This window comes from Spermophilus citellus (assembly GCF_964194105.1).
Source record: "Spermophilus citellus genome assembly, chromosome: 6".
In the NCBI taxonomy this organism is placed as follows: Eukaryota; Metazoa; Chordata; class Mammalia; order Rodentia; family Sciuridae; genus Spermophilus; species Spermophilus citellus.
Window position 1 is genome coordinate 11,678,383 of NC_138187.1, and position 137,384 is coordinate 11,815,766.

The 137,384-nt window shown below is 60.1% G+C and overlaps 2 protein-coding genes across 4 annotated transcripts in view; one reads left to right on the forward strand and one right to left on the reverse strand.

Moving 5' to 3' along the window:
• The first annotated feature begins 4,314 nt into the window (after positions 1-4,314).
• On the forward strand, positions 4,315-95,203 carry ABCC1 (ATP binding cassette subfamily C member 1 (ABCC1 blood group)). 3 transcript variants are annotated; one of them, XM_081298716.1, is made up of 31 exons: positions 4,315-4,566; positions 27,035-27,211; positions 30,105-30,230; positions 32,311-32,448; positions 33,747-33,872; positions 42,276-42,337; positions 43,513-43,644; positions 49,865-50,098; positions 50,711-50,888; positions 52,067-52,228; positions 55,428-55,520; positions 56,715-56,918; positions 62,527-62,673; positions 63,782-63,869; positions 65,824-65,899; positions 67,187-67,313; positions 69,537-69,713; positions 71,028-71,195; positions 72,728-72,911; positions 77,834-77,924; positions 79,683-79,815; positions 82,066-82,273; positions 82,510-82,820; positions 85,640-85,839; positions 87,212-87,338; positions 87,871-87,972; positions 88,475-88,621; positions 89,715-89,873; positions 90,788-90,954; positions 91,618-91,812; positions 93,730-95,202. In XM_081298716.1, the coding sequence occupies exons 1-31, from the start codon at positions 4,519-4,521 to the stop codon at positions 93,836-93,838; spliced, it is 4,596 nt and encodes a 1,531-aa protein (XP_081154842.1). In that variant the 5' UTR covers positions 4,315-4,518; the 3' UTR covers positions 93,839-95,202. The 3 variants fall into 3 exon arrangements, with proteins under 3 accessions (XP_081154842.1, XP_081154841.1, XP_081154843.1); XM_081298715.1 differs by lacking the exon at positions 4,315-4,566 and adding an exon at positions 14,421-14,636 and having other exon boundaries at positions 93,730-95,203; XM_081298717.1 differs by lacking the exon at positions 4,315-4,566 and adding an exon at positions 19,591-19,629.
• Positions 95,204-98,904: 3,701 nt separating this feature from the next.
• The window catches only part of ABCC6 (ATP binding cassette subfamily C member 6), a 40,062-nt gene continuing 1,582 nt past the window's right edge, over positions 98,905-137,384 (reverse strand). The window contains exons 3-31 of the mRNA XM_081297085.1: positions 135,980-136,105; positions 135,736-135,864; positions 132,997-133,122; positions 131,013-131,074; positions 128,928-129,059; positions 128,172-128,384; positions 127,002-127,179; positions 124,824-124,985; positions 122,399-122,491; positions 121,868-122,071; positions 121,573-121,719; positions 120,916-121,003; positions 118,668-118,743; positions 118,358-118,484; positions 117,999-118,175; positions 116,455-116,622; positions 113,628-113,802; positions 112,329-112,404; positions 110,844-110,964; positions 109,881-110,088; positions 108,005-108,315; positions 106,855-107,054; positions 106,085-106,211; positions 104,954-105,055; positions 103,954-104,100; positions 102,425-102,583; positions 102,177-102,343; positions 99,739-99,933; positions 98,905-99,464 (exon numbers count right to left, since the gene is read on the reverse strand). Of these exons, the coding sequence (XP_081153211.1) occupies positions 99,356-99,464; positions 99,739-99,933; positions 102,177-102,343; positions 102,425-102,583; positions 103,954-104,100; positions 104,954-105,055; positions 106,085-106,211; positions 106,855-107,054; positions 108,005-108,315; positions 109,881-110,088; positions 110,844-110,964; positions 112,329-112,404; positions 113,628-113,802; positions 116,455-116,622; positions 117,999-118,175; positions 118,358-118,484; positions 118,668-118,743; positions 120,916-121,003; positions 121,573-121,719; positions 121,868-122,071; positions 122,399-122,491; positions 124,824-124,985; positions 127,002-127,179; positions 128,172-128,384; positions 128,928-129,059; positions 131,013-131,074; positions 132,997-133,122; positions 135,736-135,864; positions 135,980-136,105 (4,305 nt within the window). The 3' untranslated portion in view covers positions 98,905-99,355. The remainder of the gene's footprint in view (positions 99,465-99,738; positions 99,934-102,176; positions 102,344-102,424; positions 102,584-103,953; positions 104,101-104,953; positions 105,056-106,084; positions 106,212-106,854; positions 107,055-108,004; positions 108,316-109,880; positions 110,089-110,843; positions 110,965-112,328; positions 112,405-113,627; positions 113,803-116,454; positions 116,623-117,998; positions 118,176-118,357; positions 118,485-118,667; positions 118,744-120,915; positions 121,004-121,572; positions 121,720-121,867; positions 122,072-122,398; positions 122,492-124,823; positions 124,986-127,001; positions 127,180-128,171; positions 128,385-128,927; positions 129,060-131,012; positions 131,075-132,996; positions 133,123-135,735; positions 135,865-135,979; positions 136,106-137,384) is intronic.

Sequence of the window (137,384 nt, forward strand, 5' to 3'; positions counted from 1 at the left end):
TCCGTTGGTGCCGGGCTCATTTGGATTAGAGCTAGGTCCCCAAGGTGCATCCACATTCTAGTGGGCGTCGGAATCTCCTCCCTCTTCAGGTAGAGGCAGAGTCCATGATTTGTTTATCTACTCACCCATCTGGGGACACTTGGGTGGCTTCCCCTTTTGACCCTTGTGACTAATGCTGATCTAAGCAAGGGGTGCAGCCATCTGAGTCCTTTCTCTGGCTCTGGGAGTATCCCCAGGAGAGGAAACTGCTGAATCACTTCCAGTGGGATTGTCCACGCAGGGCCTCGGGAGGCCACCAGGGCCTGGCTGCAAGAGTAGGATCCCTCGGGATGCCCTGAGGGTCCCTGCTTACAGTGGGGAGGGGAGGGAGAGGAGGAGACCCTGCAGAAGCCCTGTGCGCAGGGGTCAGGGTGGGAGATGGCATTAGCCGGAAGCCTCCAGTCTGGCCTGGGGAGGCCACATGGAGCAGACAGATAAACAAATGGTCCCAGGAACAGAAAGAACGGCAGGAGGTGTAAGTGGAGCTGGGGTGGTAGGATTACAGGAAGAGGAAGACAAAGAAAAAGGATTTCTCCGGCATCATTCTGATGCTGTTTACCTGATTCTCAGTCAACCATGCTGTGGATGCTCAGAATTGTAATCCCAGGTGACTCTGTGGTCAGTGGCTGGGTTTGGCATCCCTGAGCCTCTTGGGCGAAGGTGTTGATTAGGACACAGGCACCCCAGAGCGGGGGAAGGGGATTCCGGAGGCGGTTTGGGAGGTTTCGGGGTCTGACACTGCCACTGAGTGTTGGTGGCTAACAGGACAGCTGAGCTTTTTCTCTGCCGAATCCCAGTTGAGGGATTTGAGACAAGTGGCCAGCCCCCACCGATCCCCTGGTTTCTGTGCCTGGAAAATGGTAATTATTAGTTGGATCGATCATCCACTTCCTCCTCCTCCTTCCTTTTTTCGGGCAGTGCTGGGGATGGAACCCAGAACCTCAATCTCAGAGCCTCACGTGTGCCAGGCAAGCACTCTGTCCCCAAGCCACCTCCCCAGCTCCTCTTCCTTCAGGGGAGGGCAGGGATCTGTGTTTTGTTTACTACTGCATCTATAGCGACGAACCCAGTACCCAACATTCGCAGGCCTGCGATACATAAGTTCACCTTACTCATTTAAAAAAAAAAAAATGTTAATCAAAGCCAGGTGTAGTGGCGCACACGGGCTGAGGCAGCAGGATGGCAAATTTCAAACAAAGGACTGGGATGTAGCTCTGTGGGGGAGTGTTTGCCTAGAACCCACGAGGACCCGGGTTCCATCCCCAGCACCCCATAAACACACACACACGAAAATTGATCAAGGTGTACCTTTTACAGAGCAAAGTACAACCTTAAGGGTCAGACTCAAAGCATTTTACTCATTTTTTGTGACACTGGGGATCGAACCCAGAGCCTTATGTGTGTCTGGCAAGTGCTTTTCCGCTGAGCTACACCCCCACATTTTTTTTTAAATTTTGAGACAAGGTCTTCAGCTGGCCTCAAACTTTTGAATCTCCTTCCTCAGCCTCCCAAGTAGCTGGGATTCCAGGTGTGTGCCACTTCGCCTGGCTGTAGTCATGTTTCCTTTTTCTTTTTTTGTGATGCAGGGGATTGAATGCAGGGCCACTCTTCCACCGAGCCACCTCCCCAGCCCTTTGTATCATTTTGAGACAGGGCCCAGCTAAGTTGCTGAGGCTGGCCTTGAACTTGCGATCCTCCTGCCTCGGCCTCCTGAGTCACTGGGATTACAGATGTCAGCCACTTTCCCCAGCTCAATGCATTTAAAAATACTTAGGAGTAAATAAAAAAAAATATGTATATGTGTGTATATAGAGATATATATTAAAAACCATGTGTGGGGGGGTTGTGGCTCAGTGGTAGAGCGCTCGCCTAGCACCTTGAGGCACTGAGTTTGATCCTCGGCACCACATAACATAAGTAAATAAAATAGAGGAATTGTGTCCATCTAAAATTTTAAAAAGAAAAAAAGGAACCATGTAATTACTACCAGATCAAGTGATCGGCCAGCCCTATCTCCTTAGCAGGGTCTCTTGCACCCTTTCCTGGTCCACATCCCCAATGATAACCTTCACTCTGACTCGGGTCCACATGTTAGTTTTGCCTGTTCTCAAACATCATCTGAACGTTATCGTGAGAAATGTGCTTTCTCCCATCTGCCTGCTCTTGCTCCATATTAGGCTTTGGAGATTCACACAGACACTCCTGCTGGAACATTTTTTTTGTGGACGTGTTTGGGTGGACATAAGCACTCTCCCGGAGAGGACAGAAACTGCTGTGTCACCCTGTAGTTGCACATTTAGCTTTGGTAGAAATTGCACAGATTTTATTGCAAAGGAGTTGACTTTGCGTGTCTGTGATGACTAATGGAGTCGAAGGGATTCCCATATTGCCCAATTGAAAAAACGTATTGAAAGAATGAATGAATACAGAGGATGAGAACGGAAAAAAATCCAGCTTTGCCACTCGTCCTGCCTAAAATCCATTCCTAGCTCCCTATTGCCCCCCCCCCCCCCCAGGCAAGTGGCCAACAGGATCCTGCATGCTGTGGCCCCTCCCACCTGTCCCAGGCTGAACCCTTCCCTGTCCCTCTCTGGGACTCCTGTCACGCCAGTGATGCTTGGTTTCCTTCAAGAACCTTCTGTTTCCTGGCTCTTCCATGAGCTCCTTTGGTCTTGATCACGGAACACAATCCCAGACTCATTTCTTGTACTTAGCTCCAAAACCCTTTCCTCCAGGGAGTCTTCCTGATTTCCACCCCTAGCATGCCAGGGCTCCTTCAGGCTCGGTTAGGTTCACTTTTTTCTTCCTAGCTCTTAACCACAGTTGTAAATACAATTTCTTTACCCGATTATTTGACTAACATATCTGTTGCTTTATGTAATACTCCAAACATAACCAAGACACAACTCTTTAAGTTCTTTAAGAGTTTGAAAGGTTCCTAACCAAACACCAGGCATACCGGGCGGGATGGCACAGGCCTGTAATTCCAGAGACTCTAGAGGCTAAGACAGAGGATTGTAGGTTAGAGGCCAGCCTCAGGAACTTTAGTGAGACCACATCTCAAAATGAAAGTAAAGAAATAAAAATGAGAATAAATAAATAAACTCAGTGGTAAGGTACCCCTGAGTGTCATCCCCAGCACCCAAACCAAAATAAGACATAGATGGTCAATAAATAGATGCTGACTGTATTCACGTTGTAGTAACAGCACAGGGAGGATTGTCACCGGCAAGTCATTATTTCTTAGGAAACTCACTCTGAGGGGGACCTGGGTCAATACAAAACTCCACAGAAACCCTATCTCCTCTCTCTCTCCCCTGACCAGATCCTTTAGGGGGTCCCAAGTACAAACATGGTTCCTGTTTCACTGGCTGCAGCTGTTCTGTGTGTGTCATAGAAGCTGCGCAGGGGGCAGGGGAGGGGAAGGGCTTTGCTGGAATCACAGGACGCCCACCTCCCAGGCCCCACCCTCAGCTCCTCTGATTGTTGGCTGCCTGGGGACTGGGGCAGTTCGGAGGGGACATGGCAGAATGTGACCATGATCCATTTCCCCCTCCCCAGCCAGACCCCCTCGGTTACAAGGTGCGTTTTAGTCACTTCCCTGACAAACTACTCTGCCTCCCTGGGCCTCAGTCTGCTTATCTGCAAACCCGGGACACTCATAGGCCCCACCCCATGGGCTGTAGGGTGAGTGACAGTGACTTCAGGTGAATTGCTGAGCACAGGCCTTGGGCTAGTTATTATCACATCCTTAGGCCTCCGTTTTATTGTCTCCGGGATGAAGATAAACAACCCTGTTATTTCCTGGGTGGAATTCAGAGTGCTGCAAGGCAGGTGTGCTTCACCCACAGGTGGGGGGCCACAGGTGTTTGCAATGGAGATCAGCGTCCTGGGGCCAACTTTCACTGCTTGCTGACTGGGTGACCTTGAGCAAGTCACTTCGCCCCCTTCCCCCGCTCCAGCCTCAGTTTCCCCACTAGGAAGGGGTCGGTGGACAGGAGTCTGCACTTCCTGCTGTCCGTCTTGCGGCCAGCTGGCCCGCTCGGCTCCGGCCGGCTGAGAACCAGGTGACCCTGGCAAAGCCACCGGGCACCTGGTTCTCTTCCTGCACCGAGGGGAAGTGGTAACGGCGAGGGTCGAATCAGGACGCATCCGGCGGCTCCGCTGGCCCCGGGCTCGCACACGTGACCCCCGGTTTCCATGACGGTCCTCGCGGCGCGCGGGGCGGGCGTGGCTGGCGCCGGGGTCCGGCCGTGCTGCCCACGCGCGCGCCGGGGGAGCGGGCGCCGGAGCGGGCGCCGGGGGAGCGGGCGGGGCGCGCGCGCGGGCGAGGCGCACTGGGCGGGGCGCCGCTCGCATCCCGGTGACGCGGGCCAACCCGGCGGCGTTGCGGCTCCGCCTGCTCCTGCGCCGCCGCCCTCCGCCGCCGCCGCCAGCCGGGCCCGTCCGCGCCCGCCCGGTGCCCGCGCCGCCGCCCGCATGGCGCTCCGCGGCTTCTGCAGCGCCGACGGCTCCGACCCGTTCTGGGTACGTGCTGGGCCGCCGCGCGCGGGAGGAGGACGAGGGGACGACCAGGAGGGGCCGGCGCGGCGGGCGGGGCCGGGCCCGGGACGCGCGGCCCGCGGTCCCCAGTCCCCAGCCCTGCGCCCGCCGCCCCGGGCCCCCCGCGGGGTGAACTCGGGCCGCCCGGCGCCAGGCACGGGCTCCGCGGGGAGCTGGGCGGCCGAGCAGGGGGCCTCCCCGCGCGGGGCGCCGCGTGCAGTTACCTTCCAGGAAAGGGGACGTGGGGATGGATGCAGGGAGGCCAGGGGGGCGGCTTACCTTGCCCTCCCACCTACCTCGTGGTCTGGGGGCCCCCCTTTCGCCCAAAAACCCCCATTCCTGAGCTGGGGAAGGGCACAGGCTGTAGAAAGGAACTTCCCACTGGTGGCGCCGGGGCTCCCCCCGACCAATGTTGCTTTACTCCGTGTCACTCTCTCTAGTTACTTGTGTTTGCCCTGGTTTCCTTCCTTTCTGCCTAAGCTCAGGGCAAGTTTAGGGGAACAGGAGAAAGACCAGGGGAGAAGGAGGCTGACCTGGCATGTGCTGCTTGACCCTGGGGTCAGGGTTGGGGTGTCCCCCAGGATGCCCAGGACCCGGGTCCCTGGGGTGAGCCTCCTCTCTGGGGATGCCCCGGGCTCTACCCCTATCTGGGGAGTGTTCTGAAATGTGAAGGGCTGGCCCTAGCTAGCTGGCTTCCCAGAGTCCACTTTCTTGGTTTAATCCCCAGCACTTGGGGCTTTAGGGTCACTGTAATACGATTTGCCCCCTGGTTCCAGGAGAGCTCTTCTGTGACCTCCTTATTGGTAAACACAATGGGCAAATCTGGACACAATCTTTTGTTTTGTTTAGGAATCAGGAAAAACACCCTTGGCTCACAGGAGATGGCGATTAGCACCCACAAATGCTCTCTTGTCCTGTTGTATGGTCTTTTCTTGAGGGTTGAAAAGTTCCCCTCAAGGGCCCAGGGCAAGACTTTGTTCTTTGGGGGGGGGGTGTCAGTTTGGTTGAACAATTAAGTGCACTTTTGAGATGTCATTTTAAGCCACAGCAGTTGGAGATGTATCTGCTCCAGGGCTAGAGCTAGCACTTGGTGTGGGATGGGCTGGAGGCCATTTGCATTGGAGTCTCTTGAGCAGAGAGAAACACCTGTGGGTCCCTGTGACCCAGGTGTAACTGCAGCAAGATATTTATGCAGGTCTCCACAGGGGACCTGGTTTAGCGCTGAGTCCTGGAGTATTTCTTGTTTATTTTCTCCTGCGTCAAGGTGGGGGACATAGGTGCCTGTCGACCAGTTTCTATCAGGACGGGTCTTATTGAAGGTTCCTGGCAGTGGATGGCTAATGTTGGCAGTATCCTGTGTCCTGTGATTACTTAACTAAGAAGCCCATCCAAGAAACCCAGTTGTTGTTTGTTTTGTTTTGTTTCTTCCGAGGACTTTTTGCTACAGAAATCGTCAGAGGGTCGAATGTACCTAGGGACAGTGGTGGTGGGCCCTCACCTCTGAGAGGCCTTTGCTCCTTCCTGCCTCTTGGCCTGGCGGACTCCCTCTGCCCCTCCTCCCTCTGGATCCTTCACCTGCTGGATGCCCCAGATTCTGGAGGTGCCCTGGAACCAGAGTTGGCGAGTGGGCGGCTGGCCTCAGGAAGTGCCAGTTGCAGGAGTCTGCAATCCAGAGCGGCTGGCTTGGGTCTCCCAAGGTGGCGTGCATGCTCCATGCTGGGAGATGCCCGTGTGACCCTGAGAAGCCTCTGTTCCCTCATCTGTAAAATGGGGCCCACAGACACTCCAACCTCCTAGGTTGCTGGGACCAGCAAAGGAGCGAGCGGCTGAGCCCACGCCTGCGCAGATCACGGGGGTTCCCTTGGCCTCCAAGAAGGAGCTGTTTCCTGTTCCTGTCCTTCCTGGGGGCTCCCTGGGGGTGTGCTGGGCCCACTCATCAAGGTACTGGGCAATGTGGGAATGTCTTGGAGCCTGGGCCGGTGTCTGCCTCTGTGCCCCTGAGATGTCCAGGCTCTCCGTGGATGCGCAGGCTCACCACCATGGGAGGAGAGGACTTGAGTTATCTACGGGAACAAATAGGGCTGAGTTTTTGGTCCTTGGCTTGTTTTTTTCCCTGGAGGGTGGCGGTGAGGTTTGGAGCTGGTGTTTGATGGTTGGATTAATGTCTAGGGTATCTCCTTGGCCAGGCCTTTTTTTGGTACTGGGGATTGAACCCAGGGTCCTTAACCACTCAGCCCCATCCCCAGCCCTTTTTTTGTATTTTATTTAGAGACAGGGTCTGGCTAAGTTGCTTAGGGCCTCGCTCCGTTGCTGAGGCTGACTTTGAACTTGCGATCTCCCTGCCTCAGCCTACAGAGCCCCTGGGATGACCCGCGTGTGACACCAGGCCTGGCCATTCTCAAGTCAGTTTTTAAAATCCATGCACTAGGGTGTTTTATGCTGAGGGTAGAAAAATTAGAAAAATACAGAGGAACGGAGAGAAGCCCAGCCCCGGTGTAGCTTGGTGGCCTGGAACTGACGCTCATGTACCTTGTGCTCAAATCCTGGTTCTGTAGCTGAGGCCAGTCGTGTCCCTGACGGTGCCTCTGTTGGTCCCCCCTGTGGGGGGAATCGTGTAGCCCCCAGGGAGCCGTGGTGATTCGGGGTGTGGTCAGCGTCAAGCTGTCTCACTGTGGCTACTTGCTCTGTCGTTGGCGCTCCCTGGGTGGCAGTGGTGGCCACCCAGTGGAACTCTGGTGGACTTTGAGTTGGTCCTGGGGTGGAATCTGCTCTGGGAACCTCTGAGCCGGGTGGGGACATCTCAGCAGCTGCTAGAAGTTCCTCTTGGGGTGACAAGTGGCCTTGGAGTTGCTCTCATTCCGGCCTGAAAACCTCCCCTTGGGGGTGTTCCCAGCCGTCTGGAAGGAGCCGGGGTCCCGTCCTGCAGGGACTCCGCAGGATGGCTTCCACACTGTGCCTTCCCACCTCGTTCCTCTCCTTCCCCTGGGGGTCCTGCCACCCTCCCCCTCCCTCCCTATGATTGCTAGAGCGGGAGGGGACCTCAGGACTGGTGTGGTCCTGCCCCTGCTCACCCCTCTGCGTGGAGGTTGGATCTGAGGCCCGGCCTGGGGAGTCCCAGCTGGGCAGGGCGCGTGCTGACCCGGGGCTCCAGAAGGAAGGCCCAGCAGCCCATTTGGCTGAGACCCTCAGAAGACCTTGAACTGGGCCACTCCTTGGCTGCAGTCTTTGGGGCACCTCACCTTTGGGACATGCTGGTGGGTGGCACTCCCCTTCCCACTCATGGACTTTTGGGATCTGGTCTCTCTACCTGGGTGGCTCAGGGCATCTCTGCCTCGCCAGGTCCCAGAGCAGCTCAGCTCCCCGGCCCTCCCCATGTCAGCGACGGGGGCCAGGAGCTGCAGTGTCCTTGACTCCTCCAACTGGCCTCCTCCATATCTGACCCCCCAGCAGATCCCGCTGCCTGTTGTTCAAAATGTATCCAAATCGGCCTTGTTCTCAGGCCTCCTGGGCCGCCGCGCTGTCCTGAGCCACCAAGGGCCACTTGCTGATTGTCCACTCACCTCTGCTCCTCTCCCTCCCTCCACCTCTGCAGTCCAGTCTCAGCCTGGCGGCCAGAGGGATGCTGTCCATCTGCTGTTGAGAACTCTGCAGTGGGTTTCCAGGTCCCTCAGGGTAGAGGGAGAGGACTCACTGGGCAGCCAGGCCTGCTCTGCCTCAGGGCCTTTGCATATGGCTTGGAATGCTCCCTGCCTTCCTGGTCTTGTTTGGAGGTTGCCTTGGGTGGCCTTTTTCCTCACCCCCCCCCCACTTCCCACGTCATGGCTCTGTGGCCTTCTCATATCTGAAGTTTTTACTCACTGTGCTTACTCTGTACATGTCCACCAAAGGGTCCACCTCACCCCCGTGGTTCACAGCGGTGATCCCAGCTCCTGGGTACTCAGCAAATGTTTGTTAATTGAATAAACAACCTAGAGCTCTAGAATGGCTTTGGAGCAGCCCGAAGGGCCTCTCCCGAGGTGTTGGGGTGCAGCAGTCTGTCTGGAGTGGGTGCTCAGACCGAGCCCTGGACTCCCACATTAGGCTCCTTCTACTTTGTCTTGCAAGAGTCCAAACAGGATTGTGTCCAGCTCTTTCTGGGTGTCTTGCACACAGTAGGCCCCATCGGCCCGTGAACTTGAGCAAGCATCTCGGCTCTGTTCCGGGCTGGGGGTGGACCTAGCCCCCCGCTGGCTTGGCTTATTTTAATGGTATGAATTGTTGTGATTTCTGGTGTTTCCTTTTTGGAAGATTTCACAGGCCTGTGTGGACCTCTGGCTTCTCCTCGGGGTCAGGAGGCCTGTGGGCCACCTGCCTGGCTGGGGCTGCCCCCCTGCTCCTGGTGGCTTGCTTGCCAAGCGTCTGAAGTCTTCTCTCATTGTACTTTCTCATCCCTGGTCGGCTTCCCTCACTGATGGCGCCTCCCTGGCAACTGTTAGTATTTGAGTTGGCATCTCCTGTTTTGTAGCCCAGCCTTTTGGCGTCGGGGCTGGGGCCCATCTGGCTACCTAGAGAGAAAAGAAAAAACTGTTTTATTTATAATTTTTTTGTGGTGCTAGGGATGGAACCCAGCGCCTATCGGTGAGTCAGGTGCTCTACCTGGGCCACACCCCCAGCCCCGATGGCCCTGCACTCTGGCCCCCTGGTGTCCCTGTGGGCCCTGGCTTGGGTGTTCGTGGTGGGGGTCAGGCCTGGCTTTCACCATCAGGTCTTAAGGGTCAGCCAGACTCCGGCTCCTAAAAAAATTGGCCTGAACGTTGTTTGCAAAACTAAAGAAATGGGTTGGGGCAGTAAGGACTGCAGAGCCTCCCCAGCCCGGCTCGGCTCCCCCGAGGGCGAGGACGGGAGGGCTGCTGTGCTGGAGCCCAGGGCCAGAGCTGGCCGGTCTTCTGAGGACACGGACACGGCTTGTGGGTGCGAGGGAGGCAGGAGCCGGCTCCTCAACCTTGGCCCTGTTGGCTGCTGGGAGGTTGCTCCCTGGTGTGGGAGTCATCCTGTGCCCCCGGGGCTGGTTGGCAGCCACACCCCGTCTGCCCACTGGACAGAGGGACATTGCCCCTTGTCAGGACAACAAGGAATGGCCCCAGGCAGTGCCAGGTGTGCTCTGGAGTGGAACTGCAGTCACTTGGTGTGGGGGAACACGGGGAAATTTTGGGGCCATCTGGGGCCTCGTTCCTGGCGTTTCCTGGAGAAGTCAGGTGTAGGCTGGGGACCCGCGGTGTCATTGGCTCATGGAACTGTCCTGGGGGTCCTTAATGAGCTGCCCGCCCATCAGGAGGCTCAACCCCGGTCACTACAGAAGGGGCTTGGGGCAGCCCAGCCTGCTGCCCTGGGAAATCCACTGGGGCCTGGATTTCCACCTGCCTCTGTCTTTGGTGAGGGTGTGGGGACAGGTTGCTGTTGTGAAGAGTCCTTCCTGTAGAGGCCAGCTGGGAGGCGCTGCCCAGGACAAGCAGTGACAGAGTCAGGACCCTACAGCAGTGTCCCCATGGCTTAGTTGTGGGATTCATCTCCTGGCTCTGAGGACCAGGCGGTGGCCCTGGACTGGCTCAGCTAGTGGTTGAGATTTGCTGGGACACTCTCCTCTCGCTGGGAGCTGGCCTCTGTGCACGCCGACCCCCTCTGGTGGTGCGCGTGCAAAGACCTGTCCCTCGGCCGGGTTGCCCAGGAGCGGGGACTTCAGGGTGGCCTTTGAAGGCCTGGGATTCATTCTCTCTCTCTCCTACAACCACTTGGAATTCTTTGATTGACATTGATTATCATTATTATTAATTGCGCATCTACAGTGTGCTGGCCCCGTCCCCGACACTGGGGACACAGCAGAGAGCTGGACAGACAGGCCCCGTTCCCCTGGGGCTTGCACTGGGGATCTGAGATCATGGTGGAGGCTGCAGAGACACAGCAGAGGGCAGAGGCCGCTGCAAGTTACCGAAGGCCCTTGGGGCTAGGCTGACCCAAGACCTCAGTGTCAAAGCCACCAGGCAAGGTCAGGGGGTGGGGGATGGGAGAGGGATCCACCCAGGGGGGAATTTACTTCAAAGGATCTGCGGGGCCTGCCCAGCTCAGTCTTGCCTGGAGCACCCACAGGTGAAGGGCTTGGAAATTCCAGGGAGATTCCGGCCCTCCTCCCCCTAGGAGATGGCGCACTGCCTGGTCCCCAGCAGAGGCAGGGCCTTCTGATCCAAGGCCAAGTGAGCTCCTGTGTGTATTTTTCCCCACGTGGCTCGTCTTTGAGAACCCCGGGGGACCTCTCTGGGTGAGCTGGGGTTGGGACTCCCCCCTCCCCAGCGGCCTTTGATTCTCATACAGAAAGTTTTCCTGGCCCACGAAGATGAGGAGGTACTTCTCTGTCAGGGGTCACAGTGACTTTTCTGCAGAGGACTAGAAAATTCCTTGTTGAGCTGGATGCAATTGGCCCCGACCCATCTGCCCGGGGAGAATCCCGCACTGTAACTTTTTTTTTTTTTTTTTTTTTTTAAAGAGTGAGAGAGAGTGAGAAAGAGGGAGAGAGAGAGAGAACTTTAATATTTATTTTTCAGTATTTGGCGGACACAGCATCTTTGTTTGTATGTGGTGCTGAGGATCGAACTCGGGCCGCACGCACGCCAGGCGAGCGCGCTACCTCTTGAGCCACATCCCCAGCCCGCACTGTAACTTTTTTGAGGTTGCTGTCAATCTAAAAAAAGTTTCTCTGATAAAGGGAAAGTCAAGGTCACACTCCCTCTCCCTGCTCTGTGCCCCTGGTGATGATGGTAATTTCTTGGAGCGACCTTCTAGAAAAATCTCTAGCTTATGCAAAGACCATGCAGATGTGTGTGTACCCATGTGTGTCCCCTCCCCCCAGTGGGTTCCTGTTCTAAGTGCGGTTAGGTGCACGCAAATCGAAAGGAAAAGGAAATACCGTTTCTGTATCAGCCACACACTCAGTTACGTGGCTGGGCCGGGTTCTCACCCGTCCCCTCTGGGTGGCTGTTGGGGTCCTGTTCAGCTTTCTGGTGGCACTAATACATGCTCCTTCCTGTGCAAGCTGTAGGCATGTATGCAAATCTATGTAAATGACTTGGCAGACCAAGTTCTCCCAGGGGAAGCTGCTAGGTGGTGGGATGTTGGAGTTTTGAAATTTCAGAGCTAATTGCTGTGTGGCTACAGCAGGTGATACTCCCACTGGCAGACCCAGCAGCAATTATTAAACACCTATTGTGTTCCTGGAATATCAAGATCATCGAGCAGGCTGGGCATTGCTTCCTGTATGTGGGGGCTCAAGTGGAACCTGACATTCCAAAGGGCTTAGGTCAGGAGCCCAAATAGGAGGGTGTTTTGGTTTTTTGTTTCAGTGTTTCAAAGGTGCCCTTAAATTTTGAACCTCTTTGACCTATTATTTTAAAAGTGCTGTTAGGTCAACCAGAGACCAGGGGTGAGGCTTTCCTGGTGCTCTGTGGGTGTCATGGCTGTTGAGTTTTTCCACATAAACTTTCTAGTAGAGTCTAGGGTTTTCTGATTTCAGAAGTGACAAACCGAATGGGGATATTTAAAGAGCCTGAGCAGGGGCTGGGGCTGGGGCTCAGCGGGAGAGTGCTCAGTGAGGCGCTGGGATCGATCCCCAGCACCACATGAAAATAAACAAACAAAATGAAGGTTTATGTGCCCATCTACAACTAAAAAAAATATTAAAAAAAAAAGAGAAGCCTGATCAAGTGTCTCTCCTGGACTGCAGGACCAGGTGTGAGTCAGTCCTTTCTCTATAACTCTCACAACATTTACACACTCAGCTAATAGGTTCAGCTCATTGTGGATTCTTGTCATTCTCGGCTGTTTGAGCATCACACACGTGAGCACACAGAACCTCACTGACCTTTACCATGGTTGTATAGTATTCCGACCTACAGATTCGGGATAGGTGGGCTCTGTGCCTGTGGGTGGATCATTGCTTGCATAGGCTTCCCATTTTTCTCCCCCAGTGGACTATGGCCCCATATATATCCTTGTACATTTTTCTCATTAATCGTGTGGCCTGGTTATTTTCCAAAAGGAGTCCCTTCCCGATGGCCCCGTGTGGAAAATTCACGTTTCTTGGCATCTTTTCCAGGACTGAACACGACTCGGTTTCGTGGCTGTGGCGAGTGCAGAGAGGCCTTATTTTCCTCCGCCTGCCCCTCATAGTGACCCTCTGTGTGCCTTCTTTCCTGTGGGCGTCTTCCTGGGTCCTTTTGGGGCATGTCTGACAGGCGAGTCGTGTCTGGTTAACTTGCAGGTTCTCGGGGTGCACTGGGGGCCTTGTCCCTCTGTCGTGGATATTTTAAGTGTTTTTCCCAAGGCTGTGTCTATCAGCGAGTTAACATTCGAGTCTCGCTTATAGATTGGGTGCCATTTGGTATCTTGTGGTTTTTTTTTTCCTCCACTGTTGTAAGGATTTTTCAGTGGGCCTGGGTGTGGTGGTGCACATCTGGAATCCCAGAGATCTGGGAGGCTGAGGCAGGAGGATTACATATTGAAGGCCAGCCTTAGCAACTCAGTGAGGGAGGCCCTAAGCAACTTAGTGAGACCCTGTCTCAAAAAAAAAAAAAAAAAAAAAGAGGGCTGGGGATGTGGCTCCGTGGTTAAGCACCCCTGGGTTCAGTCCCTGGTACAATAATAATAACAGTAATAATTTTCCCACGTTCTACATACCCCTTGTAATTTTACCCTTAGGTGTCCTGGCGACAGTCCCCGTATCTGTGGTCTGTAATTCACTCCCTGAGACCTGTGGTTTGACATTTAGGGTGCTCTGTTGTTTTTCCTCCCTGCTCCCCCCTTCTCCTTTTAAAGAAAACACTTGTAATGGCACCTTGTGGTGAGGTGCCCTTGGCTTATTTCAATAGAATACCTTAAAGGTGACCCTGTAGCTTTGCCTTGTTTGTTTTCTAGAATAGAAAACCCGCTGTTGTGGCCGGCTCCCGGGATGCACACTGTTGTTCCTGAGACTAGCTGTGGGCTGGGGTGTGGCTCAGTGGTGAGCGCTGGCCTGGCAGCACCAGGCCCTGGCTCCACCCCCAGCCCCAGCCCTGCAACAGAAAACCCCAAAATAAACGGGGGTGGGGGGTGGGGGCAGGGTAGATGATGGCAGGCAGCTCTCTGGTCCCTGCAGGCGGGCTGGACACGGTGGCCAGTTGGCCCTGGGAGAGGTGACCTGGTGGTTATTATTAGGTCGTTTCTCTGGGGGCACATTGATAAGGCCTCCTCAGTTCACTTCCCCAGGGACGTTGGCAGCAGGGGTGGCCAGGACTGCGCTTGAACTTGCTCGGGGCTCTTCCGCCCTTTACTTTTGTCCCACCAGAGGTGGGGGTGTGGGTGGCTGTTTCACCCTTGGGACAGAGCTGGCCCACCTCCAGGTCACCTTGTGCTTGGTGGGAGGAGGGACTTGAGAGAGGATTTCCCTCTGGGTCAGCCCCTCGTTACTCTCCAAAGGCCCCCGAGGCCACCCTGGGCCTGTTAAGCCTGGGTTTCCTGGTCTGTAAAGTGCGCTGTGATTGTGTGGGGGTCTCCCGGACCTTGAGGAGGAGAAGAGCTGGCACCCCCCCCCCCCAGGAAGCTCAGTGGAGCAGGGCCCCTGGGAGGTGCCCCGCAGATGCCAGCTGGGGTCACAAGGAGGTGGCTGGAGGGCCGGCCAGCAGGGAGTGAGGGTTTCTGGTGTCAATTCTGCAGCGTCTGGGCCTAGGCAGGCCTCGGCGGGCAGGGTGCAGCCCCGGGACATCCTGATCCTTTCCTGGCTCATCCAGGGGCTGGAGATGGCTCGGGTTGGTTCTGCCAGTGCCCCAAGGTGTCCCTGCCAGGGCCCAGTCATGCACTTGAGGAGTCTCCGGCTACTCCAGGCATCGGGTCTCAGCTCTGAAACAACGTGGGGAAGTTCATCCTGCAGGTTTTATTGTCGTTCAGGATTCAGGAAAATTGCCAAACCACCTGAAGCCGGCAGTGACGTCTCTGAGCTGCTGACGTCCCCAGGCGTTGGAAGCCCGGGCTTTCTGATAACTGTGAACACCCTGGTAATTAGATTATTCACAGGCCTCCTCCTTGTCTCTGATACTGTAAAAGAAGAGAGGAGAGGGGAAGGTGACAGGTGGAAATCCTCATGGTCACTCTCTGCGCATTGGTGGGCAGGTCGTTTAATCTCCAGTCTCCTCCAGGAAAGCTGAACGTGCAGCATTTTTATTGAAGTTTGGCAGATCTGAGGCTCAAACCCAGGCCCCGGGCATGCTTGGCCAGCGCTCAGCCACTGAGCGGCACCTCCAGCTTCTTTGTAATTTTAATTTATTTTATTTGAGGTGCTGCGGATTGACCAGGGATGCCCTACCACTGAGCTGCATCCCAACCCTTTTTATCGTGAGACAGCCTTGCTAAATTGACGAGGCTGGCCTTGAACTTGGGATCCTCCTGCCTCAGTCTCCGATGAGGAGAGCCCTATTAAGGCGTGTTCTTCATTCTTCTTCCCATTGACTTGTGTGTCTTGGCTATGACCCATTTTTCTTAACAGACCTGTAGTTGAAGGTGAAGTGTAAACTCAAACCTAATTAAGTATTTGGTTAATAATTATTTCCCCTGGAGGCAGTTGGTCAGAGTCTTATTTTTTACCCTCTGGGTATGGAGCGGTCCTGGCAAGTCGGGGGACAAGACTTGGGTGAGTGGGTGGCCCCCCGGCCTCCTCAGTGCTCCTGGTGGGATGGAGACCCTCGGAGGCTCTGTGTCCCAGGCTGAGTTGGTCCCGTGGTGGCCCCCTCCCATTGACAGTCTCTGAGGGGGTCCCGACTGTCCTTGAACTGGGCTCTGTGCTGGGAACCCAGGGTGTGCAAGCAGGGTCCCTGTCTTCCTTGAGCTTGGCCGGTGGGAGGTGGGACCTACCGGTGCCGTGGAGGGGAGTCACTTGGTGCTGGTGGGCGCAGGGAGGGTTGGTCCTGGAGAGGAGGGAGACTGTTGGGTGGGGAGCCTGAATTGCAAGCTGGGTTTGTCTGTCTGTCAGAAGACTTAGACACAGGGGCCTAAGATGCAAGCGAATTGCTCTCCCAGGTAAAAATCTCAGCAGGTCGGGCTTCTCTGTCCCTGTAAACAGTTGAGACCCAGGCTCCCCCATCTCGCTGCCCTGCTGCCTTGGGGTGCTGGCCCATCTGTGCCCACCGCCAGGTGCCAGACAGTGGGAAAGGGGAAGAGGGTGCACCCTGAGGAGTCTCTAGTCATATCCCGTTGGCTGGTAACTAGTCACATGGTCTCATCTAGCTGCGAAGGAGGCTGGGAAATGTAGTTTTTTAAAACTCTTTATTTTTATGCGATGCTGAGGATGGAACCCAGTGCCTCATGCATGCTAGGCGAGCGCTCTGCCTCTGAGCCACAGCCTCCGCCCAGGGAATGTAGTTTTCTGGAGAGGTGCGCTCTGCTAGCATTGCTGGTGGGAAAGGGAGATCGGATATTGGAGAGCTGCTTGCAGTTCCCGCCACATGGGCAAAAGGCAAACGCTGGAATGTTCTAGGCTATGGAGAGCACGTGCAGAAGCCCTAGCATAACAAGGTGGCCTGTGTGGCTGGAGCTTGGAGGGAAGGGGGAGCCAGGGGCTGAGAACTGGCCTGCAGGGCTTGGAGCAGTTTCCTTTTCCCTCTTCTTGCTGCGCCAGCGGCTCCGAGACAGGGGTGCAACACAGTTTTTAAGGGCAGGTGTTGGAAGAGCTAGCAACTAAGTCAGTTCCACCTTTGCTTTGTCCCTTCTCCCCGTGTGACTATGATAAGGGCTCAATTTTGTAAGTCACAGACATGGCTGGCTCCTGTGTGTCGTGGAGGATGCCATGCCCTCTCTGTGCAGACTTTGCTTTGGGCCCACGGTTGGGCTCTTTCGATCCCTGTTTTTAGATGGGGAAACCGAGGCACAGTGAAACTCGCCCAGACTTACAGGGCCAGCGAGCAGCGTGGGCAGTTTTCCAACTCAGGACCTCAGGGCCTCAGGGCCTGCGCTCTTCCCTGAGGTTTCACCTCAGTCCCCACGGTTTTGACATTTGTGTCTTTCCTCATATCCGTTAGGATTGAGGTTGACTTCAGAAACAGAAAGGCTGGCTCCCGGGGTCTAAGTGTGAAGGTGCTCTTTTTCTTTTAAAAAAAAAAAAAAAAAACATATCAGGGCTTGCAGGCCCTCTGGCCTGTTTCTGCCATTTTCATGGTCTTTTCTTCAAGGCCCCAAGATAGCTGCTGTAGCACCAACCGGCCCATCTAGGTTCAAGGCAGGAAGGAGGCAGGGCCACACCAGCCTCACATGGCCCCCTTTATTTAGTGAAGCAAAAGTCTTCCTGGAAGCCCCTCTGCCTGCACTAAAGACTCCTCAGGTTTTCTTAACTGGAACTGCGCCTCGGGACCAGCTCTAGCTGCAGGGGAGGCAGGAGGAGTGGGCATTGGGCTGTGTCCTTCTCCAGTGGGAGGTGGCAGGGAGCGCGTGGGGCAGGGCTGTGCCTGAGCCAGCCGGCAGCGCACGCAGCATATCTACTGAGTTCTGCTCTTTAAATCCGTTATCTCGTATTTAACCAAAGTAAATCCGTCCCTCAAAGAAGTCGCCTGTCACTCTGGATGAAGTCACAGGTTGGCCATGGTCACACGTCCCCCAGGACCTATTGAAGGAATGGAAGGCGTCCGTCAGAACCCGCAGGGAGTCCGTGCCAGCACCGCCCCCCAGGCCCCGGATGCCCACGTCCCTTGGGTGGACACGGTCGCCCACAAGCTGCGCACTCTTCCCTGTACTTAGACCGTCTCTAGGTGACTTATCGGACCTCACAGAGTATGGAGGCCACATGAGTGGTGGTCAGACTCTCTCGTGGAGGGACCGGAGAGAAGCATGCTTTGGGTGGTCCCGCCATCTGTCAGTCACCGCCGCCGTGCCGTGGGCGCGTCTGCCAGTTGGTCTTGGTGGCCTGCACCCAGAGACGACACTGGGTCAGGAGCCCAGTCCAGGATCTGGAAGGGACGGGGAAAGGGCTGGATGTCGGCGTTGTTCTGCGAAGGCCCCATTAGCCCCGGTACCCGCGGGTCCCTGTGTAACGAGGCCCGTGGCCTGACTTCCGCTTACCTCGGGGGTAGGCGTGAGGTGCTGGGCGCAGCGTCGGGCGGTGCGAGGAAGGGCCTGCCGGGTTGCCCTGACCCTCCGCGGGGAGACGGACCCTCCACCTTGAGCTTGTCTCCTTGTGATCCCACCCGAGGCTTCCTCCTGGTCCCCAGTCGGCACAGACGACCAGACTTCGTCCCTGTTCCCCGGGATCAGGGCCTGGTGGCCCCGGGGCTAACAGGCTGCCTGCCCCAGAGCCCGGCCAGTCCCCGCACCCTGCAAATGTAGGGGTGCTAAGGAAGCACACGGACCCCAGCCCTGGTGACCCATGGGGACAGGGCTGGGGGCCTTCACCTGGGCAGGGGAGGTGCAGCCCGCCTGGCCGGGAACTCTCAGGCCCAGAAGAACCCGTAGGCGGCTTTGAAGTGAGGAATTGGGTGCCTGTGAAGTGCTGCGGGGGGACCCATGTGGCCTCGGTGGGTGCCTGGCGCAGCTGCTGCTGCTAATAATTAACTCCCAGGCTGCCCGGTCCTGGGCACTGGACCAGACGCCTCCCGACTCACCTGCAGAACAGCCTGAGAGCCAGGCGCAGGTTGCAGGCCTGGGTCCCCACCACCCGGGAGGCTGAGGCAGGGGGACCAGTTCCAGGCCAGCCTGAGCAACTCGGGGAAACCCTGACTCGAAGTGCAATAGCTGGGGTGCAGCTCGGTGGCCGAGCCCCCGGGTCCTGTCCCCCAGGATCGAAAAACAAGACCAGGGGCTGGAGATACGGCTCAGCTGATAGAGTAGCTGCCTCCTCGCGGGCACAAGGCCCTGGGTCCGATCCCCAACACCTCAAAAAAACTCCCAAAATACCACAAAACAACCCCCCCCAAAAAAAACCCACTGTGAGATGGGGGTTATGGTCCATCGACACGTGCAGCCTGGGAGTCAGAGAGGGAGGTTGAGTTTCCCGAGGTTGCACAGCCCGGTCTGCTGCTCCCACGGCTAAGGTGGCCCCCTCCCTCCGCACTCCCCGCTCCCAGCCTGTCCCCACTGCCCGCGCTGCCTGGCGAGGCTGGGGTGCAGGTGAGGGTCTTTGTCTGGAGCAGACCTTCGGGTCGGGAGGCGGGCTGGAGAGTGGGGTGTGTGCACGGGTGGGGATGGTGACTCTCCATCAGTTTCCTGTTGTCAGCTGGATCCAAGGGACAGGGAAGCCTTAAGGTCTCCGTCTTGATTTCACAATTCCCAGGGGGTTTGGCAACAGCCGGGGTCGGCCGTCCTCCTGGGGGTATTCAGTGCAGGTCTTCCCGCCCCTGCCCTGGTGCCTTCCCGTGCTCCTCCCTTTCCACCCTCCTCGCCTGGCTGGCTGGTGCAGGTCCTGTTGTACCTGTGTGCCTTGACCCTGCCTGGGGACGTCCCCTGGGGCCCTCCTCCCCTCCCCTCTCCAGGGTGGCAGATCTTGGCATCTTGGTCCCCTGATTTCACCTCCTTGGGGAAAGCTTTTTTTTGGTGGGTGCTGGGGATTGGACGGGGCCTCGTGCCCTCGAGGTAGGCAGGGGCTCTACCCACAGAGCCTTGTCCCCAGCCCCTCCTTGAGGAATCCAGATCTGACCTCCCAAGAGGAAATCGTCACCGCAGCTTCCACTAACAGGGTGGTCCCTGGGTCCCATGTACTGTCACCCAAGTGATTTTATCCCTCTCGTCTTGGGGAGGCCGAACGTGACACGGAGCCATGAGCCAGCCCTCCTGAGTGGACTGGACCCTTCCACGCGCAGGCTGTGCACCCTGGGGCGAGCTGCTGTACTTCTCTGTGCTTCAGTGCTACTTCTGCATCATGGGGACCGTGCACCCACTTCAAAGGCTCGGGGTGGAGAAGTCCTCTGACCTGGGAATTCTGTCTTCCCGATATCTCTGAAAAGACAGGCCCCCCCCCCCCCCCCCCCCGCACCCTGCGATGAGAAAATGGAGTGTTCCTTTGGTTTCCTTGTGAGTTGGCCCCTCCCTCCTTTTCTGGATGCCTCGTGCCATTCCTGCGTCCCCTGGGGCCTCCGTGGGCTCCTGTCCAGGTGTCTGTCCGACCTGTGTTTAAGTCCTAAGCTGCTGAGGGGGGCGCTTCTTTCCCAGTCCTGATGCGGGCGGGGCTCAGTCGGTGGGTCCCATCACGGACCGTGATGGGACGGGCAGGTGGACAGGCAGGTACAAACAGGGCAGCTCAGCAGGTGGCTTCGCAGCAGGAGGGGCCAGGTTTGGGGCGAGGGAGGCCGCACACACTCAGCCCCGCATACACTCAGCCCCAAGCAGCCGAAGGCGAGGGCCAGGGTGGTCCTGCCTCCCTTATGACGACCGGGGACGTCACCCTGCCGGGTCCTGTCGCACCGGGGAATTGGGCAGCACATCTCCCACCTTCGTGGTGGCGCTGGTGATGTCCCAAGTGTGCTGATGAATGACACTCCTGGTTGACCCTTCTTTTGTTCCCCGGGCACCAGGGGTTGAACCCAGGGGTGCGCAACCTCTGAGCCCATCCCCAGCCCTGTTGGTGTTTTAGAAATTTTTAGAGAATTGCTGAGCCTCCAAATTGTGATCCTCCTGCCTCAGCCTCCTGAGTCTCTGGGATTTCAGGTGTGCGCCCTGATTTTCCGGTGTCTCCTTTGACTTAAAATCATGGCGACTGCGGAGCAGCCTCTGCAGGTCCCTCTGCTCTGCTCTGGGGTGTGTGTGAGTTGGGGGGGTGGGACCACCTGTGGAGACAGAAGCCGGTGCGGGTCCTGGCCCTGCAGGCCTCCGCGAAGGTGCGGGTCGGTGTCTCAGTTTTTAACAGATTGGAAAAGTGAAATAAAAGCAGCATGAGAATCTGAAGGCCAGGCTGTGTCCTCGGCCGAGGGTGTGGGCCTGAGCGGCCTTGCACGGGTCCCTTCTGTGAGTTCACATCCTGGACGTCTGCCCTTGGCTCCCCAGGGCCACCCGGGAGGGGTCAGCAGGAGGCTTCGCGTGGACACGGTCCTGGCTGGGGTCCATTTCCAGGCGGGGGGAGGGCATCGGGGCATGAAGGAGTGCCACCGGGTGAGGGCCTCGGTTCCAGCCGAATGCCTCATTACCTCCTCCGGTTCCACAGATCAAGTGGCTTAAAATGACCCACTTACACTTCCAGTCGCGGGATGCGGGCAGACCTGGACCAGGCCCGGCTGCTCCCTGCCTGGGCCGCGGCCCCCCCACCCCACGCTCGGCCTACGGTCTCCTCTCTGCCTGGAGCCTGATCTCCCACCACCTGTCCCCCTTCGGGCTTCCCATGGGCGGCCTGTCCATCCAGGGTGGCCGCGGGCTCCGGGTCCTCCACCTCTGCACCTGCACAGCCTCCTGCCCTCAGGTGCCCGCGGGGGTGGCGGCTGGCCTGGGGGCTCCATGCGTCTTCACTGGCTGGAGAGGGGCGCGAGTCGGGCTGGAGGACGGAAGGACGTGGGCAGGGGCGACTCTGGAACCGTGGACTTGTCGGGCGCCTGCGGCGTGCTCTGCCCTGGCTGGCCGCCTCTGCCCCATGTCCGTCCTCCCGCAGGGCGAGGAGGGGACAGCCTCTTCCTGACTGCGGGGGGCTGGGTGGACAGTGTCAGGCTCCTCGGTGCTGGTGACGTTGGGGCTGTGTAGGAGCATCCCTGGTCTCTGTCCACCAAATACCAACGGCACAGCTCCTGCTCCGCCGCCCCCAGCGGTGACAACCAAGACTGTTTCCAAGCAGTCAGATGTCCCTTGGGTGACAAATGTGCTCCCAGTTGTGAACTGATGGGTTCAAATGTGAATCTGTGGCACTCCCATTATCCTGATTGACAGTCGAGCCCCTGGCGTGGCCTGGGAGCCCCTCACAACCTGACTCCTCCCTGCCTTCCTCTCCTAGTACCATGGAGGCATGTGGGTGTCTGTGTCATTGCTCAAAAATGCAGACACAGTCCTGCCTCAGGGCCTTAGCACGTGCTGTTTCTTCTGCCGGGAGCCCTGTCCCTCCCTGCATGGCTGCTTGCCTTGTCCCCCGTTTCCTTCCATCCTTCACTGAACCACCATCCCCTGCCCGTGCTCCTCCTTCTCTGGGCCCCTTCTGTGTACACAGTCCCCGTGTCCTTTGTCTTATCTGAGGGTGTCCCCTCCTTGGGTTGTGGCCCCTGGGAGGGCAGGGCCTCTGTTCCTGCCATTCACTTCTGGGTCTTCCACCCCAGGGACAGTGCCAGTAAACGCACGAATGCCATCCGTCCTGTGACAGCCATACTCCCAGACGCGTGCGGCCCCGTGCCTGGCATGTGCCTGACCCCTCACAGGTCCTTGGGACATGACCCGGGGGTTCTGTGACCCAGGAGAGGAAGCAGCTGGAGGGCGTGAGCCGCGTGGTCCTGGCGGGAGGGACGGGGACAGGTGTTGGCAGAGGGAGGGGTCTGCTTAGAGGCCTTGCGGGAGGTTGGTGTCCAAGTGGGCCGGACACACTGCCCCCTGCGGCAGCCGGGCTCCACCCTGACCTCTGCACGGGGAGCCCGGGGAGACCTGGGCTTGCTGGACTCCTGACCTCGCCCACCCGCCGCTCGGCTCTGTGTCTCGACAGGGGATCTGGGTGCTGTCCCCGGGGCGTCAGGGGAGTCTGGGCGTGTCCCCTTCCACGTGTTGTTCGAAGCTCTGCTGAGTCCCAGGAGAGGGGAGAGTCCCTTGGCCGGCGGGGGCAGGGGGCCTCGCCGACAGTGTGCTGGCACCTGGTATCTCCCACTCGGAGCTGCTGCCCGCCTCGCTGTGCTGGGCACGGAGCCCGGGCCTCTCCCTGTCCTGTCTGTGCAGGGCCGTGGCAGGGCGAGTGCCCCAGGCTGTGTGGCCAAACAGGATCGGCGTCCCGCCCGGGGCCCTCTGCCCTCCTTTCTGCAGCTGCTCCGGACGCCCCCCAGGGTGACCCTGAAGGTGGCTCTGCGGGTGCTTCCTTGGCCTCAGGCCTGTGCTGGCCGGAGCTCGGGACAGCCTGCTGGGTTGCTGTGCCGGCTCCTCCGCAGCTGCCCCTGAGACAGGAGGCCCTGACGTCTGCACCCGGCAGTGGCAGACAGTTGGTGCTTAGCAAAAGCTGCCACTTCAGTCTTAGAACTTATGGGCAGCCGGGCGCCGTGTGGACGCCTGTCATCCCAGTGGCTCGGGAGGCTGAGGCAGGAGGATCGTGAGTTCAGAGCCATCCTCAGTGACTTAGCGAGGCCCTGAGCCACTCAGTGGGACCTGCCTCTAAATAAAATATAAAAGGGCTGGGACGCCCGCTGCAGGCTCTCTGGGGTCAGGTCCCCTCCTGGTCAGTGAGCCTGAGCAGGCTGCCCTGACCCTGTGGACCTCAGCGTCCTCCCTGGGACAGGAGGGCGTCCGCGAGCTCGGACAGGGGAGGCCTGCGGGAGGCTCGATGGGACCAGAGCTTGGGAAACTCGGGGCCGGGCCTGGCGCGGCTCGTGGCTGTTATCCTTGGCGCCCAGTGGAAGGGCGCCTCCTGTTTGTTCCCGGCTCTGCGGTCGGAAGCCTCTGCCCTCGCTCTCCTGCGGCTGTTTATTTATCTAAAGCGTGGACGGCTGGAGGTTGTCATCCCGGCGGCTCTACACGCAGTGCAGAGAATCCAACCCAAGACGAATGACCGTGTCCTCCACGAGCTCAGCCTGCCCCCCGGGGGCCAGCTTCCTCCCCTTGATTCCTTCTAAGAAAACCTCCCGTCCGGCCTGTGGGTGTCCCGGGGCTGACGGTGGTGGGAACGGTGGGTCTGTCTGTGGTAAAAAGGCAGCGTCTCCGTTTTCTTTTTACATAGAGGCGTCTGTTGGAGTCGGGCTCCTGGCCGCGCCTGCCCCGTCTTCGTTTCTGTGTCTGTAAAATGGGTCCGTCCACTCCCTGCCCCTGTGTGCTGGAGTTGCTCGACAGAGTTCGACGTGGTGTCCAGCCCAGGGAATGGCCCCTGGCAGGTGCTGCTCCTGACCTCAGTAAGCCCCTGCCTAGAAGGGGGCGCCGGTGTCCCTGGACCATCTGCTGGCTGCTCGTCGGCCGCGTGCTGGGTGAGGAGGGTCAGAGGCGGAGGTGGACCCTGCAGGGCCAGGCCCTGAGGGCGTGCAGTCCAGGCGGGTGATGGACAAGTAAGATGGCCCTCGGGGAGAAACCGCAGGAGACGCCGAATGCCAGGCTGGATGTGGAAGGCCGCAGGAGCCTGGCAAGACGCCGTTCTCAGAGGCAGTAGGGAGCCATGGGGTGTTGTAATCCAGAGCAGGGGGCCGCCCCGTCTGTCTCTGACCGTGAGGAGGGAAGGGGGTCGAGCTGCCGGGAGGCTTGTTCTATATCAGGTCGGCGGCTGGTCAGGGGGTGGCCGCCCGCCTGGGTCCTGTGGGTGGAGGACAGTGCCTCTCCACATGTCGAATGTGTGCCCTGTGACCCAGCTGTTTCACTCCTAGACAGCTGTCGCACAGACGTGCTCTCCTGGGTGTGACCCGAGGGCCTTCGGGGTGTAGGTGGGACGCCGTCTGGTTTGCAAGAGCCGCCCAGGTCCAAGGCTGCGGGACCGTTGGAAGCAGGTCTGCCTGTCCGCACAAAGGCGCACAAAGTGTGGGTCACAGGGGACGATGACGCTTCCCGCGCAGTTTAGGGTCTGTGGGTAGGAGAAGGACGCGAGTGCAGAGCGCCCTGGGGGTCTGTTTCCTCCCCTGGTGACAGAGGATCATCATGTTACGTTCGCATGAATCGGTTTCTGGAAGGACACGGAAGAAACTGCCAAGGGTTCCTTCTAGGGACAGGAGCCGGGTCTGGTGGATACGGGATGAGGGCAAGATCATGCTCCCACCTCGGTGTTCCAAAGGAATCAAAATGTCCAGCTCCGGGCACACCTCTGCCAGTGGTGGGGTCAGGGATGCTAAGTCAGGAACCCGAGGTGTCGAGGAGAGGGTGTCACAGGGGACCCAGGAGGCTGCGCCTGGGACCTGTGGGGAGGACTCCGTAGGATGCTCGTTGGCGGGGGGGGGGGGGGTGGGAAGTTGGCTTGCGGATGGGGGACAGGCTGGGCGCTAAGGAGAAGGGACTGACTGATTTTTCATCATAGACCATTTGGTGTAGTTTGAAAAAGTCTGAACGCGCCCACGTGTCACCTGTTAAATTCAGAGAGAGGAGGGGGCTGGGGTGCACTCCCGGGTGGTGGACGCAGGGACTTGGGGGCGGGGGCTGCACAGGTGTCAGTGGGGACGTGGCGTGGGGGTGGTGACAAGTGGGTGATGGCTCGTGGTGGGCAGTCAGATGTGGCCATAGTTGGACACCTGCCTTTAGTGGGGAGGACTGAGCAGGACAGAGGGGGTCACAGCGCAGCCCGGTACCCGCGCCTCTCAGATGCCTCACCGGGGACGGTGGCTCCGGGCTGTCTTCTCTCTGAAGGGCAGATGCCTTTGGCGTGAGCTGTGTCTGGCCGCTGTGGAGAGGCTGCCCGGTGGTAAGAGCCACCAGCAGTTTAATCCTCGTGCCAACCGTGACCTTCAGAATCACAGGTGGCGGGAAACCAATTAAGGCCGTCGGGCCTCGATGGAAGCAGCTCCCCTCCACGGTCAGCCGCCGTCTTACTGTACAAGGCTGACTTCCAGACGCACGGACCTTTCTGGTTTAGTTTGGTTTTGTTTTTTAACGGTTCTGTCGGTCCCAAAGCTCCCAGCTGAGTCCTGTGTGTGGGGGCCCTGGAAGTTGGCTCTTGGGTCCTGCCTCGTTCGTGCTTCTGCCAAAACAGCCCTCTGCGTCTCGGAGGAGGAGGGATGCTTCTGGGGAGCCAGTTTGCTTCACGTCTCCATGTCCCTCTCAAGTCACATTATTTATTAAGAATTTTACAACCATCGTAACTACCTTTAAAGGGCCTAGCTGGGCAGTGGCAAGCGTCCCGTGGGGCGTAACTCACATGCTTTTTGGGGAACACACACTTTAATCACATTCTCAGCTTTTTTCTTCTTTATTTCATTTTTATTTTGGAGAGCTGGAGGTCCGGCCCAGGGCCCCCACAGGCCAGGCAAGCCCCTGTCTCTGAGCTGGTCTCCAGCCCTCCCCAGTTTTCTTTTAAGTGAAATGATCCAGGCCGGGTGCAGTAGTACAGGCCTGTCATCCTTGCAACTCTGGAGGCTGAGGCAGGAGGACTGTAAGTTCAAGGCCGGCCTCAGCAACTTAGTGAGACCCTTAAGCAACTCAGCAAGTCTCTGTCTCAAAATCAAAAATAAAAAGGGCTGGGGCTGGGGCTCAGTGGTTAAGCATCTCTGGGTCTGGCCCCTGGTACCAAAAATTTTTAAAGATTTAAAAACAGAGACGAGAGCCGCGTGCTTCCTCCCCTTTTCCTCCCCTTTTCCTCCCCTTTTCCTCCCCTTTTCCTCCCCTTTTCCTCCCTGTGTTTGGCCTGGCGTCAAAGCTTGTCTGGTGCCCGAGGTTCCCGGCCCCTGAGATCCTTGCCGGCCTCACTGTGTGACGGTGGGCAGGCCGGCCTCAAACTTGCAATCCTCCTGCCTCAGCCTCTCCAGCTGCTGCGATTCTAGGCGAGCACCACCGTGCCGGGCCCGGATGTTCTGATTTAAAAAAAAAAAGTGTCAGAAATCATCCAAGTTTTTATAGGAGATGGTCTGACTTTAGGTGTCAGCAGCTGACCTCGTTTTTTTTTTTTTTTTAAAGGGGTGGGGAGAGAGAGAGAATTTTTAATATTTATTTTTTAGTTCTCGGCGGACACAACATCTTTGTTGGTATGTGGTGCTGAGGATCGAACCCGGGCCGCACGCCTGCCAGGCGAGCGCGCTACCGCTTGAGCCACATCCCCAGCCCTGACCTCGTTTTTTAATAATCATGTCCAGAGTAACAAGGAACCGTCCCTGGGCTCCGTGGCCATTGTGGGGCGAGGTCTCGGATTTCTCCTTTCGCCCAGCCTCCTCCTGCAGAGGTGGGAAACGAGACCCGCGACCTGGCTGACAGGGTTTCCCAGTTGTGCAACTAGTTCACCAACGGCTCCGGCCTCGAGTTAAATTCACATCCTCCATTGCCAAACAGCGAGTGGAATGAGCTCTTGGCTAGGTCCGTCCGGGTGAGTTGTGTATGTGCGTATCATGTTTAGAAATCTGTCTGGCACGTCTCTTGTGCAAAATACAAGCTTTTCATTTTTTAAAAAAAAGTTTTTTAAGGTGATTGGAGCAGTTTGTTCCCGAGGCTAGGGAGTCTGATGGTGAAGGCAGGGAGCCGCTCAGATCGCCTGGGTGCGAATTCAGCCACAGAGCCCAGTGGCCTTGTGATACTGGGCACGCCCTCGAACCCGTGGCGCCGTGACTGGTGTCTTGGTCTGGCCGAGCCCTGTGGGTCTGAAGGGTCGGATCCTGGTGGCTACCCTGCCCCGTGCCCCTGACCTGTGCCTTGCCTGCAGGACTGGAACCTCACGTGGCACACGAGCAACCCCGACTTCCCCAAGTGCTTCCAGAACACCGTCCTGCTGTGGCTGCCATGCTTCTACCTCTGGGCCTCCTTCCCCGTCTACGCCCTCTATCTCTCCCGCCACGACCGGGGCTACATCCAGATGACACACCTCAACAAAGCCAAAACTGTGAGTGGCTGGACGTCCCCGCGGCCGAGGGGGTGGGCACCCGGGCGGGCACCTGACCTTTCTGTCCACGTGTCTCGAGTTCACTTAAAGCCTGGAGCTTGGGCAGTGCACAGGGGCTCGGATCCCCGCTCGGGCGCCTGCGAGCCTCACTGTCCCATGTGTGCCCAGCAGACGGCAGCGCTTTCTCCAGGGGTGACCAGGTCCTCAGAAGGCCTGCCTCCCTGGTGAAAGCTATCCGCCGTTTCTTATTTTTTTTTACTTTAAAAAGGTCTTCGTTTTGAAATGGTTTCCAAGCACAGGGTCATGGCATCCGTGTCCAGGACTGCCCTGTCCCTCCTGTGCCCACTGATTTTGAACCCCTTGCCCTGGGGTTGGATGAGAGCTCTTGCCCTCCACGGGTTCACATCCTGAACCATTTGAGGAGAGGTGGCGTGGGCTGGGGACGTGCCTGCCTCGTGTGCACAGGCCCTGGGCGCCGTCCCCAGCGCCCCCCACACTCACAAAACCTGAAAAGGGGCGGTGTCCGCCACGCCCCTTGGCCCCTCAGCTTCTGCAGTGTTTATTTCCCCCCCAAACAAGATTCTTTTGTGTAACCACAGCACAGTTATGAAACAGGAAATTTTACAAATGGCCACGACTTAAAAAAAAAAAGAAAACCTGCTGTCTGCTGCAGTCTGTCCTCTGACCTGCTGCTGGCCTTGGCCTTGGCAGCCTCTTCCTCCTCTGGCGCAGAACCCAGGCTGCAGTCACGTGCTGCTTTTGCTCATGTTTGTCTCTTTAGCTTCTTTTTAATTTGGAAGAAGTCTCCGCCCTCCTGTGTCTCTCATGACCTTGGGACTCTGATTCTGGAGTACCATTCCTCAGTTTGAATTTGAGTGACGTTTTGCGTCAGCTGGCTTTCTGTTACTGTGAGAAATACCTGACATAAACAAACTTATAAAGAGGAAAGGTTTGTTTGGGCTCACAGTTGGGCCCAGGGTTGGGCAGACCCATTGCTTTTCAGCCTGAGAGAAGGTCGCACATCCTGGCTGGCGCACGTAGCAGAGCAAACCCTTTCTTCGTGGCCAAAACCAGCAGGGTCCCCAGGAAACTCCCCACCAGGCCCCACTTCCTGAGGGGTCTCTCTCAGTAGTGCCCCGCTGGGGACCAGGTCTCTGACCCGTGGTCTTTGGGGCACAGTCCAGATCCACGGTAGAGCAGCTGCCCCCCTGCTCCTTCCTGGTCGGGTGGGTGCTGGTCACTTGATCCAGGTGTTACCTGGCCTCTCCGTGTTGGGGTGCCGTCCCTCCCACCCTGCAGCTGACCGGCCGTCGAGGAGAAGCCGTGAGGAGCTTGCGAGTGCCCTGCTCCCTCTCCTGCTTTCTTTCTGCACCAGCTGTTTACCCACCTCTGTCTTTCTGAGATGGGGTCTTGCCCTGTGGCCCAGGCCAGCCTTGAGCTTGAGACCCTTCTGCCTCCGCCTCCCGAGTCGCGGGGTCACAGGTTCGGGCCGTCCATCTCGGCTGTTGTGACTCTTTTTGATGCTGTGTTTCCCAAGACCCTCGGGGACAAGGAAGCTTGAATGATTGGCCCCAGTCCTTTGCTGGGACACCCCGCCCGAGCCCGTCTGGCTCAAACCGCAGTCAAGGCCCCTTAGAACGCGACCAGCCCTGCAGATTGGAGCAGCCCCCGCACGCTGTCGGAGTGGCCGCAGGGGCTCTGCCTGAGGAGCTAAGCTGTCACACTGTGGGAGGGTGACCACTGAAGTGCACCTGGGAGAAGCCAGTCTGAGGGGCGGGGCCACGGCTGCGACCCAAAGCCTAACAAGCCAGTGTGACAGGCCTCAGAGTGTGTACAGCCCAGCTGTGTCACCTCCAGAAGGGAAAGATGGGGGGGGGGGTCGACAGGGATCCTGACAAGGGACACGTGGCCTCAGGCCCTGGGCCACGGCAGAGGAGGTCCAGTACCAGGAAGGAGGCCTGGCCTGGGCTCTGGGCGGCCGTGTGCGGGTGCGGGTCCGTCCACTGGGACTGGACCCCTCGGGATGCTGGTAGCAGAGGCCGGTCGTGTGGGGGCGGGGGAGGGGAAACGCTGACCCTGATCTTTGTGAACTTGGAGCTCCTCCAGGATCAGTCTGGGAAAGACCGTGGCCGGCTTCCCTGCCCTGAACTGGGTGAGCCAGGAGCCCTGTGTCCATCTCTTGGGGAACATTGTCTCCTTTTCAGAGATAGATCAGATTTTATCCTTCCTGGCTCAGAAACGCTCCATTAGCTTCCCGCTCCTGGGAGTAAAGATCCGGAAGGCCCCCTGGTGGCCCAGAGTCCCCTGGTGGCCCAGAGTGCCCTGGCTCCAGGTTTCCTCCTCTGCCATCTCCTCGTGTCCAGGCTCATCCCATAGCAGCAACAAACCCTTGGTCCCACCCTAGGGCCTTTGCACATCCTGGGCCCTCTGCCTGGACTGCTCTCTTGTGCACACATTCCCTGCTTTCGACTCTTCACTCCCCTGCCTCCCGGCGGAGGCCCGGCCTGTTTTCCTTCTCTGCACTGCACCTTTGCTCTCAGGCAGGATGCGGGGTGCTTCTGTTTTTTCCTGATTATCTTCCACTAGAGCATCAGCTCTGAAGGCAGGGATGGCCTTTGCCTCAGGTGATGTGGCTGACGGCAGCGTGGCTCCCGGGCTGAGCTCTTTTGAGTTTGGGTGCTGGGGGGACATCAGCCAGCGAGTCCTGCCGGGCCAGGGGCACCACCTGGTGGGTTGGACACAGACCCTGTGTGTGGCCTGCTGGCCGTCCACCCCAGCTGGGCTCCATGTGGCAAGGACGGGGCTTTATCTGAGGTTGGTGGGTCTGGGGTTGGTGGTCTGGGGTTGGCCGCGCTCCCCGCGGGGTGCCGGAACCTGCCGTGATCTCTTGCAGGCCTTGGGATTCCTGCTGTGGATCGTCTGCTGGGCCGACCTCTTCTACTCTTTCTGGGAAAGGAGTCAGGGTGTCTTCGTGGCCCCCGTGCTGCTGGTCAGCCCGACCCTCCTGGGAGTCACCATGGTGAGTGGGCGCCACTGGGAACCTTGGCCATCGCCAGGCACCGCGGAGGCCCAAACCACGGCCCACTGAGCAGGGACGGTGAAAGCCCAGAAATCTGACTACTTCTGAACAGTCCCGGGGACTGGCCCCGCCAGAGTCCAGCTGGACAGGGAGGTCAGCGGGGCCCGTGGGAGGGGCATGCACGCCCCTCTTGTCCCCGAGGCGGAGTGACACCTCGTCTTCCGTTGCTTTTGCAATGAAATCTCAGACACTTTCCCCAGCTGCCGGCTGTGCGTGAGGGGTGGGATGCTAAGGTGGACAGGAAGCAGCCCCTCCCGCTGGGGGTCCTCGGTCGGCGGGCAGCGCCCATGGGTGAGCCGTTTATTAATTATAGCCAATCTGCTGCGAGACAGCTTCTGATCTGTCCCCTTCCAGGGGGTGGAAGCTAAGGCACAGAAGGGTTAAGGGCTTTGCTGAGGTCACACAGCCACAGCGGTAGAGCCGGGTTCCAGCTCTGGCCCAGCACCTGCCGCACTGTACCTTGTTTGTTTACTGTGACTCTTTGTTTATTATCTGGCTTTCCCACTGGGGTTGGCTCCCTTGTGACCTCAGAGCCTGCAGGCACAAGGGACATGACACAGGAAACAGTGGGCAAATATTGTTTTACCCTCCCCGTTCCCCGAGGGCGTGAGGTGAGGTGTGTAGCGGGACAGAGCTCCGCGGGCGGCTCTGCGGGGCTCAGAGTGTGCGGGGCAGGGAGCTCGGGGAGCCGGCGGGTGCAGGGTACACAGGGAGGGTTTGCTCCACACCCGGCCTCACACACGGGGCATCTGTGGAGGTTACCCCTGCCCGAGTTCCCTGGGGCCACCCCGTGGTCACCCCCCCACCCCCCCCCCACCCTGTGGCCACTCAGGTGCTTCCCGTCCTGCTCTGAGCCCCCAGAGCACCGTGGGCACGTCTCAGGCGCAGCGGCTGCAGTCTGGCTGCTCAGCCCGTGGCCGGATCTGTCCTGATTTACTTACTGGGTGGCCTCGCCTCCCACTGCTGGGTCGTTCCTGGTCACAGGAGGCGTGGGCGGGGGACGATCAGTCTAAACAGTTGTCCAGGTATTCGGAGCCCATTGGTGGCACGAGGCGGGCGTCTCTGGCAATGTGTTTCAGGTTGAGGTCAGGTGGCCGGCGTGTGGTCCGTGGTCTCCGGGTGGCCAGGACATGTGTGGCCATTGGAGGCCCCTTTGGCTGCTCCCACAGGGTGTGGACACACCTGACCTTTGGTGGTGGTGACAGAGCCCCAGGTGTGCCCGTCCCGCCCTGCTGTCTCCCCTCCCTTGCTGTGGACACTGGTCAGGAGCATGAAGTTCCTGGACGCCTGGGTTCTGGCCACGGCCCATTGCTGCACCCCGGGTCGTGAAGGGAGAGGTTTTGGGCCGGGGCGAGGCATCCTGAAGAGCTGACCAAGGAGAGAGGGGAGGCCGGAGCCCCTGGACTGACAGGCCCCAGCCAGAGGGGAGGAGGCTGCGCCGGGCAGGCTGAGCCCGGGCCTCAGAGGCAGAGTGCTGGTTGATGGGCTCCGGGAGGAGCCAGGGGACTGGGCAGGAGGAGCCAGGGACTGGGCAGGAGGAGCGGGGACAGGGCAGGAGGAACCAGGGGACAGGGCAGGAGGAACCAGGGGACTGGGCAGGAGGAGCGGGGACTGGGCATTCTGAGCCCACGTCTGGGGGCAGGGGCCGGCTGTGGGTGCCCTGCCTCTCCTGAGTCTATCTGGAGACCCAGCATCGAGGTCTTGCTTCCCCAAGGAGAAGCAGATTGGTGGATTTTGTGTCCCTGGGTTTTAAGTCGTGTGTGGGTGGGGGCAGCAGGCCTAGAGCCAGCAACGGAGTGAAAGCCCCCAGAGTCACACCTGGTGTGAGGCGGAGCTGGGTTTGAGCCTGCTCGCCCCGGAATCCTCGTCCTGCTCGCCCCGGGAGTCCTCGTCCTGCTCGCCCCGGGAGTCCTCGTCCTGCTCGCCCCGGGAGTCCTCGTCCTGCAGGCTGAGGTCCACCGGGCCCTGGGCCTTGGGTCCGGCCCTCCCTGAGCGGCTCCCTCTCTGCTCCTTTCCTCAGCTGCTCGCCACCTTCCTGATCCAGCTTGAGAGGAGGAAGGGGGTCCAGTCCTCGGGCCTCCTGCTCGTCTTCTGGCTCATGGCCCTACTGTGCGCCCTCGCCATCTTCAGATCCAAGATCATGGCTGCCTTAAAAGAGGTGAGTGGGCGTCAGGGCCAGCACGGTCCCTCACCTTCGCGGAGGGCTGGGGCTGCGTCTCCTCCGACCCAGGGTCCTGGGTTGCCGGGGGACATGCACGTGTCCTCGGCCTGGGGCGGAGCTGAGCTGGGAGCAGGGTGTGCGAGTGGCTGTTTCCCGGGGGGCCTGGACGAGTCCCCAGGTGACCTCGGTGCCATTGGCTGTGTTCTGGCTGGAGATGGTGTCTACGGTGGCAGCGTGCGCTCTCCCAGGAATTTGAGGAGTGGGCACCTCGAGGCTCCTGGCCGCTGTCCCTGCTGGCCTGGAGCTCACCAAGGAGCAGCGTGAGGCCAAGGAAGGGAAGGAATGGGCGGTTATTGAGCGCCCACGGCATACAGAGCAGCCTCTCCTTGACGTTGATGGAGCAGACATCGAGTCTCTAAGTGCAGGGGACTGAGTGCTTTTTATGAATAATCACGTGACGTTGCTCCGTGACGAATGGGACTGTGCGACCTCAGCCAGATTCACATTCTGGGCTGGACACTGCTTTGTGACCGAGTACTCTCCTGTGTTCTGGGGCATCCTTGGCCTCCTCCTGCTGGGTGCCAGTCACACCACAGGTTATGACAAATGTGTGTCCCTAGACTGCCACTTGGTCCCTGGGAGGTCCTCTTGGTTGAGGACCACCGGACTGTTTGTAGGAGGGGAAACTGAGGCACAGAGAGGGTAAGTAAGTGAACAAGGTCTCGCAGCCCATTTGAGGTGGGTCAGGCCCTGGACGCAGCTCAGTTTGGCTCCCATGCCCAGGCTTCCTCTCGCACCCGAGACGCCCTCACCACAGAGCTGGGCAGGGTGACCCTGGGTCGGAGCCCTCTCTCCTGCCTCAGGAGGGGTGGGGCGTGCGGGGAAGCCAGGACTGGGTCTGCAGGGGGCACTCTCCAGGCTCTCGAGCTCGACTTGGTCTGTTTTCTGTTGCTGTAACTGAATGCCACCGCCGGGTGACTTATAGAGTACAAAGGTTTGTGCAGCTCGTGGTTCTAGAGGTTGCGGGGGATCCAGGGTCATGCGACTGCATCTGGCCACACCTGCTGTCTGTGGGGATTCTCCCAGAGCCCCGAGGTGGCTCAGGGCGTCCCCGCCCAAAGAGCCAGTGCACGGACTCGAGTCTCTCCTCAGGTTGGGCGTGGGGGTCCCACCTCCAAATACCGTGACCACAGGACCCTGGGGACGTGGCTTCAACGTGAGCTCTGGAGGCCGAGCTCGGCTTCCCGGGCGCTCCTGGAAGTGACCTTTCTCCCTGCCCCCTGTCTGCCACGCAGGACGCCCAGGTCGACCGGTTCCGGGACACGACTTTCTATGTCTACTTGGTCCTCGTGCTGGCCCAGCTGGTGCTGTCCTGTGTCTTGGACCGCGCGCCCCTGTTCTCCGAGACCGTCAACGACCCCGTAAGTGCCACCAGGACGTGCGTGCCCGGGAGCTCACGCCAGCTGACGTCCCAGGCCCTGGTCCCCAGCCCTCAGCCCCCCGGACGGGTGGCCCGCAGAGGGACGTGTGGCCTCAGCCTCCCGCTGCACCCGTGACCAGGCCGTGGCAGGGACGGGGCGGGCTGTGCTTGGAGGAGGTCTGTTTGGGGGCGAGGGTGGCCGCTGCTGAGCCTGTCCTCTTCCTGCCTGGCCTGGCGACGTGGAGCGTGAGCAGGGGTTGGGGATGCTAACTTCACAGATGCTGGGTCCTCCTGAGCCTCTGGGGGACTGGGTGACGTCAGGCTTGGGCGCCCTGGAGGAGCCGACACCGTGGGGCGGAGGGAGCCCGCGTCCCAGGGCCTTCGAAGCCGCCTGCTCCGGGGCGAGGGCCCGGGACATGAGCAGGCGTGGGTGGCTGCTGTGGGCTCACCTGTCTGTGTGTGATCGTGCGTCTGTGTGTGCGTGTAAGGGTCGGGTGTGCACGTGGTTGGGTCCTTGTGGTTTGTGTGTGTGACATTCAGGGAGGCAGCAAGTACACATGGCTTCTCCCCGTGCAGGGCACACGGGCAGCTGGTCTGTGTGCTGAGTGTGTGTGTCCCCATCACTCGGGCATTCAGTGCATGGAGCAGGGTCACGTCAAGCTGCGTGGCCCCGAGTCCTGGGGTCTGGCTGGCGGCCCTGGGGCGCTCCTGACCCTCCGACCTCCCGGAGCAGTGGGCCGTCCTGGGAGCCTCCGGGGAAGGGTTTGGGGCTGCCGTGGGGGTCAGTGCGGATCCTGCCGGTGCCTGGTGCGTGGGCATCGCTGCCTGGCGCGGCCGCCGCGGTCCTCTGTGCTTGAACAGTCCAGCAGGTCCGCAGAGCGGGGTCCTGTGTCGGGTGTTGCGCAATCTGAGAGCAAAGCACGTGGAGAGACGTGCGAAGGTCACACATGAAGGATGCTCTCAACATACGTCAGGGACGTCAACGTCTCAGAGCGTGTGTCCGGGGGTCCTGGGACGGACATACGGGGGTGACTGCTGTCTCTCCATTGACAACCAGCCCGCGAGTGTCCATGTTCCACGGTCCTGGGGGTTGACAGGGCTCCTCTGGGTGGCTCCCGTCATCCTCTCTGGCGTCCGTAGTCAGATGCTGGCTGGACCTCGGGTCAGTGCTTCCGTAGCCTGGCGTCGGGTGGAGCTGGCGGGGCGTCCCCTGGGCCTGCACCCTAGGTGGTCTCTCGTGGCTGGGCCTCGGGGCACAGCGGCTGGTCTCCAGAGGGACTGGGGCAGAGGAAGCTCCCTTTAAGGAGCCAGACCCCGAGTCGCGGGGTGTCCCTCGGTGGTCAAGGTTGTCCTGGTGTGGGGAAGGGGCCCGAGGCCCCGCCTCGGGGTGGGGAGCCCCGGGCCTCACTGCCAGGCAGCGGGTACTGTCTGCCCACCTGTGGAAGGCACAGGCTTCACGGCCTCCCCAGAGCTGAAGCCTGTGTCCTGAGGACACTGTCACATGTTCATGTCCCCATGACCCTCAGGCCCAAGTCAGGGTGGGAGGCACCCAGCCCCCAGCACCCTCCCACCCTCAGAGCCGCCGCGGCCATCGCGTGTCCCCAGGGAGGCTGGGCTGGGTGGGGCTGGCCAGGCCGCTACATGCTGAGTCACCCGGTGGCCGTCCCCCCGCGGGCCCTGGGCCCACTCTGTGACTCAGCGTCTATTTTTGTCCTGGCTTCCCAGTGGGGCTCCTCCCCTCTGACCCTGGCTGCCTGGGCTTCTGGGAGCCGGGTGTGGCACAGTGAGCCTTCCAGGGCTTTCCTGGCTCCTGCCCATCCTGGCCTCCGCTGTGGGTGAGGGAGAGGGGACGGGGGTCCCCCAGATCAGCTTGTTGGAGGTCGGGCCTCGGGCCCCGCACAGACCCCCCGGTCAGACTCTCGTGGTGACCAGCTTCCCTGATGGTTCAGAGCATGTGCTGGGAGTGCTGGGCCATGGGGAGCAGGAGACGTCTGTCTGTCCCCACGGTACCGGACGCTTTCCCACCTGCGTCCCACCCAGAGCACCGGGAGCAGCCGCGTCCAGCGCCGAGAGTGGCAGCTGCCGTTCCGCTGACCTGCTGTCCCGTCCCTGTCTCTCTGTGCAGCCCGCCCACTGCTAATGCCCTGCACGTGTGAGACTTGCATTGAGGGACATTGGCATCCGTCACCCACATCTGGTCCCCTGCAAATCATTAGCCAGAGTCGGGCGGCTGTCACTGTCTTTTTTCCATGAATTAAAACTTAACTGCAGTGAGACTTCCAGTCTCAAGTTCCTGTGTGACGAGTGATCCGAGCCCATGCCTGGAGGCCCCGTCCCCTGGCCTGGAAGGTCTCCTCGTGTCCCTCTGTGACCTGCGTCCACCACCCACCCGCCCCAGAGGTCTGACCTGGGACTGCTGATCAAGTAAATCTGTTTATTTTATCGTTTGGTCCTGGGGACTCAACCCAGGGACGCTCTACCACGCAGCCACATCCCCAGCCCTTTTTATTTATTTATTCATTTTGAGGCAGGGTCTTGCTTAGTTGCAGAGGCTGGCCTTGAACTTGGCGATCCTCTTGCCTCAGCCTCCCAAGTCACTAGAATCATAGCCGGGCCCCACCACATCTGGCCACGCAATGTGGATGCTTTCCTCCCGTCCTTGTGGTCCTGTGGTGATTCACCGCGGTGCCAGGGCGGAGCTGGGCACACGTGGGCGGAGCGGGAGCAGCTGTGGGACGGGCAGCGGGGGCTTTGAGGGACGCGGCGCCAGGGACTCGGGTCTGCCCAAGGGTTCCCAACTCGGCTTGGAGGTCGGGGGCAGGGGCACGGGAGAAGGACCCGGTGGGAGAGAGTAGAGGGCCTGGGCAGGGAGGGGGTTCAGATACCTCGCGGGCAGCGGCGTAAACAGATTCCCAGTGTTCACGTTGTGCGGGAAAGTTCTCTGGTGGCTTGATGTTTAGGTGGTTCCAACAGGTCGTAAGGAGAGCGGCTCCGCACACTGTTGATGAGTTGGGTTAATCCTGTCAGCAACCCAGTGGGGTGGGATGATGAGATGAAGACACAGAGGGTCAGAGTGGTGAGGTGAGCATGTGGCAATGTTGCCTGGAGGACACAGCTGGCCAGGTCCCACCCCCACAGTTTCTGATACCATAGGTCCGGGCGGCGTCCAGGCATTTATAACTCGTTCCCAGCTACTGCTGGGGGCGGGTGTGTTTGAGAACCGTGGCTCTCGGCCTCCTGGCCTCTTCCAGTACCTCACGCAGCGGGCGGGCAGGCGGTGCATCTCCAAGCACCCTGCAGAGAGCCGGGTGGGCACGAAAAGCAGATCAGTACCAGAAAGGTGTGTGGGGACCCAGGGAATTTCTGATGCGTGGACCAGAGTGCGACAGGCACCACCCAGGTCCCCAGACTGCCCCGTGCAAGGTAATTCATGACCAGTTCTCAAGGAATCAGCGTTTGGGGCTTTTGGACTAGATTGGTTTCAACCCCAGGGTTCAGGCCAAGTCGCCTTGTGCCAAACACGCAGCCCACGCGGGTGCTGAGTCCCTGGTCCCTCTGGGTCTGTGCAGGTCAGGCATGCCCTGCCCCTGCCTTCAGCCGGGCTCGTCTGAGTGGTCTTCCTCTCTAGGTGACGAGGGGCCGGTTCATAGGTCCCCGTCGTCCCACCCTGGTGGACGTGTTGCAGCCCTGTCCCGGCCCGGGAAGGTGGCCCCTCGGTCTGTCCCAGGTGGCCCCTCAGTCTGTCCCCTCTAACGAGCCCCATTAGGAAGTCCTCAGCGCTTCCCCCGGACGCGGTGCCGTGGGTCCTGGCCCGGCCTGTGCCCCCTCTGGTCTGGCCATCTTGGCTGCTTCGTGAGTCCAGCCGTCCTGGGTATCGACTCAGGCTTTGCACGGCAGACGGTGGGGGTGGGGGGGGGGCTCCCGGAAACCAGCTCCCAGGCTGATATGTCTCCTTCCCTGACAGCGAGGAAGTAGCGCTGCTGGGCTCTGCCCCTGCGCCTGAACCTCGGTCACCTGAGAATCCACGCGTGGGGTCCCGGCAGGAGTCAGGGGCAGCTCTGGGACATGTGAGCCAGCAGCCACGGGCTGACCTGTAGGTGGCTTCCAGCACCTGGGACACCCCCCAGCTGGAATGAGGGTCTGTGTCCACAGGACCCGGGGGTCGAGGTGCTGAGAACAGGTGGCATTGAGCCCCCATGGTCATGCGAGGATAAAGAAGATGGCTTTGGAGGGAGAAGATCATCCACGGGGCCCTGGCTTCACCCCAGGCCTTAGGGCCTGGTGAGGTGCAGCCACAGACAATGGATGAAGGAACGGACATGGTTGTGTTCCAATAAAACTTTATTGAAATAGCCAGCCTGTGGGCCATAGTGACCTTGCACCGGGCAGTTTGGGGACCTGGGTGATGTCTGTTGCATTCTGGCTGAGCGTCGAAATTCCCTGGGTCCCCACGCAACTTTCTGGTTCTTATTTGCTTTTAGCCCCCCCCCCCCCAGCCCCAACCAAGTCTAAGCCACCGGATAGGGAGCTTAGTGTGTCTACAGGAGATGGAAGCCATTGGGTTTCCTTCCCTCTGGTTTTACTGATCTACACACAGAGGAGGATCGTGTGCGTCTGATAGGAGTTTGATGTACGCAGAAGTCCTCGAGATTGGTTTTAAAACCCGTTTCTGGAGCTGTCACTCGGCCAGGCCTTGTCCCAAGGCTCAGGAGATCTTACCTCTTCACCATTAAGGAGCTTGCCCAGGGCCCCACAGCTAATGAAGGGCAGAGCTGGACCTGACTGTCCCTGCTGGCCACCGCGCGGCCTGCTGCTTCCCCCCTCCCCCAGCTGCCCCCCCTCCTTCCTGGATTGCATCTCTCCCCAATGGTTCTGCAGTTATTTGCATCTTGGTTTGCTGACTGTCCGCGCCCCCCTCCCCCGGGGCAGGAGGAGCTGCTTCGGGCGGGGCTTTGAGGTCTCCTTCACCCCCTGTCCCCAGCGCTGAGCCCTCACCCTGGTGTATCAGCAGGCGCTCCCCAAATATTTGCCTGACAATAAACAAGGGGTTACAGCTGCGCCCCAGCCTCCGCCCCTCTGCCAGCAGCACCTGGGCGTTCTGCAGGTAGAACCCGGACATGCTAAGGTGGATCCGAGGTCCATCCTGGTAACCCGCTGTGCTCTTCCAGAGGAGAATCCAGGCCTCAGGAAATTCTTTCCACCCGCCGACAGGGCCAGCCTCCGCCTCCGCCATGCGTAACAGCCACTTTGGCTGGGAAAGTTCCAGCTTCTGACCCAGCCCCAGGACCTTCTGAGCCCTCCTGGCAGCCCTGGGAGGATCCTGCTTTCCAACGCAGAAGTCCAGGCTTTGAGGCTATGGGACTGGCCGAGGGCCACTCAGCTGGAGTAGAGCAGAGCCAGGATTCGAACCCAGGTCCTCCAGGCTCCCCGGCCCGAGGCTGGTTTGGAGTGAGGTCTGTGGACCAGCAGCCTAGTTGGCTGGTACACTCATGCCAGGGCCACCCAGAGGCCCTGGGCACCTGCCCTGGCACACTCCCCAGGAGATGCGGTGGACGGCCAGGGCTGGAGCCTCCCTGACCCCCCAGCCAGGCTGTGTGGATTGCTGGAGGCACTTTGCACGTAGCACATGAAGTCACTAGTGTGGACTTTACCCCGTGTCACCTCTGCAAACACGTCCGTGGGCATTGCCGGACGAGGTGGATCAGTTTTTGTGTTTATTTTTAATAATTTTTTTTTTGCAGTATTGGGGATTGGACTACTGAGCTCCCTCCCGAATCCCTTTCTAAATTTTATATTTTTCCTTTTGAGATGGGGTCTCACTGGGTTGGTTGCTGAAGGCCTTGCTAAGTTGCTGAGAGTAACCTCTACCTGGCGATCCTCCTGCCTCAGCCTCTCAAGATGCTGAGATTACAGGGGTGCACCAGTGTCCCCGGCTATTTCTAGCAACTTTTAAGTTTGAAATAGTTTGTTTCCAAAAAGTTGTGAAAATATTAGAGCTTCCATGTACCTTTCTCTAATGACAATATCTGAATGATAAAGATTTTTAAAAATATAACTGTCAAACATTATCAGGTTAAAAAATACCAGATATATATATATATGTGTGTGTGTGTGTGTGTGTGTGTATGTGTGTGTGTGTGATTTTTTGTACGGGGGATTGAGCCCAGTTAACCTCTGAGCTACATTCCCCGTTCTTTTAATTTTTTATTTTGAGACAGGGTCTTGCTAAGTTGCTGAAGCTGGCCTCCAACCTGTTAGCCTCCTGCCTCAGCCTCCGTAGCTGCTGGGGTCACAGGCATGGGCCACCACGCCCAGCGACAGTAATGATTCTTTAATACCAAATATTCCATCGAGCCATCGTGTGCAGAACAGTTCACGACATCATCAGACGACATATGTCACTCCTTCAGTTATCAGCTGGAATTTCTCTGTGAAAACACACGTTTCCCTCCTCTCTTTGTCACCCTGATGGTCATTTAGAAAAACTGGGGCAAGATTTCTCGTTCCCTTTTTTTTCTCTTTCCAAAACAGTGGCCAGGCTTTCTGATCACCTTTTCCTGGGTGACACCAGGATGTCCGCCTCCCCGCCCCGCATCGACGTGGACTTGGGTGCATGAACACACGCGTCGTCGTTTCAGGGCATGTGTCCCCTGGTGGCCGTGGGAGGTGCTTTGGGGCCTTCTGGTCCTGGTGGGTGGGTGTGCTGTGGGTACTGTGAGATGTGCTGGGCTTACCCTGCCGTTCCCTGACCCGGGGTGAGGTTGCCCCCAGGAGGCTGCAGGGTGAGACCCAAACGACACTTGGACGCCTGGTCCCCGTCCCCCCTCCTCGTCGGAGTGCCCAGGGCTGGAAGGCAGGGGCAGTGCGTGGAGGAGCACCGCCTGGCGGCCAGCACGTGGCTGTGGTGTGCCGTCGTGTAGCCACCTCCCACAGGCCTCGTCTCTGCAGGAGGAGAGGCCGTTGGGTGGTGGCCCTGGCTGAAGGCCTCGTCGCTGCCCGGGGACCCCCCCACCTCGATTCCACCAGAGCTTGTGTTTCAGGACGCAGCCCTGGACGTGCCTCCTGCGAGAGCCGCCTCGGCAGCCCCAGGGGCTCTGAGCTCATGTCCCTGTCCTTGTCGGCCCCTGTCTAACTGGGAAGCAGCATCAACAGAACCTCTGGGAAGAGATCCTTTGGGCAGCTGCTTGGGGCCTCTCAGGGATTCCCCATGGCCCTTAAGACGGAAGCCGCCGTTCCTCACGTGGCCCCAGTGTGGATCGGATGACAGCCTCCACCCTAGACCCTGTCTCTGTCCCTGGAGTCTGCTCTGCCTTTGCATATCCTGTTCTCTGCGGGGCAGGGCTGGCCTTTCCTCTGGTTTTACTTGTCGCACTTGCTCTTCAGATGCCACGTAGACCGTGTTCCTCGGGGAATCCCTCTGGGACCCTGGCACACCAGACTGGCCCCTATCCCCTTGCATGGACTCGTTGGTGGTACTGACCTGCCCTGGAGGCCCCGTCATGAATTGGATTCAGTTGCTGTTTGTGATCACTTGACTCCTGTTTCCCTTGGAGCCTGACTACTTGGGGCTTACGTCCCGGCTCCACCACCGTGAACCTTGGGAAAGGCTTTCCCCTCCGTCCTGCTAAGCTCTGCAAAACCAGGAGGATCCCTGTGCTGTAGGTGGTTGTGAAGACGGAGTGAGGTCATTTGTGCGAAGCTCTCCAGGCAGAGCCAGCTGGTGGTGCAGGTGTTATCACTGTAGGTGCCCAGTGTCATGAAGACGGGGGTGACATCTCTGTTTAGTTTCATTTATGGGGCTCAGCACATAGTAGGTGCTCAGGAAACGTTGGCTGGCTGGCTGGATGAAGTGGAGATGATAGTATTGCCACATTCAGGGGGATATAAAATTATGCAAGTGTTTAGCTCTTCGTAGAACACCGGACACACAGTAGGTGCTCAGTAAGTACCTGCTCGCTGAATGCACAAATACACTGGGGGACAATCGTGACACCAGTCCATGTGTTGGTTGTGGGATATGAGATAAGGCAGGGCTCCAGTTCTTTGGCGAGCACTTAGTAGGTGGTCAGGCAGGAAGCACTTGCTGAGTGAGTGAGTCCACTGGGGACAAGGGCACCCATGGTGCAGGCTGTCCTGGGTGGCAGGACAGGCAGGCTGGCGCTGCGGCACCTGTGCCTGGAGGTGGACCCTTGGGGACATTGGCTGGTGAAGCAGGAAGAGCAGCCGTGGTCTCTTCCTCCTGGGGCCCAAGCACGGAATCCGTGAGACGCAGAACAGCCTGGGAGTGGACGCTGGTCCCTTGAAGCAGGGCCGGTCTGCTCGCTGCTCTTCGCCCGGCTCTGGCCGCGATGGAAGGTGCAATGCTCACCTCCCTCTCCCCCACCCTGTGCTCTGTCTCCTCCAGAACCCTTGCCCGGAATCCAGCGCCTCCTTCCTGTCCAGGATCACCTTCTGGTGGATCACGGGGTAAGGCCAGCGCCCCAGGCCTGGGGCGGGTGGAGGGGGGAAGGGACCCATGAAGGCGTCCCTCGGCTCAGCTCCTGTCCCAAGTCTTCCTGCGCCGGGCGCTGACCGTCCCCAAGCTCACGAACCTGAGTGTGAGACACACGCAGGCCTCGAGCCGCCGCCCTGGGGACGTGGCTCCCTTTCCCTGGGCTGCAGCTTGGGCCAGAGCCTTTCGGGGAGCGAAGGCGGTTTGGAGGTGTCTAGCACATTGTGTAGAGACAGACAGAGGCGGAACCATGGCACCAAGGTGGTGAACGAGGTGAATTCTTTGTACGGTTCCTGGGATCTTTCTGTAACCTTGAGATTGTTTTCTAAAAGGTGAAAATCATAGGTCCACTTTTCTTTAATTTTCAGTTGTAGGTGGATATAATATCTATTTATTTATGTGGTGCTGAGGATCGAACCCAGTGCCCCAATGTCCCCAGCGGCCCCCCCCCCCCCCCGCGGGGGAGGCAAGTGCTCTGAGCCACACCCCCAGTCCCTGGTTTCGCGTTTTATCCTGAAAGCCCTCAGACACTTAGGCCAGGACTGACCAAGCACCCTAATCTGGAATCTGAAATCCAAAACTGTCTAAGCCCGACTGTGACACCGCAAGTGGGAGATTCCACCCCGGACCTCAGGTGACAGGTCATAGTCGAAACCCAGGGGCACCAAAAACACTGCGTGGAGTCACCCCGGGCTGTGGAGAAGGTGGATCTGGGACCCCGATGAACCTCGAGCTCAGACTTGGGCCCCTCCCAGCCATGCATCAGCACGTGTTCCAAAGTCTGGAATTCACAGCGTCTCCCCTCCCACGCATTTTGGATAAAGGATAAAACTCAATGAGCTCATCCCTCCACGATCGCAGTGCTTCACTGCCGTGGCCTGTTGGAATTTGCACCCTGTGCGGTAAATCAGCATCACCCTGATGTTCCTGATTATTCTGTTCATGTCTCTGCAAAGATGAGGCCACATTCCCCGGGCAACCTAATGGCCTTCACTGCAGTTCCGTAATCTGCCCTCTGTCCATCAGTTTGGCTCTTGCCAGTGGTCAGCTGCCTGCGGCTGTCATGGAAGGGCCCTGGGGGCCTGGAGTGGGACCCGCTGCCCTCTGTCGTCCCCCGTCCACCCTGTCCACCTTTGTGTCTTGGCCCCAGGTTGATGATCCGGGGCTACCGCCAGCCCCTGGAGGCCAGCGACCTCTGGTCCCTGAACAAGGAGGACACGTCCGCACAAGTGGTGCCCGTGCTGGAGAAGAACTGGAGGAAGGAGTTTGCCAAGTCCAGGAAGTAAGTGCGGCTCCTGTCACCCCCAGGTGCCCCGTCACCTCCCTCCGCCACTGTGCCCGGCCCCGTGGCCTCTGATGGCGTCCTTTCCCCGGGCCACAGTCTGCCGAGTGGGCTGGGGCCTTTTGGGGGAGCAGAGGCGATTTGGGTGGAGAAGAGAGACAAGGTCTGTCCTGCTGCCGAGTGGCTCTTGGTGACGCAGCGGAGCTGTGTGACTCTCTTCCCGAGTCCGCGGTGGTGTGGCCTGGCTCCAAGCCCTGGTGTGTTCCCGAGCGTTCCTGCCGTTGGGGTGGGTCCAGCCTGTGGGGTGACCCTGGGGAGCAGGGTGGACCGGCACCAGCAGCTCTGCCTCTGTCTGGCCCTCACTGGATCCACGCAGCAGATACAGGGGACAGGGCAGGCGAGGCCTGGGCTCAGGGGCCAGAGCAGGACAGGCGTGCTCCAGGTTTGGTGCCCTTGGCACGCGGCGTGATGAGGCAGGTGGGGAGTTGAGATCGTGGCTTTGAGTGCCAGTGTTGGGTGGGATTAAGGTGAGGTGAGGGCGAGAGCGTCCCATGGACTGTGTTAGAGCCGGTGGTCAAGGATGGCCTCTCTGAGAAGGTGACGTTCCAGTGGAGACTCTTTTCAAAGGAGGAAGCACATCGTGTGTGCATCCAGGAGAACGGCCTTCCCGTTGCAGGAAGCAGCCCGTGCAAAAGTCCTGAGGCCCCTGGGGAGGAACCAGGGGGCCACGTGGCTTGAGCAGAGGGGGGCTGGGGTGGGGGCAGGAGGAGACAAGGTAGGAGGCGCTGGCGGGCGCTCCCAGGGCTTGGCTCCAGGTGTGGTGAGAAGACAGCTTTGCAGGACAGTGGTGTGACCTGAGTTCTGTTTTATGGCAACCCCGGGGCTGCCCTGGAGGAGACGGGGAACAAGAGCAGAGGTGGGGACAGGTGGGGCCTTCACTCTGAGCCTCGGTGTTGCCCTCCGAGTGTCTGCCGAGCAGTCACGGGGTGAGTGTCATCTGACAAGCCGCGTCGGTCCTTGGCACGGCCTCTCACGAGAAGGGGTGCCGCCCCGCGTGGGTCTGGGCTGCAGGTGTCCCAGGTCTTTGAGAAACAGTGAGGGGTGGTGGGCGGGAGGGTCAGCCTCCGCTTCCTGGCCCCTCTTGCTCCTCTCAGAGGCCTGGTCTGAGCTGCCTCCCGGCTCCTACCTTTGGGTTTGAAAAATCCAGGGCTTTGCTGGTTCGGGTGAGGTGGCTGTGGGTTCTGCGCGGCCCGTGGCCACCGTAGCTTGGAGCTGTTTTGGATGGTGGTTACGGTTGGCACGGGTGCAGGAGGGTTTGACAGCTCTGGAAAGAGTTGAGCAGTGTTCAAAAAGAAGTTACCTGCCGCCAGCCGTTCTGCTCCCAGGCAGACACCCAAGAGGCCTGGAAACTCCCAAAGACACGTACAGACCTGAGGCCGTGTGTCTGTGGTGGCTCAAGCTGAGCCACCCGCTGGTGGATAGATGTGCAGACCACGGTTCCCCCACCCAGTGGGCTCCTAAGCAGCACCCAGGAGTGGACTGTGGATACACACAACAACACGGCTCAACGGGAGAATCCTTATGCTCAGTGACAGAAATCGGACAAAAAGGACCGTAGCCACTCCTCCTTATCTGCAGGGGATTTATTCCAGAATCTTCCTTGGACACCAAAAATCTGCAAACACATGAATAACCTACCAGCCTATCTGATTCTTAAAAAAAAATCAATATGCTTTCCCCAGACTTGAAGTAGAAATTAAGGGCAAGGAATTTACAGTAAGGTGACATGTATTTCAGGGTATAATTGTTACACCAGCTAAAATCCCAACTGGCCCCTTTGTGTCGGGAGATTGTGTTGTTTGAGGATGTCTGGAAGCATCCTCATCTCAGAGATGAGATTTTACAAAGCGCTGACCAACACTTGGTGAAGTCCTGAGCAAAATACAGTCTTTTTTTGATTTGTGCAATAGTTGCAGTCCTAAAAAAAAATAATAAGTATAGTTATTTCCCCTTATCCACAGTTTCACTTTCTATGGTTTTGTTCCATAGGGTCAACTGTGATCTGGAAATATTAAATCAGAACTTCCAAAAATAAACAGTTCATAAGTTTTAAATGGTGCTCTGTCGATGCGACATCCCATTCCCTTGCCTTGGATGTGAATGATTCCTTTTTCTAATGTGTCCACAGTGTATACGCTACCCTCTCGGCAGTCATTTAGTAGCCATCTTGATTATCAGACCGACAGTGCTTGTGTTCAGGTAATCCTTAGGTAGTAGCCTAATGCTGGGTCCCAATGCCTGTGTCATTTACCTCCCGTCGTCTTATCACACGGGCATTGTGTCATCTCGCACCATCTCAAGGAGACTCCAGTAAGATATTTTGAGAGAGGCCACGTTCACATACATTTTATTACAGTCTGTTGTGATTGTTCTGTTTTATTCGTCGTTAATCTTTTACTGTGCCTAATTTATAGACTAAACTCTTTCATGAATGTGTAGTTTTAGGAGAAAACAGTGGATGTAGGGTTTGGGACAATTGGTGATTACAGCCGTCTGCTGGGGGCTTGGGGCCATATTCCTCACAGTTAAGTAGAGGGACTAGTATTTATTTAAATATGCAGAAATATGCCCTCTGCACAGATTCGTATCTGGAAATGGAGGTTCACGCGGGTAATCGTAAGCAGGCTTGCCTTCTGCACGGACGCCTGGTGGAATGACCGTCTTCCTTGGGGACTGTCTTGCACAAGGCAGGAAGGTACAGAAGAGCTGGCACCTGGGCTCGGGTACTTGGATTCCTGAAGCAAGGCCTCTTGGGACCCTTTGTCGAGGAACAGAACAAGGGCGACTCCATCTCGCGACGCTCACGTTGGTTCCGCGAGTCAAGTTGAAGCCCAGCCGGGGCCGCGTGGGGGCCTGGCTGGCGCTTCCCCTCCCACCTCCCCTTTCCCAGTCAGAGGAATGAAGCATGCCGGAGGGTATCCCTCTCTTCCCCTGGAGATCAGATACGGGGACGGGGGGTCGAAGAGAGGGCTCCAGGCGCGTCCAGAGCATCCCGAGCTGTGGGGGCTGAGACGCGGCCCTTGCAGACACCGGCCGTCTGGTTTCACAAAGGACGAAGCCGTCAGGGCTCCTCAGGGGCTCTGGTTGAAGGCTGTGGGGAGACAGGATCGCCATCGTCAGGTTTAAGAGGGAACTTTCCAGAGTGGCCGTCGGGAGGTCATTTCATGGACGTAAAAGGGCTGAAGAAAGCAGAAACGAAACATTGGAAGAACCGGATGAGTCCTGGTGAAGCCACCTCCCGGTCACGTGGGGCAGGAGACAGACCCGAGCAGAGGCCTGGAGAGTATTTTCGGGTTCCTCTGGGTTCGTCGTTGTCGCCGGTGACGTTGAGTTTGTGAAGGAGGCGGACAGCTTCGTTGCCGCTTGGTGACGCGGAACTTGAGCGCGAGTGGCTCCATTTTAACTTTCCGCCTGGTTGTTGGGCTCCTGCAGGAGCTTAGTGCCCCACAGGGGCCTCCCATGGCTTTCATTCAACAGGCCACTCTGTCCCCTGCCACCCTCTCTGGCTGTCCCGCCCCAGGCTCTTGCCACTCTGAGGCCGGCTCCTTGCTCCTTCCAAGGCCCTCAGCCCCGGCCTTGCTCGGGCGCCGGCTCCCCCTGGAGCATCCTGTCCCCCCCCAGCCACCTCCTTCCTCATCAGGGCCACCTCCTCCAGGCAGCCCCCCCGACTTCTCCTCTCACACAGCTGCCAGATGTGATTGCTGGACTGTGTCCCTCCCGACCCCCCCCCCCCCCGACTGTGGCACCTTCCTGGTCACCTGCGGGCCTCTTAGTCAGCATTGGTGGGCGAGTGGCCGATGGTCTCCCCTGCCCTCGTTGAAGCTGGGCCCAGGGAGCAAGGCCCTGTGTCTTCCCGGTCCTTGGCTCCCCCTTCCCTGCCTCCTGTTCTGGGAGGTTTCCTCTGACTCAGCCCTTCCCCGTCCAGCACTGGCCACACTCTTCAGATTCTTGCTTGGTCCACCCCCTTAAGCTCCTTCCCTCCCTGCTCCGGGCCTCTTGTTCACTGGGTACTTTCCTTGGCGCCCTCGGCCTCCCTGATCCCACGCCCTGGCCACCAAGGACCGCCCTGGGTTGGGGAGGCCCGTGGGGCACTCAGGAAGTGGTGCTGAGCTGGCCAAGCTGGCCCCTAGGCGTGAGAAGAAACTGGACTCCAAACGCCAGCCAGGAACCCAGCTTCGAGGAAGGAGGACATGGAGCAGGGGACAATCTAGGGCGGGTGACTAGTCCCCTGTGGCTGGGACTAAAGGCTCTCCTCCTCAAAGACGTCCCCCTCCTGACCCCCAGGACCTGGAGGACGTCCCATGGCACAGCAAGGGGTCTGTAGCTGTGGGTAGGGTGGTGTTTTTAGCCGACACTGCTCCGCACCATCTGGACAGGCTTCTCTCCAAGAGGGAGACAGATCACAGAGGGGACATGCCACTGCTGGCCCTGGGGTGGGAGGAAGGCGTCACAAAGCAGCAAGTGCATGTGGCTTCTTCAACCAGAAGGGACAAGCACTGATTTCTCCTAGAACGTTCAGGTTTCCCACTTCCAGAACTGTGAGATGATTCGTCCATTGGAGAAAGTTGCTTTGACTGTTTGGGGAGAAGAGAGAGGGGGTGTATCAGTTAGTGTCTATGGCTGGGCTGTGTAACAAGTTATCCCCAAATGTAGCCACTTAAAATAGCAATGGACACTGGTCCGGGATCAGGGGTGGGCTTGACCGGGTGGTTCTGGCTCGAGGTCTCCCAGGAGGGTGCTGTCATGCGTCAGCAAGGGCTGCATTCATCTGAAGGCTCGACTGGGACGTGGGGCTACAAGACCTGCTTCCTGGTTGTGCCCAAGTTGGCAAGTTAGGGCTGGCTCTTAGCAAGGGGTCTCATGGGGGGCATCTTGGATGGAGTGTCCTCGGGACATGGATTTGTCCAGAGTGAGTGGTCTGGCAAGGCAAGATGCAGTCCATGCTGTACTGCCAACCTGGTCTTGAAGTGGTGCACTCCTTCCTGCCGCACGCCCCTCTGCGTGGGAAGGACTCCCGGGCACAGACACCAGTCTGGGATGTCTGTTTCCGCTCTTAAGGAATTACTAGCTATTTCCAAAGGGACGGCGTCACTTTCTGTTCCCACCCGCGGCGTAAAGTGCTCTGACTTCTTGATGCGTCACAAACATGATTTCATGACGTGGCCTTTGGCTCCTGCCCTCTTCACGGGTCGGAAGACTTGGCTTCCCGAGGGACGAGGGTGGCCAGCGTGCTTTGGTGGCCACTCTTCTTTGGAGGGTTCTTTACGGGTCCTTTGCCCGTCTTTGAAGCAGGGTGCTGTGTCACAGGACTTGGGTGCTGTGTGCGTTCTGGACACAGGAGCCTTGCCCGGTGTCCGGCGCAGACCCTTCCTCCCGTTCTCTGGGTTCTCCTTTAACTCTCCCGAGTGTCTTTTGAGGCACAGGAGTGTTTTCTGTTGAAGTTCCGACACTGTTTTTCCTTTGGTCGCTTGTGCTTTGGGATGACGTCGGCTGCAGACTCTCTTGCCGAGTTCAGGGTCAGATTCCTCCTGAGGTGTAGAGACCGCCAGCTCTGCGTTGCTGACCGCTCCGTGCTGAGTTGGTTTTTGTGGGCAGAGCCAGGCCGGCGTCCATAGCCATTCCTTTGCACGTGGCTGTCCTGTCCCTGATACCGTGTTTGGAAAAGACTGTCCCGTTCCCGGTGGGTGGTCTTGCCAAAGGTCCTGAGCTTCCTGGCTGGACTCGGAGTTCTGCTGCCGCGATCTCTGGGTGCCCGTCCCTCTGCTTGTCTGGACACCTGGTGTCTTGGGGTCAGTCCCGAAGCTGGGACGTGCGAGTCTCCTTGGTTCTTCGGCGGGGCTTTGGGTTTTCCAGGTCTGGGGTTCTGGCGGGGACCCTGGGGCTGGCGGTCCTCTAAGCCTCACGTCCAGTGGCTTGTTCAGTTTCACAGCAATAGGAGGTGGCTTCTGCCTCTGTCCCCATTTTATAGTCGAAGCAACTAAGGGCTGGAGAGGTCAGGGGACTTCCCTGCAGTCCCTCAGAGGACAGGTGGCCAAGCCAGGATCGGGACCCGAGTCCATGTCCACTCCCCTGCTGCCCCCCCGTGCAAAGCTGTCCGTCTCCGGGGCCTGGGCTGCATCTCCGCTGGCCCCACCGCCCCTTGACCCCACTCGTGTTGCAGGCAGCCCGTGAAGGTCGCGTACTCCTCCACCAAGGATCCCGCCAAGGCCACGGGGGGCTCCAAGGTGGACGTGAACGAGGAGGCCGAGGCCTTGATTGTCAAGTCCCCGCAGAAGGAGCGGGCCCCGTCCCTGTTCAAGGTGCTGTACAAGACCTTCGGGCCCTACTTCCTCATGAGCTTCCTCTTCAAGGCCATCCACGACCTCATGATGTTCGCTGGCCCTGAGATCCTGAAGTAAGAGTCCTCCCTCCCTCCCCGCTCCCCCGCTCCCCTGGCCTCCCGGCTTGACCTCTCGTTGCTGTACTGAGGACCCTAGTGTCCCTCATGCTGGGGGGACCCACACCACGTCCCTGTCTGTCCCGGCTTTGCTTTCTGCTTGGCTGAATAGCTGAGCTAAGGCACTGTGGTCAGACAGACAGACTCCCCGAACCCAGGGTGGGGAGGGCCTGGGACACAGCCCACGAGCCCATGTCGCCTAGAAGTCAGGGCGAGGTTACTTCTCCCCTCCTCTGTCTCCCTGGGACCTCTGGTTCCTTCTCTGTCCCGCTTTACCTCGGTCACCTTGTCCTCTAGTTGGTCCCCTTTGGGTGACTCTCTGGGGGTGGACAGAACAGTGTGAGGACCCCAGGGCAGGGGCTGTGTTGGGAGAGGCCAGCCGCCCTGCAGCCCAACACCCAGGGGCCCTGTGTGCGCCCTGGACTGACCTGTCTGCCCGCCTCGCGTGGCTTGGAAGTTGCCAGAGACGCCTGGGTCCCGCTCCCTGGGTCCTGCTCCCTGGGTCCTGCTCCCTGGGTCCTGCTCCCTGGGTCCCGCTCTGTCACTCAGGGCTGTCCCCCGCCCCCGCAGGCTGCTCATCAACTTCGTGAACGACACCAAGGCCCCCGACTGGCAGGGCTACTTGTACACGGTGCTGCTGTTCGTGAGCGCCTGCCTGCAGACGCTGGTCCTGCACCAGTACTTCCACATCTGCTTCGTCAGCGGCATGCGGATCAAGACCGCCGTCATCGGGGCCGTCTACCGCAAGGTGGGTCCCTCCAGGACCCTGGGGATCTGCAGCCCTGCTCCGGGGGCCGGAGGGCGAGGGGGGCTGAAGTGACCCAGGTGGCGAGGGGGGGCCGCTGGCCAGGATCCAGGGCCACCGTGCGGGATGTCTGTCCCTTGTCACCGTGAGTCCCTGTGCCAGGGAGGTGGGCTGCAGGTCCTCGACGTGGGGCTGCCCACGTTCTCTCCCTCGGTGGAACCTAGGGGGGCCGGTTCCTGCAGGATCGAGCCTGGCCGGCACCTGTGCACATCCGGCCTCTTAGATGTTTATTTTTGCGTGTGGAGCTGGGTGGAGCTCAGGCCTGGTGTGGGCCAGACGCTGAGCCACGTCCCCGGCCCCCAGGTCGGACTGGAAAGGAACCCTGTTTTTTTCCCGTCCCCTCACTTCTTAGCCCCTGGGGTGGGGACTGTGTCACTAGGGAGACAGGTCACTAGGGAGACAGCTGGGCCTGAGGTCCCCAGCCCTGTCTGCAAACGGGACTCACCTGGGGGACCCAGGCCTCCTGCCCAGGCTGCACCCCGAGGGAGGGCGGGGCAGGAGTCAGTGTTCCTCAGACTCCTCGGGCGGTGGGCGGTGGGCGGTGGGCGGTGGGCGGTGCGGGGACCCGGGGCCTGGTCCAGGGAGGCTACACTGTAGCCCTGTGCCCACTCCCCAGGGATGTTGGGCAGCATCTGCTGACGTCAGGTTGTCACAACGTGTGTGTGTGAGGGGGGGCATCTAGTGGTGAGAGGCGAAGGAGGCTGCTAAGGGCCCACATCACCCTGGACAGCCCCAGAAGGCTGATTCAGCCTTGGCCATCAGGAGGGCCACTCTGAGGGACCTTGTGCCCTTTGCTGGGGATCGGACACCAGCCGCCTCAGCCTGGCCTTGGAGCTTGTTAGAAACGCAGACTTTCGGGCCGCCCAGATCTGCTGACCCGGTGTGTGTGGCCACTCACGTGTGCAGAGCCCACTCTGGAGGGCCCCGGAGGGCACATTGAAGAGCCCAAGATGGAGGCAGACGGACCTGGCCAGATCCAGGAGGGCCGTGGGCAGCGGCGTGGCCCTCGCGAGGCAGAGGGCCTGGGGAGATGGGAGGAGATGGGTAGTGTCCTGTCCTGTCCAGGGCCTGGCGAGCCGGGGGCTCCTCGCCTGCTCACCCCACCTCTGCTTCCCCCGCAGGCCCTGGTGATCACCAACTCCGCCCGCAAGTCCTCCACGGTCGGGGAGATCGTCAACCTCATGTCCGTGGACGCACAGCGCTTCATGGACCTGGCCACGTACATTAACATGATCTGGTCGGCCCCCCTGCAGGTCATCCTGGCCCTCTACCTCCTGTGGCTGGTGGGTGTCCGCGTCGTCCCCTTGAGTGCCCGGGGGAAGGGGTGTCTGATAAGAGCCGCCACAGCTCAGCGGTCCCTCTTGCTGTCATTGATGTGTTGTTTTCTGGCCCACGAACCCCTTCCGGGACATTCCTGCTGTCCCCGAGTTGTGGGGATCATGTCCTCTTTGATGGCACGGGGTGTGTGCGCATTTGTCTCCCCTTGACGGTGTGTGTGACTAACAACCCTGCAACATGCCCGCCGTGTTCCTCCCCCGTATCCTCTCAGATGTGACTAGAGTCCCTGATAAGTGCCCAGTGGTGTTGGTCAGGATTTCCCCAGGTGTGGATTTCCCCGGGTGTGGATCTCCCAGGAATCCATCTTCACATCAGCAAATCAAGGGCGTTTGGGGGTGAGCCAGACCTGAAAAGTCCCGGGATCTGTCTTCAGGCATGGATGGATCCAGGAGATCGAGCAGGGTTTGAGGGTCACCCCCAGGATCACTGTTTCTTGGCCCCTTTTCCTCTTTGTTCTCAGTGGGATTCCCCAGGGGGCTTTGGCCTTGTACCCTGTTTACCCAGAGCAGGGCCACAGCAGAGAAGCCTGCATTGCTCTGCCTCCGCCGGTCCTGTCCCCGTCCCTGAACCAAAGTCTGCGGCCCAGGAGGGAGAGGCCTCTGGCTGGCCAGCCTGCCTCAGGTGGGCCCTCCCGTTGTGGAACCGGAGTCTGTCCACCTGGACAGAGGGCTCCCTGAGGGCAGAGCTGAGGAGCCTGGAGGCTGGAGGCCCGAGCATGCCCTGTCCCTCCCCACCTCTGGCCCTGCCCAGGCCCCTCCTTCCTCCGGGAGTCCCCCCTCTGCCAGCTGGTCTCCTCCCTCCTCGGGCCCTGGCTCCTGCCCTCCTGTTGGCCCTCTTTTCCTTTGTTTTCCTTTGCTGAATCCCAGTGGCTTTAGAGTAGGAATCACCTGAGGTACACGGCCCCTTCGTCACGCCGCCATGTCGGCCGTGTGGGCATGTGTGTACGTGCGTGTGCGCGTGCGTGTGCAGGCGTACAGCATCTAACCTGTTTTCATATCTCGTGGGTGTAACTCCAAGGCCAAGTACACAGTAGGGACCCCCAGATTATCTGTCAATTTGACTTTAATTGACCATTTTTTGTGGCTACAGAGAGCAAAAGTGAATGAAGTCTTTGTAACAATGAAACTTCAAAGAAACACACACGAGCATCTTCCCTTTCTCAGAGCTAGGGGGAGAACGGAGGGCTCCCACAAGCTGGACCTCTGAGCTACGCGCCCAGCCTCCCACGCCAGACTTTAAGTCTCTAAATGACCTCCGGGCGGATGCCTGGGGGCGTCTCCGCTCCTCGCAGGTCCTCCTGGGGGTCAGGGTGTTTCGCCCCTCTGAGCGCTGCCTTCAGGACTGGTGTATGAACCGTTGGGAAAACGGCTTCCCGCCGCCTCTTGCTGGAGGTGGTGGTTTGCAGCCGGGGCTGGTGGCATTGGGGGCATCGGGGCAGGGTAGTTGTGGGCTGTGGGCCTCCCGTGGGCGGTGGGAGGTTCAGCAGAGCCCTGACCTCACAAGGGGCGGGTGGCACCCCACACCACTGTGATGGTGAAAAGTGCCTCCCGAGGTTGCCGGGTGTCTCTTGAGGACAGGTGTGTCCCTGCTCGGGACCGCAGTAGGGTCTCTTTTTTCAACATAAACCCGGTAGAGGCCCCGGAACAGGCTGCCCGGGTTCAGATCGTGCCTCTTCTGTTTCCAACTCGGGGACCTTGCGAGTGTTTCTCGATGTCCTCTCCTCCTCCGTCTCTAGATCCACAGTGACCATGGCCTCTCATGGTGGGGCTTTTGGGGCAGATGATCGTTCACGCAGGTTCTGTTCGTAGAGTGGGGCCTGGCAGGGAGAGGTGCGGGGACACTTTGGCTACTGATATTTGCTCTCAGAGTTGCCGCTTTGGTTATGGAAGGGTGTCACCTTCCACCTTGAGGGCCGAGTAGTTTCCGCGGCTGAGGTGTGTCCTCATACGGGGTGGATCGACAGCAGCACTTTCCTAGAACTGGGAGTAGAGGAGGGTGGACACTCGGCTGAGCTAACGAGGCTGCTGTCGCCAGTCACGCCGTCCTGCAGCTCCAGGTGTGGTGCCGCTGAGGAGAGGCACTCGGGGCTGTGAGCTCAGGTGTCTCCTTATTTGCACAAGAAATTTGGAAGAAGGTTGGAAGACGCAGCTCTGTGTCTCCTCTCAGCTGCTGACCACTTCTCTGGGACAGCTGGTCTGCAGATGGGCTACGAGAACATCTCTGACCTCTTGTCAGCCCCCTCCCCAGATCAGCCCATGGTCATACCCAGGGCTGTGGTTTATTGCAGCCCAATAACAAAGGACATCGGTGCCGAGGGTCAGGTCCAGGGGAGCAGCCAGCAGCCCTCTCCCCGCGGGGTCTCCCCGGGTGCTCTTGATCCCCCACCAGCAGGTTAGGATCAGAGGTGGGAGGTGTTGTCCCCACGGGGTCTCACCAGGAGCTGGCCACGGAGGCGCCCCCTGTCTGGTGCCTACCGAAGCTCCAGGCTTCCAGGAGGAGAGCAGGTTCACCATGCGCCGTGCTGGGAGTGAGCCCCCTCCTAGAATTCAGGCTCCGAGACCCCAGCCACCAGCCGGACTGGTAACAGCCTTCAGAGCCGGATGAGCGGCCAGGCCAGCCGCACTGTTTTCTGCCCGGTACCTTAGTCTCTTTTCAAAGGTCCACAGTTCTAGCCGGGCACGGTGGCCCACTCCTGTCCTCCCAGCAGTTTGGGAGGCTGGGGCAGGAGGATCGCGAGTTCAAAGCCAGCCTCAGCACCTTAGTGAGGCCCTAAGCAAGCCAGTGAGACCCTGTCTCTAAATAAAAATCTTTTTAAAAAGGGCCGAAGGTGTGGCTCAGTGTTACTAAAGTGCCTCTGAGTTCAGTCCCTGGTAAGGGATGGAGGAGGGAAGGAAGGAAGAAAATCCGTTCTACAGTTGTAAACCCGGCCGGCCCCAAGGGCTTCCCATCAAAGGGATTGCAGACTTGCATCTTCTAAAGAGGTGGGGGGACCCGTGGCGGCCGACTCCCAACACCCCATCACCGGGAAGAAGGAAAACACCTGCCCAGAACTCGTAGCCCTTGTGGGGGTGGGCGGCCCACGGACGAGGGTCAGGCCCTGCTCTCTGCTGCTGGCTGAGCCCGGGGCTCTCTCTGTCTCCTCAGAACCTGGGCCCTTCTGTCCTGGCTGGGGTGGCCGTGATGATCCTGATGGTGCCTTTCAACGCGGTGATGGCCATGAAGACCAAGACCTACCAGGTGGGTGTCTGACTCCGCAGGTGGACCTGGCTGCGGCCTGTCTGCAGGGACGTGGGCCAGGCTCTGTCTGTGCAGGCCCTGGGCTCTCAGCCCCACCTGCCTGGGGGACTCGCCCGGGAGCTTTGCAAATGCCACTGCCCGGGCTCCTTCCTGGGGCTCGGTTCACCAAGTGCGCTAGGTGCTGGGGTCTGGGAAGGCTCCCCGGTGGTCCTGGGCTGCCCGGGAGAGCTCCTAAGACAGGCCGAGTGGGCTGGCGACCGCAAGCCACAGCTTCTGCGAGGCTCCGGGTGTCCTTTATCATAGAGCTGCTCATTTCTTATATTTATGTGTGTGCAAGAGTCAAGTAACAAAGACCCTCTGCACAGCGCTCAACTTGGCTGTTAGAGACAGGGTGTATTCCTTAAGCTTTTAAATATACAATAACAGAGCGAGTGCTTTCTTGTTATAAAATAGTTCCAATAACAGGGATTAGAGGGATTAGCGGGGATGCCCTGTTCCCTCTCAGCCGCTGTGAGCACACTGACACAGAACCTTCTAGAACTGTCTCTGCCTTCATACGCACACCTCATTAACCACACAGCCAGGCCTGGTGGTATCCGTGTGCTCTCGGGATGTGACCAGTGCGTATCCTTGGGGCAGTGCCATCTTAGAGTTCGACGCTCTCCTCGGGGACCCTTCCGTGTTGCTGAAGGCTCCCCCACGTGACCCAGGGGTGACCGTGGCACTGACTGGGTGGTCTGTGTGAGCAGCAAATCGCTGGGCACTTGTGAAACGCTCAGAAGAAATGCCTGGCGGGGGCTGGGTGGACGTGGTGAGCACCGGCCTCTCACGCAAAGGCCCTGGGCGGCTTCCCCACACCAGGAGAGAGAAGGACAGAGCCAGGCAGGTGACAACCTGAGACGGGCCCCTGCTGGTCAGAGCAGGACCAACCACGAACTGCCTAAAAATAAGAAAAGGGTCCCCCGTGTTTGGATCAGCCGAGGAGGCCCGTCCCTTCTACTCTGGCCCCCGAGGGGTGTTTGCCCCTTTGCTCCTCGGTTGACTCGAGTGGCCTTCTCTAAAGGCCATGGGACGTGGCTGAAGCACGTCACCGCGGGTCCTTTGGCGTGGTCTCAGGTGATGGCCATGTTGAGGGTGGCGGTCAGGGCGCGTGGCCCGTCCCCGGTGCAGCGTTGACCACCCTTCTCCGTGAAGGTGGCCCACATGAAGAGCAAGGACAACCGGATTAAGCTGATGAACGAGATCCTCAACGGCATCAAGGTGCTGAAGCTCTACGCCTGGGAGCTGGCCTTCAAGGACAAGGTCATGGCCATCCGGCAGGAGGAGCTGAAGGTGCTCAAGAAGTCCGCCTACCTGGCGGCCGTGGGCACCTTCACCTGGGTCTGCACACCGTTCCTGGTGAGTGGGGCCGGCTGCTCCTGGGTCCCGTGTTCTTCAAAGGTTGCTCGTCTCAGGGAGGGTCTCCCCAATCCCCTGTTCGTGAGCTGCTGCACCCCCAGCCCCTTCTATTTTACTCACCGCCCTTTACAGCTTCCGGGCAGCCAGTGAAGGAACCAGGGCCCTCCTTCCTGAGCCGTTCTCTTACGAGGAATCGTGTTAGCTGAGCTGGGCGCGGTGGTGCACGCCTGTCATCCCAGCGGGTCGGGAGGCTGAGGCAGGAGGCTGGCGGGTTCGAGGCCAGCCTCAGCAACTCAGTGAGACCCTGTCTCAAGATTAAATAAATAAAAGGGCTGCAGATGTGACTCAGTGTTAAAGCACCCTGGGGTTCAGTCCCCAGTGCCATGTGCGCACAGGTGCACGCACGCGTGTGTGTTTAGAGACAAAGACTGCGTCTGTGCTGAATGTGTGGACTTTCTCCACGTCATTGTCCCCTGAACAGTGCAGTATAGCAGCTGGTGACAGAGTTTCCCGTCAGGTATTTTGAGCATCCAGAGATGATCTAGTGCACGCAGGCAGACGTGGACAGGCTACCTGCAGACACTGTGCCCCTTCATACCAGGGACTGGAGCACCCTGGACTTCAGTATCTATGGGGGATTCTGAGCCAGTCCCTGTGGATGCCGGGAGGGGGTGACTGTGGTTTCTGGAAGTTTCTATGACCTGAAACCACACATTTTCCTGATGAGAAGGCTTTCCTGTCGGGGTGTGCGTTCCGACGCTGGCTCTGGTGGGCTCACCTCGGCTGTCCCCTGAGCTGAGGAGAGCTGGGACAGAGAGCTCGAGGTAGAGCGTTGAGAGTGGCTGGAGGCTGCTGCACACACAGCTGGTCCAGCTGGACGTCTGGGCAGGGCCTGATGCCTGCACTCTGACCTCCAGATGCCGCTGGTGCCGTCTGGGCCCCGCCAGGCCGGCCGGGGGCGTAGTCAGTGGATGGCAGGCAGTATCGGCCTGGACAGGCGGGCAGAGTTGGACTGGACTGGCGGGCAGTGTTGGACTGGACTGGCGGGCAGTGTTGGACTGGACTGGCGGGCAGTGTTAGCACTGCCAGGCTTTTAGAATCACAGGGTCTTGGGCCTTGCCCCAGGTGAACTGAAATGGAGCCTGAATTTCAGGAAGCTCTGAGGGTGGTTTGAAATCTTGAGAGACACCAGCCAAAAGCTAGCCGTGGGCAGGCTCTTCCGTAAAGGGTCCCTGGTGACGGTTTCAGGTGTTCTGGGCCACGTGGTCTCTGTCAGTGTGCTCCTCACCCCTGGGCAGGGCAGGAGCAGCCGAGGGCGAGGCCGCCGTGGTGCCGTGGACCTGCGTTCACGCCCACGTAGGTGACCTGCGCGAGTCCTCAGTACCCTTTTGATCCCCTAAGCATTTAAAGACGCAGATCCACCCCGGGCTCGTGGGCGGGCTGCAGACAGGTGTGAGAGGACTGGAGTGTTCTTCCCCGTGTCTGCACACCCGCCACACTCCTCCTCAGCTCAGGTGTGACCCGAGGCCCGCCCTGGCCCTCCTCAGGATCAAGGGCGGCGTTAAGTCACAGGGGCCGGGAACCAGGCCATGTCCCACCCTCCCACCCTCACGGCCGACATCCAGTCCATCAAGACGGACTTTCCCCGGAGTTAGGGTCCGCAGCCCTACCGGCCACACCAGTGGGTTGGTACCCACCCAAGAGGGGACCTCCCTGTGTGTGCTGAGACTCTGGGTCCCCGAGGTCCCTCTGGGTCCGGGGCTGGAAGGCGTGCTGTTGGGTCCTCTCTGCGTTTCCGTCCCTCAGGCTGCCCTGGCTGGGTGGGGCGGGCAGAGGGACCTCTCTGAAATTTAAAGTGACGTCATGGTGGACCCTAGTTACTGGGGATTTGTTTTGTTATTTTTCTTGACATTAGAGTCCGTGCATCATGCCCAAGGGAGGTACTCTCCTCTGTATTGTGATAAGTCGTGCATTGTCACCGTGTCATAGCGTGGGGATGGAACCGGGGCCTGCCCCAGGCTGAGAAGCCCCCCCGACACCCCCACCCTGAGCTCAGCCAGGCATATGCTTAAAAGGCAGGAAGAAGTGCTCGTGGTCAGCACCCGGACTGCAGATGGCCTGCACACAGGCAGCGTTCAGCCTCCGTGCGGTGGACACTGGGCCCAGTCCCCTTTGTTTGCCGAGCAGGGCAGGATGGCGGCCCCGCCCGCTAGGTGTCAAGTAGTCCCTTGCCCCGCGCTCCCCAGTTGGGACAATCAGAAGTGTCTCCAGATGCTGGCCGATGTCCCCTTGGGAACAGAATACCCCGAGCTGGGAACCAGAGGTCCCTGGTGAAGGCCCTGCCTACACCAGTTCCTCGGGAGCGTTTCCAGAGCGCCACGTGCCGCGGTGTGTCAGTCCTTACGGTGGTCTATCTCATCTCCCTTCCCGCTGCGACTGCACATGGTACAGAAATCATGCTGCTGAGGATGGCCTCGGAGGCCGAGGTCTGCGGCCAGCACGGGGGTGGGGGGGGTGTAGAGCTCTGGTGTGGGGGGTTCTCGTGACCCTTGGCTCTGCCTGGCCTTAGGCAGAACCTGTGGTTTCCAGGGTGTCACCTGAGTGCATGCCGGCCTCTGCTTTGTCACTTCCTGGGCTCCAGGGAAAGACGCTGGACAGCATAAGTGGCCGTCTTTGACCCTGAACTTGCCTCTTGGTTTTGAGGCAGGGGGGAGGCCCCGGCTTTGAGGGACGGAGGTTGTGGGGCTGCTGGGGTAGGAAGGAGTGGACAGGCCTGGGGTCAGCTGGGGGCCGCGGCCCTGCCCGAGGCACCGGGCTCTGACTACATTAGGACAAAGTATGTGGCCTGCGCTGCTGGGCGGGTCCGCGGGGGCTCTCCATGGCGGATTCCTGCGCTTCAAGGGTGACGCCGTGTTTACCCGGCAGTGGGTGATGGAAGCCAGGCCCGGGGGGCCGGGGCTACTGGGGATGCCATCTGGGGGCCCCGGGACCTGGCATCTCTCACGTCCCCCTCCCGTACTGTCCTAAAACAGCCGCGGTGGGCGCTCAGCATTTTCCATCTCAGATGGTTGGTGGGCGCCTCGCCTGTGTCTCCTCCAGTGCGACCTGTCTTCTGTCGTCACTTACGCTGTGTCCAGAGCCGGGGGACTTGGCACATGGTGCACCCTCGTGAATCTGCAGAGGAGTGAAGGAAGGCTTGAATGAACCCAGGAGCCGTCTGGCCTGGATAGAAGCCTAACTCGGTCACCCAGAGCAAGAAGGGGGGAGGTTTTGAGAGACATGAAACCAAAAAGTGGAGGCAGGTACTTTAGAGCACGGCTGGGGGTTGCAGGCACGGCTGGATCTAGAGGCTTCCAAGGGGATGTTGGGGTCACTCGCTGTCTCTCAACTCTGCTTTCTCCACCGTCAGCCACCCCTACGAGCAGAGAGCAGCTGCCCCGCACTGTGCTGCCCAGGCAGGTCTCACACCATTCTGTGGCTGCATAATATCCTGCTGCGTGGCTATGCGTAGAGGGTTTTAAGTGAAGAGTGTCTCTGGGCACGGGGGTGGGGGGTCCACAAGGACTGAATGACTGTCCGGTGACATCCCAACGTCCCGCGAGCTGCGACTGGGTAACAGTGATGTGGTGTATAATTTTATATCAGAAAGCTGGAAGAAAGGATTCTGAGTTTTCTCCATAAAGAAACGGTCAATGTCTACCCTGAACCCAGGTGTCACGCGGTGTGCACAGGTGTCCCCGCCATCCCCCCCCCCCCCCCGCACCCGTTGGCGACTTTTTTTTACTATCAGTTAAATTCTTTCTAAATGTTAAAAAGAAGAGACCACAGTTCCCTGTGTCAGCAGCCAGTGTGTCAGGCCTGCTCAGGTGTGTGGCTGTCCCCGGGACCACGGGTCGGTGGCCTTTGGAGCTCCTCCCCTCCCCTTGGCCCTCGCCTCGGGCGGAGCTGGCTGGACGGTGTCACCGGCAGGAGAACCAGCCCTACTTGCTGGTGCTGGGCTCTTGCACCCGGGGTAGGTAGTGGGGTCTTCGGGAGAACGGCCCGAGGAGGGGCCCTCTGCCCAGGGCACTGTCTTGCCACCAGCAGTCCTCGAAGGCCTGTCCTGAGCCCCATGCAGCTTAGACTTTAAGCTCTGCAAAACCCTGCAGCTGAGGGCTGCGCAGGGTCGAGACCTGAGGGCTCAGCGCGCCTTTGCCCACCTCCCAGTGGTCGGCCCTGAGCTCCGAGTTCACGTCCCCCGGGGAAAGCCATGGAGGGCCACAGGATCATGGCTGAACCGGGGACAGAGCTTGTTGTCCACTGCCGGGGTCCAAGGTTTGCCAAACTGCCCGTGATGCCGTGTCCTGGAAGAGCCCGCGATCCCGCTGCCTGGCCCTGCTGGGATCCCAGCAGCGAGGAAGGGACCCACCGACCTGAACCCACCAGCTGCTCTCCCGCTCCTGGGACTGGCCGCCCCCCGGGACTGTTCAGGCTTTCCCACCACCCAGTTGGGCAGGGGCAGGTGGTCTCCGCGTGTGGGTGGGCACCAGCCGGGCGTGGGCGAGTCTGACTGTGTAGGTGGGAACAGGAAGGGCTTCCCCAGGACCCGGCCTGGGCTGTTTGGTTTCTTTTTTTTTTTTTTTTCTCTTTAAACGTTCCTTTTGCCGGGCGTTAAGTCATATCCTGTATAAGCCAAAGGACCTCGAGGCAGCCCCTGGATCTGCCCTCATGGTGTTACACACCAGACATCTGAGTCCCTGGGAGAGGAAATGAACTTAAGGTCGTGCCGTCAGTCAGCTTTGCATCATTGTGACCAAAATGCCAGACAGGAACAACTTAGAGGAGGGGAAGTTGATCTGGGACTCCGGGTTCTGAGGTCTCAGGTCGTCGACGGCCCGCTCCATTGCTCTGGGCCTGGGGTGAGGCAGCCAGCCGTCATGGGGGAGGGCCCGGTGCAGGAGAGGTGCTCAGCTCACGCAGGTCAGGAAGCCGAGGGGAAGAGGGGACGGGGCTGTGGGGCAGATGCACCTTCCCTGGGCAGCCCCCAGTGACCCCCTCCTGCAGCCCCCTGCCCACAGTCACCGCCTGGGCCGTCCATGCCATAGTCCATGCCACAGCACGGGCTGCTGGGGTTCCAGTCCTCACTCTGAGGTGGCTGCACTGACAGCACAGGGGAGTTGGGGCTCTTCACAGCTGAGCCACTGTAGTTGTCCTCAGGGTCCCTAAACACCAGGGCTGGTGGCGTTTCAGCGTAGGAGACGGCGACCGTGCAGGTGTCCCGAGGACCAGGGTCGGGTAGGCAGCACACCAGGGCTGTTCCGGGCCCGGGGTGGGCGCAGCTCTTGGAGGCTGAGAGGGAGTGACCAGGCTGTTCTGGAGATGGCGAGGTGGCCTCAGGCAGAGGGAGCTGCAGGCCCAGGCCAGGAAGGACGCGCCTGGGGTTGAGCAGTGACTGCACATGCCTCATCCCCGACCCAGCTGGCGGGAGGCCCGGGCGTTGGCCCCGTCACTGGCTGCCCTGGTCCGTCCTTGGGGGGTGGCTGAGCGCCTGCCTGGTGCCAGGCGCTGCCCGTGCGTCTGCCCCCGGGGAAGGCCTGCCTCTTGCTCAGCTCCGGGGACCCTGCTGCAGGTGGCCCTGTCAACCTTCGCCGTCTACGTGACCGTGGACAAGAACAACGTCCTGGACGCGCAGAAGGCCTTTGTGTCCCTGGCCCTGTTCAACATCCTCCGCTTCCCGCTCAACATCCTGCCCATGGTCATCAGCAGCATCGTGCAGGTACCGGGCGGCCGGCGGGGACCAGCCAGGCGCCGTCCTCCCCGCAGCTCAGGGCCTGCCTTGCGCTCCCGTGGGCCCCAGGGGCTGGACGAGGCCCGGACACAAGCCGCCCCACGATTTCCATTGGGCCCCAGAGGAAGCGTCCCCTGGTGCTCTTGACCGAGCCCTGGCTTGAGCAGCGAGCTTTCCCGAACTCTGGGGGGCCTTTCCGGAACATTCTCTCCCGCCCTGACCTAGCCTGTCTCCATGTAAACTGCAGCCCTGGATCCGCTTGATTGATTTTACAACCCCCCCCCCCATAGGCCTCAGTCCCTCCAGTCCCCTCCCCTGGCCCTGCAGGCTCCCAGGGTCCTGTGGTGGCCCCGCAGTGGCCCCGAGGGCAGAGGACATGCTCCTGCTGCATCCCCGCTGCCCCTCCACCACTTCCCCCCTTCACTGTGTGCAAATCCACTTAAATCCTGTTTTTACCCCACAAGTGGATCACCCCGAAGATGGGATTGTGCCGCTCTGGTGGTAGGCTTTGCCGGAATCAGAAAACCCTTCCTGTGAGGAGAGACCTCGAGGAACAGTGTCCCCTAGGCGTGTCCCCGTCCCCAAGGCCCACAGCCCCGTGTCTCCCCCTTCACCTCCCCGACCCCCTCCGCCCACCTCTGTTGTTTCTTGGCTGAAGAATTCTCAGACAGGTTCAGAGCCTCTCCCTGGGCCCTGAACACTGGGCCTGCCCTTCTCCTGATGCAATCCCAGCACCATTGTCCTTCCAAACGCCTGCCACCCTTGGCCTGCCAACCGCCACTTAAAATAACACTGTCCCCGGAGTTTGGCGCCCTGGTGAGAGTCGGGAGGCCAGGCCTCCTGCCTCGGGGGGTCAGGTCCCTGGAGTCCCTTTTCATCGAGGCCTTCCCCGTCCCTGCGTCCTTCCGTCCTTCTGTTCTACTGCCTCTGTGGGCTCTTGAGGGGCAGGAGGAGCCCAGGCCACTCTTGCTCTTGGCTGTGCAGTTGCCCTGGGGGAGGGGGAGGACGTGGGCTCCCCGCCCGGGGCAGCCGCTGAGATCCAGCCTGGCCGCGTTTTGTGAAAGTAACAATATGCCCTGTAATTGCCTCCACGTAGGCGAGCGTCTCCCTCAAACGCCTGAGGATCTTCCTCTCCCACGAGGAGCTGGAGCCCGGCAGTATCGAGCGGAGGCCACTCAAGGACGGTGGGTGCCATGGTGCTGGGTCGGGCACAGCGGCCTGCCTGCAAGACCTCTGCGAGGGGGGCCACCTCCTGGAATCCCCCAGGCCCTCTTATCTCCCGCCCCAGGCCCTCGGACTTAACACTTCTGCTCCTCCCTGGGAGGTGGCCTCGGGTCACTCCCCCTGTCAGGTTCCAGGCCCTGGAGCTTGGTTCTGTTCTGGGTGGAGAAGTGGCCGTGTCCCCACCCCCAGCTGTGCCCTGTGGGCCTGAGCCCGCGCCCCCCCCCCCTGTTTCCCCTCTGGACGGTGGGACGGAGACCCTTTCTCTGGCAGGGTGTGTCCCTGGTGGGCTTGCTTACTCTGTGGACTGTGGACACAGGACACTTTCCCGCCAGTCCCCTGGAGCAGGGATCTTGTGTGCGGCTGTCTCCGTGGGAACTTGGTGTCTATGAACAGCACCCGCCACGGTGGCCTGATCGCTCTGTGACGTCCCTGCCGGGCACGTTCATTTCCAAGGGTGTCCACCTACTGACAGACCCAGTGGTCAGTGCGGCCCGGGCAGAGGGGCCGCTGGAAACTCCCGTTGTGCATATGAGGAAGCGGCTTGCGTAACTAGACGGCTCCGCCCTCGGGGAAGTCGGCCGGCCCGGGCCCGGGCCCAGCCCCAGCCCCAGCCCCAGCCCCAGCCCCAGCCCCAGCCCCAGCCCCAGCCCCAGCGGTTGGAGGAGTCTGCGCTCCCCTCGGTCACACCTGGGCCTGCTGGCTCCTCCCCATGAGGACGGTCCTGTGGACCACGGTGCCCAGCATGCTCGTGGCCACGCCCCACCCCGGTTCTGACAATCAATGATCTCTGATGTCCCTCGAGGTGCCCCTGTGGAGGGCCGCTGCCCGCGGGTGCTGGCATCCTGCTCCCTGTCCCTGAGCACCAGGCGTCCCACCAGGAGGTGGGGGCAAGGCCGCAGGCTCCCCCGGGGCCATGATTCTCTGTGAAACGGGCCTTGACCCAAGTGGCCAGGGCCGTTTCCTGCACTGATGTCCTTCTCGGCCTCTGCAAGGGTCAGGGTCCCTGGTCAGGGCCACGCGGCCCTCCTGCTCCCTGGGGTGTCCGCCACGGTCCCTGCGACCACCTTGGCAGCCCAGGTCCCAGGGTCCTCAGCGGCTCCTGACTGCGGTGGCTTCCAAGGCCTGGGAAGAGCCCTTGAGTGGCCCTGGGTCCGCCCCAGAGTCACACAAAATCTAAGAAAGAACCCCAACTGCTCCCTCCCGGGAAAGCAGAGGGAAAGGTCAGCTGGGCTGACGGGAGCGTCCCCTGGTGCTTGGGGGGGTCATTCTTCACTTGACAACTTGGGGGGGGGGGGCGCTCTTATCCCCAGAGGTTTAAGGTGGTGAAGAGGCGTTCCCCAGGGAGACGGGGCGTAAACAGAGAGCGGGGGAGGGTAGATGACCACCGGGGTCCCCTGGGAGCCACACTGTGGGGGCTCTTCCAAACTGGCCCCACCCCAGCCCGCCTGCCCCTCCTCTGCTTGTCCTGAGCGGACTGTGGCTGGCGTCCTGCAGCGGTGAGCCCGTGGGCAGGGGGTATGCTGGGGATACGGAGAGGCTGCGAGGGGTGGGGACAAAGACCCCACCTTGACCTGAAGGCCCCGTGGGTACCGTGCCAGCCGTTGACCTCGGCTGCTGCCCAGAGCTGCCCAAGCCGTGAGTCAGTGGGCAGGGGTCCCGAGCGGGGGGTGACCCGGGTCCCCCGCCCCACAGGCGTTGGGATGGGCTAGCTCCCAGTCCCAGAGGGTGCGTCCACCTCTCTTGAGGTTCCGCCAGAGCTGAGGCCTGGTGTCCTGTTCAGAGAGCCGATGACCTTTCTAGATACAGCCAGGGGCCCCTGGGGTCCAGCGTCTGAGGTCAGACCACCGATGGGAAAGAGAGGGCGCTCTGCTCGGGACGCCACCCAGCCTGACTGTCCCCTCGGGTGTCTTCCAGGCAGGGGGACGAACAGCATCACTGTAGAGAACGCCACCTTCACGTGGGCCAGGGGCGAGCCGGCCACGCTCCACAGGTGAGGGGCCTGGGCACATGTGGCGCAGAGCACTGTGGGCAAAGGTGGATGCAAACCCAGCCACTCGCCGCCTCTGAGGCCTTGAAGAGGTCACTTTCTGAGCCTCGGTGGACCCATCAGGAAAACAGGTCCAGCCACACAGGCTCAGGCTGCCCCCAGGAGCAGACAGGAAGGTGCCTAGCACCGAGGGGCGCCTCTCATGGTGAGCAGTGGCACCCTTGCCCAGGCGGGCGACAAAGGGGAATCTGGGGTTCCCATAGCTGAGAAGCTCCACTTTCAGGTATGGTGCGATCCAGGGTCTCACATGGGGCCATCAGAACCCTGTCCCCTTTTGGCCTCGCGTCCCTCTGGGCTGCTCCACTCTCAGAAGAGTATGAGGACAGAGGCCCCAGCTCTGGGGCAGGGCTTCCCTCAGCAGGGGACCTGCCTGCCTCATTGGTCCACATCATGTCACCCACCCCTCCCTGAGCCAGTCACGGGCCTGCAGGGCCGAGGCGCGGGAGTGACTAGGCTGGTCCAGGGCGGTCTTGCCTCAGCGCCCCCCAGCACTGCCCACCTGCCCTTATCTTTCACACCATACTAGGGTCGGTGTCGGGGAATGGCCCCGTCCCCGGGCAACTGTCAGGTGCCCCTTGTCCCCTCCTGACTGGTGACCTTGATCAGCAGCCTCTTTAGGGAGTCCCCAAAACCCAGGGCCAAAGGGACCTTTGAAGAGGCCAGATTTCTCCCTGTGCCCCCAACAGCTGTCCCTGACTGGGGTCAGCTTGGAGCTGTCATTCATCAGGCAGGGGACAGGCCCTTCTGAGGAATCCCCACCCACGTCTGCCTGTCCCTTTTTACCTCCCTGAAGACCCGTGGTCTAGGAAGTCCCTCCTTAGGTGTAACTTGAGTCCTTCCTGCGTTCCTACCTGCCCATCTCCCCTGCTCCACGCTCCTCTGTGCTGGGCCCTCCTGCCCTCCTCCAGTCTCGGGGCCTCCTGTGCCAGTCCCCTGCTGCCCGGGGACCCCAGACCTTCCTCCACTCACCCCCTCCCTCCCTTTGGCCTGTGAGAACATTCCAGGGCTCAGTTGGAGGTGTCCTGTTTCGGGGGACAGCATGGCCAGTGTCCCCGGCCTCGGCTCTTGGTCCCTCACTCTGGGGGCCTTTGCCTCGCACCTGGAGCCCGGGCCGTTCCTGGGGCGCAGACCGGGTGGGGGGGAGGTGGCCCCGCATCTCTCCCTGCTCGGGGGACCCAGGCGCGGTGGCCGGGGCGGCTGGCTGAGGCCGGGCATGTGATGTCCTTGCAGCATCACCTTCTCCGTCCCGGAAGGCGCCCTGGTGGCCGTGGTGGGCCAGGTGGGCTGCGGGAAGTCCTCCCTGCTCTCCGCGCTGCTGGCCGAGATGGACAAGGTGGAGGGGCTCGTGGCTCTGAAGGTAAGGGGTGGGGGGGAGCAGAAGCCGTGGCCCCCGTCCGTCCCCCCGTCCACCCCTCTGTCCATCCCTCTGACCCTCTGTCCGTCCCCCCATCCGCCCCTCTGTCCATCCCTCTGACCCTCTGTCCATCCCTCTAACCCTCTGTCTATCTCTCTGTCCGTCTCCCTGTCCATCCCCCTGTCTGTCCCTCTGTCCGTCCCCCTGTTCATCCCCCTGTCCACCCCTCTGTCCATCCCTCTGACCCTCTGTCCGTCTCTCTGTCTATCCCTCTGTCCGTCCCCCTGTCTGTCCCTCTGTCTGTCCCTCTCACTGCTCTCCCCCAGCCACCCCAGGGGACCAGAGCGTGTCCTTTATTGTTGTGTTGGGGAAACGGCTGGTGATGAGCGGCCACAGCCCTGGAGGGGACTCCGGCCTCACTCCCTGCCCGTGTGGCCCAGGGGACCGGCCTCCCAGTAATGGACGTCCCTCGCCAGCTTCCCCGGCATTTATAGGCTGCCCAGTGTGGAGAGTTTTCTAGTGTAAACGACCACAGTTCTCCACGGGGTTCCAGCAGGAAGCTCGAGGTGTGATAAGGAGAGGAACCGGCTCCTTTTACGAGGCCTTGGAGAGCTCTGCAGAGGGACGTAGGCGTGGGGGCGCTGACCAAGCTCCCCCAGGCGAGGAAGGGGAGGGGACTCTCTCCAAGGCCTCACCCTCAGTGTCCCCAGGCTGCGTCACTCACCCATCACGGCCAGGTCCTAGTTCTGTGTAGTGGCTGGGATCCTTCTGAGGACGGACTCGCTCCAGTCCCCAGCGTCCCCTCCCCACCCCCGGCCTCTCCTCCACCGGCCGAGGACAGGATTTTGCTTCTAGTTCCTCCTTGCCCTTAGGACAGCAGCTCTTAGAACAGTGCCTGCATACAGTACGTGCTCAACCTATGTGCAGCGAACACTCGCACTCCTGGCCCGTTGTCCCCGTCTGTCCGCCCTGGTGCCCCGAGGTCTTTGCACCTTGCTCTTGGCTGTGGCTCTTTCTCTCATAAACACACCTTGGCGGTGTGACTCCTCTGGGAGCGCGTCCCCAGGGCCTCCCTCGGGAAGGAGCAGTCCCAGGTCTGGTTTGGCTGAATTCTTGGTGTGGCCGGGAGACCAGGGCACTGAGTGCCCCGTGAAACCCCCCAGAGAGCGCCCCGGGATGCGGAGCCGGAGTTCCCATGCCGACTCTTCCCCGAGAGCCGACTCTCCTGCTGCAGGAATGAGCCCCTGAGTTCTGATACCCCGTCTCCTGCAGCGGGGTTTGCTCCCAAGGTCTTGCAGGATGTTTGGGGAACACGAGCCCCAGGCCCCGCTCACCAGGGAGGGTGACCTTAGCAGAGGCCCTGAGAAGTCCTGCAGGGAGAGCAGGCTTGGACCTCGTCTGGGCAGCTGTCCCAGGGCGCCCGCCTGTCACGGTGCCTGAGACCACACCCCCAGCTGTGGGTCTGAGTTGATGACTTTAGCCGTTATTTTGAGAAATGCTGTCATTACTTTGAAGTCCGTGTTTTAAAGCCAGAGGAGCTCGACTCAGGAAAGGGACACCTCACGTCGAGGCCCTCTGCTCTGCCATCTGGCTCAGCAGCACTGTCCCCTGGAGCTGCACTGCTAATGGTGGGCCAGACGGTTATCTTGCCGGCTGTTTTGCCCTGGGGGGCGGCGTGCTCAAAGCGTAAAGTCTTGATTTTTTCCAGGTGTTTCTCTGGTGTGGCCTTTGCCTACCTTGTCTGAATTGCCCGTGGGTTTTAGGGTCAGGACTTTCTGACGTTTTGCCTTTTACCAGTTAGGATATCGCAGCCAGCAGTTTGATCATTCATCTGAGCGTTTAGATCAGAGATGGAGCTTCCAGTTCCCACGCCCGGCCTTGTCCCCAGGAACTCCTTGACTTCAGAATCCTTTTAGTGGGGCACCATGGTGCACGCTTGTAATCCCCACAACTTGGGAGGCCAAGGCAGGAGGATTGCAATTTAAAGACCAGCCTCAGCAACTTAGCAAGGCTCTAGGCAACTGAGCGAGACCCTGTCTCAAAATTAAAAACAAAAAGGGCTGGGGATGTGGCTCAGTGTTTAAGCGTCCCCAGGTTCAATCCCCAGTTTCCCTCTTGGTGAAGCCTCTGGTGGGGGTGAGCTGGAGGACTCTCCTGGCAGGGGCGGGGCCGGCTCTGAGCTGTCCGTCACTTCCGTCCCTGCCTCGCCCCTCCCTCACCACGCAGGGCTCGGTGGCCTACGTCCCGCAGCAGGCCTGGATTCAGAACGACTCCCTCCGTGAGAACATCCTGTTCGGGCGCCCGCTGCGGGAGCGCTACTACAACGCCGTGGTGGAGGCCTGCGCGCTCCTCCCCGACCTGGAGATCCTGCCCAGCGGGGACCGCACAGAGATCGGCGAGAAGGTCAGTCCAGTTCAGCACTGGCCTCCGGGTCCGTCGACTGCGGCTGCCCGAGGAGGAGCCGCAGGGTCCTAGTGGCTCACACATGAACCCTCGCTGCTCTGAGTCAGGCCATGGCCGTCCAGGCAGGGCTCCCCGGGAGGCCCTGCGCCGTGCTCCAGGGCACCTGGGCACTGTCACGGTCACGTGTCCACCAAGCTCCTTGCCAGGACGAGATGTGGGAGGAGGTGTTTGCTCCCGATGACCACAAACCCTGTCAGGGCGGTGATAGGAGCAGTGCTGTAGCTGATGCTGGGCACTGCCCACGCGCCAGGCCCTAGGCTGGACACTTGCCCATTTTATCCTCACAGCAAGCTCAGGAGTGAGGTTTGCTCTCTTCCCCACTTCATGGTTGAGGAAAGAGGCACAGAGAGGCTAAGTAACTTGCCAAGGCCACACAGCCAGGGAGACTGGAGAGGGGGCTCTGTGCCCTGGTCTCACCCGCTGCATTTATCATCAGGGACCTTTGGTTATTCCCAAGTGGGTCCAAGGCCTGGGCCTCCTGGGGGCCCTGGGGAGGGCCCGGCTCCTTTCCCTCTCCTTTTCTGCCTCTCAGTCCGTCCTTCTTGAAGAGTGTCCACATCTGGCCCTGAGCGACTCCTGACCGCCCCTCTCTAGGGACATTGTGGAGGGAGACAGTGCCCGGCTCAGCTTGGGCCCAGCGTCTTCCCTGGACAGTACTCTGGGGCTGGAGGGACTGGCAGAGGGGACCAAAGCCAGGAGCCCCCTCAGTGCAGGAGAGCAGGACAGGGCTGGGCGGTTACCCAGCGGGTGTCCGTCCATGCGATGGCCTAGCCAGTCACCTCATGGCCTTGGGCCAGCTGTGGTGGGGACACAGGCAGCTGCGGGTCCTCCCAGCGGGTAGAGCCCAGGCCTGGACTCAGCACCCAGGATGGAGCCCGCCCTGGCCGTGTGGCTCCCCCAATGACCCATCGATCAGATCCAAGCCCACCAAGGACCGTTGGCCACAGTGGGCACCACACTGTGACGTCACGGCTGTGTCCCCTGGTGCCGCCCACCAGACTGGAAGATCCAGGGCCTGCCTTGAGCGTTCACTACGGCAGGCGCCCGCCCAGCGACCCTGTCACCCATCTTCCAGGTGGGGCCACCCTGGCGCCCACAGTCACATCCTTGGTCTTTGGGGGGCCGCTGGTGGGACCCAGGGTGCTCCTGCCCTGTCTCGCGTTGAAACAGCCCCGTGGCCTGACAGCACCCCAGCGGGTGGCCCCCTGAGTCTTGGGGCTTCTCGGGGACCCACCCTCTGCGTTGTCCCCCCAGGGCGTGAACCTGTCGGGTGGCCAGAAGCAGCGCGTGAGCCTGGCCCGGGCCGTGTACGGAGACTCCGACGTCTACCTCTTCGACGACCCGCTCTCCGCCGTGGACGCGCACGTGGGGAAGCACATCTTCGACCGCGTGGTCGGCCCCAAGGGGATGCTGAGGGGCAAGGTGCTGCTCGAGGGAGGGCGGCCCGCTGGGGGCTCCGGGCGGGGCTGTCCTGTGGTGGGGCCTGTCCTGCTGTCCTTGCGTCTGGCGGCTGCTTCTCTGCTTGGCCCTGGGAGCCTGCGGGGCGCCGCGCACTTCCCTCTCTAGGGCTGAGTGTGCTCCCGGGCGGCCCCCACTACCCCCCAGGAGTGACAGGCCACACTGCCCTCCATGTCCAGGGGCAGCAGGAGAATGGCCACTGCACCTGAGGACCGCACGGCAGCCCCAACGTGCTGGGCTTTTCCTTTTTAAGAGAGAAATCTTTTCCAGCCTTTATTTTATTTACTGTTACGAGGTGCAGAGGCTCCAGCCCAGGGCCTCGCGCAGCCAGGCCACGCTCTCCACTGACCAGCCCAGCCTGTAGGTTCAAGGGCAGTGGGGGAGGGGCACACGCTTCCACGGAGAGCTACCGACAGGACAGGGACAGCAGGGCGGTCATGTGACGGCACCCCCCTGAGACCTGTGTGGTCCTCCTGGGTCATTCTGCTGGGCGCGTGGACTTTTCAACAGGGTCACGGCGACACGTGTGCAGGACGGCGAGCGCCGTGTGGCCGAACCTGTCAGGAGCACCCCCAGGGCTGCCGCCAAAATTCTGTGCCAGCTCTTAAATGTTAGAAAAAGAAAACACGTTAAAAAGTTTTTAAAGGAACTTGTGCGCATGGTGACCAACGCAGAGTGTGCAGATACATGTGTGCATGCACCCACGCACACGCACACACGCATGCACACACACGCGCATGCACACACATGCACGTACACACACATGTACACACACGTGCGCGCACACACACACACTTCCCATCCTGTCTCCTAATCTTCTTTCCCCTCTTCCTTACTGCGATCTGGGGTTGAGCCTGGCCTCCCACCTGCTGTTTTTGCAGTGGCTTCTGGGGAGCAGGAGGGGAGTCAGGTCTTCAAAAGTCAGACAAATGGCCGCATGCAGTTGTCCTGCCGCCGCAGCGCCTTTCCTCATCCACATGCCTGCTGCCCCTGCCACTCCCTCTGGCCTTCACCCAGCTGCTCAGGAGGCTGAGGCAGGAGGATTGCAAGTTGGAGGTCAGCCTCATCAATTCAGTGAGGCGCTTAGCAACTCAGCGAGACCTGGTCTCTAAATAAAATACAAACAGGGCTGGCGTGTGGCTCAGCGATGAGGACCTCTGGGCTCAATCCCTGGTACCAAACCCCATTTAGAACCGAGCCCTGCCCTGCCGAGCCTGCCTCTGCCTTCTGCAGGGCCTGCCCTCCTTGCTGCGTCCCCCATCACGGTGCAGCTCCTGTTTGTGGCTCCTGGCACCTGGAGCGGCGTCTGGGCTGGTCTTGTCCCTCAGGAAGCCCAGCGTCTGGCCCGCGGCGAGCTCTGCTCACACGCGGAGGCCGGAGCTCCCGTGTCACCTGGCTCCGGCTTCCCACCCAGTTCTGCCACCCGGGGCCTGGTGACGCCCAGGTCAGGCTGTCCCCGCGTGTGCTGACGGGCCGGGTCTCCGCTTTGCCCGCAGACGCGGATCCTGGTCACACACAGCATCAGCTACCTGCCGCAGGTGGACGTCGTCATCGTCATGAGCGGGGGCAAGATCTCCGAGATGGGCTCCTACCAGGAGCTGCTGGCCCGCGACGGGGCCTTCGCCGAGTTCCTGCGCACCTACTCCAGCGCCGAGCAGGACCAGGCCCCGGAGGACGACAGTAAGGCCCAGGGGGGCGTCTGGGTGGCCACGGGGGTGGCGGGTGGGGGGCGGGTGGGCGTCAGTCAGGAGCGTGCAGGAAGGTGCCCCGCCTGGGCCGGAGTGGACAGGGTTCGCAGCTGCAGGCCAGGTGGGGGCCTGCAGATGGGCGCCGCCGCCCAGGGCCGGGCCTTCCTGCAGGGGAGGACGAGGACAGTGCTGCTGACAGTCCCCTGGAGCGCTCGGGTCCGCGGGCCTGGGTGACCTCAGCCTGTCCTTCGCCCCCTCTGAGCCTGCTTCCTCGCTGACGAGGCAGGGGACAGCAGGACCACCCGCCGTGTGGCCCTAATGTGGTGACCCGCCCGAGCCTTCGGCCCACGCCGTGCCAGGGGCTTCAGAGGTGAAGGACAGACAACAGCTCTGGTGACAACCCTGGAGGGTGACGGCCCTGGGGTCTGCCGGGTCACAGTAGACCTGCCCGTTCCCAGCCACCGCGTCTGGCCTGTCCCCAGGCTCTCAAGTGGGCGAGTCTCGGGCCCTTCCATCCCGGCCAGGGCAGGCTGGACGTCCGAGGTGCTCTTCCCCCTGGCATCTCGGGGACCCCTGCTCGCCTCCCGCTCTGGCCCGTGGTGTCCTGGAAAGGGAGGCCACCGTTGGTCTAGAGGACCCGGCTACACCCAGCTCAGCTGCCCGCCTGCCCTGCCCCGGCCTCCAAGAGAGGGCGTGAGGGGCTCCCTGGGACTCAGGGCCTGTTCCTTCTGCACTGTCCCACTTGTCCCCAGCGGGTCTCAGGTGGACTTCCCAGGGGTGGGCTGTAGGGAGCCCATTGCACCGCTGCCCGGGGTGGAGCTGACCCGGGGTCTGCGTCGGGGCCACGGCCCAGGGGCTTCAGGTCGCTGAGGAAGGGTCCACGCTGCTCGTGCAGTCCGGCGGGGATTTATTGGGCACTGACTGTATGTCAGGTTCTGGTGATGTCTTCAGAGGGCTGCCACCGAGGGCCATTACTGGGTGGCTTCGATGACAACTGGGTGCTGGAGGCGGGAAGCCTGAGGGGAGGTGGCAGCGGGCGGGGCCCCTCCTGAGGCCCAAGGAGGCGTCCAGGTCTCTCCTGGCTTCTGGGCTCCCCCCCTGCTGCACCCCGCTGTCCCCGCGTGCCCCGCTCTAAGGCATTTAGGGTTCCCAGGGCAGTGGGCAGTGGAGGAGGCCCCCGCGTCCCTCACCTCCTGCCGAGACCCCGTCTCCAGGTGCAGCCGCGGCCTGAGGTGCGGGGTCGGGACTTCAGCAGGCGGATTCTCAGGGATGACGTCAGCTGACACCAAGAGCTCAGGAGAGCCGCAGGCCACGGGGGGGGGGGGGGCAGCCTGGTGTCTCAGGGGGACGCTGGGCGGGGACCGGGGCAAGAGTGGCAGATGGGGGGGCTCCCTACTGTGAACATGGGGAGCAGCCAGCAGCGGGGTGGGCCGCAGGGCTAGCACGAGCTCCATTTGTTTAAGAAACGAACAGGAGGCCGGGCGGCCAGACCAGGTGTGCAGGGGAGTCCGGGCAGGGGAGGGCAGTCGGGGGTCGTCCTGCAGGGTCGCACCCCCAGGAGTTTGGGTTTGGGCCTCCATGCAGTGGGGAGCCACGGAGTGTCAGGGAGAGGCAGCAGCTGGCCTCGGGACCCACAGCGGCTGCCAGCAGCCTGCCCTGATTCCTCTGTGATCTCCTCGCACAGCAGCCCGTCAGCTGGTAGAGAAGGTCCTTCCTGCTCCTCTGTGGGTCCATTTCATTTCTCTGGCCGCGTGGCACACAGACCCGTCCTTAACAGGGTGACCCCCGAAGGCCCCGTCCCGTTAGCTTTGGGCACCTCCCAAGCTCCGGCGTGATGGCCGAGATGGGTGGGCGGTGCTGCCCTGTTTCTGGGGGACCCGGTGCTTACTCTGCGTGAAGAGGGGCCCCCGTCCATGCGGCCACCTTCCCACTGGGGAGAGCAGCCCGGTGGCTCTGGTCCCGGTCCTCTGTGATCGTGAGGACCGTCTGGGCCCGCTGCAGACCCGGGGACGCTCCGGGAGAGGCCGCCCTCCTTCTCCTGCCCCTCCCCCACCCCGCCGGCTCCTCCAGACGCCCAGCAGCCACAGGAGCCCCTCCTGGGGACTGGCCGTGCCTGGCAGCTGCCCTCTTCTAGCGGTGGAAGACCTTGGGAGCTAGGCTGGCCGTCCAGGCTGGGCGGGCCGCCGGTCAGCTCCGTTTTTGGTCAAAACTGAGGCCTCAGGGAGGCTGGCCTTGCTGGCCCTGGTCTGGGCTGAGTTCCAGAACCTTCTTGAGCAAACAGACGTTGGCATAAACAGGAGCCCGGAGGTGCCTGCTCTGAGGGCGGCTGCCCCGCGGTCCAGGCTCAGCTCTGGGGGACCTGGGGGACGTCCCTTGACCGACGGCTGGCTTCCTGGGCTCAGATGTCTGGGAGGCGTGCGCGGCATCTTCCTGCTGAGCTGTCCCCTGTGCTGTCCCCCGCTCCATCCCGGCTTCCTTCGTGACCCGCTCTCCACGTGCTGGCTCTCTCCCCCCTTGGAACTTGGGTCTCAGGGCGGCTCTTGTGCACCTCTGCGTCCCCAGGGCCGAGAACATGCTGGGGCAGGGTGGCTACGTGGTTACGTGCCGAATAAGAGGGTGAAGGGGTAACACTGATTCCCCGGGGCACACTCTAATGTGTGTCCAGTCTCAGGTTCCCAGGGGACGCGAGCCGATTTGCCCCAGTCCCCTGGGCCGGTTTAGAACCTGCACTGTGGAAATAGGGAGGGCCCCGAGTGGCTGCTGCAGTGCCCCGTGGCATTAGGAGGTCAGCTCTGCTTGTCGCTGGCCATCCCCTCGTCCACCTGCCCATCGGGTGTGTGTCCTGGGAGCCTGCGGGTGCTGCAGAGCCACCCTGTGGGACGGTGCCCCCTCCCCAGCACATGGTTGTTCAGTGCACACCCTTTATAACTGCACAGGGCCTGCTGGGGGCAGGGAGCGGGGATGGCGTCCTGGTGAGCTCACCGCATGCTGGGGGAGACGGACCCCAGGAGAGCAGACCCGAGGACGAGGCTGCTGTTGAGCACAGCTGGGCTTCCTGGGGAGGGGCTGATCTTGGGTGTCACCCTCTGTCACCTTCGCCAGCTGTCACTCAGGCTGTGTGGGAGGGGGAGCCGAGGCGCACACCCGTCCTCTCAGGAGACCGTCACTCTGTCCCCTTGGGCATCTCAGTGAGAGCGTGGCAGAGCCCTTGCCTGGTTCCTAACACTTTCTTGGGTCTTGTGACTTCCAGGTGGCAAAGTGGTGGACCAGGAGGAGGGAGGGAGGTGTGCCCGTGGGGCGGGCGCTGCTCGCAGGCTGGCTGGCCTGGACTGCAGGCCGTCTGGGCCGGTGGCCGCTCCGCTCCGCCCGGGCTTGGCCGTGGGGCGGGGAGCAGCCTGCGGCTCTAGAGCTCGTGTAGGGCCCCGACCTGGCTGGACTTTCTGGTCCCACGGGTCACGTTCACCAGGACCCACGTGTCCCCGAGGAGACCACACCGCTGACCCAAGGTGGACAGTGGGGACAGCAGTGTAGGGGGCCAGCCTTACATCCTGAGGCAGAGTCAGGAGGTGACCCGCGTGGTGGCCGTGGTAGCCGGTGCTGCCCAGCTGAGTCCTGTGGCCAGGCTGGACCCTCCCCCGCCCTCACCAGCACCGTGGGCCGAGGGTCAAGGCCAAGGTCCTGTTGAAGCAGCTCAGGGGGGAGCGGGGGACTTGGAGACCCCAGGCCAGCCCGAGCACTCGGGGCCAGGATGGGACGGGGACGTAGCTGACCCGCCAGGATCCGTCACCCAGGGTTCCTTGTCCTGTGCCGTCGAGAGGTCAGAGGCCTGGGGCCGGGACTCAGGGGCCCCCACTGTTCCTTATCCCCTGGTGGAGAAGGTGGGCAGCTGCGGAGGCCGCCGTGGGAGGAGAAGCCTGTCCTGAGCTGGAGGCGAGGAAGTCCGGGGCAGCCCCGTGGGTGGTGCTCCCTGGAGGGCCCAGCCCCCGGCATGTGCGTGAGCGCCAGCTGTAGGGGAAGTCCTGCTTGGTGTCACGCTTCTTCCTGCATGCGTGTCTGTTTGGTTTTGGAGGTTTCTACGGTTGTTTCTTTAATGAGAAAAACAAAACTGACATCGAGGAAATGGTTAACCCTTTGCTTCTCAGTCCTGGCTGTGCCTGGCATCGTCTGCCCAGCGTGGTCATGAGCGCCCTCGGCTGCAGGTGCCCCAGCAGCCTCGCCCACGGCATGCCGCCTGCACCCAGGGCCACCTGTGAGCCTGGTCAGTGGCCCCGCTTCCCAGGGTGGGCTGGTCCTCTGGCTTCGCAGATGAGCTAGTTGAGGCCCAGAGAGGTCTCCTGCCTCCTCAGAGTGCACAGCCAGTTACTGAGAGCACGTCCCTTTGTCCCTGTTACCCAACTGTGCTGGACCTCAGCGCCCTGGACATGGCTGGGCCCAGGGGCAGCAGTTCATTTGTAACTGTCCCCCCCCCCCGCCCTGTGATTCACTCACAGCCAGATGCAGACCCCCAATGTCCTGGGCGGTGGAGAGCTCCCCGGGCCAGGGGCCGCCTGCCCTCTGCCCTTCCGTCCTGTGGCCCCTGTGGCTGTCCCCTTGGCCTGGGGTTTGCATTCTGCACTTGTCCATGTCCCAGCAAGTTCCTGGGGTCACCCTGGCGTGCTGCTGGCTGAGCCCATGGTACTGGGCTGGGTCTCATGGTGCCCGCCCAGGGGCCTGCTGAGGGGCCTTCCACGAGTGGCCAGGCACCGTCCCTGTCCCGGGCCCTGGCTCAGGGTGGGGCAGCCCCCGACTTCCTGAGCTTCCCGGGGGACAGGCCATCTGTGGTCTCCCTGCTGAAGCCTCCCGTGGTCTGTCCTTTGCGGTCACTTTCTCCTGCTCGTGAAGGCCCAGCTGTGCCCGTTTTCTGCCTCCTGCCAGGGCTGATGGGCAGCAGTGGTCCAGGGAAGGAGCCGAAGCCAATGGAGAACGGGACGCTGGTGCCGGCCGCCACGGGGAAGCAGCTGCAGAGGTGAGCAGGGTCACGTCCCGTGTGCTCCAGGGGCTGCCCTCTGTCCTGCCTGCCCGGGGACCTTGCTCTCCCCAGCGGAGGCCTCCGCCCAGCCTGCCGCTCTTCCTGCTGCGGCACGGTTCCCCCGGGCCTCGTGGCGGAACTGTCTGTCCCCACGTCTGACGTCGGGTCCCCTCCTTGGCACTGGGCGAGGGTCTTCGCTCGGGTCACCTGGAGCAGCCGGGACCTTCGAGCTTTGAGGACCAGCGTCTGACCAGACCCAGAGCCTCAGCGACCGCGGCTGGTGCTCCCCACGGAGCCTGGTGCCCCACGGCCCCGCAGGGTCTCTGACCCAGAGGTGGTGACAGACCTCGTCTCCCCGTGGCATGAGAGCTGCCCACAGTCACGTGGTGGGAGAGAAGCTGACCTTGAACTTGGCCCGGGCCCGGCCGAGGTTCCCCAGGGGTGCTGTCAGCCCTCCTGCAAGAGGCTTGAGGAGCTGTGGTCGACCTGGGAATGGGCAGGGGACGGGGAGCCGGGCCTGGTGCTGGCCCCGGGGGGTACTCGGAAACGGTGCTTCCGCTGTCACTGTCACCTCCTGGTCGGGCCTGAGGACAGAAGGTCTGGAGCGCCCCTGTCCGAGGAGCGTGGCTGGGAAGTTCTGGGTCACCAAGCAGGAGGTTCTGGCTCCCTGAAGGCTGCTCTGTCCCCGATGGGCCCGGCGCCGTGCCTCCCGGACCTTCCTCTGCTGCTGGCCGAGAGCCCAGGCCGGCTGTTGATCAGGGGCCGACCCCGCCTGATGGCCTCGGCCAGAGATCTTGGGACAGGCCTCCTGGGCGGGAGAGGCTCCCGCCTTGCCCTGGGCCGGACAGGGAGCTGGTGCTGGGGACCTGCCAGCCCCGGGCCTCCTGTCCAGGACCAGTGCTGGGGTGCAGGGACGACTCAGCCGGGCCCTGCCCGCAGGAGGAGGGAGGACTAGAGGTCCTGCTGCCCGCGCCCCCTCCGCGTTGGCTCGGCCCCTCTGGTTTCTTACAAGTAGCGGGAGTTTCTCAGCTTTTCCTGAACAGAACTGAAAAGATGGCCAGCACAAGTCCTTGTGCCCGGGCGCCTGCTGGCACCTGTCGGCACCTGTCGGCTGGGACAGAGAAGGTCGGCCTCGAGGCTCGGCCCTTGGCCTCCCTCCCACTGACCTCCTGACCCCCGGGCCCGGCAGGCCTGCGGGAGGGGGTCTGGGAGGCCCTAGAGAAGCAGCCCCCAGGACAGGAGGCCTCTGGAACAGGAGGGGACGGAGGGAAGGTCTCCTTGGCAACTGTGGACGGGCTTCAGCTCCGAGGCCCTGTCCTCCCCTCCACCCGGAGCAGCTGGGAGAAGACCAGGTGTCCCATGGTCCGCTCTGTTACTACTGAGTCGGTGCAGGGGAAGGGACAAGGGTAGACGGTGGCTGGGCTCACGGTGGCGGTCAAGGCCAGGGGCGGTGTCTGCTGATGGCCTTCCCGTTGGCGCAGAGCCCCTGGGTCGAGAGGCTGGGCGCCCTGGGGAGGCCTGGCCAGAGTGGCTCGGAGCAGACCACCCAGAAGTGACCTGCTCACAGCACAGATGGGTGACTCCGTTCCCAAGGGCACAGGCTAGCGCTCACTCCCTGTCCCTGAGGACCACAGCCTGGGCAGTGGCACGAGGAGCCTGCACGTGCACACGTGGTCATTTACATGTTTGCTGGAACGTCCCCGCCTGGGGGTCCGGCGCTGGCCCAAGGTGGACGCCCACGCCTTGCTTCCCCAGGCAGCTGAGCAGCTCCTCCTCCTACAGCGGGGACGGGGGACGGCCCCAGGCCAGCACCGCTGACCCACAGAAGGCCGGAGCCAAGGAGGAGGCCTGGAAGCTGGTGGAGGCGGACAAGGTCCAGACGGGGCAGGTGAGCCTGGGACCAGGCCAGGGGAGGAAGGGACCTGTGCCCAGGGCACGGCCGCGGCGCAGCGGAGCTGGGATTGCGCCCAGGCTCGGGGGGCACCTGTGGTCTCCCTGCTGCCCCGCTGTGAGCAGGTGGGGCTCCCCGCTCAGGCCACTGGGGGCTCGTCCCAGGTGTGCACAAGTGGCCTCAGGTGGTGCCAGATGCAGGGATGAAGAATGGGCACAGACACGGACAGGACAAGGCGTCTCCACTCCCCTTCGTCCTGGTGACAGCGTCAGTGAGACAGCCTAGGGTGGCCTGGGACAGCAGGGTCTGGGCCCTCGTCCTCCTGCATTATTATTATTATTATTATTTTTAAGGACGTCTGTTTGGGACAAGTGTCAGTAGTTTTCCGTTCCTGGGAGGGATCCAGAGTTTATTTTCTTTCCTTTTTCCTTTGGTACCAGAGACTAAGCCCAGGGCCCTTGACCACCGCGTCACCTCTCCAGCTCCTTTTACTTTTGTATTTTGAGACAGGGCCTCGCTGAATCGCTGAGGCTGTCCTTGAACTTGCAATCCCCCTGCCTCAGCCTCCCGAGCCGCTGAGTTTATTTTCAAAAATCAATGTGGTCCTACTAAGAGAGGGGCTAGGATGCTCCAGGCCTGATGCCCCCCCCCCATAAGTGCCCAGTCCAAACCAAAACACCCGGGGAAGGCAGGAGGGGAGCCCACAGGCTGGGCACAACCCCTGGAGCCCCGGGGTGTATCCAGAGTCCCCCGGGACCCTTGGTCGCTGGCCGCTTCTCCCTGTGGCTCTCGCACCCGGGCTGTGCCAGGCTCTGACCCTCCCAGGTGCCAGAGATCAGCCCAAGACAAGGCAGCCTGCCATCCTGAGAGTGGAGCCTTTCTGCAGCCTGGGCCACCACGTCCTACTGCCCCCGGGAAGGTGTCCCGAGCCCTGCGGGGCAGCTGCAGGGACGGCAGGCAGCTTGGGCGCGTGGTGAAGGACGAGGCAGGAGCTGGAGACGGGAGGGAAGCAGCCCTTCCACGGCGGGGCCCATTTCCTCAGCCAGCTGCAGGGTCCCGACCCGAAGTAGCTGAAACGCTTGTGATGACCCGGGCACACCCCCGGGAGGGAGCCCTGGGGCTTGTGGACACCACGCCCCCTGCTGGGCTCCACAGGAAACCCCCAGGTGTCCCCATGGAGCCCAGCGAACACCCACCAACGAAAACCGCAGCCTGGTGCTTGGTGCCCAGAGGAAGTGGAATGGCAGGCCCAGAGCCCTGTCGTGGGAGGGAGGGAGGTGATGCTTGGTTGCTAGGCAACATGTCCCACCTTCCCATTTGCTGAAGACTTTTTGATGGTCCTGGAATTAGCTCAGAGTCCTGATAGATGCCCCCAGGCCACCTGGGTGGCTGTAACCCCCTGCTTCTATTCAGCGACCCTTTCCTCCTTTCAGTCCCCCAAGCCCACTACATTCCCTTGTACCTCAGGGCCTTTGCATAGGTTGATTCTCCATAGTTTTGTTGGTTTTTTGCCAATGTCTCGGCTTGGCACAGAATCATGAGCCACCACACAGCTTTGTAGATTCAAACAGCAATTCTTTATTTCCGAACTCACACCGGCCTCCACACACGTTCTGGGGCAATCCCAGTTCTCCTGTGCCCAATTCACCTACTACACGAGGCTTTCTTCCCAAAATCCTCTCTGAATCTCACGAGAACTCAATGGGAGCTCAGGCAGCAGGAACGCCCTAATTCCAGCAGCAATAATCCTCAACATCGAACTTCCCTAAAACCCAAGGTCTTAAACTGGGAACGCCCTTAACCCAAGGAGCGGGATACTTCCTCAAACTGCAGGACACACCCTAATCCTGGATCCTCCCTGGTCGTTGAGCAGGGTCACCTTTCTCAAACACACATGCAAGGTCACAGCAAATTTCCAAGGCAAGTCCATTTAACATGGGGTACGCTGGCAAGGAAATTTCGATGCGTCATTCCTACTTGGTAATGGCCCTCAGCAGTTTTTTGTGATACTGGAGATAGATCTCGGGCCTGTGCTTCACGCCTGCTGATCAAGCACCCAGCCTCCGAGCTGCATCCTCAGCCCCTGGTGGATTCTTAAATGTCACTTCCTCGGAGAATCCTGCCCCCACGCCTCCCACCCTGGGTTGGGTCGAGATGTCTAGTTCTATGCTAGAGATGCGGCAGGACAGGCAGGCAGCTGCTCTGCCAGGCAGTCGCTGACCTCGGAGGCCGCTCCTCCGCCCCCAGGTGAAACTGTCTGTGTACTGGGACTACATGAAGGCCATCGGGCTCTTCCTCTCCTTCCTGAGCATCTTCCTCTTCCTGTGCAACCACGTGTCTGCCCTGGCCTCCAACTACTGGCTCAGCCTCTGGACGGACGACCCCGTTGTCAACGGGACCCAGGAGCACACCGATTTCTGGCTGGGTGTCTACGGAGGCCTGGGCATCGCCCAAGGTGGGTGTCCCCGCCCCCCTGTGCCCACCTGAGCGTGGAACTGGCCATCACTTGGGATCTAGTCACAGAACCAGGTCCCCCACATCCCTAGGGGACCTAGCCCAGCCCAGACGGACAGACCCTGTCCCTCAGTAGCCCTTCGCAGGGTGACCCCAAGGGACAGGGAGGAGAGGCCCATCAGGCCTGTTTCACAGATGGGCAGCTGAGAACCGGGAGCTCACGGGGTTGCTCCGCAGGCATCGCGGTGCTCGGCTACTCCATGACGGTGTCCATCGGGGGCATCTTCGCGTCCCGCCGCCTGCACCTGGACCTGCTGCACCACGTCCTGCGCTCGCCCATGAGCTTCTTCGAGCGCACCCCCAGCGGGAACCTGGTGAACCGCTTCTCCAAGGAGCTGGACACGGTGGACTCCATGATCCCGCAGGTGATCAAGATGTTCATGGGCTCCCTGTTCAACGTCATCGGCGCCTGCATCATCATCCTGCTGGCCACGCCCATCGCCGCGGTCATCATCCCGCCCCTGGGCCTCCTCTACTTCTTCGTGCAGGTGAGGGCGGGGCCTGGCGGCCCGGGCAGCCCTACTGTGCGCTGCGTTCTGCCTCGCTCACCTAAGGGCTCCTCTCACCTTGCCTCCTCCCCAGAGCGGGGCGCTGAGCCTCTGTCTGCAGGGCGGGCTTTGCTTTTGTCCATCTTGAACACCTGTGCACGGGTCATTTTGAGCTTGCAGTAAGGAAACGCGTGTTCTACCAAGTGCAGGGCTGGGGTGGCCACTCGAGGAGTTTGTTAATATTCCACTTGTGTTTTCTCATCTCCTTGTCCCCCATCTCACAGAAGGCTGCCATTCTTCAATTGGTCTCATGGTCCAGGATGGGTGCTGGAGTTCCAGCCATCACAACTATTTTTCAGACGATGAGATTAATGTTAGGGGAACAGGACGAGGGAGCAGATGATTCCTGAATCGGCAGTACCCATCTCAATACGTCTAATATTCCAGAACCTGGTCATGGAACCACTGTTGTTTGCGAGGGAGGCTAGGAAGGGCAGGATTTGGGCTGGACCCGTTACAGATCCCAGCAGAAATCTCATCTGTCAAGTGGGACTGTTGAGCCCAGGAGTGTGTCACGTTCCCAGTTGACAGACCGGCATGTTGAGGCTCAGAGAGAAGGAGCGTCTTGCCTGGGGGTGGAAGGGAGCATGTGATTCGCCAGGTCTGTCCTTACTTGTCCCCAAGCACTGGCTGCAGCAGAGTGGCAGAGGGGCTGGCTGTTGAGGGGAGCCTCACGTGGCCGCCCGGGTGAGAGTGAGGGACCAGGAGGTGTGTCTACCCCTCGCCACTCTGTGCCGCTGGGGTCCAGGAGGCTGGGCCCTGTCCACCATCCCCGCCTTGGACCCCACCACCCTGGGGACCGGTGACCCAGAGCACCGGCAGCAGTGCAGTCGGGGGGGTGCAGTCCCCGACCCTCCGGTGCCCCTTGAGTTGGTGACGGCCTTTCACCAAAATCGTAGCTGCTTCCGGAATCCGTCTTCATTCCCAGGCTTCCCGAAGGCCCGCTAAGCTTCGCGAGGCCTGTCTCACAATAAGACGGGGCTGCGGGTGGGGCTCAGTGCTTCAGTGGCCCTGGTTCTGTCCCCAGGACCAAAGACAAAACAGAAGGATTTCGAGCAGGTCAGCCCAGAGGGCCGGGGTCCAGGGAGGGTGGGGCCTGCAGGGCCTTCGGCCAGGCCGGGCGTCTGGTCTCCTCCAAGGCAGCGGGCGCAGCGGCAGGACGGCTGTGTGCCTCGTGCTCCTGGACCTGGGGCTGCAGCCCTCGGAGACCGCTGGGCTGGCAGGAGCCCGGGCTGGCCCAGAGCTGCCCGCCTGCGTGCTCAAATGACCGCTGAGCCTGCCACCCAGAGAGAAGCCGCCGGCCACCGAGGCCCCACGGAAGCCTCCTGTTAGGTTCAGAGCTCTCCATGGGACTCTGCCCCAAAGTGGCCAGTGTTCCTGGCTGGGACGGGAGGTCAGAGGCCAGGTCCCCCACAGCACTCTGGATAGAGCAGTTCCCCGTCAGCTGTCCTGCTAGGGCCCCGGGTCCCTGTTCTGGTGTCCTTGGTGCAGACGCAGAGCCAGGGCCAGAAGAGCTCAAGTGGCCAGTCCAGCCTCTGCTCAGTGGCTTCTGGAAGCTTCCGGAGGGTGACTGGCTCTCTCTCCGTCTCCCACAAGCCCTGCCACTGGCTGAATGCCCAGGGCAGAGCAGGAGCCGAGGAAAGACGGCAACTGCCTGGTGGACAGCCCCTGAGGTCAGGAGCCAGGGCAGGAGCCAGGCAGCGAGCCACAGAGGTGGCCCCACCTGGGGGCCAGGGTGCCCCAGAGGTGAAGCTGCTGCACCCTCTGCAGGGCGCTGAGGGCCACTGCAGGCAGGGCTGGTGGTGAATACGGGGAGCCAGAGGCTCAGCGGCCTGGGCACAGGGGCAGGGCAGCAGCCGTATCCCAGGACACAGTTGCAGGGGGCAGGGCTGGTCCCCCTGAGAGCACTGGGGGCCACTGAGGCCTGGGTGACGAGTTTACCTTCGTCCCATGGTCAGGTCAGTGCAGGTGAGTTGAGTGCCATCACTGCCTAGGGACGTGATGGGCTCAATCCTGTCGCTTACTGATGGCAGTAGTTGTCCTCTGGGGGCGCCTGCTCACTCGAAGCCTGTGGAGCTGCTAGTCCTCGTCTGTGTCTGTGGTGCAGCCCAGCGTCGCCCGGTGCTGAGCCTCCCGACCTCTGTGTGTGTATGTGTGGGACACGTGTGCGTGCAGACACGTGTGTGCAGAGGAAGAGTGACGCTCACGAGTTCCCCTCCCCACAGCCCTGTGAACAGGCCTTCTTGTCCCCACGTTACAGATGAGGCCACTGAGGCTCAGAGGAATAAGTCCCTGGCTCTCTTTACAACAATGGCAGAGCCAGGATTTGAACTTGGGTCCGGTTGGCCTCAAAACTTATTAAACCACCCTGCTGTGTCCCGGAGCCCCTGGACCCGGGGTCGGTGGCACTCTGCAGCCAGGCTGCCTCCCTGAATCCCACTCTGCCACTTCCCTGCCGTGGGGCCTCCGGAGGGGGTGGCTCAGGTCCTCTGCTCATGTCCTCCTGGGGAAGCCGGACGGAGCACCTGCTGGGCTTGCCATGGGCATCGTGGAGGCAGGTGTAGGTGAAGGTGGGCAGGCAGCACCTGGGAGGCTGGGCTGTCGGTCAGCACTAGCTGTTGTCCCCGTCCCCGCCGTCCCCATCCACAGGGGTGGGGCACTGCCAAGGACCTGCCGTGTCCAGACTTGCCCCGGCACGGCCTCAGGAGGATGGGCGCAGGGACCGGCACTGACCCCCGTCTTCCGTCCCTCACCCGCAGAGGTTCTACGTGGCCTCCTCCCGGCAGCTGAAGCGCCTCGAGTCGGTCAGCCGCTCCCCGGTGTACTCGCACTTCAACGAGACCCTGCTGGGGGTCAGCGTGATCCGCGCCTTCGAGGAGCAGGAGCGGTTCATCCGCCAGAGTGACCTGAAGGTGGACGAGAACCAGAAGGCCTACTACCCCGGCATTGTGGCCAACAGGTGCGCTGGCCTGTGGGGGGCGGGGGGCGCCGAGCACCTCGTCCCCTCGTCTCAGTGCCGTGGTGCACCTCGCACAACTCGGGCCCTGGCAGAAAGGCTGGGGAGACTTGGGGACAGGGCAGGTCCCAGTGGCCCCTGGAGCACGCGGGAGCACTGTCAGCATGCAGGGCCCCAGGGCACGACAGAGCGGAGACAGAGTCCCCTGGAGTCCACCTGTGAGCACCACGTTCCAGGTGCTGTCCCTGGGACGCAGCTCCTCAGCAGCAGGTCCTCTGCTGCACATCGTCCCTGGACGAGGGGCGGTCACTCCTGCTGAGGGAGGTGTGGTCCAGAACACTTGACGCGCACTGAGCTGAGTCACGTCAAAAACCACCATGTTGTGGCTCAGAAGTGAGGAGCATCAGTCAGAAAGAGGCAGAAGTTAGACAAGTGCCTGATGTATTCCTAGAATAGCCTCCTTCTCACCCACTTCCAACCCATACGCCCGAGAATTGGCCTAGAGGTGACCCGTGACCAACCGTGGGCCTGCTTTACACCGTTGGAGTAGAAAAGTGGGTGAAGGGACCGTCTGTGACAAAGGGTCTTCAGCTGCCCTTGTAGAATTTTTAGAGTGTCTGTCCCCATCTGGCTCGTCTACGGGACTATCTCACACACGAGGGTCCGTCCCGTGGATCCCATGGGTTAGAGTGGAGGAGAGACCCCCCAGCACCACCTCCCTAAGGAAATAAAAAATGCTTCCCAAGTGCAAACCCGACAGTAGTGCCCGTCACCCTAGGGATGGCCTCTGAGCTAGCGTTGAGCAGCAAAGCATCTCTTTATATTCTTAAAAGGCAAAGGAACTCTTTTTCATGTTTCTCAAATCCGGAGGAGTCTGGGAATGGGGGAGGGAGGTTGAAAAACGGTGGCTTCTCTCTCTGGATTCGTCTCTTGCCAAGAGACGTCTTTTAAGCCAGAGCTGCCTCTTCCATCCCAGTTGATGGCTTCTGAGTCCTGAGGAATGTCTGGGGCGTCTTGTTTTATGCCTGTGTGTGTTTTAAAGACTTCTCGAGAAAAAGCTGGGTCATAATATTTGGGCAAGGATGGCATTCTTGCCTAAACGGCTTCTGCAGAACACTATTTTGATCCCTGGGCTTACCAGGCTGATGCAGAGTTACAGACGGGGCATCCCCTGGGCCCTCCTTCCCCTGGGGCCAGGCTGCGTGTTTGGACGAGCAGAGCTGAGATGGCCTTTCTGCAGAACTCTCAGGGAGTTATTTCAGTTAGCAGATGGACTCCCCTCTCCCCCCACTGGCCAGAAGCCAGGTCTCTGAAAAGCTGACTGTGTGTGTGTGTCTGTCTGTCTCTCTGTCTGTCGGCCCGTTTCTCTGAGCAGGTGGTTGGCTGTGAGGCTGGAGTGCGTTGGCAACTTCATAGTCTTTTTTGCCTCCCTGTTTGCGGTCATCTCCCGGCACAGCCTCCGCGCGGGCTTGGTGGGCCTCTCCGTGTCTTACTCTTTGCAGGTAAGAGGAGTCGCTTCGCCTGGATGATGAAAGTCTCCTAATGGGGTTCTTCGGGTTCCCATATGGAGGGGGAGGAAAGGGGCTGAGTGGAATTTGAGAAGTACAGAGCCTGGTGACCAGGTATAGAAAAGGAATTGGACATGGGGCCAGGATTCTCCATCAGCCAATAAAATTCCTTGGTGGCTTGAGGGGATGCATTAGCTCCAGGGGAAATGCTTTTAAGACTATGAATTTCCCTCTAAGTGTGGCTTTAGCTGCACCTCGTGACTTTTGATACATAGTGTTTCCATATTATCATCTAGTTTGAAATGTTTTCTGACTCTCCTTTCTGATTATTCAAATAGCTTATGGGTCAGTTTGAAAACTGTGGTAGTTAAATACCTAAGTGTGGTAAGTTGGGGTGATGGCTGTATGTGGGGCTGCTGATTTCTATACTTTTCACATCTGAAACATTTCATGATTCATAACTACTTAACAAAAATAAAATAGCTCTTCTCCCGCTAGAAACTCCACACGACTCTTTCCCTTGCAGATCACCACCTACTTGAACTGGCTGGTTCGGATGTCATCCGAGATGGAGACCAACATTGTGGCTGTGGAGAGACTCAAGGAGTATTCAGAAACCGAGAAGGAGGTAAAGAAGGGCCCTGACCCGACCTTTTGGCCTTGGTCTTCAGTGTAGCTTTGCCTGAAAGACACCTGTGAGCCATGTCTATGTCCACTCTGCCTGAGCGGGAGGGTGAGTTGGGTACTCCTCCGGTTGGGACTCCATCCTGTACCTGACCCATCTCTGTCAATACCTACCTTTACTCTTGGGAGAAGACCACTCACATGTTGATTTGGTCTGTAAATGTTGACGGAGCACACCTACTGTGTGCTCTGAGCCCCAGGAGACTGCACTGAGCAGGGCAGAGCCTGTGGTCACAGGGCCGGTGGGCCAGGACTGCCCAGGCGGCGGTCAGTGATCGGCAGGAGGAGGAAGCAGGGCAGGCACAGGCGACCCAGGGCCAGGAGGGGGGTCACACTGACATGAGTTCTGCGGAAGTGAGGGAGCTGGCCCAGCAGAGCCTGGGCACCAGGATGGACTCGAGATTCCTCACCGTCTCCTCCCTTCCGGCCCCTCCCTGGGATTGTAGGCTCCCTGGCAGGTCCCGGAGACAGCGCCCCCCAGCAACTGGCCCCAGGTGGGCCGAGTGGAGTTCCGGGACTACGGGCTGCGGTACCGAGAGGACCTGGACTTGGTTCTCAAGCACATCAATGTCACCATCGAAGGGGGAGAGAAGGTGGGTGTGCGACGTCCCCCAGCCCGTCCACAGCCGGCTGTGTCACCTGCCGGGGCTCGTGGAAGTGAAGGCAGTTCAGAGTGTGCCCAGCAGGTTGCCTCTGGGACCCCGAGGGTCAAATGAGGACCGCAGATGTGTTTTGGGGGGCGGGGGGAGATCTGAATAAGTTGCAAATCCTGAAAAAAAATCTGACGTTTCATATAAAAACTCACTTCCTGCTTTTCTGGAAGCAGGAACGTGGGCCCCCCCCCCCCCCGCAGCCTGGCTCTTCCTAAGGAGTTCACTCCGGCTGCTCATGTGCCCCTGTAGGGCGTTGGCTGGTGTTGGCCATCGCTGGAGTGACAGAATGTCACTGGGACTGCTGGGGACAGCTCAAGGGACATACGAAGTTGGGATTTTAAAACCTCTCCTTGGGTTCCAAGCTATTCCCAGAGCACATCCCTGCTCGAGAGTCTTAGGATTTCCTCAGAAATCAGGTCAAGGGTGTTCCTGGCCCTTTGCATTTCTGCACGTATGGATCTGTCAACTGTCCCTGCCACGGGCTTGGATGGTCCCCGTTCCCACGAGCTGAGTCCCTGGCCTGTGTCCAAGGGAGGACGGGGCAGGCGACGATCTTCATGGCTCGTGTTACGTGTGGGCACTGTTGTGTGCAGGCTGCGCCGTGGTGTGGCTGGGGGGCGAGGGAGCCCCGGGTGGCGGGGAGGCTGTGGGTGGACATCGGGACTCGAGGCGCTGCCAGGAGCCCGGCTCCCTCAAGTGGAGACGGTGGGTATAAGGTATCCAGAGGGTGCGGGGAGTCGAACCGGAGGGGTCTCAGCAGCTCAGGGTGAGAGGTGAAAACCTGGGGTCAGCAGGTAAGAAAGTACCCCCAAAGAGTGCCTTAGCTCCTGGGGAGCCTGGCGAGGGGAACGGAGACCTTTGTCCTAAGCAGCCCCTTACAGAGTCTCTGGGGAGCTGGCAAGGCCGCGGAGGGAGTTGGGTGGACCAGGTGGCCAGCTGCTCTGGGCCAGGCACTTATTAGCAAGAGCACGTGCGGCTGAGGCGGCCCGGATTCCTTCGTCCCCACCTCACCCCGGCCCTTCCTGCCCTACAGGTTGGCATTGTGGGGCGCACGGGAGCCGGGAAGTCGTCCCTCACCCTGGGCTTGTTCCGGATCAACGAGTCCGCGGAAGGAGAGATCATCATCGACGGCGTCAACATTGCCAAGATCGGCCTGCACAACCTGCGCTTCAAGATCACCATCATCCCCCAGGTGGGGTCTGGGGGGCCGCGGGGGGCCTGGGGCTGCCGAGACTGTGCTTGCCCTAATGGGACATTGGCCTGTACGTCTGTGGATTCTGTCAGTCACAGATCAGAAGTGTTTTTTGTTTTTTTTTTAATTGCACCTGAGCTAGGCGTTGGTAGAGCACGCCTATAATCCCAGCAACCTAGGAGGCTGAGGCAGGAGGATCACCAGTTCAAGGCCAGCCTCAGCAACTTAGCGAGACCCTGTCTCAAAAACACTAACAAGTTCTTGGGGTGTGGCTCAGTGGTAGAGTCCCTGGGCTCAGTCCCCAACACCAAACACACACAGACCTTTTTCCCTAACGTCAGTCCCTGAACCATACAGTGTGACGCCTGTTCACGTAGCATTTGTGCCGTGACAGGTGTGAGTCATCTAGATGCCTTGCCACACAGGAGGAAGTGAGAAAGTCCTGTGCAAATCTGTTTTGTGTGTGAGACTTGAGCATCTGCAGATGAGGTGATCAGGATCCTCAGGGAGATGCCATCTTCTCTCTGCCGGCATGGGGTCAGGATGAAGATCTCATGCTTCCTAGGTCTAGGAAGAAGAACTTTCTAGAACTTTCTAGACCCCTCCCCGGAAGAGGAAGCTCATCTGTTGCCTGTGTAGTTTTCTTAAGTTTCCTCTAAGGGTCTCTTTGGGAGGCAGGGGCCGAGGGAGGGATTCCCAGGACTCTCTCCCTCCTCCACGGTCCCCACCCGAGTGCATCATGAAAACTCTGAGGAGCTGTGTTTTACCCCATCAGCCCGAGGTTTTTCCAAACTGTTTTCTCATTGCAAACATCTCCGGGGTTAGGGGTTCTGGGGACGCTGAGAGCTCTTCCTCCGCCTCAGTGCTCCACCCAGGGGACGGGCGCTGAGGGGCCCTCTGCTCTCCCTCTGCAGGACCCTGTGTTGTTCTCGGGCTCCCTCCGCATGAACCTGGACCCGTTCAGCCAGTACTCGGATGGGGAGGTGTGGACGGCCCTGGAGCTGGCTCACCTCAAGAGCTTCGTGTCGGGGCTCCCCGACAAGCTGGACCACGAGTGTTCGGAAGGCGGGGAGAACCTGAGGTGGGCAGGGGGGACGCGGCGCCCTGGCGGGTGTGGGGAGACTCGTCCTCCTGCGTCTGTCAGGCCTGGGGGGGCGTAAGCAGACCGGGTCCCTTCACGTCTACTCTATCGCCGTGGCCACCAGCGATGGTTGTGCTGGCGAGTGGCAGCGATGGGCGCCCCGGGGTGGTCGGCCTCGTGGCTCTGCTGACCTTGGCTGGGCTCCTTCAGGAGTCGGGGGTCAGCTCTGACCTGAGCTGGGCGGTGAGGGGACATGCCGCTCACCCTCCAGCAGACCAGCCGTGGCGTGTCCCTGTGATGGGGAGGTACAGGATGGGCCAGCCCCAGTGTGCAGTGCCCTCCCACCTCGGCTGGCCTTAGGCAAAGCCCACGGCCGAGTCCAGAGTCAGCCCTAGAGGTGGACGCAGATGCGTGGACACCAGGCCGCCTTTGCCATCTACTCCCCCAGCCGTTCTGGACCGACCAGGGCTCGGATGCCACCTCGGAGCTTCCCGAGACCCATCCTGAGCCTGCTGCTGACGCAGGAGATTGATGAGTGCTGTCTGCCCTGGGCAGGGGCCCAGGAGCCGGTGCTCTCCTGGTGGAAGCGGCACAGAGCGGCTCCTTCCTCCTGCCTGTCTCAGGGCCGCGGGGGCTGACCTGCTCTGGCCTCTTCCTTCCCAGCGTGGGGCAGCGACAGCTTGTGTGCCTGGCCCGGGCGCTGCTGAGGAAGACCAAGATCCTCGTGCTGGACGAGGCCACGGCGGCCGTGGACCTGGAAACAGACGACCTCATTCAGTCCACCATCCGGACGCAGTTTGACAACTGCACCGTCCTCACCATCGCCCACCGGCTCAACACCATCATGGACTACACCAGGTGAGGCCCCGCACAGGGCTCCGGGCTGAGCGGCCGCCGGTCACCGCCCCTCCTTCACCTCCGTCCTACGGTGGCGGAGCCTCTTTATCCTGGGAGGTGCCAGGTGTTCGGGCGTCACAGGCAGCAGGCACCGCTGTGCCTGTCCCCACTGCCTGCCCAGGACGGCTCTGGGAGGTGGGGACCCTTCAGGACACTGTCAGACGAAGCCCCCGCCTCGAGGACCGGCAGCTTAGTCATAAGAGACAGTGAACAGAGCAGCAAGTGATGTGGTTTCACAGGACGACGCGGCCGGAAGGGAGGTCCCCCAGGGGATGGTGGCAGTGCCACTCAGGGCCCTGTGCCCATGGCACCCTGGAGGAGCGGCACCTGGGGCACATGGCAGTGTTTCTGTTTTCTTTTAAAAATTAAATACATAACACCACCCCCCCAGCCTGGATCCCAGCTGCCTCCCTACCACACGGTCAGAAAGGAGAGGGGTTAATATTTGCTTTGGAGAAAGTGGCCACAGAGGCGTCCAGCCCAGGATGCACAAAAGCCGTCACACAGCCACTGGCTGGGGTGCTGAGAGTCTCAAATTTAACACAGGTGGCCAGGGAAGGCCCCTCCCAAGAGGTGACATTTGAGCAGAGTGCGGAATACAGAGTCAGCATGGGACGGTCTGGACAGGAGTCCACAGCCTCTCTTTAAAGGGCCAGGGTATCGTCAGACCTGCCGGCTGAACGGTCTCCGTCACAGCTGCTCAACTCGGATGGCGGTGGCACGAAGCAGCCACAGGCCACACAGAGAGGAAGCAACGTGGCTGTGACTTCATAAAACTTGATTCCTGGGATCAGGCAGTGGGCCAGAGTCGGGCTGGGCATCTTGCCAGTCTTTGGTCTAAAGGAGAAAGATTCTAAGCTGGAAGCCCTGAGACTGAACTGGAAAGCTAGCCCGTCCAGTGTGCCTGGACATTGGCATGGAGGGGACGGTGGTGGGTGAAGAGGCCAGAGAGGTAGGCAGGGCTGGACGTGGGAGCACTGTGTAACTTCAACAAGGGATCTGCGCCTGTCACCCCAGCTGATCAGGAGGCTGAGGCAGGAGGATCGTGAGTTTAGAGCCAGCCTCAGCCAAAGCCAGGCCCTAAGCAGCTCAGGGAGACCCTGTCCCTAAATCAAAATAGGGCTGGGGTGGGGCTCAGTGGTTGAGTGCCCCTGAGTTCAATCCCTGGCACTCCCCCCCCCAAAAAAAAAGAAGGAATCTGGAACTTAGAGTGCCATGAACCATTGGAGGGCTCAAGTGCAGGGGTGATAGACATCTTTTAAGAGTGTGCCAGCACCTCTCTGTGACAGGTCCCCACTGCACACTTGAGATCCACCAGGAAGATAGTCTGAAGTGAGGTGGGGAGTGGTCGCTGTTGGACCCTCTAGTGCCACCTCCGTAGACCAGGGGTCGCAGCCTACGGCCCCCAGGCCGGGTCTGGCCCCTGCCTGTTGTTACACATAAAGTTTTATTGACAGGCAGCCATGCCTGTTCATTGTCCTCTGTCATCTCTGACTGCTTTCACAGTCGTGACCAAAACCACGTGACCCGCAGAGCCGAAAAGGCCACCTGGCCCTTTTCAGGGGACAGTTGCTGAGCCCCGCTGTAGACTGTGCTGAGATCTGTGTATTTCATCCTCAGTGCCATGGAACAGTGCACAGGAACAGTTGAGCATGTCACTGTCCCCACTACTCCCCGATCACTGTTAGGCTAGTAGGGTGGACACTCGGGAGGCCGTCTCATGCAACCTGACATTGGTTGGAAGTAGAGTGAGGCCGGGCACCGGGTGGGAGTCTGCGGTGCAGCCCTGGCACAGGGTGTTGGGGGCCGACCCAGAGCAACGCCCTGGGCCCGGGTGGACCGCTTCCTGCCTCTCATGTCTGCCCCCCTCCCCTGCAGGGTCATCGTCCTGGACAGAGGAGAGGTGCGGGAATGTGGCACGCCGTTGGACCTCCTGCAGCAGCGGGGTCTCTTCTACAGCATGGCCCGGGACGCCGGCCTGGTGTGAGCCGCGGGGCCCGTGCGTCCGGTCAGCACGCAGGGCCAGCGTCCTCAGGAACCCCAGCCTCCCACGCAGAAACCAAAAAAATCCAAACCCAAAAACCAGAACGGACACAGGGCAGCAGCTGGCATCTGGCCCTGGCCCAGAATTGGCTCGAAGAAAAGGAGAGCGGAGAGGCCCCCGCCCAGACACGCCCACCTGCCCGGCCTCACGCCTGCCCGCTCTCCCGCATCTCTCACCTTGGAGGTGCCTGCGGCTCCTGGGGCCTTTGGTGGCCAGACTTCTGGAGAAGTCAGTTGTGTGAAATGCGCTAGTGACCAAACGCTGCCAACTGCCTTGCGTCTCTCCAGCCAAAGCCTGTGGATCCCACACCTCTGGGATGCTCCCGGTCCCCACCGCCTCCCGTCACCTCTGATGTCCCTTCTGCTTCCGGTGGGAAAGGGGCCTGGTGGGAATCCTTCCGACCCTCAGGCGGCCCTCCCAGGTGGGACAGTCATAGGCCAACCATCTGGTCTCACAGGCCGACACTTCAACATCGCTCCTGCCAGGACTTGCTTCGGCTGCCGGAGGCCACCTGGGCCCCATGCACCCTGTCTCGAGGGGACTTGGTGGACCAGTGGATGATCCAGACCCGGAGCCCCCGACTCCCGATTCCCTCCTTCCCACCCCGGCCTCCCTGCTTTTCTCACCAGGGCCAGGGCGGGTGTGCCCCTCGGTACCTGGAAGAGATGCAGGTCTGCTAACGGTTACGAAGCATCCCACGCGTTCCCAGTTGGTACCAAAAAGAATCCCGTCTTCTGGATTTTAGACCTTGATTTCTCACCCCTGCCCTCTGGCTGGCTGCCGAAGAGCAGGTTGTGGAGAACTTGACATTTGGTGACGGAGTTCCTTCCAGGATAAAAGAACTCTTTTTCTTTTTCTTTTTCTTTTTTTTTTAAGTACTGCTCCAGGGGAAAAGACCCTCTTAAAGAGTTTGACCTCTTGGGAGGAAGTGTCCGGTGGAGGAGCAGCGTGCCCGGGGAATGGCCAGACCTGGCCTTGCCTTTGATACTTGGTCCACATGTTCTTGGAGGAAAACCAAGAAGTGGATCCTCCAAAGTGGGACCTTGAGGTGTCTCAGTGACAGACCAAAGCAAGACCCCCCAAGACGGCGAGAGCCCGCTGCTGCCCCCAAATTCATACTTGCTATGAATTACGTTGCTGACTTCAAACCCAGAGAAGCATCTTTCTTCTTCTAGATGGGAATATATATTTATTTTTTTGTAAGTTATACCATTCTTTCACGTTACAGAATCCAAGGTTTTCTTGGGAGACCTTTTTGTAATGACTTAACACTGGAAACATGGACATTTGCAAATGATTTGCAGTAAAAAAAAAAATACTTTATTTCTTTCTAAACGAGCTGTTCTGTTTTCTTTGGGGGCATTGGCAAAGGTCACAGCCCTGGTGGAGTTGGGATGTGGCAGGTGCGTTCTTTCTAGAATGAACTGTCATCAGAACCCAGGAGCCAGGTGGGATTAGCGGGTGCCCCACAGAGCCTGGGTTTTGGGGCCAGACGGGCCAAATTGGAGTCCTTCCCTGGTCACCTGTTGTGGGAAGGTCACTTAGACTGTGTGCCCTGTTGGCTGGTCTGTAAAGGGGCTGGTCAGAATGACCTTGTGGTGCGTTTGGAACCTGTGGCCCAGCTCAATCCCATGTGGCCAGCGCTACCCTTGACCCTGGCTTCGTACTGGGATGGACCAGGCTGGGCTCCAGGAACAAGTCGTAAAATCCTGGGTAGTGACCACAAGGGTCAAGAGCCTCCACGCTAGCTCCTGTGGACACCACTCAAGGGCTGGCTTCCGGGTCCCCAGAGCCGAGGAGGGGGAGATGGATGAGTCCCTGCCACTCTTCAGAGTCGCAGACCCTCAGCTGTCCCCCCCACAGCCCCTCAGCCAGAATCGGTCACGCCAGCCAAACACAGGGGACGCTGGGAAATGCGGGTGTGCACGTGGGAGGGAGGCTCCTCCTGTCGCGGTGGACGTGGCGTGGGGTGGTGAGATGGGGGTGTCTGAGTTCATACTGGGCGAGTCTGGATCGCGACGGAGCCCTGGGAGCGCGACGGAGCCCTGGGAGCGCGACCTTCGGACTACACCAAGACCCTGCGTAAAGTGCGGGTGCAGATGGAACGTTCTAGCACTTCCACTGTGCCCCAAGCACTGCTGTCCCCTGACTGACGCTGTCGGCTTGCCCCAGAGACTGCGGATCGGGAAGGCAGCCCCTGAGCGGGAGCTGGGGAGGCCGTGGCCATGCCCACTAGTGACCATTCACTGTCAGTGAGGAGGCCGCGCTTTGGGCAGGAGGCGGGTTTCTGTCCTGGAGCCTGGCCCTGGGCCTCGAAGTCTCGGGTCAGATCCTAAACGGTCTCTGAGGGTTGGCCCTGGACGGGTCGGGGTTCGGGTGGTGGGGGGGTCGTTAGGACTGGACGCGGGGTGCTCAGGAGGAACCCAGGGCTGGGTGTCAGTTTCATCTGGTGAAGAGACCCCGGAGTGAGGCCCTCCCCCTCCCAGGTAAGTGCTTCCATGTCTTGAAGGCGGGGCGGGGGGGGGCTGAGCTTTCTTGTGCACCTACTGTGTGCCCAGCTCTGGGCTCTGTGTCTGTCAAGCTCCCATTGAGGGGTCCTGGCCACTTTCTCCACCCTAGCCCTCTTTCAGATCTGATGCTAATTCGGTACTTTCTCCAAAATGTGCAGGATCTAACCACCTTTTTGGGGGGAGGGTATCAGGGGTGGAACCCAGGGTGCTTAACCACTGAGACACGTCCTCGGCCTTTTTTACATGTTTATATTTAGAGACAGGGCCTCCCTAAGTCGCCTAGGGCCTCACTAAGTTGCTGAGGCTGGCTCAGAACTCACGGTCCTCCTGCCTCAGCCTCCTCCGGAGCCCTGGGATGACAGGCATGGGCCACCCGCCCGCCCGGCCACTTCTTTCTCCCTCTGCTGCTACCCTGTCCCACCTGCCGCCCTCTTGCTCTTATGATGTCCCCACTGGGGCTTCCTCGGTGACCTCCTGGCTTCTGTCCCTAGCTGCCACCCTCCTGCCTGTTCTCCACCCAGCGCCATGGTGACCCACGACACCAGGAGCTGATGTGGGCTCCTGCCCGGCCTCGCCCCAGGGTCGTTCCGGCCCCCTGGCCAGGCTGTGTGGGGACAGAAGAGGTAAAACCCCTGACCACGCCCCATGCTGAGGACACAGGTGGACCCTGTGGGATCCGTCACCACACACAGGGGGCCCTAGTGCCACGTGGGTGCGAGGTGTCGGGAAACACGGTGGACGGCACGAGCCAAACCCCCAGATCCAGGGGGAGAGGGGCACTCTGCTGCCGTCCCCGGGGGATTCTGGGGCGGAAGTGGCCCTGGCTGAGCGCAGATGCCAGGGAGCCCAAGAGGAGGCAGGGCCACCTGAGGGTCAGGGGGTCAGGGAGACCCTGCTCACTAATTCACTCTGGGTCCCAGTCTTCTCATGTGACAGGGTCTCTCGGCCTCACCAGAGCACATCCAAGAAGAGCCTGTAAGGGCCGCGCCGTGGCTCACACCTGGAACCCCAGGAACTGGAGAGGCTGAGGAAGGAGGATCACAAGTTCGAGGCCAGCCTCAGCAACTTAGACCCTGTCTCAAAAAGTTAAAAGGGCTGGGGATGTGGCTCAGGGTTAAGCACACCGGGGGTCAGTCCCCAGTACCAGAAAACAAGAAAGAGCTATAGGGGTAGGTAGTACTGCCCCAGGCCCTAGAACGTCCCATCAGGGGCAAGCCACAGTGCCCAGCTCCTTTGGCTGGGCTCGCCGTGTGGCAGCACTTGAAGCCGTGTCAGGCACAGGTATGTGTTTGCAGGGGGAGGGGACCCTGTGGCTCTGAGAAGCCTGCAGGGACAGGCACTGTCCAGGGCGGTCTGACTGTGTCCTTGCTGACCTAACCCTGACCCCTCCACCAGCCAGGCCCCACGGGAGGAGCCTCGGGCAGGGCTGCTTGGGCCTGGGTGGCCTCCTCACTGCCTCACGGCGGCAGCCAAGAGCAGCCTCGTCAGTGGCTCCAGGGCTTCCACGTGCCGGCCACTGTGTCCCCCACGTGGCTCTCTGGTCCATGACGGAGATTCTGGTGGCCCAGGAGTGACCCCAGCTGAGTTTGCCAAACCCATAGCAGCCTCTGCCTGTGACCACTCGGCGGGGCACCGGGGGCTGACTCCCATGTGCCCTTCACACCTGTGTGACCTTGGCCAGCAGAGAAGAGCAAAATGTCCCCGCAGGCCACCCCTTCTCTAAAGCAGACAGGCCGAGGGCTGGTGTGAGCACAGGTGTTGGAGGGACCCGGGAACGAATCCCACTCTGCCACTTACAACCCGGGTGACCCCTTCCCCTCTCCCTGTCTGCAAAGCGGAGCTGGGAACGGGTCCACAGAACAGATCGGTGACTGGACGGGGGGCGGGGAGGGCATCAGAGGGACCCGGCCCACATCTTGGCAAAGGGAGACTGGAGCTGTCACTGAGACGTAGAGTACCGGTCCTGAAGGGCAGGGCACAGACGTTCCATCAGGACCAGGCCCCGTGGCCTGCGTTGGGGGGACCAGGCACCCAGTCCTAGAGACAAGACCTTGGGCATGTCCCTGCCTGGTACCAGCACAGCCATGTGCATGTCCCAGGGGTGACTGATGGCAGAGGGACAGGATAGGTGACCTGACACCCCACCCCCCCAGGGGACAGATGGCAGTATATGGAATTTTGTCACCATCATGGAGGGACATGCTGTTGGCATCTGGCAGGTGAAGCCCAAGGAAGCTGCTACACCTACTGTGCCGAACAGGACGCCCCACGGGACGGCCCCTTTCACTCCTGGCTGATGCTGCCATCATGGCTCTAACAGTATCTATCACAATGGAAAACAGACCAGCAGGTGTCGGGGCCATGGGGGTGGAGGGGCTGCAGAACGGCCACAGGAGGGGTCCTGGGCGTGGGACGACTCCATTTCCCCACCAGAGAGGTGCGCGTGGGAACCCCATGCACCCACGACCAGAGGGGGTCGGATCAGTGTCAAGTCCTGCTTGTGATCTTGCACTAGGGCTTGGCAAGATGCCACCCCCCTGGGAGAAACAGGGCAGGAGGCACGGTGATCTCTCCATATTCCTTCTTAAAGTGGCCGGTTAGATCCGAATCATCTCAAAATACAGTTCATTTGGGAAAAGTTGCAGGCACCCCAGCCCCAGCCCCAGGGAGTCTGGTTTAATCCATGTGGGTTGGGCCTGAGCGTGGGGCTGTCTGTGAGCTCCCAGGTGAGTCTGGCGGCCAGCCAGGGCTGAGGGGCACTGCTGTCTGACCCCAGGGTGGGCAGGGCAGAGTGGACCTTGCCCGGGCTGCCCTGGAGCTTGGGGGTCCATGTGGGTCCCATAGTCGGTGACAATTGGCACCTTCTCTGCCATTTTCCCTCTGTAGCAGTCTCCACTTGCCACCATGGGGAGCCACTGACGATGGCCAGGGGACAGTTGAGGGGTCTGGCTCAGACCAGGCCGGACTCCTGGGCGAGCCTGTAGAATAGGCCCTTGTGGGCCAGCAGCTGGGCTGGGCTGCCGCTCTCTACCACCTGGCCCTTGTCCATGACCAGCACCCTGCAGGAGAGAAGACAGGGTAGCCCTTGTACCCCCGCTCAGGCAGCTCTGCGAGCCCCACCCTGCTCCAAGGCTTGCCCCCGAGAACTCCGACCTCCCGAGCCGCTTCCTGACCGGTGCAATCACATCGGAAGCCGGTGTCCAGGGCTCTTCCCTTCCCCTCTGGGCATCAGTGCTGCCTGCTGCCTGCCGGGCCCTTCCAACTCCACACCCGATCCCATCCCCCCTTTGTCCCCTGTGGTGGTCCCCGAGGGCCCCCCAGAGGGCACCCGACCTGGCACAGTCCATCACGGAGCGCAGGCGGTGGGCGATGAGCAGGACCGTGCATCGGGCAAACCAGCCCCCGAGGGCCGCCTGCATCTGGAGCTCCGTCCCCGGGTCCACCCCGGCCGTGGCCTCATCCAGGATGAGGATCTGGGTTTTCCGGAGAAGGGCACGTGCCAGGCACAGGAGCTGCTTCTGGCCCACGCTGCAGGGAGGGGACAGTCAGCTGGAAGTGTTTGCTGCAGGTCACAGTTTACAGAGCCTGCCCACAAACGGGTCCCTGGGTGGCTGCAGAAGTAGGCCTACGTGGCCTGTCCCCAGGGTGAGCCTGGCGTCCCCTTCCTTCTGTCTTTGAGCAGGCTGACTGTAGGAGGTCATTCAAACCCAGAGCCTCGGTCCCCCACCTGTGACAGGGCGACCCTCGCTCTCTCTTCGTGGCTAATTCTGCTCCCTGGTTTACAACATGCAGGAGACCCCTCTGGGTGTCATGCAGACATTGACCACATCCGTGGGTCCTGGTCTCTGCTTCTGGCAGGGGAGGGCACAGGCCCAGGGAGGTCACAGTGTTGGCTGCTGGTGGAGCCAGACTCTGACCCAGGACCTCTGACTCATGGACCCTCCCTCCCCGGGTCAATCATACAAAAGTGGGTGCTTGTCAGAGAGAACCTCAGCGTGCAGCTGCTGCTTGATTGTAGATAGGGAAGTTCAAGTTCAAGGTCACACAGCTTGTGAGGCCCTGGACCCAGGAAGGAACTGGCCTCTGGGGACTCAGCTTGGCTGGGTTTTTTCTGCCATGCGTGGCTTCCTGCCTCAGTAAACCAGTTGGTCCACATAACAGGGCCTCATTATTATTATTATTATTTATTTATTTTTTGGTGCCAGGGATTGAAGCCAGGGGTGCCCTATCGCTGAGCTACACCCCCAGCCCTTTTTATTTGAGACAGGCTGACCTTGAACTTGCAATCCTCCTGCCTCAGCCTGTGGAGTCACTGGGATGGCAGGCAGGTGCCACTGGGCCCGGCTCAGCAGGGCCTCTTCAGAGAGTCGGATCCTACTATGGCCATGTGAGCACCTGGTGCCTGGGCCTTCCCCAGCCTCACCACTTACAAGCTGGGTGGCCCTGGGCAAGCCTCAGGCCTCGGCTTCCGACTCCGAGATGGGATTAGCGAGAATGTGTCTGAGGATTCCGAGGATGACTCTCATTTCCTACAGACCATGAAGTTTCACCCACTTACTTTGTCCTCCCCCCGGGTTGGTACCGTTAGACACATTTTACCCATGAGCAGACTGATACCCAGGACATTAGACAATTTGCCCGTGGTCCTACATCTAGAAGTGGGGGAGCCTGGATTTGAGCCCAGGCGTCTGACCCACCAAGATAACGCTGCCTGAAGCCACCGCACCCACAGATCTTTCCTGACACCCTCGGGGCAGGGGGTTTAAATGCAGAACATCTTGGTTTGCAGACATCTCTCCACTGTGATCATAGCCTAGTTATTCCCAGTAGCCAAAAGGTGGTGACCACGTACACATCCACACCTGTGGACAGGTAAGTGGATCAACTGGGGTCTTTTCACACAATGAAATATTATTTAGTCTTAAAAAGGAAGGAGGTGCTGGGGCCGGGGCTTGCCTCACACATGTGAGGCACTGGGTTCAAAACTCAGCACCACATTAAAAAATAAATAAATAAACAAAATAAAATGATGGTGTTCATCTACAATAAAAAAATAAATAAAAATAAAAAAGGAGAGAGACTCTGACCCCAGCTACAGAGGACCATCAAGGCCCCTGTGCTGTGAAATAAGCCAGGCCCGAAAAGCCCTTCCTGAGTCCACTCATCTGAATACCGGGCTGTCAAACCCACCGACAGGGATCAGAGGGGCGGCTGGCTGGGGGAGGGGAGATGAACAGTTAGTGCTTATGGAACAGAGTTTCTGTTTTGCAAGAGGCGTTCTGAGACCTGTCGTGTGAGTGGCTCTTCATGCATCGGGTAGTGACAGGGCTCTGTCCTGAGGAATGCACATCCGTGCCTACAAACCCCAGGGTGGCCTTGCTGGAGCTAAGACCCTGTGAAGGCACCAGGGGACGCCCCGGGACCTCCGTGGACTGGGGCTGGTCGACTGGCTGCTGTGCTCCGCACCGCAGAACTGTGCATTTTTAAAGGTTGAGATGAAACAGTGTTGTTATGTGTTTGGATCACACTTAATTTTTTTTTTTTAAAGAAAAGGCCGACACCTGATATCACTGAGCCCCGGGGGGCCGTAAGGTCAGCGCCAACATCAAGGATATCTTGGTGGCCAGATAAATACCGAGTGGGATAAAGACTTCGCGGAAGCTGATGGAGCGACAAGGAACTTGACCCTGCGAACGGTGCCGAGGGTTCGGATCCCGGGTGGGGCCGGGGTTCACCGGGTGACGGCCCCTCGGGGGCGGGGCTGGCCGTACCTCAGGTCGTCTCCTTGGTGGGCACATGGGTACTGCAGCTGGCCGGGCAGGCTGGCCACGAAGGCCCGGAGCTGCACGGTCTCCAAGGCCGCCCAGATGGCTTGGTCCGTGTGCTCCTGCCGCAGGTCCAGGTTCATCCGCAGGGAGCCGGGGAACAGGACCGGGTCCTGGCGAGGGGCGGGGCGGCGGTCAGCGGGGCCCGGCCACGCCCCCCACCTGGGCCCGCCCCTGCCCCCCCAGGGCCGCACCTGGGGGAGGACGGTGATCCTGGACCGCAGCGCGTGCAGCCCCACGTGGGCGATGGGGACCCCGTCGATCCAGACCCCGCCCTCAGCGGCCTCCTGGAGCCGCAGCAGGCCCCCCGCCAGCGAGGACTTCCCGGCGCCCGTCCTGCCCACGATGCCCACCTGCCAGGGAACGGGAGGACGCGGCCTGCTCGGACCAGGCCTGGCCAGAGGAAGGCCAGGTCGCGGGCACCTCTTTGGAAGAGATCTCCCTCGCGCTGAAGATCTGACCGTCCAGGGCCTTCCCTGGGTGTCCACCGCTCCGTGTGCCCATCCGTCCAGCCCCGCTTCCTCCTCTCTCTCCGCCTCACCCATCCACCCACCTACCTCCAGCCTTTCCTCCCTCCCTCCGGCCACGCCCCCCCGTCCACCCTCCTGCCCTGTCCACCCGCATCCTTCCCTCTGACCGTCGGTTTATCCGTCCCCGCCCTTTCTCTCGTTTTACTCTCTTGCTACTACTCAGTGCCTGACCTACGGTGGGGTTTCATGCTGTTTAGAAAATGGTACCGGTGGGTCCTCCCCCCCATATGCCACGCACACTTTAAAGCACGAGGAATACAGACATCTAAAAGTCCTTGCTCCACACTGGCCACTGTCCCTTCTTGGAAACAGTGGGGTGAGCTGACTCAGGGGCACAGCAGCTGAGAGGAGGCAGAGGGCGCCCTTCATGCTGCCCTGTGGGCTTGGTGGGGCTCAGGGGAGGCTTCCGGGAGGAGGGCATGCTTGGGTGGGGCCTTGAAGGGTGAGTAGGAGTTCGGTCGGGAGGACCCCAGATAAAGCAGCCGGGCTGATTTCACAGCACCCTGGGCCCGGCTGGCCCAGAAGCAGCTGCCCCACCCAAGGTGGCTCAGCCCTGGCGAACCGAGGACAGCAGCTGGGGAGTATTGACCAGGGGAAGGACATTCTCAAAGGCAGACCCCGGAGACCAGGTTGGAGGAGGTGAGAAGGGAGGCTGGGGGCTCTGCAGCGAGGCTGAGCAGAGTGGCTGGGAGGGAGGAGCATCCGCGGAGGGTCCCCACTCGGCGTCGGTAAAATAGGACCCTGGTGCCCCCTTGTAGGGCTGTGACCACGCCACTGGTTCAGTCACCCAGCGTCACGTGTCCACGGGACTCGCTGGGTCCTTTCTCTGGGCTATGTCAACTGTCACAGTAACAGTGGTGTTCCCGTCCTATAGACGTGACACGACTGGCCCCCGGCTCAGGCCTGGCCAAGCGGCAGCCATCCCGAGCAAACAGAATGGCATGATCAGAAGGTTGGGCTCTGCCCAGCACGTAGTAGGTGTTCAGTTAAGGTCAGCAGGAGAAGGAAGAGAGAGGCCCCCTCTGGGACACCAGGGTGGCCTGGGGAAGTCCCCCCCAGAGCAGATTTGGGGAGGATGAGTCCAGTGAGGAGGTGGAGGGTGTGGAAACAAGAGCCGGCGGGACACGCAGGCTGGAGCCGGCCTCCACGCGGGTGCCGAGGGTGCGGGGAGAGGTGCGGGGAGAGGTGCTCACCTTCTCTCCCGCGTGGATCTTGAAGGACACGCCCTGCACAGCCAGGGGGAGCTCGGGTCGGTGTCTCAGACCAAAGTTCCGGAACTCGATCTGTCCCCTGCGAGGCCAGGGAGGCCGGCCTGCGCAGGAGGGCAGCCTCCAGGGAGCCTGCCGAGGAGGGACATGGGGTCAGAGTGGCTCCCTGCAAGGTTTCCCAGAGCAGCCGCCTCCCTGCGCCTGCTTCCCCCTCTGCAAGGTGGCCACGGGGACCGCTGCTCTCGGAGTCGTCGAAATCAAGCCGGGAGACAGCAGGGCCGATGGCAGATTACATCTGGCATCCCCAAAGTGGCCCCCTTTTATCTCTTGCTATTATTTGTCACAGTTGATGCTGAAAAAAAAATGTCCAGTGGCAGGAGGGGACGCTCCCCTTTGTGTCTTTGAAGGAACAAGACAGCGCCGTGGGGGGATTGGCCCTGCCTGTGCTATTCCTGTGACCTCAACAGATCCTTGTTGACCCCAGCAGAGCCTTGGCTTCATCTGTGAAATGGGGACACACACTAAGAGCAGAGAACCCGTCCCGAGTGTCCACAGTGCGTGGAACCCCGGCTGACTCTTCTGGCAGGCTCCGATTGGCTCTCCTGGGTCAGGGGACATTGCGGGACATTACGTTTCTGTTCTGGGTTCTGAAGTTGCTAGAACGTTGCTATTGTGTTTCTCCAACGTCACTGTCTTGGCGTCGTGTTGCTAGGTAACTGTTGCTAGGTAACCGTTACTATGATGGAGTGACGTTGCTGGAGTGTGCCTGGAACATCGCTGTTCCTGTGCCCTGGTCCCTTGTCACTCAGATGCCCCTTGCTGAAGGTAGGAAGCAGGACTTGATGACCTTAACTATTGCTCTTGCTCTGTCCCTCACTCCAACCTATGGTTGCGGGGCTAGTGACAGAGAAAAGGGTATGGACTTCAAAGCCCACTGCAGACCTGGTCCTGGGCCCTGCCCGGTGCGTCCAGCTGCCCCCCTCACCTCCTTGGCTGTGCGGGCATAGTCCTGCATGCGCTCCACGGACACGATGCTGTTCTCCAGGTCTGTCCAGTTGCGAACCACCCACTGCAGAGTCTGGGTCACCTGGTGCAAGAGGACACCTCAGCCAGGTTTGCCCTGGGGCTTCTACCAGCCCTCCTCCCTCCCCACACTGCCCCAAGACCGGGGCTGGGAGGCTGGATTCAAGGAATTAGGAACATGGAGAAACTGGGCACTCAGGACCAAAGGGATGGGATTTGGCCTCCACCCAAACAAGTCCCCCCTGCCTTCAGTGGAATCACACAGAGCAGAAAGAAACCCTCAGACCAGAGAGGGTGCACGGCTCTCTCAAGGACACACAGCATGAGTCAGGTCCAGATTCCATCCTGACAGCTTCCCCAGAGGGGGCTGGGTGATTCCCAGTCAGACCCAGAGCCACTCCAAGCTCCTCAAGGAGGGCCCGTGGTCAATTCCACGCTCGGCCTGCCCGTACCCCCCATCCCCCACCCCACACTTGCCACCTCACTCCCTCCAGCCACACCTGGCTTATGGCTGAGCCTCCAACACGTCAGGGAGGCCCCTTGGGACCCTTCCCCTGGGACCCCTTCTGCACTGCCCTGATGCTCTCCAGCTTCCTTCCCCCCACAGAGGGTCCTCAGAGCGTCCCTCCCAGCCTGTGGAAGTAGACACACTCCTCATCCCCCCGCCCCCAGCTGGCTTTCCCCTGTGCCTCCTGGGTGGGGGCCTGGGCAGGATTAAGTGAGTGACTATTTACCAAGCTCTTAGGACAGCACCTTGCTCCTGACAAACCCCACTGAGGTCAGTGTCATGACCTGACATTCCTTATTCAGAGTTCAAATGTCAGTGCTCTGGAAAGACACTCAGTGCTCGTCCGCGTGGCGGGAGTGCTGGGCGGTTCTCAGGTGACTCCCGCGGCAAGGCCCTGCCTGAGGTCTGGAGAGGTACCGGATTTCCCTAACCGCCTGGCCATTCGGGCTGGGGTGATAGACGGCCCCTACTGGCAGGAGTCTGTCCCCGCTCTGCCTTGGCCGGCAGCTGTCAGGATGGAATCTGGACCTGAGTCATGCTGTGTGTCCTTGAGAGAGCCATGCACCCTCTCTGGTGGGGTAGTACCTGGAGGGCGGCTGAGACAGAGAAGCCCACGATGCCGGCGCTGAGGTGGGCCTTGCTCAGTGCTGCGCACATGGCAGCCACGAACACCAGCCCGTTGCCCAGGAGCTCCATGTTGGCCGCCAGCCACCTGCAGAGGGAGCAGGTGACAGTAGGGTCAGCCGGTGCTCTCACCTCCGGGACCTGCTTCTGTGGGCACAAGGACTTGTTATCGTGGGTAGATTCCTGACCTTCCGTGTTTACCACCATCCTCTATAACACCTGCTTTGTGGGACGATGGGCTCAAGTGAATACAGGTGGCTCAGAACAGCACCAGGGACATGGTGAGCGTGTTACAAATGTCATGGCTGAGTGCTTATTTAATCCTGTCACCGCCCTGAGGTGGCTCCAGGTTGGTACATGAAGCTCAGAGAGATGGTGTAACTTGCCCAGGAACATCCAGCTAGTAAGTGGCAGAGCCGGGATTTGAACCTGAGACTGTGCTCAAAGCTTGGAGACCAGGGATGCTGAGCAGCTCCTTTGTTGCCAAGGCAACAGAGACTGGTCCAGTTGCCTGGCCACGGAGCTCCTTCCTCTGAGTCCTGTTCCCTGGCTGTGGGGGACCACTGGGGCCAGGCTCCGTACGCTCGCCGTGTGAGCCCAGAGACCGACCAGGGCGTCCAGCTGTGGCTTCAGAGAGCCCTGGCCGCTCTAGTCACACGGCATGACCCCAGGTCCCCCTCTGCAGACACCGATGGCTTACAGGGTCTTCTCTGCCCCCAGGGTCTTCCTACCTGTCGACCACCAGTCGCGGGAAACTGACCCTCTGGTTTTCGTCCACGAGAGCGTCACTCTGAGCCACAAAGAGGCCCTGGGCACGGAAGGCCCTCACCACCGTGCCGCCCTGGAACGTCTCGGCCACGTGGGAACACACAGAGGAGTAGCTGGCCGACTCCAGTCGTCTCAGCTGGCATGAGGTGGCCACATACAGGCTCTGAGGCAGGATGGGGAGGGTCAGGGAAAGGAGAAGCCAGAGACACACAGATATGGCTTCCAGAGGCCCAGGGAGTCCTAAGCGCAAGACTCTAGATCAATCTCTGTTGCCAGCTTACTGTGTGTCCTGGGGCCAGTGTCTTGCCCTCTCTGGGTTCCCATCTCCTTGCAGAATCAGAGTTCCAAGATCCTTTTGAAAATCATCTGGGGAGGTTTTAAAACCTCCATGCCCCAGAAGGACTCAATCAGGATCTCGACGTGACATCCCCTCAGCTCGTTGTCTTTCAAAACCAACCTCGTTTGGGAGGCTCACTACCCAACACTGAGATCAGCTTTCCTTTAAGGGAAGGTCCTCATGGGAGCAAAGCCACTTGGTCAATCCAACGCGCCTGGTGATCCCGGGAGTCACACCCCAGGCCACACGTAAGGCGTGGTATTTGGTGGCGGGGCAGGCTCTGGGCATCTGCTGAATACCAAGTCTACAACCGGGCGTCCCTCCCAGCTCCTGGCTGATCCGGATGCTGCTCCTGTTGCTGCGCTTTGTGACCCCAGAGCGCAGGTGTCTGGGGGTAGCTGGGTGCACACCAGGGGGCAAGCCACGGCCACTCGGGTCTGGTCTTTTGTTTGGGCCAAGTCAAGGGGTGTCGGGTCCCGGCAATGGAAAGAGTGTAGCCTGATCCAGTCGGCGCGGAGGCCCTGGGGCCCCTGCCCGGCTCCCAACGGGTGGAGAGGAAGCCGCGGCAGCGCCTCCCAACAGCAGGACACGGTCAGACACGAGGTGGTCGGGGAGCTAAAGAGCCTCCGCTGTTAGACATTAGACCGTGGGGACCGCGCCCTGGGGTTCATCCAGGGCCAGCCCAGGGGCCCCGCGGGACGGACCCCCTCACACTGAGTCCTGCCCAGAGACGGGGCTGGCAGAGGTGGCCTCAGCCGACCCGGGAGCCTCCCTACCTGGAGCCCCGCGTACAGGACCAGCAGCGGCAGGATGGCCACCAGGGCCAGGGGTGTGGCTGTGGACACCGCCAGGCCCGCCTCCAGGAGTCCGAAGGCAGAGATCAGCAGGGACCGGGCCTTGTCGGGGATGTCCACGTCCACGGTGTCCGTCTCCTTGGAGAAGCGGTTCAGCAGGTTCCCGACGGGTGTCCGCTCAAAGAAGCCGATGGGTGACCGGGCCACGTCCCACAGGAGCCCCCGGAAGAGCAGGCGGGACGCCCGGACGCCGCCCAGGACCACAGCGGCCGTGGAGGCAAACAGCCCGATGGCTGCAGGGAGAGAAGGCAGCGCGAGGCCGAGCCCCGGACGGCCCCTCCCCGGGTCACCGCCTTGTGACCCCGCCTTGATGAAGCCCCCTTCCAGGGGGTCGAATAGCGTCCCCCCAGATTCCTGCCGACCCAGAACTTCAGAGAGAGCCTGATTCGGAAAGAGGGTCTTGGCAGATGTCATTAAAGACCATCCCGGACTTGGGACGGGGCCCACGGAATGTCCTTAAAAGGGGACAGTGGACACGGGCAAGAAGATGTGAAGACAGAGGTGGACACGTCCACCAGGCAGGGACGTGGCAGCCACCAGAGGCCAGGTCAGGGGCTTTGGTGGGCTGGGGTCCTCCCTCAGAGGCTCTCAAGGTGCCAACCCACTGACACCCGTCCCTGCTGTCCTGAGGGCTCCGAGTTCCCGCCCTGATACCAACGGGTTTCCCAGCAGCCCTCGGGGGATGACTGACAGGTGCCACCTCAGGAGAGCTCAGCCAGGGGACGGCACCTGGGACGGGGTGCCCACGGGGCTGGGAGGCTCCTGTCACCTCCTGATCAAACAACGGGCAGACATGTCACCCGAATGGGGCTTTGCATCAGTCCCAGGGCCCTCTCTGATCCCTTGGGGCTGACGTTTGCCTGGAGCGGTGCACGCCACACCCAGCTCCAGTGAGCAGGTAGATCCTGGGTTCTTGGGACCAGAAGGGTCCTCTCGCTTTCAGATCTGACATCCATTTGATGGCGGGGGTGGGGTGCGAATAAGGGCCACCCAGGGGACCCGGTGGCGATGGTTGGTCCTGCCCTTGAGTGTGGGGGTGGCTACACCAATGATAAAATTGCATCCTAGTGAACACGTCCACGTGTGCAGGTGACCCTGGGCACCTCTGAATATGGTCAGTGCACTGCCCAGGCCAACCTCCCTGCTGGGACAAGCTGTCATTCCGCAACACGTCACCACCAGGAGAAATCAGGCAGAGGGTGCCAGGGTCTGTCCCCATTATTTCTTACAACTGCGTGTGAACCTGCAGTCATTGGAGTAGATACTTCATTTTAACTAATTGATTTTGGGTACAGGGATTGAGCCCAGGGGTGCTTAACCACCGAGCCACACCCCCGACTCATCTTAGTTTTTATCTTGAGACAAGGTCTCGCTAAATTGATTAGGGTCTCGCTAAGTTGATGAGGGCCTTGCTAAATTGCTGAGGCTGGCCTCAAACTTGCAATCCTCCTGCCTTAGCCTCCCGAGTAGCTGGGATTACAGGTGTGCACCTGCACCCGGCGGGTTTTCAATATTTGAAGAAAGGGGAAGATGGGAGGTGACAGTGGCCCTGGCGTGTCTGTTAGGACGGGTCTGGCTGGGGAGGGGACAGAGCTGCCCTCTGCATGTAAGGAGTGACTGGGAGAAAGTCTGAGGATTCCGGAAAAGGTTGGCTGTGTCCTGCCAACCGCCCCAGGACTCCAGCCCCGTCTTAGGGACACAGGTCTTTCTTGGTCCTGGGACATGCTACACGGGGGGACAGGGAGCCCCACGCTGAAGAGCAGGAGGGGGAGGAATGGGGGACGCGGGCGAGGGGTACCTTGGAGGCAGCCGAGAAGCCCGAAGACCCAGCCCCGCAGGGCCGTGTGCTCCTGCCGCCCGGCCTCGATGGGGTCGTCCGCCCACAGGCTCAGCCAGTAGCCCTGGCAGAAGGAGGCCGTCTGCTGGCACAGGAAGAGGAAGAGCGTGTAGGCGCAGAGCGGGGCGCCCACGGCCCGCAGGTAGGTCAGGTACACGGCGGCCTTCACCTGCAGCACACGAGGCCGAGGCGGGTCAGGCAGGCGGAGGACGGCGGACCTCAGTGCTCCCCAGGAGGCCGCCCTCCTGCCGGCCTGGGGACCCCCTTCTGCTGTGGACCCTAGGGGCCTCGGGAAGCTCAGAGGTGACCGTCTGGGTGAGCTCCGGTTGGGAGGATTTCCTTGAACACCTCTTTGGGGACAGGCACATCTCTCTGCTCACTGCAAGAGCAGGACGCTGAGGACAGAGCATGTCCCTCCTTCATGGCAGGGACCCTGCCCCGGGCGGAAAAGCAAATGGACGAAGAAGGAGTGAATGGGCGGGTGGGCAGATGGATGGAGGGAGGGACAGGTGGACAGACAGACATATGGCTGGGTGTTCAGAGGGCGGGATGGGGTGACAGAGGGTGGGGGATGAATGGGAGTGGGCACAGGGTGCATGTGGGTAGATGATGAGGTGGACAGGCAGAGAGGCCCGGAAGGGAGGAACAGCCAGAGCTTGGGATCTGGGCTGCCCTAGATTTCAGTCCCGGGTTGGCCAGATGGACAAGCCCTTCACTCTCTCAGACCTTAGCTTCTCCGTCTCTGAAATGGACCTGTCCCTTCTCAGGGCGGCTGAGAGGACGGAGAGTCACGAGGGTCTGGAATCTCGCTTGGACTCAGCAGGTGCTCAATAAAGGTCACTGTCCCCCCCGCCTCCCCCCCCCCCGGTCCCGTGCTGCATCTGTGGGGACCCAGGCCTGGGAGAGGCAGCCACTGGTGGTTACCCGGCCCTGCTGCACGCTGTCCTCAGCTGCCGGCCACCCTGCCCTCTCAGGGTCATCTTGGAGAACTGTCATCTGGCCTTCAGAAGTGGTGGCGTCCCCTCCAGGGGTCAACCTGACGGACCTGTCATTTAGCAGGAAGGAGGACGTGTCATCCACTCTCCCATGGTGCCACCCAGCCCAGCACGTGGGTCGCCACGGAGCCCTGGGGCTGGCTGCCAGCTGCCCCCGTCACCCCTGTGGGCCATGCTAAATGCCATCTAGGTCCCCAAGTCACCAAGCCCGCTCTCCAGAGCAGACCTTGTTTTAATTTTTGCCTAAGATTTGCTGCAAAAATTTGATTTGCTTCTTCTGTTTACTCTAAGACTTGTCAGTCCAGACTGGCAGAAGGCCGCACTGCACAATTCAGATGATAAAGAATTTTTTTCTTTTATTTTCTCTCTCTTTCCTTCTTTGTCTCTTTCTTTCTTTCTTGGTAGGACCCAGGGACACTCTACCACTGAGCTGCACCCTCAACCCCTTTTATTTTGGGACAATCTCACTAAGTGGCCGAGGCTGGCCTCAAACTTGCAATCCTCCTGCCTCAGCCTCCCAATAGCAGGGATCACAGGTGTGGGCCTCTGTGCCCAGCTAAGGCTTCTTGAATGTTCATGTGAGGACGAGGGGCTGACTTAGCCACTCTGTGCCTCGGTTTCCCCAGCTACACAATGGAGATAATGTCTGTCATGTCTCATCCATGTACCCACCTGTAACCATCCATTTTGGGGAGTCATCCATGGATCCATCCATCCATCCACCACGTCTCCACACCCACCTACCCACCCACCCACCTACCCACCTACCTACTGGATCTTGCTGAGGACTCTTGGGTGGGGTGGGGAGGGGGCCTGTGCCCAGTCTCCTACCCCCAAGGACCACAGACCCTCAAGGCTCCCTGCATGTCCCCCCAACAGCTGGCACCAAAGTCCAGGCGCCTGGCGCCCAGCGTCTTGTGCTGTTTGGAAGACCACCCTCCTGGGAAGGGCACCATCAGGTCCTCTGCTCACGGCCCCGGGGGGAGTCCCACTGGGCCCTGGCTGCAGGGGCTGGGAGCAGACTTCCTCCTGGTGACTGCTCCTGTCTCGTCACCGTCCAGTGCCCAGTGGCGCCTCCTGGCTGACCTGACCTTTGTCTGTCTGTCCAAGTGCGACGGCAGGGGCCGGTCAGGCCACGTGGGCCTCTGTCTTGGAAGGCCGGCAGACTGCTCCCACAGAGTCCCTGGCCCCCTTTACGGCCTCATCATGTCAACGGACAGATGGTCCACCCTGTGACCTGGCCTTCTGGGGACTTCATCATTTTGGCCAGGGGACTGACGGAGTTCTGGGTGTCCTGTCCTCCCAAGCAGCTGGGGGCTCTGTGGGCACTCCCGCCGGAGATGCTGTGTTCACAAGTGGTCCCTGCTTCACGCTCGGCCTGGTCCTCCCGGACCCAGCACCACAGTGGACTCACCCCTCTGGTCCGTGCTCAGGTCTCCTGCCTCCAGGGGAGCCACCAGAGTCACCAGCACCGGCCTCAGGTTCCATTCCTACCAGGTCAAAGGAGTTCTGTCACACAGTGGGGTCCCACCACAGGGTCACAGCTTGACCCTGACCTCTGAGCACCTGTCCCCTGATCTGGCTCCTGCTGCCGTGGGGGCGTCCTCTCTCTGCACCCCTCTGGGTTCGCCAGGACCCCTTCATTCCTCCATGTTCCCTGAGCACCTGCCGAGCCCTGGGATTGGAGGAACAGCACTGAGCAGGTCAAGTGGCCTCCGGTTTCCCCAGTGCCTTTGCTCAAGTAGTTCCTTGTACCTGGAATGTCCTTCTCTGAACAACTTGGGCCCAACCTCAGGTGCCATTTCCCCCAGGAAGGACCTCTCCCCCACTTTCCAGGAGGGGCCCGTAACCAAAGCAGGCTGCTGGGATTTGGGGCCTGTTTGTCACACAGCACTGACCCGGCAGAAATGGACTGATACAAATGGGCAGATTCTATCTTGAAGCTCCTGGGCGGTGACACTGTGCACCAACAGGGTTCTGAGGAGGGTGGGCCTGTGCTGAGCAGCTGTCGCCAGACAGGTGCCCAGGGAGTGCACGTAGCGCTTTGTGGTTAAAAGCTTATCCCTCGGAGTCCCGTTGCCTGGGCTCACTTCCCAGCCTTGCCACGGATAAGCCGTGGGTGTCACATTGGACCAGGTCCTCAACTCCTGGACTCAGCATCCTCCTCTGAGAGACGGAGGCTTCGCCAACCTCAGAGGGGCACTGCCTCCTCCTCGGAGCTGACTTCAGCGAGCTGTCACCAGCTGCTGCTTGGCACTCTCGGGGGTGGCCTGGCAGGACTGGCTTTGCCTGGGGACCTCTCTGCTGGCCAGCAGACTCAGGGTTCTCTGGTGGGTCCGGAGCCCAGGGCACCTCAGACCTCGCTCGGCCTGTGAGGCAGCTCTGAGCATGGACCCTCCAGTCTGAACCCGCCCCAGTTCTCCCCTGTGACCTTGAGTGAATGGCCTAAAGCTCTCTGCCTCTGTGTCCTCGTCTGCAAAATGGCAGCGGGGACCGCACGTGCCTGGTGGGGCCGTGATGAGAAAGGGGTGAGGTGGCCCATGATGACAGAGGTGCCAGGTGCAGCCTCAGGCTCTGCCTGGGGCAGAGGTGACCCCCTGCAGAGCCATCTGCTTCCAGGCCTGGGCCCACACCTACTGTGTGCCAGCGGGACCCTCGGAGCCCTCCCTGGGGTGGCAGGAACCGCGACCGAGTCCCCAAAGCCCAGCTCTACCTCCTTGGGCTCCGCCTGCTCGCGGTCTGGCTCCCTCCAGGAGGGCCACCAGGGCCCCCTTCCTCCGCAGAAGCTCCTGGTAGGTGCCCATCTCTGCAATGGCCCCCTCGGCCAGCACCACGATGCAGTCGGCGTGGGGCAGCACGTGGTGCGTGTGGGTCACGAGGATCCGCGTCTGGGCAGGGAAGGGGGGAGGTCACACTCCTGGGCTTGGCCAGTCTTTGGAAGTCCAAGCAGGAGGGGGGTACCCCCAGGTTCACAGCGAGGTGCACGCCCTTCTCCTGTCCAGCCCTCTTTCTGGGAGACATCCAAGGAGAGACAGGAGGGGGCTCCTCCTTCTGTGTCTCAAAACAAGGGGACACTGGGCTCATTGGAAAGTGGCCCAGGACCGAGGCACAGCGGGGAGGTGCTCAGCTTACCATGGGGAGTTGCCATAGCCACCAGGTGGGGATCCCTGGGACACCATCATGCACTGAGAATACCCTAAGTGACGTGGCCCAGCAGGGTGGTACACGGTGGAGCCTTGGTTTCCCCAAGGCTGATGGCATGGCTGGCCAGGAGCAGTGACTGCCCACCGCTGCCCAGTGACACCAGAAAGGGTTGGATCACACATCACAAGCCAGGCAGAAGTTCCCCGACCAGAATTCAAAGTGCGGCTCTCTCCGGGATGCCTGTCACTTCTGCGCCATCGCGACTTCACCAGAGATGCCCACACTGAGGGCCGCTGGGCTCAGCAGCTCACAGATCCTTCTCCAAACCGAGCGAGTCTCAAGCCCCAAAGCAAGTCCCAATGACACCCTGGATTTTAAATACGTTCGTCATGGAAGGGAACCGGGAGTCAACTGCAAAAGATTGAACAACGACGCACTTTTGAAGGACCAGTGGGCCGCGGGCGAAATCAGAGGGAAGTGAAAAAATGTCTAGGATCAAGTGGAAACGCAACATCTCAGAACCTGAGGGACACAGTGAGGGCAGGTGTCAGAGGAAGGTCACAGCTCTGAGCGCCTGCTCTAAAAAACCAGAGAGACCTCCAATAAACAACCCAGTGGTGGGGTTCAAGGTCTTCGAAAACCAAGAACAGACCCAGCGTAAAACCAGTAAAAATAACCAGGGGGTCAGAGCCGGAACTGACCACACAGAGGCTTAAAAGAGCCATACAGGGGCGGGGGCTGGGCTCAGGGGCAGAGCGCTTGCCTCGCACATGGGAGGCACTGGGCTCGATGCTCAGCACCACAGAAAAATGAATAAAGAAAATAAAGATATTGTGTCCAGGTATAACTAAAAAAAAAAAATTAAAAAGAGAGCAATACAAATGATCAACGAAACAATGACTTGGTTCTTTGAAGAGATAAGGAAGGTTGATAAACCCTTGACCAAACTGACAGAGAGAGAATCAGAGATGTCAAGGGAGTATCACAAGATATCACGAAACCCAAAGGATCACCAGGTTGTAGTTTGAGAACTTATATTTCTGATAGAATGGAAAATCTGCACAAAAACTTGGTAAATTTCTAGACACACAACCTATTAAGACTGAATCAAGAGAATATTTTAAAAAACCCTAAAGAGATCAATAACAATAAGATTAAAGCCCTAATGGGAAGTCTCCAACAAGGAAAAGCTCAGCCACAGACAGACTCACTGTTGAGTTTTACTAGATCTTTAAAGAATTCACAGCTAAGCTCCTCAAACTATTCCATGAAATAGGAAAGGAGGAGAGCACTTCCAAACCCATTCTACAAAGCCAGCCATCACCCTGATAACCATACCAGGTAAGGACACAATAAAAAAGAAAATTCCAGACCATCATCCTTGATGAACCTAGATGCAAAATTCTCAATTAAAACCTGCAACCAAATCCAACAGCACATTGAAAAGATCAGGTGCCATGATCAAATTTGGTTCCATTCCAGGAATTCAAGGATGGCTCAACCTCTGAAATCAATAAGCATGATAGTTTTAAAAAGCATACGATCTCAATAGGTGCAGGAAAAGGCTCTAAACAAAATTCAACATCCCTTTATGAATAAAAGCCCTGAAAATCCAGGTGCCATGGTGTACCCCGTCATCCCAGTGACTCTGGAATCAGAAGGTTCACAAGTTGGAGGCCAGCCTTGGCAAGTTAGGAAAGCCACTATGGAGACAGTATGGACATTCCTCCAAAGCACTAAAAGTAGAACTACCATGTGATTCAGCTTTATTTCCTCAGCACAGACCCAAAGGAATCAGAGTCAGCAGAATAAAGTGAGACACAGTAGCCAAGTGATGAAATCAGCCTAGGGGCCCATCGACAGATGAACGGGTAAAGAAAATGTGGTTTGTACACACAATGGAGTGCTATTCAAGTCATAAAGAAGAATGAAATCCTGTCATTTGCAGGAAAATGAATGGAACCAGAGATCGTTGTGTTCAGTGAAAAATAAGCCAGACAGGAAGACAAGTATTAAGTGGATTCTGGGGGTGTGGGAGAGATGAAAGTAGGAAGGAGACCATCAGAGGAGAAGAAGGGGACCAGGAGGAGGAGGAGGGATGGTAATGGGGGATGGATATGTTTAAAGTATGCTGTTTGCACCTACAAATATTTTGCAATGAAGCCCGTTATTCTGTATAATTAAAATGCACTAATAAAAGAGTGCTGTCATAAACCACTGAGATCCCGGGGGGGGGGGGAATCCTTTGTTATGTAGCACTGTCACAACAAAAGCTGACCAATACAAAGAGGAAAACTGGACCCAAGGAGCGGGTGGTAGACAGATCTGGGTTAGGACTGAATTCTAAGGGCTTCTGCTCTTGCCCTGTTGATTCTGACATGTGTTCCCAAACTCACTGTCCCCTGGAGAAGCCCACCAGGCCCGATGACCTGGGTGAAGACGTGCTGGCCGACATGGGCATCCAGGGCTGCCAGGGGGTCGTCCAGCAGGTACACGGCAGCCTTTCTGTACACGGCCCGGGCCAGGCTCAGCCGCTGCTTCTGGCCCCCGGAGAGATTCATGCCCTGTGGCCAGAGAGGAACAGGGACCCAAGTCTGCACCTGCTGGGCGGGGCGGGTTGGCCAGGGTAGGCGCCACCCCCGGGTCCTCAGGGTGGCCTTCCCCAGCCTATTGCTGGATCCGTCTACACTCGCTGCTTGTCTCTGCCCGGCTCACGGCTCCACTCAGCCGGCTTCCTCCACGTCACCACCTTTGTTGAAGGTGCCCGGCATGTCCCTGATGCCACATCCAGCAACGGTTCTTATTTCTTTCCATTCAGCCAACATCTCCCACGCGGCTGCTCTATGGCCAGCTATGTCCTAGGGCCTGGGGACTCAGCCAGGGACAAGGCCCTGCTCTCTTGGCCTTTCATTGTAACAAGGGTGGGGAGGGGGACAGAGAATCCAAAGCCCAGACAAGGGGCCTGCATGGTGTGTGGGGGGGCGTGGAGTGAGAGCTGGGATGCGCACACCGCCGTTCAGCAGAGGGGTGAGCCCCCCGTGGCCCCAGGGGGAGAGCTTCCCCGCAGAGGGAGAGCAGGTGCAAAGGCCCTGAGGTGGGAGCGTGTCTTGGGTTTTCAGGAAACATCGCAGAGACCCCGCGACTGGACAGAAGCAGGAAAGGGGGTGGGTATGAGGGGAGATGGGGCAGAGAGACAGGTGGGGCCAGATGGCAAGAGGCCTTATCAGGGACGGTTGGGACTTGGGCTTTGCCTTGAGGGAAACGGGGGGCCAGGTGGGTTCTGTGCGGAGCCGGGAGTGGTCTAGGTGTGAATGGAGCCTTCTGCTGTGGCAGGCCTGGTCAAAGGGGCCATCGGGGGGCTCCCGCAGCAACACAGGGAAGGGCTGGTGGTGGACGGAGCCACGGCACGTAGGTCTGGGTGCAGGGTGCAGGAGGAGGCGGCTCTAGGCCACCAGACATTTGGCCCAGGATGTGACACAGCTGGACAGATGTGCCCCCTCCAGTTTGAAGCACTTCTGGGTCTCCCTTCCAGGGGCCTCCCTCTGGCCACTCTCTGGCCTCGCCCTCCTCTCCTTGGCCTCCCTGGGCAGCTCCCCTCCGCCCCTGGACTTGGAGTGTCCGTATAGTTTGGAGCACTCTGGTCGTACGTGACGGGGATCCGCCGTCCACAGTCCCCTGCTCGCCCCGGCCCTGGAATATGACTTCCGAGGGGTCCCTGACCTAGTGTCTGATCTAGGTGTCCGAAAGCCCCGGCCACTAACCCACTGACCCCTGCCATGGCCCTCTGCCTCTCCCTGGCCTGTTTCCAGTCACGGATTCGTTAATGACCACGAGCACCCACTGCACCCTTGACGGCCCGCTTCCTGTGCCCTCTGCCCCTCAGCACTTTGCCCACAGGCCAGGGCGGCCGAGGTCCCTGTGCCAAGAAGACGGGCCCCACCTGCTCTCCGATGCGGGTGTGGACGCCCGCCGGGAAGCTGTCCATGTCCGGCCGCAGGGCGCAGGCCTCCAGCACCCTGTCCAGCCAGGGCAGGTCCAGCGGCTGCCTGAAGCACACGTTCTCCACCACAGAGCTGTTCTGGACCCAGGCCTCCTGGGGCACGTACGCCACAGGGCCCTGCGACACAGCCAGTTTGGGTGACCGAGGTGGGAGCCCTTCCAGGGGGAGGGGGGCCGGCCCTGGCATGGGAGGGGGGACGCAGAGCCGATGCCAATCAGCTCGGCTGGGAGCGGGGGCGTGGGAGGACGTGGGCACGGGGCGCTCGGGATGGGGCATCTTAGCAGCCGGGGCGGCCTCACCTTGATGCTCACGGACCCCTCCACCGTTGACAGCTCCCCGAGGAGGGCAGACAGCAGGGAGGACTTCCCTGACCCCACGGGACCCACGACGGCCAGGAGACACCCCTGGGGCACGGTGAGGCTGATCCTGGCCACGAGGAGGGACAGCATGCCGTTCTCCGGGTCTGGGCAGGATGGGTGGCCCCCGACACCACGCCTCTCCCGCCCGACACTCCCTGCGGCGCCCTCCGGCCCCAGGCAGGACACACAGCTGCCCCTGCACCCTCTCCCCCTAAGTGTGAAGGCTGCAACCGGGCAGGGCCTTCTGTACCTGTGCAGGCAGGGAGGGCCTTCCTGGGACCAGGCGAAGGTGCCGTTGTGCACAGCCACGCAGTCCTTCCCGGCGGCTGCAGGGCACAAAGCCAGTCATTGGAGGGTCACTCTGCCCCGAGGCCACCAGCCATTGTCCAGGAGGCAGCAGGAAACCCCCAGAGAGCCAGCCCCGGCCACTCACCAGCTTATGGTGACCCTGCAGGAAGCCACCCCGCCTGCCCTCTATTTGTATGAGTGGAGAGTTACTGAAACACGCCACGCCCACTCCTTCCTGCTAAGGTGGCCGTGACCACGTGGCCCAGGAGCCTAAATTAGGTACAGTCAGGTCCTTTGCAGAAAAAGAAGAGTTTTAGATGATCTATCACCTGACCCAGGGCTGTGTGGCACGGGAGGGAGGCACTGTTGATTCTACGACTGGATTCCCGGGGACCTGAGTTCTTCAGTCCCTTAGAGACTCATGGGCACCCAGGAAACTTGACCGTCTCCAGGGAGGAGTGCCCGATCCAACGGAGAACCCCACTTAAATGTGAACTTCCAATAGAAGCAGAATAGTGTTTCTTTTTTTTCTTAGCATACATATGCCCCAAATATTGCATGGAGCATCATCATAATGAAAGGTTTGTTAGAGAATAAAATGCAGATTCAGAGTGAACTGGGCATCCCGGGTGTTGGCCTGGGAGTCTGGGATCCCGCTGGTCATCTGAGGGGTGGGGCTTCCCCTCCTCCTTCCCCTTCCGTAAGACGGGTGGGTCCCAGGGGCACTTGGCCAGGGTCATCCGGGGGGCTCAGGGGAGCTCGGGTCTACACCGGGCACTTTGAACGGTGCTGGCACATGGAAGTGCCCGTCCAGTCTGGCTGCGGGTGTTTGTACTCATCTCACTCTGGCATAGCTTTGAGAGAGGGTGGCTCTGGCCCCAAGCAGGTGACCAGCTGGGTCAAACTTGTGACTAAAGTAACACCCAGGGGTCTGTGGTCAGTGGCCCTCCAGTGGGGGTGACGGCACGGTCATGAGAGACCCCAGCCTATCGACGGAGCAGTCCTAATGCCCAGGGGCTGCCATCTCCTGCAGCCCCCCGGGGACAATGTGGACAGAGGGCATCTGAGTCCAGGAGGGGAGGAGGTGCTGCCCAGGGCCACACAGCTGGGGCGGACAGCCCAGGACTTGGGTCTGAACTGCTGAGTCACACCCACAGGGTCGAGCAAAGCCGGGCACAGCTGAAGGTGTGTCAGGGCCCGGGTTGTTTCAGAAACGCCCGTCGGGGCTCCTGAGACGCTGCTGTGCTGTTTCTGGGTTTTTGCAACAATTACTAATGACTAAGAGCTCTGGGCTCAGGCTGGGTGCCGGGCCCTGGGCTATGGGCCGAACCCGAGCCTGCGGACCCTCACCCCAACCCCAGGGAGTGGGTTCCTGCAGATGGGGGCAGCGAGGCCCCAAGAGGTCGACAGCTAGCTAGGGCCACCTGGCTGGTCAGTGCTGCAGCTGGGATTTGGACCTGGCTGTCCACTGCCATGGGCTTAGCGTCCAAATGAGCAGGTTGACCAGATGCCCGAGCCACAACATGGCCTGGTGACAGGTCCCACCCCACCCCACCCACTGCAGGAGTTGACGTCACCACAACCTACAAGAGGTGGTAAGAATGCCTAGGGCAGAACAGAGAAGCTAACTAGTACTAGTAACTAGGTAACTAGTGCTTGGCGAGTCTCACACTACCATGGTGCCTGAAACTCATTTTCTAGCTGAGCAAAAATGTCACTGTGTCACAGGGCGCCATGGCACATGCTGGTAATCCCAGCAGCTCTGGAGGCTGAGGCAGGAGGATCTCAGGTTCAAAGTCAGCCTCAGCAAAAGCAAGGCCCTAAGCAACTCAGGGAGACCCTGTCTCTAAATAAAGTGCAGAACAGGGCTGGGGATGGGGCTCAGTGGTCCAGTGCCCCTGAGTTCTGTCCCTGGTACCCTCCACACACAAATGTTTCTCTCCCTGGACTGTGAATGAGGGCAAGGACCTGGGCCCAGTGTTCAGGGCTGTGCACCTGGAACGGCACCCCACGGGGGCTCCAGGGGTCAACCTGCACTCCCAGCAGGACAGTCCCCCCCCCCCCCCCGCGATGCCTGATTTCCACATGGTGAGAGACGCGGCCTGTCCCTGCCACCCCCTGCCGCAGCCCCGCCATTCCCCAGGTGGGGGTGCTCTTCCTGTCCATGTCCCCCCATCCCCCCACGCCCTCCTGCTGAGCTTGGCCCTCACCCAGGCTGGCGGCCCTCACGTCCTCCGCACTGGGGTCAACTTCCTCCAGGCTCAGGAAGGCAGCCAGACGGTGGAAGGACACCCAGGCCTGTGGAAACCAGGGCCCCAGGTCATCCAGCCAGAAGAGCAGGAGCCCAGGTGCCCGGGACGCGTGGCTACGGCGTCCTGTCCACCAAGCCCCGCGGGTTTGCAAGACGTGAGAACGAAGCCTCAGTGCGCATGTGGAGGTGGGGACCGTGATGGCAGTGGGGACCTCTCCCACCTCCTGGCTGCTAAGTAGCAAAACTGCCCAATCAAGTGCCCTGAAAAGGTGGTGGCTTTTCTCCCAGCCTCCAGGCAAGATGAAAGATCATGTCGGACTCTGTCCACCGGGGGGCGCCCTCTCAACTGATGGGCAAGTGTCGCTCCTTCCCCTGTGCCCAGGGATGCTCAGGACAGAGCGGGCAGCGAGCAGAGCTCTGGATGAAAGGGGACCGGGCAGGGACTCCTGCACCGGGGCTGGCTGCTCCCTGCGAGGACCTGTGCTGCGGTCCCCGTCACCCTCTGGGCCCTTTCCAATGGCTCCCGCTACCCTCTGCTCCGTGTCACGCCTCCTCTCCCTCCCTCTCCTCCGCTGCCTGCAGGGGTGGCCAGCCCGGGCCCTCCCGCTGGCCCCACCTGGACGAGTAGATGGACCGAGAGGGGCAGGAAGGCCTGGGCCCTGTTGAGGATGCCCAGCACGGTCAGGGTCACGAAGGCCTTCTCCGCGTCCATGGCGCTCTCCTCGGCCACCAGAGTGTGCACCGTGAACACCACCAGGGCCACCTGGAAGGGCACCGGCGCTGACCGTGAGACGCTGGCCGAGCGTGGCCGGGAAGGTGCCCCGCCGTGCGGCCTCCAGGGTCAGCGTGGGGTCCCCACCCGGGCACGCCCTCCCCCAGCCCAGGCTCTGCAGGGGAACCGGCGGCGTCACCAGAAACGTGGACACTTGGAAGGACACCAGGGACACAGAGAAGAGAAGAGTGGACGTCCTCAGGGCGCCCAGCTCCTGGCCCCGGACGCGCAGGATCCTCTCCAGGAAGGCCTCCTCCCAGCCGTGGGCCTTGATGGTCCTCATGGTCCTGAGGACGGAGCTGGTGAGCCGCGCCCGGGAGTCCTTCTGCCGCATCTGCTCCTCCTGGGACCCGCGGGAAGCAGAGAAGGGCGAGAAGACCAGTGGTCACCTTAGAAGGCAGAATCCCAGGGGACAGCAAAGGTCAGAGGGCGAGGGAACAAGTGGGGACTCAGCCAGGGACGGGGTAGCTGCTGCTGTCCACCGTGGAAGGGGTCATGCTCTGGATGGGTGCCCAGGTCCGAGTCGGGGCACAGTCATGCCAGGGCCAGGGCAAGCCAGGCCTGCAGGACCCCCCCACTCCGGGTCTCTGGTGCCAGCGTGGGCCCAGGACCCGTGAGCACCCCCACTTCCTGATTGGAGCACCCCACGTCCCTGCTCCCAGAGCCAAACCTGGTAGTGGCCCTTCTTCTTAGTGATGAAGAAATTCAGAGGGAGGAGGCCCAGGAAGACAGCGACGGCCGTGAGGGCTGAGGGTCCTAGAAGCTGGGGACAGAGCAGGTGGGGGGCACGAGACCCCCGGGGATGTGGTCAGACGTGGGTCCTAACACAGGCAGATGTCAGGGTAGGGGGCTCACGGGGGGGGGGGGGGGCGGGGAGCACTGGGCACTGGGCGGACAGTTCCCTTCATTTATAAGGCATTGGCGCCACCCAGTGGCTCAGTGGAGAAGCGTCTAGAAGGCACACGCCTGCACCCAGCTGGAAAGACCCTAAGGAAACACCTGGTATCACCTAACTGCGGCACCCTGAGCCCAGCCCTCCTGAACCTGCACCGCGTGGTGACCCTCTGATGATAGGAACAGTCTCCTAAGGGCTGGGTGACGCACTCCTCAGGGACGGCACCTGCACGGCTCTCGGTTTCTGATTTTTATCTTTATCGCGGTCACCGTCTCCTTGTTTGACCTCCGTGAATTTCTCCCTGTGTCCTCCCTCCCTCCCTCCCTCCCTCTCTTTTTATTCTGAATAGAAACATCCAGTGTTTCTATCCTGCACGTCAGGTACTGCCTGAAAGCCTCTGTGTCCTTGCTGAGCACCTGCTGTATGCAAGGCCTTGAAATACAGAGCCACAGAGAAAGGTCCTTCCCCGTGGGCACTGCCAAAATAATGGTGTGCACGGGCACCAGAGGGCATTCAGGAGGATCTGCCCCTCGTGCACGATCAGCATGCCACCCACGGACCCACCCAGGGCCTGTCGTCACTGGCACAGGGGCCTTTGTGTCGCCCAGGAGCTCTGCAAAAAGTTCTAAATGGCGTTTACAGTTTAAATCGTTGTGAAACTTGAAGACTGTTTCATGACATGTGACAGTGGTGTGGAGTTCAAGTCTCAGTGTCCATGAAGAGAGTTCTGTGTGGTACGGGGGATTGAACCCAGGGGTGCTCTGCCTCTGAGCCTCATCCCCAGCCCTTTTGAACATTTTATTTTGAGTCAGGGTCTCACTGAGTTGCTGAGGCTGGCTTTGAACCTGTGATCCTCCTGCCTCAGACTCCTGAGTTGTTGGGGGTACAGGCGTGGGCCGCCATGCCCGGCCATCACACCCAGGGGTTCAGCATCACCGTGTTTGCTTTTGCACTCTGAAGATAGAACTCAAGAGTTGAGAGAGTGACCTGCGGCCCCCTCAGACTAAAATGGCCACCGTCCGGTCCTTTGTAGATAAGCTTGTGAGCCCCACATCCACCCTGGAGCAGGACAGCTAAGCGCTAGATGGTCCCAGGAGCTCTTTAGTTATCAGGGACACTAGCAAAACCCACAGAGCCGCTGCGGGCCTCTGTCTGTCCTTCACAGACTCAGGTTGGACACCCGAATCTGAAAGTCAAAATGCTCCAAGATGGATCGCTCACAGGAGGCTGCAATGGGAGATTCCACACTGACCTCGAGGGTCACCGTCAAGAACCAGGCAGATTGAAAATATTGTATGGGACACCCTCAGGCCACGTGGGTGAGGTGCGTTTGAAACATAAGTGGGTTTGCTGTTTAGACCTGGGCCCTCCCCACCAGATCTCGCAAGGAGTCATGCAGATATTCCAACATCGGAAAGTCCCGCAGCCCTCACCGCCTTGGGCCAGGCATTCCACACGAAGGCGGCTCACCCTGCGGAGCCAGTGAACCCCGGCGGTTCTAGAACAGGGCGCTATTCCTGATTGCCAACTCCTTTTAGATGGGGAAAGGGGCCCATGACCAGGGTAAAGTTTTCCAGTCAGTAAGTGGTCAGAGCAGGATTTGAACCCAGGAGGTGCTGAGAGAGTTTGATTTTAATAAAAAGAACAACTGAATTTGGTGGCGCACGCCTGTCATCCCAGTGGCTCAGGAGGCTGAGGCAGGAGGATGGCAAAAGCCAGCCTCAGCAAAAGCGAGGCCCTAAGCAACTCAGGGAGACCCTGTCTCTAAATAAAATACAGAATAGGGCTGGGGATGGGGCTCAGTGGTCGAGTGCCCCTGAGTTCAATCCCTGGTACCAAAATAAAATAAATAAATAAAATAAAAAAGAGTTCTCTCTTTTCTCTCTCTGTCTCATTACTTTTTCTCTTTTTCTTTCTTTCTTTTTTTTTTGGGGGGGGGTCTTTTTGTTGCTCAGGTAACAATCTCTCTCCCTGTAAAAGGGTCTTTTACTATCGTTTTGCTGTGTGCCAGGGTCCGGACGCCCCAGCAGTACTGATACCTTGTGCCCCATCTGCCTCCTGGTGACCCCAAGACCCCTTCCCGGGAAGCCTTGCCAGAGGGGAAACCGAGTCCCAGAGGGGCCGAGCCCCAGGCGTCCCTAGGGCTTCTCCCTCTCCCAAGCCCCGCCCTCCGCCCAAGCCCCGCCCCTCCGCCCCACACCTGCCACAGGTAGGCGAAGCAGAGGCAGATCCAGAGCAGCAGCATCCAGGAGCTGTTGAGGTAGAGGACGCTCTCCGTGAGCCGCGGCACGTCCACAGACAGCAGGTTGACCACGTCCCCCACCGCGCTGGCCTTTCTGGCGCTGCTGGACAGGGCCAGGACCTGGGCCGGAGGGACAGAGGGGCTGAGGAGGGAAGGAGCCTGTGAAGTCCCCTGTGCCCACCTCCCGGGGCTGTCCTGGGCATCCAGGCGGAGTCCCTACAGCTCTGGTGCAGCAAAAATCCACAGCCCAGATAAAGACACCAGCTTCAGCAAGGTCACGGAGGTCATCTGCCAAGTGCCAACCCTGCCCCGGGCTCAGCTGTGCCCCACGCAATCCCAGACGCCCAGACAGAGCCCTCTCTGGTTTTGAATCCCCAGGGAGAGTATCCCCGGTAAAACTGGGACACTCGAGATGCCTCCTGACTGCAGAACTGTCAAAAGGTGAAAAGAGACAGCCATCCCGGGTCAGGGAGATGCACTCTTATTACCCCACTGGGCAGCCAAGGGGACCGAGGCCCAGAGAGGTTGAACAACTTGCTCCAAGTCGGGGGGTGGGGGGGGTGGGGGAGGCTTGTAAATGCGGAACTGGGATTGGAAACCAGGACCAGAAAGGCGGGATGTGGGCCAGGCGTGATGTGGAACCATGCACCCACGATTCCACGCGCCTCGGACTCTGATCCTGTTTCCCCCGACCGGGGGGTCACAGTGGACCCCTTCTGGCCTGTTGGATGTCAGACCCTACCTGTGATCCTCTCTCTGCTGGTGTGTGAGGGAGAGAGTGAGCTGGGCCGGGGGCGCAGCTCTTCAAGGGACAGCCACCGTGTCCCTCCCTGAGCAGCGGACCGGCTCCAGGGACTGGAGTTCCACAGGGAAGGACACCCAAGCCTTTCACAGTGTGTTCAAGGGTGGCGAGGGGCAGCCCGAGGGGACAGCGGAAGTCCGGCTCATTCATCCGGGGACCCAAGGGGCTGCCTCTTTAGCTCAGGAAACAGGTGAACTCGGAGACTTGAGAGGCCACACCCAACTCCGATGCTGAGTGGACAGGAGCCTGCACAGGGCAGGCTGGCGGGCAGCGTGCCAGGGCCATCCAGGACGGTGCCTTGCCCCCTCTCCTGCGGGTGGCAGCTCAGGGGCTGGGAACACCCTCATTCAGTTGCTGCAGACCCCCCAGAGCCAGGATCCGTGGCAGCCAGTGGGCCTGGCCCCCAGGGTCCCCTGAGGGAGCATGGTCACTGCCCAGCTCTGGCTGCCCAGGGGGTGGTCACAGTCGTCACAGAACCTCCAGGCCACAGCACTGGACAGTGGCCCAGAAGTCACTCCACCCTAAGCAGTGCTGCCTGGTGACAGGGGACAGTCCACCACAGCCAGAGGCTCTCATGGGCAGGAGTGGACACTCCCAGATGAAAAGGAGGTGGATACAGTGACCGTCACCACCCTGCTCAGGAAACTCAGGTATAGAGGGACATCCAAGGTCAGGGCTGTGTGTGAGTAGTGTGTGTGAGTAGTGTGTGTGTGTGTGTGTGTGTGTGTGTGTGTGTGTGTGTGCATGTGCACACATGTGTGTGCTGGGGATTGAACCCGGGGCGCTTCACCACGGAGCCACATCCCCAGCCCCTTTCTATGTTTTCCACCTGGGAGAAAATGCCTTGCTAAGTTGCTGAGGCTAGCCTCAAACTTGGGGATCCTCCTGTCTCAGCCTCCGAAGTCACTGGGATCACAGGCCTGGGTCCCTGCGCCTGGCTTAAAGTCAGAGGGCTCATGAGTGTCTACGCCCGGTTTGGAAACCAGGACCACTAAGGCACGACCCAGCTGAGGCAGGGCATTGAGCTGACCCAGCAGTAGGAATCCCAAGCGCCAAAGCTCCAAGGTGGGAGCACACCTGGCCTCAGAGGAGAGCAGCATGGCAGGAGGAGGGTGAGCGTGGGAGGAGGAAGAGCTGTGTGATGGGATGAGCTTGGAGAGATCTCAGGGTCAGATCACACGGGGCCTTACCAGAAGAACCAAGGAGATGAGAGTGCAGGGAGTGGAGACTCAGTGAGTGAAGACTCTGTTCTCAGCCCTGACAGTACCAGCGAGAGCCCAGGGACACTGTCCCCTCCAGCCTGGACGGGTGGGCGTGAGTGCCCTGGGGCTCACCTTCCGGTACACCAGGCCGGTGATGGCGGTGCGCAGCCTCATCTGCAGCACCTTCACCCTGTACATGAAGTGCTGCTCGAACAGCGTCTGCAGGCAGGCTGCCAGGAACATCAGCGTGGCCAGGAGCGGCCCCTGCCAGGCGGGGGCCTCGGGGCTGTCCATGAACTCCAGGAACAGGCTGGGGGAGGGGGAGGGCAGCGGATGAGGCCAGCCCCCCACAGCTGCCCGCCGAGGCCCAGGGGCGCAGACCCCTTCTGCAGAGGGCAGTGCCCCCCCTCCTCGCTCCTTCCCATCAGGCCTTGGGCTCCTCCTGCAGAGCTGAGACCCCCCACCAGGAGGCAGCGCCCCCCAAAGAGGGGGCCAACAGGGTCCTCATCCAGTCTGCCTAGTGTCCCCCTGGACCCCTGAGGAGGGGCCACGCCAGGACACGGTGAGGAGTGGCTTCGGGAGAAGCCCACCCCGCCGACGTCTTCACCTTGGGCTTCAGCCTCCAGAACAGAGGGACGGTGAGTCCTGTGGCCACCCATTTTGTGGTGCTCTGTTACAGGGGACCTAGTGACTCACACTCGGCCCCTGACATCTGGCTGGAGGGGACACTGCCAGCTCCCAGCCACGGCCTCAGGAGCACATGCCTCTTTGTCCCCTCTCCTGGACCCTTCCAAGTGGCCGTGGGAACAGGCCCCAGCTAGCCTTCTGCACATGCAGGAGAGAGCAGAGAGCGTCCCCATGAGACGGTCCCTACCAGAGCCACCTCCAGGGTGCCGATGGCGCTGGCGGGAGGCACCTGCCTAGCGCACCCAGGGCCCCGGGCTCTGTGCCCAGCCCAAAGGAATGTAAGGAAATGAAACTGGCAGAGCCAGTGTCCAGCCAAACCAGGAGCCGGTGGCGGACACCGGGGTGGACCGGGGCAGAAGAAGGTCTGCCCAGTGGGTCCCAGCCTGGATGCCACCCTATTGTCACGGCCCCACAAACACATGCCTGGTGGCTCTGTGCCCCTCGCCTTGGGGCAGTTATAGCCAGAAGCGAGTGACCCAGGCAGGGGAGGGTCGCCCCCTGACCTCAGGGACACTTCTCCTCTTCCTGCCTCCATGCCCCACCCGGGTCCTGAGCACCACGCGTCCAGGAAGAGGCCACCGTGGGGCCCCCACCTTAGCCAGACGCCCCACCTACCTGAGGAGCTTGGGGACAGAGAACCTGAAGACGTCGCTGATGACCAGGCTGAGGGTCCCCAGCAGGAAGGTGGAACGGAACACCCGGCAGATGGCCCTGAGCAGCGGTCCCCGCGGGCTCCCCTCCTGCTGCAGGAGGGCCTCCTTCTCCGCAGCCTCCGTCTCTGCGGCCTCCACGCCGCGGCGTCCCTTGCTCTTGGACACCTCGGTGCGCCTTTGGGGAGAGGAGAGGGTGCTGGGCGCTGCTCACGGGCTGAGCCGCCCGGCAGGTGCCGGTCCCCGGGGTTCTGTTCCCCACGACAGGGGGCGGGCGAGACCTGCTGGCTCCGACCCAGGGGACTCCATCAGGATGGGCAGCGGCGGGAGTGGGAGGGACGGCAGGCAGCCCGTGGCCTTGGGGCCACCGTGGGAGGCAGCCGTGGAGCTGACGGGGGGCGGGCACTCCTGCGACCTCCCAGGACCCCTGCAAGCCTGGTGTCCCCTCTTCTGCACAGACGAGGAAACCGAGGCTCAGAGGGGCCCGTGGACGGGCCCAGGGTGCGAGGCTGGGACCAGAAGGACTGGGACGTCACCCCCCCTACCCCCCCCCCCCGTTTTTGTGCAGAGGATGGAACCAGGGGCTCTGCACCCCAGCCCCCTGTGTGTTCTGAGACAGGGTCTCGCTAAGCTGCTGAGGCTGGACTTGAACTTGGGGGTCCAAGTGACGGGTGGACTTGGCTGACCGAGAACCCGGCTGAGCCCCGGCCCCAGCCCTCACCTCTGGGCCCCGTGGCGGCTCCTCCTCCATTCCCGCTCCAGCCGGGAAACCAGCTCTTCAGAGCAGTTTTCTTGCTCCAGCGACCAGAAGTCGTTTGGTCCCAGCGGCTTCCTGTAGCCCCTCCAGAGCAGCCTGTCAAGAGGGACACCCCTGGGGGCCCAGCCGGCAGCCGTGTGCCCAGAGCATGTCACTGTGGCTCTCTGTACCTCTGCAGGGCCCTGGGTCAGGGAAGGCAGCCGACCTCAGCCCACCTGACATCGGCGGGGCACCCCTCGGTTACAAAGAGGGTCTCACTATTCTCAGGGGAGATGATGATGGACACAGAGGCTCAGAGAGATGACGAAGTGACTTCACCAAGGGACAGCTGACATCGCTAGGGAAACAGACCCCTCCCGAGGGTCAGAAGTCCAGGGGATCTGAACTCCTCCCCCAGCTCTAAATACCTCTCCTCCTCCGCTGGCCCAACCAGCAGCCTCAGGGCCTTTGCACACGCCTGACACACTGCTAAAATCCTGTTTCCTGCTACCCCTCCTCTGGCCGTTTCTTACTCATGGTCTGAGCTTACACCTGACTTCTTAGGAAGGTCCCCTGGACTTCCTAGCCCCGGTGGATTCCATTCTAACTGCCTGGGGTCTCCTGAGCCTCATTTTAAAAGAATGTCAGTTGCCATGATGATCGCCATTTTTTACCTAACTATTTACTTAGTGTCCCCTCCTCCAGCAGATGGCAAGTTCCCTGGGCAGGGGCAGTACTGTCCTCCTCCCTGTCTGGTGTTCTCGCATTCTGGCACGGTTCTGTGACCTTGGGCACGTCCCTAGGTTTCAATTTTCTCACTTTAAAAGTGAGTCATTTCCTGTGGCTGGTCTGAGGTGACTGAGGTCGGCACGTACAGGAGAAATCAAACGCTACGGAGTCTGCGGAGGGAGCCTGGCTTTCTTCTCGGGTCTCTTTGATCTTTCTGATGACACCAGGGAGGCCCTCCGGGTGTCACCTCTGTCTCTAGGACTTGCCAAGTGCCCTTTTCTAAGACAGTGATCTTGGGCACCCACCGGCCTGACCGGGACAGGGTTACCCCGGCTTGCCGTGCCCTGACGAGGTTTCCGGAGTTTTCTACAGGGCAGGGGATTTGATTGACTTTCCAAGTCTGGACAGTGACTGTAAGATTCCTTTTTAAAAAGTTCATTAAAATTAAAAAAAAAAGTGAGTTTTTAAAAAGGGAGCGCACTAGGGGAGGGTGGATGGAGGACACCCCCACGTGGCAAAGAGCAGGAAAAGCCACCCTTCACTAAGTTAAGGAAGTAGCATCGAGACCTCCTGTGTGTGTGGGGCGCTGCCAAGGGAACTTGTGTGCTCTTCCACCAAGTCCACACGTCCAGAGGCCCCCGTTCCTGGTTTGTGTGACGACCCTTTTATGTCACACTCACTAGGCACCAGGCCCCACCTCAGGGCCTCGTCAACTTGGTCTGATTCAACCTTCACAGCCCACCAGGGGGATCTTGTCATTCTTCCTGTTTTGTAGGTATGGGGACTGAGGCACAGAGAGGTAAAGGAGCTTGTCTAGGGCCACACAGCCAGGATCCACGTCCACGTGGTCGGGTGCTACTGAGGTCTGACTGCAGTGCGTTCAGGAGGGGGTCTGGTGGGTGGGCGCATCCCCCGTGCCGGGTGGGCTGGCACTAGAAGAGCAGCCTGGGCCCCTCGGGCAGCAGAGAGTCGGCCTTTTGCATCTTACTCCTGGTGGTCAGCACAGACTAGGTACTTTATTAAACGCTGGCAGAACAACTAAAGCTGTGCTCAAGCACGAGGCTCTTTCCATTTACAAAAGCAGAGTGGTCCCCAGGTCACAGAGGGCTAAGTGGAGACCACGGGGATCTGTGACATGGCCCCTGAGAGGCAGAGCCAGAGTGCGAGTCCAGATCACACCCCAGCAAGTGAAGTGGGCACAGGCATGTGAGACACAACCTGAGGCAAGCCCCCCGCGGGAAAGCCGAGCCGGCCCTTGTGAGCTTGGGAGGGGACCCGGGGGCAGTCAGGCAACAGCCTGGGTGGGTAGGACCCCCAGCCCCTTCCCGCCACCATGCTTACCCCGAAATCCACCAGAACATGGCTCTGGAGGGGAAGGACGCTCCAGCCTTTGGACATGGATTCTGCAAAAGATGAAAGAGGGTGTGGGAGGGGGAGGCCTCAGCTCACATCCAGGGTGGGTAGGTGACCACGGTCAGGAAGACAGGACAGACTGGCCACGCGCTCCGCACCCAGAATGCACACTGAGGGCACTGCCTCTTTGTCACATCGATGAGCGTGGTGCTTCCTAGCAGGCAAGGTGAAAACGGACTGAGCTACACACTGTAGAGTCCACGCAGTCAGAAATGAGAGCGGCTCAGGAGAACAGCTGCCCACACCAAGACCAAGAAGTTCTCAAAGAAGGACCATGTCCTCAATGATGTCCCTCAGCCAGGGCTGGGAAGAAGGCACTGCCCACTTCACAGAAGAAACACGAATGGTCAAAAAATACATGGAAAAAAATGTTCCACATCTCTAGCAATTAGAGAAATGCAAATCAAAACTACGCTAAGATTTCACCTCCCTCCAGTCAGAAGGGCAGCTTTTGAGAATACAAACAACAATCAGTGTTGGCGAGGATGTGGGGGAAAGGCGCACTCATACATTGCTGGTGGGACTGCAAATTGGTGCAGCCAATCTGGAAAGCAGTGTGGAGATTCCTTGGAAAACTGGGAATGGAACCACCACTTGACCCAGCTATCCCTCTCCTCGGGCTACATCCAAAGAACTTAAAATCAGCATAGTACAGGGACACAGCCACCTCAATGTTTATAGAAGCTCAATTCACAATAGTCAAACTAGGAACCAACTTAGAGGCCCTTCAACAGATGAATGGATAAAGAAAATGTGGTACATACACACAATGGAATATTGCTTAGCAGTGAAGAAGAGTGAAATTATGGCTTTGCTGGTAAATGGATGGAACTGGAGACTATCATGCTAAGTGAAATAAGCCGATCCCCCCCAAACCAAAGGCCAAATGTTTTCTTGGATACGCAGATGCTAATTCACACTAAGGGGGGACACAGCTAAGAGAGAATAGAGGGACTTTGCACTAGGCAGAGAGGAGTGAAGGGAGGGGAGGGGTATGGGGGTGGAAAGGATAATAGGAAGAATCAGACTTTATTACCCTATGTGCATCTGACGGGTGTGATTCTACACCATGTTCAACCAGAAGAGTGAGAAGTCATGTTCCACCTGTGTGTGACAGGGCAGGTGCCTCCTACTGTCACGTAGAGCTCATTGGAACAAAGTTTTTACAAAGAGGGCTCTGCCCTGTGATTTTTGTCAGCCGACCCACAAAGTTGCACAGTCTACCCTCGTCACCAACAAGGCACAAAGCGCCCATGTCACTCCATGGTGGCCATCCCAGATTATCATCAATTATTAGGTTTTTCTTGGTTTCCGTCCTGACAGGCACAGAAAGGTCCGACGGCCGTTCTGAACAGCTCACCCGCGTGAACAGGTCTAGAGCTGGCCGTGGCCCGGCTCTTCCTCAGAAAATTCTCCCCTGATTCCCCAGGTGCCTGCTTCAGTGGCACCTGTCGGGGGCTCAGGGGCCTGAAAATCTCCTGCCGAGCACCTCCCCAGGTGTCACCTCCCCCACGTCTGCGCAGTTATGTGACCGCTAACTGCCCGGGGCTCACCCGATCCTCAGCACCCGGCTGGAGCCCAGGGCCGGGGACAGCACTGTGGCCTCCAGACCAAACCCAGCCCACCATCAGCTTCTGCAAGCCATGCTCTTGGCCCCCCGGCCGCGCCCCTCGCCCCTCCTGTGCTGGCTTCTGCTCCACCGCGGCAGACCGCTCCCAGAGCCTCAGATGTCTCCAGAGGGAGCTGGCCACAGGGCCACCTCGAGGAGCTGAGCCACTCCCGTGTTGCCAGCGAATGAAAGACCCAGACCTAAGCTCTAGTTCATGCTCTCGGGTCCCCCCCGCGGAGACTGGGACCCAAAGCGGTGCAGGCAGGAAGGAGGCCCGGAGTTGGGGACCAGTTGGGGACTCACCGGCTGCTGGGCGTCTTTAGGGAAGAAGGGGGGGCAGTCCACCAGGCAGGACAGCACAAACTCTGCCACCACCAGGGACAAGCACAGGTAGGTGGACAGGTGGCCGAGGGGGTCGCTCTGGAAGCCCTGCAGGAGAGAGAGAGAGCACAAGTCCCCCTGCGTCTGGGGCATGGAGGACAGTGCCTGAGCCCCCCGGGGTGGAGGCAGAGAGGGACTCCCAAGAGCAGGGAGGCCGGGGCTGAACAGGGTTCCAGGCCAGGAGCAGCATCCGGGCAGGGGACAGGGCCAGGGTGTCCCCGAGCCAGGCCCCTGCATTCCCGGTTGTCCCAGTTTGTAAATCCTGATGTGCACAAATTCTGTCTGAACAAACGTGGGGCCAGGGCTGTGTCTGGGCTTTGCCCTTAGCTGGTGACGGCGGACACAGAGCTGGGACAATGAGAAGAAGGGACACTGGGACCTTTTCCTTTCTCTATTCCAGCTCCCCCTGGGCCTGTGTTCTCTGGTTGACGGAGAGGGAACGGGTTTGACTGAGCATGTACTCTGTCCCGGGCACACACGACATTCTTCCTAAGCACAGTCTCATCAGGTCCGCCCACCGACCCCAGCTGGGTTTACGGCCTCCGTTTTACTCCTGGTGAAACAGCAGCTGAGCTCAAGGGCACACAGACGGTGCCAAATTGTGAGCTGCTCTGCTGAGCCACTGCAGGGGTGGACAAGAGACCAATAAGTACAGTCCCCTGGCTACTGCGATGGGGGTGGGAACACACACAGGGCTCAGGCGGGGACAGTGACAGCTAGACCCACTGGGGGAGTCACCAGGCTTGTATTCTGACAGGCAGACAGGGTCTCACTGAGTTGCTCAGCGCCTCGCAGTGGCTGAGGCTGGCTTTGAACTCAAGATCCTCCTGCCTCAGCCTCCTGAGCCGCTGGGATGACAGCGTGCGCCCTGTGCCTGGCTCTCCTGAGATTTTTCTTCTGGCTTTGATTTTGTGTTTTTGCAGACAGTAGACAGTTGTCCTCTGGTTTCACGTGGCCCCCCTTCCCATGCCGCTATGTGGTTTTTTTCTTTTAACCACTGTTGCTATTACAAAGCTGGGACAGTGGGAAGACCTGACCTTGGGAGAGGTTCAGAGTTGGCCCCTGCCCTCCTGACCACTTGGCCTGGGGGAGGGCATTCCCTCCTCCGTGCCTCGTTTCCTGTCTTTGAAGTGGGACTTCGGGACCCTAGACAGAGCATTCTGGGAAGACTCCAGTGAGGGGGACATAAGTGCTCCCTGGTGCCTGTCCGTGGCCACGGCTCTGGCGTTCAGAGGGCGTCAGGGTCTCTGTTTCTGTCCTGAGTTCCGGAAGCTGACTGTGGGCCCCACCCTCCATGATTTGGGGGTGCCGGTGGGGCTTCCTCATTAGGTAAAAACGCTACTCTTTAAAAATCTGTCCTAGGGTTAGAGATGTCCCTCCACTTTCTCTTCCTAGGAGCAGGACAGAGTGACCACGTGGCTCAAGAAGCTATGGCCGGCCACCTGCCTCTGCCTGGTCCTCGGCTTCCAGGCCACAGCCTCAGCAGAATGCTCTCCAGAGGCGAGTGACTCGCCATGGGTGGGCGGGTTTCCCCCTCAGGGGACCTGGCAGGATCCGGGGACACTCTGGGTCACCACAGTGGAGGGCAATTGGTGCTGCTAGTGGGTAGAGGCCAGGGATGCCCATCCACATCCCAGGACATAATGCTGGGACCATCCTCCATCCCCCACCAACAGAGAGGGTCCAGCCCGAAGGTCAGCGGAGCCAGGCTGTGAAGCCCGATCCAGGCTGTGTCTCTCTTTGCAAAGAAATCACCCCATCAGCTCCTAATACAGAAGCCCGGCTTCCCAGACAGCTGAGTGAGTGTGCAGAAAGTGAGTGTTGGCACAGGTGCACAGGGATGTGGGGAGGCCGAGTGTGTCAGGAGGAGGGGGCACGTGCGTCACCTAGGGGAGAGCATGCGTGTGTGTCCAGGCGGGGCAGCACACGTGTGAGCTCCTGTGTCCTGGCGGGAGGCGGGCCTGGGGCACGCAGGTGTGTGTGTGCCAGCCGGCAAGAGAGTATGACATGTGTGAGATCAGGGGATCTGTGCCATTAAGAAAAAGCATGAGTGACAACGTGCAGGGATCTAGAGATTATTCCAAGAAGTGAAAGGAGCCAGGCTCGAGAGGTCAGGGCCGGGTGGCCTCACCCACAGGTAGAAGAGGAAGAAGTGGCTCTTACAGACCAGGGTCTAGCGGGGTGGCCAGAGGCTGGGGGCGGGGGTGGGAGAGATTCCTCAGCAGGTACAAATACAGCCGAAGAATGGGCCTGGCGTTCTGTGTTGCACGGGCCGGGATTGTAATTAACAATGTTGAATATTTCAAGAGCCAGGAGAGGAGTCTGAATGTACCCACCCCAAAGAAACGGCCCCTGGAGGAGGCGATGCATATGTTAAGTACCCTAACTATGGATTCTGACGTGATGTACGATGCACCCAAATACCCTGTTGCACCCTGTAAGTGTGTACAATTAGCATGTGCCAGTTAAAAGTCAGAACATGGATGGAGGGTGGCTACTTAGAAGTGAGGGTACATTTGTGTGTCTCCAGTGTTTAAGTGACTGGGGCGTGTGCCTGTGTCTCTCTGTGTTGAGATTAAGCCAAGTGTGGAAAGGACAGGGGAAGGATGAGAACCAAGGCCGCCATATTGTTTTCCCCAGCTGGCCCAGGTCCCCACTTACCCCTCTGGAGGCCTGCTGGGCGGTGCTCGTAGCTGGCAAGACGCAGCAAAGCAGCCAGTACCCAAACAGCACCCCGGAAGCCCGGACCCCCTTCTTCCTCTCCATGTGAATCAGGAACACGGCGAAGCCCTGGGTGACAAAGTCCAGCTGGGCCCCTTGTGGGGGTGGGGTGGGAGGGGAGGCGCCTCTCTCCCCCACACTCCCCACCAGGAGCGAGCCAGGTTCCAGCAGAAGAGGTGGTTACCATGGTGGTGAGCCACACTGTAGGGTGAATCAGGAATTCTGGGGCCTGGGGCGTTCCCTGTTGGATTTTCCAAAGAGGGAGGGCCACGTTGAAGACACACAGGAGCATGAGGGCGAACCCAAGCACCTGGGGAAACAGGTGTAAGTAAGGCTGGGGGTGAAATAGAGGTGGCAGGAGACGTGTCGTGTTGGACGGTGGTTCTGCAACGTCCCAGATAAGACCCTGTAATAAACCAAGGTCACACGTTACCAGTCTGCTGATGTGTAGGATGCGTGGGTGGGGGGCACTACAGACCAGCCCTCGAGTGAGTAACACACAACAGGACTTGGGCCAAACCCACGTCCCCCAAATGCAGGAGTTCCAACAATGCACTTTGAGTGTGGGGATACCAAGTGACATGAAAATTATTTGCAGAGTGAAAAAGTTATGCCTTCTCGCCCTTTGTAATCTCTGCTACCAAGTCCATGGGAAATTCTTTAATGGGCCGGGACGTTTCCAGAATATCTGCCTAAGAAAGCGAGAGAGTTTGCACGGGCACACACCACACAGAAGGCCAGGGCAAGGCTCGCGGAGGAGCTACCCAAACCACCCCGCCAGGCTCCTGCCGGCTGTCCATTTATGAAGCCTGTGAGCTAAGAATTTATTTATTTTTTTTACATTTTTCAATCATTGGTTACAAAAAAAAAAATGCAAAAGCAGCGTAATATGTCATGACTCGAAAATGAGATGAGATTCCCATTTCAGTGAATTTAAATAAAGTTTTATCGAAACACGCTCATGCCTCTTTCCTCTCTGCTGCGGATGGCTGTTTTGTGCTGCCCACGGGATGACACAGCACGGCCCGCAAAACCTCCCCGAGGCAACAGTGGACCTTTCAGTTTGCGAGGCCCGGATAGAGGGTGGGCAATACAGCCAGAATTAATGATCTGGCCGTGAATGAACTTGAAAGGACATTCCTGTAGCAATGAATGGAAGGTGAATGAAGGCCGAGGCCCACACTTGGAATAGCAGCATTTATCTAACACAGTATGGTAAACACGTCACAATTTTTAAAAACTGTTCAGCAGGATGGTCAGTGGGGAAGCAAAGAGGAAAGTTAACTGGGCTGGGTGTGGCTCAGGCATAGAGCTGTGTGCTTAGCAGGCCTGGGTCCCTGGGTTCCGTCCCCAGCACCCAAGAATCAAATCAAATCGAATCAACTGTTAAAGTTTTAAAAAGGTAAAAATCACCGTGCACACCCCAAGTACACATGGCACCAGGAGATGCCAGGCTCAGATACCTCTGCACTGTGGGGACACGCATGTGTCTGCGCGCGCACGGGGTTTTCCAATTACAAAATCTGTTTGGGGGGACTTTGATCCACCAAGTGTACCTCTGTTGCCTTTCTAGTATCGATCTGTTTGGT

Coding starts and splice junctions, on each gene's coding strand:
- ABCC1 (XM_081298715.1), top strand. CDS start 14,436: ATGCACTTGAGGAGTCTCCGGCTACTCCAGGCATCGGGTCTCAGCTCT. Junction 79,816..82,065: donor ACAAGGTCCAGACGGGGCAG/GTGAGCCTGGGA, acceptor CTCCGCCCCCAG/GTGAAACTGTCTGTGTACTG. Junction 90,955..91,617: donor GAAGGCGGGGAGAACCTGAG/GTGGGCAGGGGG, acceptor CTTCCTTCCCAG/CGTGGGGCAGCGACAGCTTG.